The sequence below is a fragment of the Oryza sativa genome, chromosome 5 (assembly GCF_034140825.1).
Source record: "Oryza sativa Japonica Group chromosome 5, ASM3414082v1".
NCBI lineage: Eukaryota > Viridiplantae > Streptophyta > Magnoliopsida > Poales > Poaceae > Oryza > Oryza sativa.
In genome coordinates this window covers 8250925-8395103 of record NC_089039.1, presented here as the reverse complement: position 1 = coordinate 8395103, position 144179 = coordinate 8250925, and the positions used below count along the sequence as shown (strand labels likewise).

General features: G+C 42.2%; 5 protein-coding genes, 1 long non-coding RNA gene and 1 pseudogene across 6 annotated transcripts; 3 read left to right on the top strand and 4 right to left on the bottom strand.

Moving 5' to 3' along the window:
• Positions 1-3661: 3661 nt before the first annotated feature.
• LOC112939024 (uncharacterized) lies at positions 3662-18952 on the top strand. Its single transcript, XM_066310472.1, has 3 exons — positions 3662-3800; positions 13814-15789; positions 18511-18952. Exons 2-3 carry the CDS (start codon positions 13913-13915, stop codon positions 18560-18562), a joined length of 1929 nt encoding a protein of 642 aa, XP_066166569.1. The 5' UTR covers positions 3662-3800; positions 13814-13912; the 3' UTR covers positions 18563-18952.
• A 134-nt stretch (positions 18953-19086) lies between these two features.
• Positions 19087-20121, top strand: LOC136356608 (uncharacterized). The gene is made up of 2 exons (XM_066310856.1): positions 19087-19593; positions 19846-20121. Exons 1-2 carry the CDS (start codon positions 19087-19089, stop codon positions 20119-20121), a joined length of 783 nt encoding a protein of 260 aa, XP_066166953.1.
• Positions 20122-34220: 14099 nt separating this feature from the next.
• Positions 34221-35691, bottom strand: LOC107280923 (uncharacterized). The gene is made up of 3 exons (XM_066310855.1): positions 34990-35691; positions 34592-34714; positions 34221-34490 (listed from the first exon to the last, which is right to left on the bottom strand). The coding sequence occupies exons 1-3, from the start codon at positions 35689-35691 to the stop codon at positions 34221-34223; spliced, it is 1095 nt and encodes a 364-aa protein (XP_066166952.1).
• Positions 35692-41839: 6148 nt separating this feature from the next.
• LOC4338176 (DNA replication licensing factor MCM6-like) lies at positions 41840-48344 on the bottom strand. Its single transcript, NM_001420285.1, is given in 18 exon segments — positions 41840-42347; positions 42567-42697; positions 43436-43558; positions 43651-43775; positions 43856-43911; positions 44127-44288; positions 44362-44565; positions 44702-44842; positions 44922-44996; positions 45186-45300; positions 45712-45941; positions 46335-46412; positions 46505-46700; positions 46780-46973; positions 47054-47216; positions 47523-47663; positions 47881-48030; positions 48150-48344. Coding segments are annotated over 18 exon segments (2493 nt in total). The 5' UTR covers positions 48227-48344; the 3' UTR covers positions 41840-42215.
• A 5996-nt stretch (positions 48345-54340) lies between these two features.
• LOC136356591 (uncharacterized) lies at positions 54341-56658 on the top strand. The gene is made up of 2 exons (XR_010741586.1): positions 54341-54902; positions 55341-56658. It is a non-coding gene; the product is annotated as an uncharacterized lncRNA (long non-coding RNA).
• A 1364-nt stretch (positions 56659-58022) lies between these two features.
• LOC107277312 (nucleosome assembly protein 1-like 4) lies at positions 58023-62116 on the bottom strand (annotated as a pseudogene).
• An 8209-nt stretch (positions 62117-70325) lies between these two features.
• Positions 70326-96581, bottom strand: LOC4338174 (serine/threonine-protein kinase TOR-like). Its single transcript, NM_001420284.1, has 58 exons — positions 96415-96581; positions 96228-96283; positions 95059-95397; positions 94914-94988; positions 94080-94252; positions 92131-92229; positions 91765-91924; positions 91462-91605; positions 91203-91375; positions 90935-91130; positions 90668-90865; positions 89910-90062; positions 88967-89088; positions 88790-88889; positions 88610-88705; positions 88396-88526; positions 87107-87209; positions 86371-86553; positions 86202-86294; positions 86073-86108; positions 85153-85254; positions 84919-85029; positions 84454-84616; positions 84248-84369; positions 84087-84139; positions 83768-83891; positions 83077-83259; positions 82095-82247; positions 81638-81790; positions 81482-81553; positions 81262-81396; positions 81126-81187; positions 80830-80927; positions 80189-80298; positions 79921-80094; positions 79769-79834; positions 79011-79079; positions 78827-78937; positions 78368-78508; positions 78160-78288; positions 77897-78062; positions 77538-77752; positions 75837-76043; positions 74916-75029; positions 74645-74836; positions 74357-74437; positions 74198-74272; positions 74048-74114; positions 73474-73634; positions 72810-72983; positions 72589-72717; positions 72422-72505; positions 72276-72337; positions 72126-72198; positions 71784-71918; positions 70966-71136; positions 70607-70872; positions 70326-70486 (listed from the first exon to the last, which is right to left on the bottom strand). Exons 1-58 carry the CDS (start codon positions 96458-96460, stop codon positions 70468-70470), a joined length of 7398 nt encoding a protein of 2465 aa, NP_001407213.1. The 5' UTR covers positions 96461-96581; the 3' UTR covers positions 70326-70467.
• Between the last annotated feature and the right edge of the window lie 47598 nt (positions 96582-144179).

Genomic DNA, 144179 nt, shown 5'->3' with positions numbered 1-144179 from the left:
AGCAAGATGATGAAAATCTCTAAAAGATGGTAGATATGCTATATAATCTAGATTAATAACGAAATCTAACTCTATCGAATGCTCTTCGGTAACAGATATCAATCGATCAGAGGTTAAATCGTGAAACTAATGAAGATTATGAAGCATATATGATAACTCGACGATTTATATAAACAATATTAGAGTATCATAAAGATGGAAGCACTAATCCCGAGAACGCAAGCCGCCATGACAAGTTTACCTCTTTTTGAAGATCGAAATCGATGCAGCTCAACCCAAAAGCAAGAACTCGTCGAAAACAATGAAAGTAGAAAAGGGTGACAATGCGCCGAAAGTGTTACTGAATTGTTGTTGTTAATTACATGGTTTTGGATCATATTTATACCCGAGATACATGATAAGTCCTTGCCGGACATGACTCTTATCTCTAACAAACTCTAAGATACAAACGAATCTTTACGGCAGACTCTTGCCGAAACATATCTCTAAAGAAACTATTCAAAATATCCTAATTAGTAGATACAATTGTCTATCTGCGAGCTTATCTCTATCGTGGCAATCCTGATGTAGCACGTCGGTCGATTCCGGAAACAGTGTCATCACTATCTCAACGAAATCGGCTATATTGGCTGTATCGGCTATCTCCTGTCCGATCCATCTCAGCTGATGCCATCTTCAGCCGATGCCCTTGCAGCCGATACGCACTCTGTTTCCTAAATACGATCCTTCACTGAATCCACTTTGTTTCCGATGTTGAACCTGGTTCATGGTTTACCAAATTTGGTCGTTAACACACCCATTCCCTGAGTTCGATATCCGTTTGGGGTCACCCGAAGGTGAAGTGCTGCAGCGGTATTCCGTGCGCTTGTGGATTTATCTATGGTCGTAAGAAATACCAACACTGGGCTGGGTCGGCTTGGCTAGATTGGGCCGGGAAGGGAAGGAAAAAGGAGTTGGGCACCAAGGAGGTAAAGTAGACTTTTTGTAAAAAGTAGGGCACCCTTTTACAGACTGTTTGAAAATTGGTTAAGGACCTTAAAAAGACTTTGGGTTATACCTTTTACCAAAACAAATTTTCTTTTTCTAAAAAATAAAAAATAATCATAAGTAGATAATTTTTATTTATCAAACCCTTAGGGTTTAATTTTACCTTATTTTTGGCACCGGCAAATAACAGAACAAAATTTGGAAGAGCCAGCATGATGCAAATTTTTGTAAGAATTTTTTGAGCAATAAATTTGGATTATGAAATTTTTATTTACTAGAAAAATATCTGTGTGTTGCAACGGATGAAGGCTATTTTAATTTTATTATTGTTATATGGTTTAGTTAAGGTGAAATTCACTGTGCGAATTCACTTGGATATATATTTTTTAGAAAATCATGAGCTGCAGTTAGGAGACTAGTCGTCTCAAGTTAGCATGCGAGTTTTTTAAAAAAGAAATTTCTTATACGACTCCTGTACTTTTAAAATTGAACGAACCTAAAAACATATTTAATTTTTTATAATATTTTTATTTATGAAATTTTCAAGGTGTTACTTTAGGATTGACATCGTATCCTATGTTACTGTAAATTTAATGTCCACTAACTTCTAAAGCTTAACATACAAGTATGCCACATCATTACATACTAGCAATTATTATATAGAACATTTTAAATATCATGCAAATATGACATATTATTCATAATTTTTATTGCATTTTTAAAACTTAATATGCAAGTAATGCCAAATCATTATCTCCACATCATTTTTACATTATTTAGGCATATATGTTTATCATTTCTATAAGGAAAAAGTACAAATTACCCCCCAAACTATTGCGGTCAACCAAATTACCCCTCTAAACCCAAAAACTATACATCGTTCACCCTGAACTTTCAATACCGGACAAATTACCCCCCTCGACCCAATCCAGAACGGTTTTATCCTATATGGCTACACGTGGAAGTCAAGTCAGCATTCCATTTATAAAAAAAAATGTGGGAGCCACCTATCATGCTTTCTCTTCTCTCTCACTCTTCCTCTCTCTTCTCTCGGCGCGGGGTTTGGCAGGCCGGCCTCTAGGTCGATGGAGAAGGGGCGCCATTGTCCAGCGGGATCGAGCCCCGTTCCCCCCGAGAAGGCGGAGTCCAGACGGCGGCGGTCTCATACGGAGGAGAGGTCCCTGTAGCCGGCGGCGGGCGCCCATCGTCGGTGCGGGATTTGGGTGGGCGAGAGGCAGCAGCTGCGGAGGAGCTGGCCAGCGGTGGAGTTAGGGGCACCGTCGGAGCGGCACGGTGGAGGGGGCCCGACAACGCCAGCCGTGCACCTTGTCGCAGTGAAGAGGTGGCTGTTTCCCTTGGCGGTGGCAAAGGATTCCCCCGAGTGGCAGAGGAGCGGCGTGGCAGAGAGGGCCTGACGACGGAGATCCATGCGTCGACGGTCGCCATCGGAGGTGCGGGCGGCGGATGGCCACAGGGCCGGATGTCGGAGGACTGTGGGGCTGGGCGCCAGGCGGTCGGTGGCCTCCATCCGGAAGAACAAGGCCGCGACCGACCCTCGCTTGCCGTTGTCCCACTGCCATCTGCCGTTGTCCTCGACGCCCCGAGCGACCTCCGCCGCCATGCCACCGCCCCAAGCTGTGTCCGCCCCTGCCGCCGTCCCGCCGCCCTTGTCCTCCAACGCCCTCCTCGGTGCCGCCCACTGCCGCCGCGTCCTCCTTGCACTCCGCCACCGCCCGCACACCGCCGAGAGGGAGGGGGGAAGCGCGCCGAGCGGCCGCCTCCTCATCCCCTGCCGCCGCTGCTCTGTGTCCCCCCCTCCCCCCGCCGGCCGCTGACCTGTGAGAGAGAGAGAGGAAGAGTGAGACAGAGAGTGAGAGAGAGAGAAGAGAGAGAGGAAGAGTGAGAGATTGAGGAAGAGTGGAAGGAGTATAATAGGTGGGTCCCATATTTTTTTTATAAATAGAATGCTGACTGGACTACCACGCATACGCCATGTAGACCAAAACCACCGCGGATTGAGTCGAGGGGGGGTAATTCGTCCGGTTTATATAGTTCGGGGTGAAGAATGTTCGGTTCTGTTGTTCGGGGGGTAATTTGATCGACCGCGATAGTTCGGGGGTGGGGGTAATTCGTACTTTTTCCTTTCTATGATGTACTCCCTCCGTATTTTAATGTATGACGCCGTTGACTTTTCGACCAACGTTTGACCATTCGTTTTATTTAATATTTGTGTGCAAATATGAAAATATTTATGTCATACTTAAAGAACATTTGATGACGAATCAAGTCATAATAAAATAAATGATAATTACATAAATATTTTTGAATAAGACGAATGGTCAAACGTTAGACAAAAAATCAACAGCGTCATACATTAAAATATGGAGATAGTATATAATATGCATTCAGTCACATGTCCCGTAGCAAAGCAAGGCGCGGAGTATCGACTGGTTCTAAATATATTCATTACCTCGTCTAGGGAGCTTCCAAAAGCTTGAGCATCCCTTTCCTTTATCTCCCGCTTCAGTAAGCACCGATATGCCTTAGTAATTAATGTCCCCACCTCAAGAATCAAATTCTTTTCGTGTTCATTTTTTGATATGGCCCCACCCATCCTGCCTTATGGGGCGCACTATTTCTCTCAACTCCTTTTAAAAGATCATTAAGAAATTAGAGGGGCTCTTCTTCTTCTATCACTAACAAGACAAGGTTTCTACCACCAGCTATAGGCACATTTCCATAACCAATCGAAGTTGTATGCATCTGTGTAACTAGCTCTGCCATTTGGTTGGAACTGCCCAAAGAAATCTACGGTATGCGTTACTATATATAAACCGATTTATAGTCTTGTTTGTGGCTTGCTGCTTAATTTCCTGTAACCGTACATATTTTATTATATGAATCAATATGGTCTGTCAAATTTGTGTATACTATATCATTAGCTAGCTAGGTGGCATTGTCTGAGATCTTACTTAAGCAATTAACTAGCTAGTGTACGAGGTCTCAAATTAAACAATTGCATGCATAGCCAATGAATGCAAAATGCTGAACTTCAATCAAGCCATGATCTGCAGTTGCTGTCTCTTTCTGTTTTTTCTAACTATTTTAAGCTAATGATGCTGATGCCAACTAAAAATAACATTGCTACATAAATCGTAATCAACGGACGCATATTTTGATTGGGACTGGAAATACAGGGGATCATGTAGTTGGTAAGCATATTGATATTGATAGACCGGTAGCGCTACATGACTTGTAGCGTGCTAGGAAACCGCTAGCACGCCTCACAGGAGGCTCTTTGGTATTTTCTCTTTTTTCTCCTCCTGCTTCCTGAGTTATCTGTTGCTCCTCACATCCCTCATGCATGCACCTGTCAGAGCATTAAAAAAGTTACTTTTCTCTGAATCCGTATGCATCCATCGCCTAGTAAGAAAAAAAAATACTTGTTTGCTTCAGTAAAAAAATTACTTTCTTGCTTCATTTAAAAAAGATATTTTCCCATTAAAGCAAATAGTTTTTATTGGTTACAACATTTGTGATGTTTTTAGTGGTTCCTTTGTAATTATCATTTTGTAAATACTTTTCTTTTAATGAAATTAAATGGCAGAATAGCTACTTTAGTCCCTAAAGTTTCTCCGTAGGATCAGTTTAGTCCCTAACCTTTTAAATGGTTCAAAGAAATCCTTAAACTTTATCATAAGGCCTAGAATAGTCATTGGGTCCACCAAAATCATCATATAGATATGCCATGTCATCATTCATGCAAAATCTATGATGAATTGTCCAATTTACTCTTACTTATATCATAGAAAAATAAATATAAGGGTGAATTAGACATAACCATAGGAAAAAAATACTCATCCTTTTTTTTCACCGTTTTGAGGTATACTTTTGCTCTTACATTTTACCTTTTGTCTTTTTATTTTGCTATGATATATATAAGGGTAAATTGGACAAATTATATAGATTTTGCATAGGAATATGACATGGCATGTCCATGTGGCGATTTTGGTGGGACCAAGGACTATATCAGCCCACGTGACAAAATTAAAGGACTTGTTTGAACAATATGAAAGATTAAGGACTAAAATGATCCAGAAGCGAAACTTTAGGGACCATATTGGCTATTCTCCCAAATTAAATCACACTACAAGATAAAGCCCTGGCAGTGATTAAATTAAAAAAAATATTTTCTTGCTTCCTGCATTGCATGCATCAATCGCCCAAAAGTTAAAAAAAAAAGGGTCAATGCCAGATTAGGTCCCGTTAACATTTCCATGTCTTGTCGCTCTTAATTAGTTTCATCCATAGCAAATTTATTTACTGAGGTTTATTGTAAGTAGTAATATAATTACTTGGATGTTTCTCAACACCATACATACGAGTATAATAATTTATTTACTGTAGAGAGTACACAAAAACAAGAAAAATAGATATGTGTCTCCTGCACGCGAGCATAGATAGCAGCAGTCGAAACGCATCCGATGTAAGGATGGCGACAGGTACCGCTGCGCATGGTCTGCTTGCTTCTCTCGCCAGCACCGTGCGTCGTCCACCGTCGCTCACGATAGACCGCCTCCTATCCGATAAAGAGTCCCACCGGCGGTGGCGAGGATCCTGCATCAATGTGGATCTGCCGTCCATGGCCGACTTCTCCGACTCGGATACCACCTCCCAGGCGACGGGGACGGTCCCCAGCTCTGCCCTCACCACCCCTCTCCCTCAGCCCTTCCTGTTCATGGTGGTTATCGACGGCCACCGCAATTGAGCGCGAGGGGAGCGACACCAATGTCTTTTTTATTTTTTTTTTTAAAAAAGAAGGGCAGAAGCTTTGTCGCTTATGTACTGATAGAGAAGGATGCGGCTTATAAGGAGTACAAGTGTACAACAAAACTACATAATATTTACCGAGTCCAGGCACAAGAAACCAAGCGGGCCCGCAAAAGAAACCGATGGGACCTACTCTGCTGGGGTAATCTCTGTGAGTTTTATCGCACCCGCAACGATCCAGGTTCACGCCTCTTTGTTCTCGACGATGATGGTGGCCGGCATAGAAGCCACTTGCCTGAAAATTCTACCATTTCTTTCGCACCAAAGCTCCCACGCTATTAGGATGATCAACGATTTAAGTGCCTTTCTTGAACTGTTCACTGTGCGCGAGATTTTGTACCACCAATCTTCTACCGTTGCGCAGTCTTTCCCACTCTTGTAGTCAAAGGTCCACCCTTGTCCATCTTTGTATTTCCGCCCAGATCATTTTGGACAGTGTAGGGCTGATACAGGCACGGTGCGACAGAGGGTGCAAAAATGTTGATTAGCTTCCACCCTCTCTTCTGTATAATCTGTCAGCCGTCATACTCTAATTTCGATTTTCAGCCAAGAGAAGAACTTGCATTTGGACGGAGCCAAGCAATTCCAAATAGTCTGGTTGTAAATTGTTCTGACCGCTCCAATGAATTGGAGTCTAAGCGAGCGAAGATGTAGTGCAACGTTAAAGTCGGGAGGCAGTGATGGCAGTCGCGGTGAGGGGGTTGGGCGCGGATTTGCGGCGCCAAAGAAGAACAGAGGCAGAGGGTATGACGACGAACATGGGTGTGAAATTGCGGCACCGGGGCAGGACCATTACGTTGTCCATGGAGTTCTGCACCGAAGGGGGGGGGGGAGGGGGTAGGAGGAATGCCAATTTGCTGAATTGCGACGATAGAAGTCTTCGTCGCAGCGTCTCAAACACGATAGCAAGCAGCGTGGCATCGTCTTGATGTCAACAAAAGCAAGTGATCGTAAGCAAGCAGGCCGCTGTGGTGCCAGTGCACAGTTCACGTGGGCAGGACTACACATTAGCCTTGGCGAACACCTCCAGGAGCCCGTCGGCGTCCGATGGGCCTACATATGCAGTGGAGGCATCGGCCTTGGATGACCTCAGGCGGCAAAGGAGTGTTGAACATTGCCTTGTACTCCGCAAGGGCTTGATCAGTGAGTTTCCCTTTCAGTTGGAATGAAGCCAAGCTGCTGGCACAAATTAAGTTGCGCCTTGATCGCCACCGGCACTTTCATTTAGCCAGTGGCTTCTTGGCTAGTCGCCTGCTCCTACGCACCCCGTTGCCTTCTATGGCATCGTCCCCAATGGCATGTTTTGGATAGGGCACCCGTGGCATAGGCAGGATTGCTAGGGCCACTGGCTTGAACAAGGCGCATAGGGTCTCTCCATTGTCGTCATCATCCTCAGCATTCCTCAGGGCCGGTTGCTCTGGTGCCATCTGTTCTGGTCCCGGCGTCCATCGGTTGCATTGGAGTTCACGCCGGCGATGGCGAGGTGAGCTGCTGTAGCAGCAACTGCTGGGTGTCGTCCCCAGCGGTCGGTGGCGCTTCTCCTGCTCCAGGCAATGTGAAAGCTATCAGCTCCGGTCCCTCCGGGTCGTCCACAAGGAGGCCCCGCTCCTGCCTTTCCTAAAGGGCATCATCAACCTCCCACAACGATGGAGGCCCTTCTAGATCGGTCTTGATGCGCTTAAAGACCTTGCGAACCGGGATGGTTGCTCCGGACCAGGCTTCACTGCCTAGCATGTGTAGTGAGAGCTTTCCCATGATCGTAGCAAGGCGGTCAACGACCATGGAGGGGCTGAGGGTTCACACCGTGATAGCTGTAGAATGTTGCAAGGCTGAGAGCTTAAGGTGGAAAAAACTTGTTAAATTCGCGTGCATGTAGATCTTCATCGGTTGGCAGGCTCTTGTGCACGGGAGGGAGGACCAGCAGCTCATTGGCCACCGTCACCGCTGTCATCATGACGTATGCCGTGGCGGCTGCTTTCTCCAGCATTCAACACCGCAGCGAGTACGTGTGCTGGAGCGCACCGTTGAGCCCCTCGCATCTATTTGATTCACTGCCACGCCCCACGTCCTTGCCTCTATCGTCTTTGTCGTCGTCGCGGTATGACCGGCGTCAGGGATGGTCCCATAGCTTGTCGGGGTGGTCATCGTTGTAGCAGCTTCGGCAGCTACTGCTCTCCTTGCGGCCCTTATCCTTGTTTCCACTTCGCAGCCCATTGTGCTCCTTGGGGAGACGCGGCGGCTATGGGTGATGGGGGAACTCCTCAAACACGCAGGCCAGCGACTGCTCGCCATCGATCACCCCAAGGTGCCAGGCCAGGAGGCTTCTCTTCATTGGCTCGCACTTGACCGGGTTGAGGAGGTCGACGGTCACCGTGGTGTTGTCATGGATTTCGTCGTAGTGGAGGAGCACCGGATACTTGTCGCCGTGTTGCCATTGTTCTAGCGATGTCTCTATCACCAAGACGGACTTCGTCGAGCCATCCCACACTTTTTTGGTGAAGATGAGCCAAACGTGTTTAGGGATCATGCTCGGGTTCGCCATCCATGTCCAGAGCTTGATGAAGCGCGTGTCGACCGGCTGCACGAGGTTCATATCAACTGATTCCAAGGCGCATCGGCGGGCAATGACTTGTTTGATGATGTCTAGGATCCAAGCATGGCGGGGAACTCTATCGAGCACTAGGCACACACAAAACATGAGGGCTGTGTCGAGCGCATCCTTGAGGCTCCTCCACTTGATGAAGTGTATCTCGATACCCCAACGATTGTCGTACCCCTTCCAGAGTGCGTCGGCGGAGTGTCGACTATGGAGGAACTTTATGAGGAAAGCCTTTGGGTGGTGTTTCGTCACCGCCACCACATCACCGCGTAGGTCGAACTCATCCTTTAGCACTTACTCCACCTACTTGGCCGTCGTGGTCGACAGGGCCTTCTTTGCCCAGGAGACCATAGCAATTTCCTCCTACTCACGACGCTCCTGCTCAAGGGCGAAGGAGGAAGGGTTGATGCATTCATCATGCATGGGCCTTGTAGTGGCATTTCCTAGAAGCGCCATATTCCCGGTCAGGGCACACGGCGACGGAGGTGGCAGGCGCTCTGGGTGGGCTGGCTAGGCCAGCTAAGAGCTTTTCCAGTGTGGCGGCCAAAGCTGATGAGGGACGGGGTGGAGGTGTGGGCGGCGGGGCATGGAGGATTTGTGTGGCAAGGAGCAACGGCGAGGGCACGCAGTAGTGCGGCAATCGCAATCGCGAACCCAGTGGACTGAGTGCCTGCAGGAGAAGCATCGGACCGGGTCTCTGCAGGTGGACGCACGATGGTTTTTATCTAGGCAGATGAAGCACCTACCCTAGGTCTTCTCTTGAAAAGGCACGAAGCGAGGACGTGGGGTGGGCGTTGAGCTTGAATGGGGATGTGAAGGCCGTGCCGTCCTCCACTGACCATGGGCCTTTACCTGAGTCCATCTGTCGTTTGTAGCATTAAGACCACCGCGATTGGTCTACGTGCGGAGGTGACGCCTTGTGCTAGGCTGCGCGTTCGTAGCCTCATAGGAGGGTGGGTGGATGGCACCCGTATTCTCCCTGAGGATGGCAAAGTAATTGCTCCGGACGGGCACAGTAATGACTGATTTCAAACTTGGCCATGCTAGAGTTTTGGTAGGGAGCGGGATTGGAGACTTAGCACATTGCGGGTTGACGGCCGCTGGATCCAGAGTCTCTGGCACCTCCACGACCTATATGTGTGTACTGGAAAAACCATTTTAATCGTATTATTATTAGATTTTTTTTAAAAAAAAGTATATGGGATTTTTATTTGAAGATAGTACTGATATCTAATTTGGAATCCTTCTAGCTTAGCATTTATATTTTCTAAGATCTTATCATTGGCAGCTAGCTTCTTGCTTAAAGCATCATTAGTTTTAGCTTGTGCAAAGATGAGATCCTTCGAGAAAGGCTGGTTATTGAAGTTACCACTGTTGTTGTTGTTGCCTCCTTGGTAAAACGGCGGGCCTGGTTCCACCCCTGACCTCCTTGTGGATGATATCCATTGTTCATGAACACCGCCTCTTCACGGGTCTCAAGACAGTCTGTCTCGGAATGACCCGAGTTGCCGTAGACCTCGCACGTGATGTGTGCATCCAAGGCCTTAACGGTGCCTTGGGGCATGTTCTTCTCTTGGTCTTCAAGGCGATTCATGAGGAGGTCAAGCTTAGCAGCCAGCATTTCTATCTCCTTGACAGTATGCATGCCACACTGGCGGGTCTGGAGTCGTTCTTCGCTCTAGCCCATGTTTGAAACCATCTTCTCTATCAGATCGACGACACCTCTGACCGTTTTGGAGAAGAACGCCCCTCCAGCTGCAGCGTCCAGGTGATCCCGGGACAAGGGAGTGAGTCCGTTATAAAAATTCTGCAGGATCAGCCAGTCGTCCATCCCATGATGAGGATAGGCGGCCACGTACTCCTGTAGCATTTCCCATGCTTCAGGAATCGACTCGTCCCTTCTTTGCTAGAAGCTTAAGATTCTTATGTGAAGGGCATTAGTTTTGCCCTTCGGGAAGAATTTGGAGAGAAATGCCGTAGAGCATTTGTTCCAGGTATCCACCGTTGCATGGTTGTCGTAGAACCACTGCTTCGCCTTCCCTAGAAGGGAAATGCCATAGAGCATTTGTTCCAGGTATCCAACGATGCACGGTTAGCGTAGAACCACTGCTTCGCCTTCCCTAGAAGGGAAAACGGAAACAGTCTGATCCTGACGGCGTCTGGGCTGACGCCTTTCATTGCGTACGTGCTGCAGATCTCCAGGAACTGTTGAAGATAAGCACTTGGCATTCTCGTTAGGCTTGCCACAGAATGGGCTTGCCTGTGCCATCGTAATGAGGCTGGTGTTTAGATCGAAATCGCCATCCCCCAAGTTGATTTGCGGCCCAACCGGCACGTTGTCAGTAGAGGGTGCAGTGAAATAGCGGAGGGTCTTCTCAGCCATATTCTTGAAGCTCGGTGACACTGGGATGGTTGCTTTCTTTGTCGAAAGAGCTTTCTGCAGAGGGACAACTCGCGGCTTCACACTCCTGAAGAAAGCATCTGAATTGTCTTGGAAGTTTTTCGTCAAATCAAAACCAGCCATACACAGCAAAAGTGAAAAAAAAACAAGGTTAGCCTGCAAAGGACAGTGACTATACAGAGGTAAATATAAAGTTAGTAGCATATAGTAATCTCTTTATTAATCTTCCCAGCAAGGGCGCCAAAAATGTTTGTTAGTGTTTCTTAACGACATTATAGAAATATAAATCCCAGCAATGGCGCATAAATATTCCTGGTATATTACGGTTAGTGCGCAGAAAGATCCGCAAGCGCACGGATATACCATTGTAGCATTTCACCCCGAAGTATTCCAAGGTATCGTATTTATTTAATCTCAATGGAAGATTGATAAGAGAAGACTATACTAATAATTAATAATTTATATGTTACCTATATAAGTCACAGTCTAAGCTTGTGTTAATTAATTCAAGGGTAGAGTGACACGAAGAAGAAGAAGTAAGTTACTCTCATTAAATAAATCCTAGGCTAAGTGGAGAAAGAATAAGAAAAGAATTCATCCTAATACTTCCAGTATACAGGTATCTTTAATTTACACTATCTAGTATACAATCATGTAGCCAATACCCCCTAACTAAGCCCTCCTGGTATTTCAAGTGACCACCCCTGATTGTCGAGTCCCTTACGACAACCCGTCATGGCCGTCCAACCGAAAATAAATATGGAGGAGTACCCATACCATGAAATTAACTTAGGATTATATACTAACATGGAGGAATACTCGTACTGAGCTGTCACCATCAGCGGCCAACCTTTGTTGTCCCGCAGCATATAACCCAAAATAATGATATTTAATAATCTAAGCACCATGCTTAAATTATCAAATACTACTCTATATCCGCTACCATGACATAGAGCAATCATTTGCATGGTCATTATACCCACACCATTGCATATCTCTGGTAAGCTAGCTACACAATTATATCGAGATAAATGTAAAGTGAAGTCGGTACCCAAATAATAAGAGTGAAGTAAAATACCAAAACTGAATAAAGAAGCATATTCCATTAATTGTGTAAGTCTTACAAAAGAGAGAGAAGATACTAGAGCCATACCCGAATTCTCCTGAAGACTCGAGGACTAAGAAAACTATTCTATTTCCTACTCCACTAGCACTAGAATACTAACTAAACTTGAGAGAGAGCTTTGATCTTCTTGTTGAGTCTGTGGAGAAGTGAGTGAGGTGAGCTCCTTTTATAGACTGAGTATGATGGTTATTGCAGATGGAAAGGTCGGAAATGCCCTACAGCCGTTGTTGGAAGTGAATCCTGAATGTCCATGCCAAACACTAGCCTTAACGGCTGTGATGGGGGTTTGGCCGAACCGTGACCTGGCCCAATCTGCCCAATTTTTGGCAGGCCTCCTCCCCGTTGATTCCTCAGTCCAGTGACGTGGTGTTTTGGGCCTTTTGAGATTATTTCTCTGGATTTGTAGGCCCATCTATCCACAAATCTACCTCTCGACGGCTTTCGATTGGTTGTTCGTTTGTTTTCCGTCGATTCTCCTTCTCTTTATATAGCAATCTCTGAAATCAAATAGAATCCAAGTACAAGTAAATTATTCTAAAACAAATATACATTGTAAGCATATCTAGTTCTCCTTTATTTTGAGTATATTGACGGTTGAAATTGGTCTATAACGACCATCAACAGGCGTCAAGCGGCTGTTGATTTGTTTAGCGCTTAAACATTCTTCGTAGGCGACAACATAACTTAGTTGGTCACCCGCCTTTGAAAATAGCCTTTGATCGTAGACGGAGCAGCTGGCCGCATGCAAAGAAGATCTACTTTGGCCACATGCGAAAATAGTTTTCGTAGCAGTGATTACTGCATATAAAGTAAGAGTGGTTAAAGCATTTTCCTATGAAGGATATTTAGTTGATAATATCACAATAAAAGATATACATTGCCAATATGGCCCATCACGATTTGCACAAGTACGTTGGGATTTTGTATTATTAATATTGATTTTATTGAAGAGATAGATTAGGTTTCCAACATATGACGCTAAATTTGCAAAGAGAAGCATTGAATCAAATATTTTGATTTTACGCCATTATTTTTTAATAAACAACTAGGTGATTCCTCGCACTTTGCTGTGGGAATTACTAAGTAATTTTAAATATATATGTTTTTTTCAATAATCGAGCAAGGAGTAAGCTTGATGTTAATTATTAGTAACAAATAAAACTGATTTGTCTGGCCATGTTTGGAGAGAAATAAATTTAATAGGCTTTGTAAAAGATTATACATGAAATTTAGGTTGTTGGCCAAGATTTATATCACAAGAAACAAAAGATAGGGAAAAAAGAAATAAAAAGCAAGGATTTATTAGTAGTAAACATGTAACAAACTAAATAATATCTCTGCTTTGATACGGGATATATGGATGAATGTATGTTAACTATTATAAAAATGATGGATATATTTGTTGAAATATTGCGGAAATGATGAGAGAGGTGATGATTGGATCTATTTGCATTTTGATTTGTAGAATTAAATAAATTATGGATGATATTGCATGTTTGCATGAGCTTTTTTGATAAGTAGTTATTGCTCGTGGATGACGAGGTGGCATATTTGCATATTGAGCTTTAGACTTAGTGAGCTTTAACTTTATAGAAAATATAGATATGAAAACACAAAACAAACCACATATGCGCTTTTCCACACTTTCCATGGATTTGATGTATGCTACATTTGTTTTAATCATTTTAATACTTTCTTCAATGATTTTGGTACGTGAAATACATAGTTTATTGTTGAGAAAATTATTTAGTTCATACTAATTAAAAAAGTTATAAATGACCTATGTGATTGCATTACTTGTAATATATGGCTTTTTAATATTTTCAGTACATGATTTTGTCACTAACATTTGAACATATGCAACAAACAGTAGCCCAAGGGACAGATACCATCATCGATCATTGATTACAGTATGAAGCGAACATGAGCCAATCTGGTGCAACTATGGAGTGGATGGGAAATCCAATTGATGATTCTTTTGAGTCTATTCCTTCAGCTCTTTCTCTTCTTCACTGGAGGCCTCCGACGCCGTAGAACCAACAAATTGATACTGATATTCATTTGGCTGGCCTATGTGGGAGCAGACCTAGTTGCTGTTTATGCCCTTGGTCTCCTCTCTCGATATGAATACAAATCCAAAATTGGAAGTGACTCCTTGACAGTCATCTGGGTTCCATTTCTCCTTGTTCATCTTGGTGGGCAAGATACCATCACTGCCTTCTCTATCGAAGACAACAATCTATGGCTAAGACACCTATTGAATCTCGTTGTTCAGGTCAGTCTAGCCTTGTATGCCTTCTGCAATTCATTTGGTCAGATCAGTTTGCAGCTAGTAGTTCCTGCAATTTTCATATTTGTTGCTGGTATAATCAAGTATGGGGAGAGGACATGGGCACTCAAGTGCGGGAGCATAGATGGCCTTCAAAGCTCAGCTGGTGGTTACAAAGACAAAGAACAGGAAGAGCAAAAGGATAATAAATATGGAAGCTATCTTAGCAAGGTATTCTATGCTCATCAAATGGTGCTATATGCTCGAGGATTATTTGCGGGGGTCACGGTCTCACAACTTGGCCAAAAAGTAAGAAAGGAACTAACACATGGTATAAGAAGGTGTGAAAAATATGTGAAAGCAAAGATAATAGAGCTGGAGCTTAGCATGATGTATGACATCCTCTACACCAAGGCAATGATACTCCAGACATGGATCGGTTGCATACTACGGTGTATTTCCCACATCGCTATGGTTGTTGCATTTGTGCTATTCCTAGTAACCCCAAAGCATGGCCATAGAATGGCTGATGTTGCAATCACCTACACACTATTTGCTGGTGCCCTTCTTATGGAAGCATGTGCCATTGGTGTGGTAGTGGCATCTCCACTAACATGGGCACGTTGGAGAAGGCACAATTATGTTAATTTGCTTGCTATTGGGAAGATCATTGGAGCAAAGGAGGAGAGGTCAGTTGTGCCAATTTCTTTGGGGCAATTTAGCCTAGCAACATGTGCTTTACATGATGGGTCCACACCCAGGATAATGTCCAATGCGTTGTATGCATTTGGCTTGGAGAAGATCTATAGAGATGTACGTCATGTGAAACACGTTGAGGCCACTGAGATTGTTGGTTGTTTTGTGGATTGTTTCAATAATAGACCATCCAATAATGATCAGGATGAGGTAATTATGGGGGTCTCTAAAGAAGGGAATGTGGATGTCAGGTTGAACTTGTTGAGCATATCTCAGCGTTTTGAGGTCGGCATCATTCAACTGCATTTGTTCACAGATATTTATACAACTTCAGTACTATTACTTGAACCAGGCATCTGGGAAGAAAAGACAGGCATTGTATGGGAATGTGTGATGCTATCAAACTATATGATGTACCTCCTGTTAGCACACCCCTCCATGTTGCCTGTTAGCAGTGATTACGCTGTGATGGAACATTTGAACTATATGGCTAAATTAGTGGACATGTACAAATATGCTGGTGGCAAGCTGGATCCTCACGCAAGGATGGACTTACTGCTCAAAGCTCTTGAGCAAATGACAAGCAACACAAACTCTGACCTCATTGTTGTTGCTAGGGAACTCATTTATATTACTAGGGTCAGTGGCACATTATTGAAGTTGGTGAAGGAGACGTGGATACTCCTCCTCATCTATGCTGCCAGCAAGAGCCGCGGTGAGCTCCACGCGCGTCGGTTGGACAACGGATCGGAGCTCCTCACCTTCATCTGGCTGCTCTTGGTTCATCATGGCCTCGGCAATGTGGCAGAGTTTGGGTTAACACTAGGCCGCTATGTCACAAGTGAAGCCCCGCCAAGCTTATCTGAAATTATCGACATCCCGTGAGTATTGAACGTTATGACTTTTGAGGTGTTTTCAGCCGTCTGATCATAGCAAACGGACAAGATCGATTGCTACAGTAAAGTGTATCCCTGTCACGCCCTAAAAATCGACTAAATTAATAATCCATATTTTAAATCATTTCTAGAAATTATTTTAAAAAGCCTTCAAGTTAAACTCTAATAATCTAGGAGAAATTGTAACATAAAACTGAGTTAGATAAAATCTCGATAATACTTTGCTTGTTTATTTATTTTCTAGATTTTTCTGGGAATTATTTGAGCAAGGAAAGTATTTTTAAAAGTTTTTAAAATCCTCTCCTAAGCTGTTGGCAACATCTCTCCCCCTCGTGTGCGTGCTGTGCAGCCCAAGCCGGCCCAAGCCGAGCTGCTCTTCCCCTTCTCAGCCCAGCCGAAAATCTAATTTGCCTCCCTCAGCACTGTTCATCTTCTACCTCTAGCAGCCGAACTGAGACCGAATTGGCTCGGTTTTTCTCCTCCAAATCCAACCTTTTCTCTTGTGTTTTCCTAAAATTTGTTGAGGGGAAATATTTCCCTTATCTACCTCTTTCGTTTCCCCCAAGAATCGGTTTATCTCTCCAAACTAACCCGAAGATTTTCCGGTTTCGATTCCTCTCGTTTGGAGTCGATCTCTCTCACCCATGCCTATATAAAGCATCCCCTAGTCGTCCTCTTTCGTTTGCCCCAAGTCCCGAGCCCCGCCGTCGCTTGTAGCGCAGCCGCCGCGACGCCCTAGCCGCCGCCGTTGCCATCGTCGTTCCAGCCGCCCCGCGCCGTCGCTGTGGTGGTCGTCGCCGGTCGCCGTCGCTATCTCCGGGTTCGCGAGGAGAAGCCGCGCACCGTCCGCCCCTTCGCTGCCGTTGCAAGCAGCCGGAGCGCCGCCGTCGGCGAGGTCGCCATCCGAGCCGGCCGCCATTGATGACGTCATGCTGACGTCATCATCTCCTATTTTTCAGTTTTTTTTAATAGATTAAAACTTCGGAAAATCATAACTAATTAACCGTAGCTCCGATTCAAGTGGTTCAAGTTGCTAAATTCATCTAAAATCTAGATCTACATGTTAAAAATATCCACATGTATTGTTCATGCTTGTTTTTGTACTGTTTTGTTGATTTTGTTTATTTGCTTTAGTTTCCGACGTTTCGTTGGAGGGCGTTTCAGTTGAGGAAGGTTTAGAGGTTTTTGTGGAAGCTCAAGACAAGTCACACAGATCCCAAACAAACCTTTGAGCATGTTGAACCCGTTTAAAACTAATGTTTTATTTCAACTTATGCATTATTTTCGAATGCCATCGGGTGGTGAGCCTTTTCCCATTTAATTATGGCCGAAGATGACTGTATTTTCCTATGGGTTATAATTTGATTAGCTAGAACCTTATATATTGGTTTGGTTCAGCTAAATGCTATATATGTATAATTGCTTAGCCATGCTTAGAAACATAAGCTCATTAATGGGATGAATCATACTACATTATTACTTATGGTTATACTTAATGGTAGCTCACGATGGTTAATCGTGTTATGTTAATTAATTAATAATTAAAACCTGATTAAAGGTGGGTTGTGAGCGCATGGTTTTGATGGTCGTGCTCATGACAATTAAGGACCGGTTCACGAGCTACTGTTGTGAAACATTTACCGTGCCAACCACAAGCCAGCGTGGGCAACGGCTTTACCTTTTGTATAGCATGGTTCATTATGGGGTGCCAGACTGAGAAGCGGCGAGAAGTCCGTGGGGGGTCGCTGGGGAGTCCATGCCTCTGGTTGTAGAGGGGGTGATTATGATCCAGGTATGGTGCACTGTGGTGAGTTGTGTTGTGCGAGGGGTATTGTCACAGTTCCTTTCCGAGGTACCGTGGTGGTATTGAGGCGCATGGTAACATGTTGTGGAACTGTGTCTTGTGGGTACAGTGGTACATCTCTGGCCAGAGTAAAACTATTCGAATAGCCGTGCCCGCGGTTATGGGCGGGTCTAACAATGTTTTTCGTAATTAGTCTCACATTATTCATTGATGGTAATTGTGATAATTAATTTGACTCCTGGTTTGGAATGGTATATTCCTGGTATGGAGGTTTGATTTGTACAACCGGGGTTGGTTGTTCAGATGAGGTTGGGCATATGCAACACGGGTGTGTTGTATGGTGTTTACTTAATACTGATTAATTATTCAACTGTTTTACTATTCTCTTAAATATTTATTAAATGCTGTTTATGCAAATGAGCTATATTATGCCATCCTTTGTTATCCTATGCACTTGCATATTTGCTGTGTGGCTTGTTGAGTATGTCATATGCTCATTCTTGCAATATTCATTCATTAGAGGAGGTGTACTTGAGTGAAGGTGATGATCTGGAGGACTAGGCTTGGTCCGGGTTAAGTTGCCTGTGGAGTGGAGTCGCCATAGCTGTTCCGTAGTTTGTTTTATTTTCTGCTGCGTAGAATTTTATTTTTTGAGAGGAACTATCCACCTCTGTAATAATTTGCTATTTTGCGAATATTAATTAGTTGTTTAAGAGTACTCTATTATCAATTTGTTATTGTGTGCCTCGGCTGATTCCTGGACGAGGATTTAACACACATGTAAGCGTTTGGAATTTTGGATAGAAGTTCCGGGCGTGACAATCCCTGACCTTATTGATTAGATTGGATGTTACTTGTATATATGTATTAGCAATTCTTATCGATTCTTACTTATTTTGTAGTTCTATTCTACATACTTATGTGTTGGCGGATGGCATGAGGCCCTTCGACTAAATCTGCCGAAACCCGTGGCGAAGGCTATGAAGCAAGAACGGCACGAGGCGAAGAGTCGTACGAGTGCCTTGCCAGGTCAGAGGCGTCTTAGGCGAAGGGTGTAAGCCGAAGACTACCTGCCGAAGGAAGACGACTTCGCCATGGCAAGTTCGCCCCCGCGAGGGCCGAGGAAGCCTTTCCGGCCCATCAAGCCTAAGGGCTATAGGGCCGGCGATCGCCAGACGGCCCATCAGGGGCCCATGAGCCCCTATAACATTATGTACCCCTATAAATGTCCCTTTTGTAAGGGTAATCATGTAAATTTCCCTGTACAACCTAAACCCTAGTAGTAAGAACCTGTAATGGAGCTATAAATAGTCCCCTAGGGCCATGTAATGGGGGGATCCCAAGTGAAATTCAAAATTTAATACATTTCATTTTTCCAACCACTGTTGAGTAATCACGTCTTTCGACGTATGCAGTTGTCCTTTCGACAACAGCTGGCGCCGACCGTGGGGAACTCCGAGCGAAACCACTGAGAGCGAATGCCACCGAAGAGGGTCATGAAGGAGAAGGTTGCCAGGCGGAAGGAGAACGACGCTGGACCGGACATGGCTGCCGAGGAAGGAGCAGAGCCTGCGGCGCCCGTGGCCGAAGATGGAGGAGCACAAGCGCCATCACAACCGCCTTCGGCCCCTGCAACCTCTGTGCAAGTGCCGAACGCGGCCGACGTGGCGAAGGCGGCTGCGGCGGCAAGGGCACTCCAGACCAAGGCGGAGATCCTTTCGACAAGCCAACCGGTGGTGCCCCAAGCCACCCCATCGCAGCCGGCAGCGGCCCCAACTGCGCTCGCCGTTGTACAGGCCCAAGTCAGCCTTGACCCCGAAGCACAAGCCGAAGGCGACATGGAAGCCATGCGGCAGAACATGAGACGGCTCCAAGACATGCTTCGCCAAATGCAAGAACAACAACAAGCATACGAGGCGGCAAGGCGGACCAAGGCCACGTCGGCTCCAATCCTTCAGTATTCGGCAGGCTATGTCCCACCTCAAGTCCGTCCGCAAGTGACGACCCAGCCCTCTCCGCCACAAGCCGCACAGGCGCCGGTGTACTTCGCCGGGCAGCATCAACCACCTGGCCAAGCGCCACAATCAGTGGCGGAAGGGGCTTCGGCTCTGTAGGCGCAACTCCTAGCTTTCCTTCAGCAACTCAACCAACCCCACTGCATTTCAAGTACAACCCCATCGGCCCGCCCGGAGGGGAATACAAGTCAAGGTACGCTTAATTGGTTGCCACCGATTCAGCTGGGCCTGGGAGTTTCGCCGTGGAATCAAGGACCGCAGTTCGACTTCGTCAACGCTGCTCAGGCGCCAACCGTTCGGCAGCAAGCTCCGACTCCAGGCTTCGGAACAAACCAAGCACCAATTCAAGCTGCCATGATGTGGTCACAGCCAATTTTTGACCCGTCCATGGCGGCTCAGCAAGTACCACTAGTTGGAGCCGGGCAGCCGAACGCCATGGCCCAACCTCACGCACAAGCTGCGATTTCGCCACACCGTACCCGCAGCAAGGTGCGGTAAACAGGGTGGGAGGCGAAAAGGGGCTACCGCTGAGTGGGGGAATCAAGACTCGTCCAATCCCACCCTAGTTCAAGTTCCCACCCGTCCCGCGCTATTCGGGCGAAACTGACTCGAAGGAGTTCCTCTCCATCTACGAGTCAGCGATCGAAGCGGCTCATGGTGACGAAAATACCAAGGCGAAGGTAATACATCTCGCTCTAGACGGCATCGCCCGTTCTTGGTATTTCAATTTACCAGCCAATAGCATTTACTCATGGGAGCAATTGCGCGATGTTTTTGTCCTTAACTTTCGAGGCACCTACGAGGAGCCGAAGACGCAGCAACACTTACTCGGCATTCGCCAAAGGCCGGGGGAGTCGATAAGGGAGTACATGCGTCGCTTCTCGCAAGCCCGGTGCCAAGTTCAAGACATAACCGAGGCGTCGGTTATAAATGCCGCATCGGCCGGTTTGCTCGAGGGCGAACTCACGAGAAAAATCGCCAACAAGGAACCACAGACGCTTGAGCACCTACTTCGGATCATTGACGGGTTCGCAAGGGGCGAGGAGGATTCCAAGCGACTGTCACGTCCTGATAAATTCATCCCGAAATTAAAAATCATTCGCTAAAAGGAATAATAGAATTAATTAAAATTCGGAAAAAAATTGGCAAACACTAAAATACGTACAAGAAAAATTCAAATGTGGCCTGGAGAATTTTTGTTAAATTCTCTTTGGTCTAAAAGGAGCCCTCAAATTTTACTTGAATTTTCAGAGCACCAAAAATATTTATTAAACAACAACAACAATTATCAAAGTTTACTAAAAAGAAAAACTAAAAATAAATCCCCCTCCTCCCTTTGGGCCAAGTTTGGCCCAAAGACCCCTCTCTCTTTCTCTCTCTCGGCCCGCGGCCAAAGTCCTCTCTTCCTCCCTCTATTCCTCTCCCTCTCCTCCTCTCCCTCCTTCTCTTGGGCCTCCTCTCCTTCCCCTCGGCCCACTCCCTCCTCCTCCCTCTCTCCCCCAGGCCGCCTCCCCCTCCTCTCCTCCTGGGCCGGCCGCCCGGCCCAAGACGAGCGGCACCCTCCCGCCCGTGCCGCGCACGTGCGCGCGCTGATGACGCGTGCCTGACCGGTGGGTCCCACCTGCTCGGTCGTCTCCTTCCTCCCGCCCGGCATCCTCTCTCTCTCTTCTCTCCCGTGAAACCTAGCGTCGATTCCTCCCCTAAATCCACGCGATTCAAACCGGGAATTCCAAAATTGATTAGGGGGAATTAATCCCCTCTCCCTCCTCTCTCTTTCCCCCTTAATTTCCCCTTGAATGGCTCCCCCAATCGCTGGGAACGGACGCGCCAACTCCGGCCACCTTCCATGGCCGCCGGCCATGTTTCCCGTCGCCGTTCCGCCCTCTCCCGTGCCCGGCTCCCTCCCCCATCCTATAAAACGGAAACCCCTCGCTCCGTTCTATCGTTTTAGCCCCCTCCCGCGATCTCCCGTGGTCCCTAGCCACCTCCCCGCCGTCGTCCCCTCTCTCCCGTGCCGCCGGCCATCTTCAGCCGCCCCTGCCGCCGCGTTAGCACGCCGGCCGGCCGTGCCGTCGCCTCCTCCAGCATCGCAGCCGCCTCCTCTTCGCCGGCCTGCCCTCTGTTTTCCGCGGAGACCTCCGGAAGTGCCTCCCCGCCGGCGACAGTGGCGTTGCCGCCACTGTTCCGCCTCCGGCCGCCTCTGCCGCGTCCCCTGTGCGCCGGCCGACGTCGCCATCACCTCTCCCGGCACCGGAGCGCCGTCCTCTTTCCCGGCCAGGCCACGACGTCGCCCGAATTTCGCCGGAACGCCGTCGCTCGCGCTGGCCTCTCCTTCCTCCTCGTCGGCATCTCCTCTGGCAGACCCTTTCGCCATGCCCGTGCGTCAGCCGGCGCTGCCGTCCCCTCCCTCGGCACGGTGACGTAGCCCTCCACCTCGTCCACCCCTCGGTTTCGCCCGGAAGCCGTTCTTGTCCGTCGCCGCGAACCTCTCCATCCGCCTCACCGGAGTTGTTCGGCCGCCCGTCCCTCCTCGCCCGTGCACCGGTCGGCCGCACCTCCACCACCTTCGGCATCGCAGCCGCGACGTCGTCCTCGGCATCGCTTCCCCTTCGGCCGAACACCGCCGGTGTCCGTCGTCGTCTTCACCGTTCATCCTTGCCGGCTCGTCGTCTCGCGGCGCCGCCTCCGTCGTCGGCATCGCAGCGGCGTGTTCCACGCCATCCTCGCCTCCGTGCAGCCGCTGCCGGCTGCCCTCGTCGCCTCCTCGCCGGCCCCGGTCGTCGTCGTCGTCGTCCTCTCGTCGCTCCCGGTCGTCGTGGCGTTCGTCCCTCCGTCGAGCCGTTCTCGTCCGTCCTCGGTGTTTCGTCAAGGTCGCTGTAGCCGTCGTCGTCTTCGTCCTCGGCTCCGCGTCGTCAAGCCTCGTGCCGGCCGCGTCTCGCCTTCGTCCAAGGATCGCCGCCGAAGTCGTCCCCTCGCCGTTCGTCTTCGTAGTTCCCGGCCGTCTCCGCCGCGCCCGTTCGTCGTTGTCGTTCCCACGCCTCGTCGCGTGGTGGTAAGGATCTCTCCTCTCGCTGCCCCGTCCTCGTCCTTTCGGTGTCGCCCCGTACCCGTTGTGCGGTTGTCGACCCCGGTATCCGTGTACCGGTGTCGGTAGTCGTTCACGTGTGCGGGTGGTGACCGTGTAGTGTCCGTGTTAGTGTGCCCGCTCGGTAGCCGCGTGGTTTCCACGTGTGCAGCCCGTGTGGTGTCTAGTAGAGTCCGTTTGTCGGCCACTCGCCTCGGTTGACACACGGGATCTGCTTCCGTCGACCCGTGGACCGTCTCTGTGTACTCGGTCTACCGCGGTCCTTTAGGTTGACATGTGGGGTCCGCATGTCAACGGCGCAGCCTTCCTGTCTTTTCCAGGCTAGCGTTTACACATGTTTTATAGTTGCAAAGCTTAATTATAATAATCCGCAAATCTCCATATAACAGCATTAAACTTCGGATGATCATATCTTGGTCATACGAGCTCCGAATCGACCCGTTCAAGTCTCTTAATGTTTGTTATAACCTAAAGAACTGTGTGCTTTCTTTTTATGTGTTGTTATTGCTTCTTTATAGGCTTGTAGCTTTGCTTGTGTGCTTCGCGTAGCTTCTGTCGTTCCGGAGGTTCCAGAAGCGTGGTTCGCGGTCGTCGCCGAAGGTTCGGAAGGCCGTTCTCTCGGAGCAAGGCAAGTCACATCATCCTTGAGCATATTGAATCCCAGTTTATAAAATTATTTTGATTTAAATTAATGCATTATCGCTTTATTTAAATTCCCGCGTTATCACTGTTTTATCTAGCCATGCCTATTTACCTTTGTTATGACCTTATCATTGTTGTTATTGTTACTATTACCTTGTTCACCCTAGGATAAACAAAACCCCAACTAGTGGGTACTCTATTCATGGTCCCACTAGTATGAATTTAGGTAGATGCTTCGCTGATTAATTAGGCAACATTAGGTGGTTTTTATAACTTTAGACTTTGGGAATTCTCATATCATTTGGACACTATGGAATGGTTGGCTTATGGTGGAATTGGACATACCCCTCTCTTCCTCTTTCAAAGCCCCTAAAACCTGTTTTTCGGTGGGGTTTGGGTGCATGCCAGTTGTGGAAAGTAGCACCCCGGCCACTATAAGGATGAAGCTCGGGCCTCTGTTGCAAAGCACTACCGTACTTCCACATGTCTAGTGGGTAAGGCTTAGTTTGTGGCTCAGTCTGGTTATAAACAAAAGTACACGGATGGAGATGGACGAAGTCGGGGGTCGATGGACATATCTAGGACAAATGAAGGCTACACGAGCTGCGGCCCGGTAGTCGAGATGTCATGGCACAGGGCCGGTGTCCTGCTGCTGGGGGCTCAGTCCTGCCTACCTGTCCCGGGGGTTCCGGCCGTAGGTGGGGTTGGGTCGGTACTCTTGTTTATGGCTAGGATGGGTTGGGAACTATGTCACGTCTTCCGTCCGTATACCGTGGTGGTATGTGGCACGTGGTTACACGTGAGGAAGATGTGTCTTGTGGGTAAAGATGTACACCTCTGATCAGAGTATAATCTATTCGAATAGCCGCGCCCTCGGTTATGGGCAAGCCGAGCAATGTACCCAAGTTAGTGTTTTAATTCTTAAAATTTGCTCAACAACTAAAATGTGGAATGGTTGGCCTGGGTTGGCTTGGGACGAGCTGGGACCCAGGGTCGGGTTGCCAGTTCGGTCTGAATCATCGTAGGCCTTGGGTTAAGGCAGGTTCGTGTGGGTGCACGGCCTTGATTAATAATACTGTGTAGCTCTAGGATCGTCTTTTTAAAATTGGCTTTGGGCAACTAAGTGACTTTTAAGTGCAAAACCTAACCCTTATATTATTACCCCTTGTACCCCCTTGCATTAGTCATGCATCTGCCGGTGTGGCTTGCTGAGTACTGTGGTTGTACTCATTTTTGCTCAATCTTTCCCCCCCCCCCTTCAGTAAGAGAAGCTTTGGAGATGAAGTCCTAGGTGGAGTCCTGGCTTATACCCCAGTTGAGCGCCTGTGAAGATGGAGCCGTAGGCCCGCTAGTCCGCTGCTGTTTATTTTTTGATTGTCAGGCCTTAAGTGCCTTTGTAATAATGTAAATATTATCGATATAATAAAGATGTGTCTTTTATATCATGTTTGTGTGGTGTACCCCGGCTTTTCCTGGGACGGGGATTAATACACTAGCGTTCGGGAAAATGTATTTTTCTCAGTCGTGACAGCGACGGCATGCTATACAAGCTGAGTACGACAAAGCCTCCGTCGCCGCTGCTCAAGCTCAAGCACAAGTGCAAGTTGCCGAACCACCTCCCCTCTCTGTCCGCCAGTCTCAGCCGGCGATCCAAGGACAGCCACCAAGGCAAAGCCAAACCCCCATAACTTGGAGAAAGTTCAGAATAGACCGTGCAGGCAAGGCGGTGATGGCTGTCGAAGAAGTGCAAGCCCTCCGCAAGGAGGTCGACACCCAGCAAGCGAGCAACTATCAGCAGCCAGCCCGCAAGAAGGTCCGAAAGGACCTCTACTGCGCCTTTCACGGACGCTCTTCGCACAGCACGGAGCAATGCCGAAACATTAGGCAACGTGGCAACGCGCAAGACGCAAGGCCGCAGCAAGGAACAACTGTCGAAGCACCCCGCGAAGCAATTCAGGAACAAACACCCCTAGCCGATCAACGCCATTATGCACAGCGAAGGGTAATCCAAGTGATTACAAGAGCTGACCCGCCAAGCCAGTTGTCGAAACGGCAGAAGAAGATGCAGACCCGTATGGTCCACAGCATCACTTCGGAGGGTGAAGGAGCGCCGCAATATCTGAACCAGCTAATTTCTTTTGGGCCAGAAGACGCAGAAGGAGTTATGTTCCCACATCAAGATCCCCTGGTAATCTGAGCTGAAATAGCTGGTTTCGAAGTCCGACGAATCCTGGTAGACGGAGGGAGTTCGGCCGATGTTATCTTCGCCGAAGCATATGCCAAGATGGGGTTGCCTACCCAAGCCCTTACCCCAGCACCAGCATCGCTCCGCGGTTTCGGCGGGGAACCAGTTCAAGTTCTCGGCCAAGCACTCTTGCTGATAGCCTTTGGCTCGGGGGAGAACAGACGTGAAGAGCAAATACTGTTCGACGTCATTGACATCCCGTACAACTACAACGCCATCTTCGGCCGCGCAACCCTGAACAAGTTCGAAGCCATTTCCCACCATAATTATCTCAAGCTCAAGATGCCCGGCCCGACAGGGGTGATTATAGTCAAGGAGGTTCAGTTTTCGGCTGCTTCAAAAGGCGATCTAGCCATAATTAACAGAGCAGTGCACAGTGTTGAGACCGAACTGCATGAACGGCCGAAGCACACGCCAAAGCCTACCCCTCACGGCAAGATAACAAAAATGCAGATTGATGATGCCGACCCCACAAAGCTCGTATCACTGGGGGCGACATGGAAGAAGAAGTTGAGAATATCCTAGAGGTGCTCAAAAAGAACATCGATATCTTCGCCTGGAGCCCTGACGAGGTGGGGGGCGTCCCGGCGGATCTCATCATGCATCACCTAGCAGTCAAGCCGGACATTAAGCCAAGAAAACAAAAGTTGCGCAAGATGTCTGCCGATCGCCAAGAAGCGGCGAAGGCCGAAGTACAAAAATTACTCCGGGCAGGGGTTATCCAAGAGATTGACCATCCAGAGTGGTTGGCGAATCCAGTGCTGGTGCAGAAGTCAAATGGCAAATGGCGCATGTGTGTCGATTTCACAGACCTGAACAAAGCGTGTCCGAAAGACGATTTCCCCTTGCCGCGAATCGACCAGCTCGTGGATTCAACAGCTGGATGCGAGCTCATGAGTTTCCTGGATGCATATTCCGGTTACCACCAGATCCACATGAACCCGCTCGACATCCCCAAAACATCCTTCATCACTCCATTCGGCACATTTTGTCACCTCAGGATGCCTTTCGGCTTAAGGAATGCAGGAGCAACTTTCGCCAGACTGGTGTACAAGGTCCTTAGCAAGCAGTTGGGGCGGAATGTGGAAGCTTACGTCGATGACATCGTCGTAAAAAGCCGCAAGGCTTTCGACCATGCGATCAACCTGCAGGAGACGTTCGACAGCTTGCACGCGGCAGGCATAAAGCTGAATCCGGAGAAGTGCGTTTTCGGCATCCGGCGCAGGCAAGTTGTTGGGTTTCCTTGTTTCCGTAAGAGGCATCGAGGCAAATCCAGAGAAAATCGATGCCATCCAGCAAATGAAGCCTCCGTCAAGTGTACATGAAGTACAAAAGCTCGCAGGCCGAATTGCGGCACTCAGTCGATTCCTCTCAAAGGCGGCCGAAAGAGGTTTGCCCTTCTTCAAGACCCTCCGGGGCGCGGGAAAGTTTAATTGGACACCAGAGTGCCAAGCAGCATTCTACGAGCTAAAGCAATACTTGCAAAGCCCGCCAGCTCTGATAAGCCCACCCCCAGGAAGCGAACTGCTATTATACTTAGCAGCTTCGCCGGTGGCAGTCATTGCTGCACTCGTCCAAGAAACAGAGTCCGGACAGAAACCGGTCTACTTCGTCTCCGAAGCACTGCAAGGAGCGAAGACAAGGTACATTGAAATGGAAAAGCTCGCTTACGCTCTAGTGATGGCTTCGCGCAAGCTTAAGCACTACTTCCAGGCCCACAAAGTCATAGTGCCATCACAGTACCCCTTGGGCGAAATACTCCGAGGCAAGGAAGTCACTGGCCGGCTCAGCAAGTGGGCGGCAGAGCTATCCCCGTTCGACTTGCATTTTGTTGCACGCTCTGCTATCAAGTCTCAAGTGCTAGCTGACTCGTAGCTGAATGGACACTAGTACTTGCCCCCGACCCCGAGCCCGCCGAACAATTCTGGGTGATGTGCTCTGACGGTTCGTGGTCGCACAGGGGGGCAGGCGTTGCGGCAGTCCTCTTCTCGCCGAATGGTGTGCCGATTCGGTACGCAGCAAGACTGCAGTTCGACACAACCAACAATGCAGCAGAATACGAAGCTGTTCTCCTGGGCCTAAGAAAGGCGAAAGCACTGGGAGTCCAGCGCCTGCTAATTCGAACTGACTCCAAGTTGGTAGCAGGCCATGTTGACAAATCCTTTGAGGCAAAAGAAGAGGGAATGAAGAGGTATCTGGAGGCTGTTCGGTCCATGGAAAAATGCTTCACCGGCATAACGGTCGAACACTTACCTAGAGACTAGAACGGGGAAGCAGACGCCTTGGCGAAATCCGCTGCTTGTGGTGGCCCACATTCGCCGGGCATCTTTTTCGAAGTTCTGCATGCTCCGAGTGTGCCCATGGACTGCTCCGAAGTCATGGCAATCGACCAGGAGAAACTGGGCGAAGACCCATATGACTGGCGAACCCCATTTGTGAAACACCTTGAAACTGGCTGGCTTCCGGTAGACGAAGCAGAAGCGAAGCGTTTGCAACTCAGAGCCACGAAATATAAGATGGTCTCGGGTCAGCTTTACCGCTCCGGGGTGCTTCAACCCTTATTTCATTGCATCTCTTTTGCCGAAGGCAAAGAAATGGCAAAGGACATACACTAGGGGCTATGTGGCGCGCACTAGGCTGCAAGAACAGTGGCCTCCAAAGTATTTAGGCAAGGAGTTTATTGGCCCACTGTGTTGAAAGTCTGTGTTGAGCAAATAATGAAGTGCGAAAGTTGCCAGCGTCATGGCCGAAGCCAATCTGCGCCCCAGTATGATCGGCAGCCCATTGCGCCAATATGGCCCTTCGCCAGATGGGGGCTGGACATCATGGGGCCGTTCCCGGTGGCGCGAAACGGGTATAAATTCGCAATTGTAGCTGTGGAATATTTCTCTCGATGGATTGAAGCCGAACCCCTTGGGGCAATCACTTCGGCAGCAGTACAGAAGTTTGTATGGAAAAACATTGTTTGTCGTTTCAGAGTGCCAAAAGAGTTCATTACTGACTATGGCAAGCAGTTTGACTCTGATAAGTTCAGAAAAATGTGCGAAGGGCTTAACCTGGAAATTAGGTTCGCGTCGGTCGCACTTGTCACGCCCGGAAATTCACTAGTAATTTCCGAACTTATTTGTGCATAAAATCCTCGTCCAGGAATCAGCCGAGGTACACAAACTGACAATTTAATATACAAATCCATCATAATAATAACGTTACACACTTACAAAAGAAAAGAAAACAGCAGCGGAATAACGGTCTAGCGATGGCTTCAGCTCCACTCCCACAGGCAGCTCAACTGGGGTATAAGCCAAACGTCTTCTCCTTCTGGATCCTTTTTCTTCAACTGAGGTTGATTGATTATTGCAAGAATGAGCATATGACATACTCAACAAGCCACACAGCAAATATGCAAGTGCACAAGGATGCCAAAGGATGGCATAATATAGGCTCATTTGCAAAAGCAGCATTTAGCAAAGAGTTAAGAGTAATAAAACGGTAGAGTTATTGATTAGAAATTTTAATCAACACTGAACAGCACACCCATGCTGCACAGGCCCAACCATCCAAAACAACCATACCTGGCTGTACAGATCTAACTCCAAACCAGGAGCTAAACAAATTATTACCAGTTATAGCATCAATAATTATTGTGAGAGGTGTGAGACTAATCATGAAAAACATTGCTCAACCCGCCCATAACCGCGGGCACAGCTATTCGAATAGTTTTACTCTGGCCAGAGGTGTACCACTGTACCCACAAGACACAGCCTCAACATCATGTCTACCATGCGTCGCGATATTGGAAAGTACCCGAATAGAGGCTGTGACAATACCCTCTGCACAACATAACTCACCACAGTGCACCATTCCTGGATCATAATCACCCCCTTATAAAACAAGGCATGGACTCCCCAGTGACCCCCGTGGGCTTATCTCCGCCACTTCTCAGTCTGGTGCTCCGCAATGAATCATGCTATACAAAAGATAAAGCCGTTGCCCACGCTGGCTTGTGGTTGGCACGGTTAATGTTTCACAACAGTAGCTCGCGAACCGGTCCTTAATTGCCATGAGCACGACTCTCAAAACCATGTGCTCACAACCCACCATTATCAAGTTTTAGTTGGCAAGTAATTAATTAACCAATCACGATTGACCATCGTGAACTATCATTAAGCCATCATTAAATAATAGTGAGTCATAAGTTATCCCAATAGTGTGCTAATGTTTCTAAGCATGGCTAAGCAATCATATCTAATATCAAGCTGAACCAATATATAAAGCTCAACTAGTCAAGTTATAATAACCCAAGGTATCAAGGAATAAAGTAATCAATGCAAACAGGCCATAACAAAGGAATAGATTCACACCACCCAATGGCATTCGAAAATAAATGCACAGTTGAAATAAATAGAGAATTTAAATATAGGAACAACATGTTCAAAGGATTGTGTTTAGGATCTGTGTGACTTGCCTTGCAATAATCGGTCTTCAATTAATCTTCTTGAATACTTCCGGCGCACTCGCGAACCTTCGCAACGACGGAAACGACAAGCTAACACGCAAAACGAAGAAAAAGACTAATAAAAACCAAATAAACAATACATAAAAAGTAAACAAACATGTAGATCATGATTTTAGATGAATTATGAGACTTGAACGGCCTCATTCTGACTTCATATGAATTTATTATGAATTTTACAAGATTAAATCTAATTAAAGCCCATTTAAAAGGAATTAAATAAATTTAATTCAATTTATGGATAATTTTAATATGTAGATCTTTATTTTATATAACTTTTGCAACTTGAACCACATTAAACTGAGTTACAATGAATTAGTTATGAATTTTTAAAGATTAAATCGGATTAAAACACTTATATGGATTTTAATTGAATTATGACGCAATAATGAATTATTTTTGAAAAGGAAAAGGGAATTATTGCGTCAGCGGCTAGGGTTTGCGGTGGACCGGGTGCACGGCGGCGGCTCACGGGAACGAACGGCCGAGATCGATCCTATCCAAAACGGACGGCCGAGATCGATCAGTCCACGACCGGGCCACGGCAGACGGTCCCGATGACGTCAGCGATGACATCAACACCGGCGGCGGCTCGGCAACGCATGCTCGCCGGCGAACGACGGCTCGACGACGCAAACGGAGGACACCAACGGGTAGAGGGCGACACGGCGAACTCACCGGTGACCAAAACAACGGCGGAAAAGCAACGGACGGCGCCGACGACGAGGAAGAAGCGGCGGCGGTCTTCGGGTCGACGGTGACGGCGGTGCTCCGGCGATCGACAGCGACGGCGGAGGGGCGGACGAGGACGGCGACGCGACGGCGACCACGACGGTGACCTCCCCGAGCGACGGCGGCGACTGGAGCGATGGCGAAGCACGGCTGGAGCGGCGGCGACGACAACGGCACAAGGTTACACGGGGCTAGGGTGCTACCGACGGCGAGAGACGAAGGCGAGGGTGGCGGCGGGTAGAGGGAAGCTCGGGGGTCCTTTTATAGGGGCAAGGAGGTGGAGGCGAAAGCCCACGGCGACCGGCGGCGAGATGGAAAGCTAGGGTTCGGAGGAGAGAGATCGATCCGAATCGAACTCGAATCCACGGATTTCCAAACGAAATTAGCCGACGATTCCATAAGAGAAAAGATAGAGTGGATCGCGGGGATCTTTTCCCCTCTATCGATTCGGCCGGAGATGGAAAGGAGCGATGGAATTTGGAAGGGCGGCGGCGGCTTGCGCGCGGCTAGGGCACGGCTGCGGCGGCGCGAGGAGGACGACGACCCCGACAGGTGGGTCCCGCCTGTCAGCGGCTGAGAGAGAGGAGGAAGGGGCGCGGCGGACTGGGCCGACTGGACCGGGGAGGGAGAGAGAAAGAGAGAGGTTTTGGGCCGGCTTTCGGCCCAAAGCCAAAAGAGACTTTTAAAAACCTTTTTCAATTTAAATTATTCATGAAATACAATTCCATTTATTAAAAATACTTCCTTAGCTCAAATAAATCCCAGAAAAATCTAGGAATTATAGAATTAAGCAAAGTATTTAACAAAATTTTATCTAGCCCAATTTTATATTGAGATTTAGCAAATTAAAATTAGATCTTATCTTTTAGGCTTTTAAGATCATTTCTAATTATTCCTTTTAAACAACAGTTTATAATTTAAGGATTTTTAAACAAGAAAAGCTCTTAACAATTATAATTAGATCATTATTGATCAAATAATTACTGAACTGTTCTTTGTATCATTTAGGAATTGAGCTCTGAAAAATCCGAGAAAATTTCAGAGAGTTGACTTAATCATGGAGAATTTAATAAAAATTAAATCCACCCATGCTTTATATTTAGGAAATTTTATTTCCCACATTTAACTTCACTTGTAAATTAATGAAGATTTAATATAAATTCTAATAATAATTTATTAAATAATTTATAAATCCTGAAACGAAAATCAGGATGTGACAACACCCGCAGTCAAATGGGGCGGCCGAACGTACAAATGGCAAGATCCTAAAAGCACTAAAGAAAAGACTCGAGGGGGCAGCGAAAGGCAAATGGCCAGAGGAATTGCTATCGGTTCTCTGGGCCCTTCGGACGACCCCCACAAGACCAACCAAGTTTAGTCCGTTTATGCTTCTTTATTGCGATGAGGCAATGACCCCAGCAGAGCTAGGGGCTAACTCACCAAGGGTGATGTTCTCTGGGGGCGAAGAAGGACGCGAAGTATCGCTCGAACTCTTGAAAGGAGTAAGAGTCGAGGCGCTTGAGCACATGCACAAGTATGCCACAAGCACTTCGGCAACTTACAACAAAAAAGTTCGACCCACGGAGCTGATGCCTGGTCATTTCGTCCTAAAGAACAAGGCGAACCCAGTAGCGGTTGGCAAACTTGAATCAAAGTGGGAAGGGCCATACCTTATCAAACACAAGTCCAGGATGGGATCTTTTTGCCTAGCGACACTCGAAGGCGTGGAGTTCGACCATTCCTAGAACGCTGCCTCTCTCAAGCGCTTCTATGTCTAGAATGGGTGGCACCCAAATCGCCAAATTGTAAAAATGTACATACTGTCATGTAAGCCCTTCAGCACTATATAAGCCCTTCGGCACTATGTAAGCCTTTCGGCAAGAAAAAAAAGAAGAAAGAGAGAAAAAGAAAAAAAAAACTAGATGTAGGGCTATTATCCACCATGGAGGCCCTAACCAGTATAAAATCTCTGTGTCCTCCGCCTTCTTCTTATTTTTCGTGTGATTGATAATTTGTGGAAAAACCCCAAGGAAAACGCCTGATCAGCGAAAAAGGCCAGGGGGGCGAAACGAATCGGCCGAAGCATCGCTCGCCGAACGTTGAAACCGCAACAGCTTGTCTCGGAAAATAAATAGCCGAACGACATTACGTCCGATCAGCATAAAAGCAAAAGCGCTTCTCTCGACACAGAACGCTACAGATCAAAGATGAACGACGAAAAGCTGAAAAGTCAGTACACCTATTTCGCTAATATATGCAAAGGGGCCGGCATGTTCCGACCTAACGGAAGCACAAAATGTGACGATGCAAACAATAGCGAAAAGGAAATAAAACACGTCTTTATTAACTTCGAAAAAAATAATCGAAGAATAGAAGTTTCACAACACGACATAATTCACCTTACAAGTAAATTACATCTTCGTCCCCATAATCACTATCCCTCTCTAAGGAATGATAAGGCGAACTAGGTTCGTCATCACTACTAATATCGTACACAACCTTAAGAGGAGTGGGGGGTGCAACACAAACTAAACTGTAACGACGCTGAAAGTTCGTTCCCTGACGATTAGTCTTCTGATGGTTTCGCCAAAAGCGAGCCATATCCTCCAAACGTTTTGAATGAACAAGATCGTAATCTTCTAAGGTTCGCCCGGGGTGCGCCCGCAGCCAGTTGGCAACCTTGAAAACCTTATAACTGCGACCGTTTATCTCCATTTCGCGATAAACAGGCCGAAATGGACATCGCACCTTCGGCAGACCCTTCACTGCCACAAATTTCTCATTTTGACTTCGCCAGCTCCCGAAAGGGGGCCGGATGAACGACTTTCGGCGAACCCCCTGATGGACAGTGCAGAAAAAGCAAAACGCAGCTTACATAGTAAGAATAGGCGGAAGAAGGGGGAGGTATGGCATAATGCGAGACGAGCGAAATAATAATACGCCAAAGACTTCGATCATCAAAAAGTAATTAAGATTGTCACACATTCCAAATATACAAAAAAAAAAGCCTTTTTTTTTTAAGGTTTGGCGACAGCCTGCCGAATGTACACCATTCGCCTCTCCAGGCAAACTCAAAAAAGGAAGCAAAACTACAAAAACCTAAGGAAAGGGCGGAGGGCCTCACACCTCTAGGTGATCCTAGGCATCGCCTCCAACCTCTTCGCCCACCGCGTCCTCTCCTTCGCCCTGATCTGCCGCCTCCGCCTTCGCCAGTTGCTCCAGAAGGCGCGCCTTGGCAGCGGACCGGCCGTCTTTCTGCCAGAATTGTTTTCGCCACGCGCGAAGAGCGGGCGAAATATTCTGCGCACTAATCTCCCAGTCCCACTTCGCGTAGGTAGGGAACTCGGCGACGTGCTCGCAGCCGAACTGCTGCAAGAGGCCTAAGGTGAAAGCCGCCGATACACGTGCACAGCAATCGCGCCGTACGCGGTGGCGCAGTCCGAAACCAATCCGCCAGCCTGCTGGGTCCACTCGGAGAAGTCGAAGGCTGAGGCATCCTCGATAGGGACCCCCCGCACCTTCGCGCCCATGTCGGTAAGGGCGAGGCGGAGTGTTTGGCAAGCTGTTCTCGCAGATTCGGTGGTCTTCGCCATCTCCTGCGAAAACCGCTGCGACTCCTCCGCGGCACTCGCTTCGGCCCTGCTAGCCTTCTGGCGAAGAGACTCCATCTTCGGCTTAGTAAGGTTGTAATAGCGATGAGCACCGCCGAATGGGCCTTCTCCTTCTCCAGTTCGGCCGTGAGGCGATCAACCTCGGCCCAGGCCTCTTTCCCCTTGTCCAATTCGGACTGAAGGCGTTTGACCTCAGTTTTCGCCTTCTTGAGGGTGCGGACCAGGGACTCCACCTCCAGGTTCTTGCGGCTTATTTCATCATCCTTGGCCCGAAGACGGCTCTTAAAACCGTCAAAACGGGCCCGCACGGTTCGCTCTTTCGAACAGTGAGCCGCAAGAATCTAGATGAAAGATAGGAGCGGGCGAAAAGAAAAAAAGGTTAACTGCGAGACGTAAAAAAAAGAGGGAAGAGGAAAACGAAGAAGGAAGAAAAGGCATACCCGAACCGCCAGACTTTTGATGGTGGAACACCCCTCGTCGAACTCGTTAAGTTCGGTGAACAGGCTCGGGGTGCCGGCGGGCAAGAAAGATTGCTTACTCCCTCCACAAAGGGAATAAGGTCCGGCCGGGTCTCGAAGTCACCAGGGGCGAAGTGGGGCGCCGCAAGGGAATACTCCGAGGCAAATGCTTCGGCGGCCGCACACTTCCCCTTCGCCTTGGCCAGCGGCGAAATGGCTGGCTCGCGCACAGGGCTCCCGAAAACCCTCGCCGCAGCCGACAAGATCCGTTCGGCGGAGGCGGAAGCCCCGGCGGCGGCGCTACCGCCTGCCCCAGCAACGCCGAGCGGAGCAAGGGGAGCAGCCGAAAGGTCCAAACTGCGGCCAGCAGGTGAGGTCGGAGTCTCGTCAGAAGACTCGTCGTCGCTGAAAACGCGAGCGATGTCGAGGAATCCCTTCTTTTTTAAGATCTTCTTGACCAGACCTCCTTTCGCCGCCTTGCCCGACGAGAACGCAACTAAGGCCTTCGCCCCTTCCAAATCCTTTCGGCGAAGAGGGGAGCTGTTCGACTCCACCCCAGTCTCGTTGTGATCTGGACTTGGGGTAGGAGTGTAGCCGGGGGTGTCGACGCGGTCTTCGGTCGCCTCGTTCGCGGCCTTATCAGCCACAGCCTCCACCTCCTCCTCTTCCTCTCCTTCCTCCTTGCCGTCACGTTCTTCGGCATCATCCTCGTCATCGGCGTCGGAGTCAGACGAAGCAGGAACCCTTCGCTTCCTGGGGGCAAGCTTCACTTGTCCACGCATCCGCTTTCGCGAAGGGCCCGCATCGTCATCGGCTTTTTGGGGATTCGCCCAGGGAGGCAGTTCGCCGTTGTAAACCCGGTTCGCCCGCCCAGCCGCTTGTCACGTTAGCAGCTGGCTATACTCGACTACCGAAACATCGCCGATCATCCTGCGGGCTTCGGCTTCGGCCTAGTTGAGGGTCGACACTGTAAAAGTAAAGGGTGTAGCTGCGTTAAAGGTCAGACAAGACAAAATAACAAAACACAGGAGTGTATAGCAAAAGAACGGTCTTACTGTTCGTCCCCTCAGGAAGAACCAAGTTCGGCAAACCGTCAGCTTCTTCCCATTGCTCGATCGTGACTTGCCACGACTAGGAGAGGGGAAAGATGCGAAGCATACAGAACTCCTCCACCAAGTCACGGCAGCTAAGGCAGGAGCAAACCTTGCACAACAGGACGAACCGCGCCTCCATAGCGCCGTCCACGGCGATCTTGGGTTTTCGGTTCGGCGCAATCGCCCTACGCCGGCACCGGAGGGCTTTTGCCGAGTCAGAACCAGCCGCGAAAGGGATGGTGTGATAGAACCACCTCGACATGGCAGCGTTCACCGGCCAGAGATCGGACCGCTCGGGGCGAACACCGTCTTCTTCGTTCCAGCCGGGGTAATCACCGTCTTCGAGTTCACGGTGGCGATGAATATGGCGCCGAAGAGCTCGGCGCTAGGCTCAAACCCGGAAGTCCGGCATGCCCAGTCAAAGATGGAGATTCAAACTAGCGCCGCCGGGCTCAACTGCGGAAGCTCCACCTGGAAAAGGCGAAGGATCTCCGGCAACAACACGTTGCACGGAAACCGTAGCCCCACCTCAAAAAAGGCGGCGAACACCACCGTCCGGTTGTCGATAGGCTTTGGCACCACGGCCTTCCCTGGGGCGAAAGCTTGCCCCGCGACCAACGCCCCAGAGCTGACCAGCTTCGCCAGCTCAACGTCGTCCACAAGAGAGACCCCCAAAAAGGCGGTGCTGTCATCATCGACTCGGCCGGGATCCAGCCCTTTCGCTGAAGCAGGGTTTGGCTTGCGAGGGGCCATGGAGAACGGTGCGTTTACGGTGACGAAAAAAGAGATTGGGCGAAACGCCTGAGGGGTCGAAAGATGCTGTGGAAGGAAGAGACGGAGGAAGAGAGCGCGCACGGTAAAATGGCAAGTGTGGTGGTGAAAAGGAAAGAGCAGTGGGAATATATAGCCCACCCAGGCGACCGTTCGCCTACCCACCAGTAATAAAGCGCCACGTGTCGCAAAGGTAGGCGAAACGGTAAATTCCCACCGATCGAGCAGCACAGTAAAAAGCCCACGATGGGAAGGCCCAATACTGTTCTGTTCGGCCCAGGAAAAGAGAATATATATAACCACCAATCGCAGGAGGCGAAGCGCGGCAAAATAATACCAGCCGCACAAGTAACAAACTTCATTCGCAGGAATAATGTAGGTTTCGGCAGGAGCATCGGTCGAAAGGGGGCGCTGCATACCATACCACATGGTTTGCACGGTCTCGGCCGAAGCTCCAATCTCACCCTTACCCGTGAGGGGCTTGTTGGCGGATGGCATGAGGCCCTTCGACTAAATCTGCCGAAACCCGTGGCGAAGGCTATGAAGCAAGAACGGCGCGAGGCGAAGAGTCGTACGAGTGCCTTGCCAGGCCAGAGGCGTCTCAGGCGAATGGTGTAAGGCGAAGACTACCTGCCGAAGGAAGACGACTTCGCCATGACAAGTTCGCCCCCGCGAGGGCCGAGGAAGCCTTTCCGGCCCATCAAGCCTAAGGGCTATAGGGCCGGCGATCGCCAGACGGCCCATCAGGGGCCCATGAGCCCCTATAACATTATGTACCCCTATAAATGTCCCTTTTATAAGGGTAATCATGTAAATTCCCCTGTACAACCTAAACCCTGGTAGTAAGAACCTGTAATGGGGCTATAAATAGTCCCCTAGGGCCATGTAATGGGGGGATCCCAAGTGAAATTCAAAATTTAATACATTTCATTTTTCCAACCACTGTTGAGTAACCACGTCTTTCGACGTATGCAGTTGTCGTTTCGACAACATTATGTATCTGCTAGCATACTGTTTGGTAGCATTAAAACAAACAAACAAATTAAACAATAGTAATAATGCTTGTTCTTTTTTGTAATTATTATTACTGTTTGCTCTAGGGCCATTCACAGTGCAAAATACTACTACGAGAAGCCTCGTAGTGCCACATAGGACAGAGACACATGTCTCAAATGACTTTCTCCCCACAGTGCAAAGTAGCTTTTTAGAGATGTTTCAGTCTTGCATGCCAGACCCCTTTTTTTTAATTATAGTCCCCATATTTTGTAATTTACAGGAAACCACAATATTTTGCCCCAAACACCACATAAATTAGAAAAAGAAATATAAATTTTGCACCTCCCCTTCGCTCGCAAGGAGGCCACCCTCTATCTCCTCCGTGCACCGCGCACCCTCTCCCGAACTGCACCGTCGGCTCTCCTTCTTCCCCGCCCCATGCCGTAGTCCTGGATCTGGTCAGTGAGCTTCAACCTCGGACATCCAAGGGAAAAAGTGGGGGTGATCTAGTACTACTATGGTGTTTAGTCCACATCTCTATGGTAGTTGCTTTTGCACCATTTGTAGCAGCCTCAAAGTATATATGGCCAATCTTGCAATCACCTACTCATTGTTTGTTGGTGCCTTTCTTATGGAAGTATGTGCTATCGGCATTGTGATATTGTCATCAATGACATAGGCACATTCGAGAACCCATATGTCTTAGTTTATCTATCAGGAAGACCATTGAGGAGCAGAGAAGTTAGTGGTGTCAATTTCTATGGGGCAACTTAGCCTAACAACATATGTAAATTTTACATCATAGGTCCACACCCAGGATGATGTTGAAGGCACGTTTCCTCTAATTTCAGAGGATAAACTTTTGGATTAAAATGACACGCTTTTCAAACTGCTAAACGGTGCATTTCGTGCGAAAACTTTCTATATGAAAGTTGATATAAAATATCAGATTAATCCATTTTTTAAGTTTGTAATAATTAAAACTTAATTAATCACACGCTATTACCACCTCGTTTTACGTGAAACACTTAATCTTTATCTTCATCTTCATCTTCAGGAGATTCAAACACCACTGGCTTGGATACGATCCATATAGATGAATCATGAATGGCACGTACAAACACGTCCAGTGGTGGTGGCAATTAATGAATTTTCATACAACTTTATAGTAATCCTTATTATATGCTGATGTTGGAGTTCAGATGCTTTCCTGCTGCTTATTATTGAATGTAAGTCATTGATATTGTTTGATTTGTCTTCAGTTTTGATGTGTTCTTTGTTCTTGGTTTTCTTCGGCTATATGATATCTCTCGGCTATATGCTAGCTTCAAAATTTTCACTAAGGTGGCCACTAATAGAATAAACAGGTGGCTGACCGTATAGTGAGTCCAACTCAAACAGCTTTCATGAGAGGTCGCAACATCCTAGATAGGGTTGTTGTCATACATGAAACTGTTCGTGAGTTGCATCGCAGGAAATTGAGTGGGGTCATCCTTAAGATTGACTTTGAGAAGGCTTATGACAAAGTAAAATGGCCTTTCCTACTACAAACTCTTCGCATGAAAGGTTTCTCGCCAAGATGGATTTCTTGGATTGAGTCCTTCATTTCGGGAGGAAGTGTAGCAATCAAAGTTAATGATGACATTGGACGGTTCTTTCAAACAAAGAAAGGCCTTCGACAAGGTGATCCGCTATCTCCCATTTTATTCAATATTATAGCGGACATGCTAGCGGTTATGATCCAGAGAGCAAATAATGCAGGACAGCTTGTTGGACTGGTGCATCATCTCATTGATGGTGGATTGTCCATCCTCCAATATGCTGATGATATTATACTCTTTATGGAACATGATCTAGAGAAAGCTTGTAATCTAAAAATGTTGTTGAACGTTTTCGAAGAATTATCTGGCTTGAAGATTAATTTCCATAAGAGCGAGCTTTACTGCTTTGGTGAAGCCCAAACAGCTCAGGATCAATATACTAATCTTTTTCAATGTGAGGTTGGTTCTTTTCCATTCCATTACCTTGGCATTCCTATACATCATAGGAGACTTCGTAATTCGGAGTGGAAGGAAGTGATTGAATGGCTTGAAAAACGGTTGGCAAGTTGGAAAGGCAAACTTTTATCACTTGGAGGGTGACTAACACTAATCAATTCAGTGCTTACCAGCCTACCAATGTATATGATGTCCTTTTTGGAAATACCTAAAGGAGTGATCAAGAAGATTGATTATTTCCGATCAAGGTTCTTTTGGCAAGGGGATGGACACAAAAGGAAATATAGACTAGCAAGGTGGGACATCATATGTTGTCCTAAAGACCAAGGGGGGTTGGGAATTCAAGATCTTGAAATTAAGAACAAGGCTCTCCTTAGCAAGTGGTTGTATAAACTACTCACTACAGATGGTGTGTGGCAACAAATGCTAAGGAATAAATATTTGGGGTCACAGCCTTTGTCTCAAGCTCAGTGGAAAGCAGGAGACTGACACTTTTGGGCTAGTCTAATGAAGGCCAAGCCTGATTTTCTCAGGTTTGGCTCCTTCAACATCAAAGATGGCTCTCAAGTTCGGTTTTGGGAAGATAAATGGTTGGAGAATGCCTGTTTAAGAGAACAATATCATTGTCTCTATAACGTTGTTAGGCATAAACATGCAACTATTTCAGAAATTTTCCAAACCAGTCCTATAAGCTTTTCTTGGCGCAGGGACCTTACTGGCTCTAAGTTAGTGGCGTGGAATCACCTTCTCTCACGCATCGCTAATATTATATTATCTCACGACCAAGATGAGTTTAAATGGAATCTAACCACTGATGGGAGATTCTCGGTTAAATCTCTTTATCTTGCGTTGGTGCAGACCGATGTTCCCAATATAAACAAAAGAATCAGGAAGATCAAAGCCCCTCTAAAGATTAAGATCTTCTTATGGTACTTACGTCATGGAGTAGTCTTAACAAAAAATAATCTTATTAAAAGGAATTGGAGAGGAAACAAGTCTTGTTCTTTCTGCCACAAAGATGAAACTATTAATCATTTGTTGTTTGATTGTCGTTTTGCCCGCGCAGTTTGGTCTTTAATCCAGTTTGCTTCGAATATTAGTTTACCTAATAGTACAACTCATATGTTTGGGCATTGGATAAGAAGACAACCACGCAATTTGAGATCTTTGGTCTTATTAGGGGCAACAACCACTATTTGGTCTATTTGGCTTTGTAGAAATAATGTGGTTTTTGAAAGAAAAAACATATCTTCTCCTTTGCAGGTTATCTTGGCTCCGCTCATAGGCTATCCTTCAGAAGGTCAATTTGCGGGGTACTATCATTGCGGCTTGTCAACAATTGGAGCTAGTGGCCATGGAGTTTTCTACCCCGGCGCATGGGTGGCGTTCTAGGCTACGGTTAGAGGGCTCCTGAAGTTCTTTTTGTCCCTGCTATTTGGATGATGAGTTTATCTTTTGTTTCTTTCTTGTTGGCTGTGTGCACTCTTTGGGTGCAGAAGCCGGAGGTGCTCTCAGAATAATTGTTTCACTTGATAGAATTTTACTGAGATTAATAAAGCTTCCATTATCTTAAAAAAAAATATGATATCTCTTAACTGAGCTTTCTAGCTCTTCCGATTTCGGTTCTTAGTCTTTATTTTTGCGGATTGTCAGGCCAACGAATCAACCTCAATGTAACTTACTGAGTTCAAGAAAGCTTTTACTATTAAAAAAACAAATCAACCTATTTGGTTGTTTGATTTCTGGGTTAGAAATAAGATTTTTGCCGTAGAAATGCAGCCTGCAGGGCTGAATAAACAACGGACGGCTGCTGCTGTTTTTGCGTCCCAGTCACTCTCATTTGATAGAGAGAGCCAGTGTCTTTAACATCTGAAGCTGCTGTTCAACACCTGCAAACCCAGTGCCACGTTCTGAACCTGCAAGCTTCTGCTTGTGACGTTGTCAAGCTCCAACAATTCATATCAGCTAACTAGTAGCATTATAGCAAAGGTTAATATCTGCAGTGTCATAATTGCAAATCCCCCAAAATAAACAATGCTCTTTTCCTACTCTCTGTTAGCTAAAAACAGTGTAGCCAAAGGTACGTTTCTCGAATCATCTGAATCTGAATGATACACGTTAGAAGCACAGCAAGCACTTGAAAATTCAAGCTTCTCCAAACTCCAAAGCCCTCACATAGTTCAACCAACTCTAAGAAAATGTACACAGGCACACTACCGATTATAGTTATCATCAACTATAACTCTGACTACACCTTTGCTTCCAAGAATTAATTGTACAATTTGTCAAGAGATCATATACTCAATTGCAAAGACTACCACAGTTGGAAATGGTACATGTCTAGTGCATAGCATAACCCACCAGGGGTTCTCACTAGAATCTACTCTTGGTTCTATCGGTTAACCACATCGATTGGATTGTGTTAGCTGCGTATCATAATTCAGATGGTTAATCGATGACATAGTTCGGATTAACTGCCAGGATTCTGCTCTCTGATGTTCTTCGTGCAGCACCGTCGTCAGCCGCTGGGGCTGCTCCTTCGTCTATCACTATGAGATGGCCATCCCTCTGTATTAACCTCTGCATTTGCAAATCGATTGATAACTTTTAGCAACATGGAAAGCTGAGGTAATGCTCAATATAAATGGTCAATGTTGAGCTTGCAGTGCAGGCAAATTGATGCAGCTAAATGCCTTAAATGTAGTCTTGTTAGGTTAATTTCCATACCATACTGTTGAACTGATAGGATCAATGCAGGCAAATTGATACATAGATGATAAGATCAATGAAGGCTTTTACCTCTATGATGGCCTTGATGCACTTCACTTCTTCCTTCACCTCTGCTGTAGAACTATAGGCTCCTTGGGCATTCTGCTGCTCAACATACCAAATTATCAGATCCCCTTGCTTCATGCCAGCCAGACCATCTCCTGCAATTCAATGTTGGAACATGTCAGTTTGACATCTATATCAGCTGGAGGTCTGACAAGGATCATCCTTGTTCATAAAAGGAAACACTTAGGGCGGCACAAGATGAACTAAAAGCAATGACTTATACAGGAGCGGAATTAGATAGCATTAAGTCCTAACAATATAACGAGACATCAACATGGTGAAACCTGAATAGACATAACTACAATTTATGCTTACTACACTGTATAAATGGTTGGCGTACAAGTTAATCACATTGATGCATCTACAAGCCTGCATGAGGCTCCACATCAATTTTAAGAAGATGCATATATCTTTCTAGTAAGATGTAAGAGAAGAACAAAAGCTAAAGCAATACAATAGTACTAGACAATTATTGCAAATTATGTTTTTCTAGAATATAAACAAAGGATTTATTAATTTACGCAATTAAAAAGAATTGCTCGCCAACCTAGACCTCTGGAAGCTGTAATCTAGACGAGATCGTAATTTCATTTGTTCTCGAGAGAAAGCATGTCTCAGAAATGCTGCTCATAATTATGTAAGTAAATCACAACTAAGGATCTTGTTACTCCTTATATGGGACATAAGCAGTAAAAATTAATTCACTTATTTGAACCTAAGCAGATATTACTATGCTTCTTCTACAGTTGGAAATTGCTAGGGTAAGGATACAAAATAGCGAATAAGTCAAAACAAAACAAATGGAAAGGTAGTGTAAAATCCAGTATCAATACCATCTTTCGTGACAGACTCTTCATGCTGCCGTAGTCTCATAACTAAAGCTTGCGTGACTCTCTGGAAATGTTCTTCGGTTATAACCAACTTCTTCTTACCAGTATCTGCCGCTTGCTCATTTTCTACATTTTACATTAAAAACAAGGTACCGGAATGATCAGAATAATAGCAAGAACACACAAAAAAGCCATTTTAATAATAAGGGGAAACCTACCTGGACCGTCTTGTTGAGGAGCAGCATCCATTTCTGTTGGCTGACCAGCATCATTATCGGCTGGTACATTTGTGCCATCATCAGCATCTTGGAAATCAGAGAGATCAACTTCACTTGATTCCACGCTGCACAATTAATAAGATTTTGTTAGCAAATCATCATGCAAATGATGGATGGATGTCTTGAGCAATTTCAAGAAACTTGCCTGATGATGGATGTCTTGAGCAATTTAACTGCCATGCGAACATGGGCTGGGAGAACCTGTGAAATTAATCCCAAATGAAGTCAGCAGAAATATTATGCCGTAAGGTGAAAAACCCCAATGCAAAGGGAGGGAACAAATGTCAGCCTTTTAAATTTAACACCACAACCAACTAATAATACTATTCCTGATTGTTGAACTTAAGTTAATTTATTTAGACACCATACTGCATAATCTAAAAAACATGCAATATATGAATGAGGATTTTACTTACAACTCTTTCCAAATGACTTCGGGCAATAGCTTCTGAAAGCCTGATTAATGCCTCTAGTTGCCTAACTGTCATCCTATAAGCAACCCTAGTACCAGGGGTACTATCTCCTCTACGAAGGGTAACATATGATTCAACCAGAACTTTCTTTGCTTCAGAACTCAGCTGCATTGACATAAAGCATCTATAAGTTGATGACAAGTTGAAAGTTATATATGAAGTGCATAAAGATATAAACCTGAGGTTTCAAGGACTTCGCAAAAGCAATGTAACGTTTCAATTCTGCCGTGCTAAATGCAGGGGCAAGTGCTTCTTCACGTTTCTGATGGACCCTCACAATGTGATGAGCAATGTGGTAGTCAGTGTTTTCATCAGGCTCATCAATCATTATGTATACCAGATCAAATCTTGAAAGAATAGCTGGAGGCAATGCCACGTTATACTGATAAGGATTGCAACGATTGAAATATTAGATCTCAGCACTGAAATTTTACCACAACATGTCAACAAAATACAGGGATGCAAAAGTTTTTCAGAAGTACTTGGAAGTACAATTTTTTATAATTTGTTAGGCTTACCTTGAGTGGTTTTGACTTGTCATAACGCCCTCCTGTGGGATTTGCTGCTGCCAAAATTGAAGTCCTTGCATTCAAAGTTGCTTGTATTCCTGCTTTTGTTATGCTAATGGTTTGCTGTTCCATTGCTTCATGTATAGCAACCTACAATGGAGAAATGAAATTGGGACACTCACGTTCAATAAGAAAAGAGGCAACAATAGGTAAAAGTCGGCAAGCCTACCTGATCTTTGATGTCCATTTTATCAAATTCATCAATGCAGCAGATGCCATTATCAGCTAACATGAGTGCTCCTGCCTGCAAAAATAACCAGTAGCAGCAGAGGAGGTAAGGCAATAGAACAGAAGAACTAGGAAGATTGCACACAAAGTGCATCCAAGCTCATTGGAGTTCAATTTAGTTGAAGCATGCAATTCAAAGCAAAGGTGCACTTCTAAATATGTATTAGCAATACAAATGGATGGAATCGCAAAATTTTGATAATACCTCAATGCAAAATTCGCCAGTCTCTGGTTCTTTAGCAACAGTTGCTGTCAAACCAGCAGCAGATGAGGACTTCCCTGATGTGTAAACAGATCGTGGAACAATACCAGCGGTATATCTGAGGATTGGATTAATAGCACATTTGTGATGATTCATGAATAAATTTCATTAAGATGAATGGAACTTATAACAAGATAGGAAGTCCAATCCAAGAACAAAATTACATGAGCAACTTCTGGATTTTATGTCAAGTTGTCAACCCATAAATATCATTCAGAAAAACATTGTTAAAAAGCTTATAGTAACTTAAATTCAACTAGTAGACTAATCAAGATGTATTGCATCATGCTGAGGGACCCTTATCAGAAAGCAATGGTCGTTTATGCACACTAACATATGATCTGGTGAAGCAGCAGAATAGATTTTATATATCCCAGAATGACAACATTGAATGATGGAACTTAAATTTTATTCATCACAGAAAAAGAAAATAAGAATCATGACAATGAGAATACAATGAGAAGCTTACTTTAAGAACTGAGACTTCGCACAACTTGGATCACCAACAATACAGACATTGATGTCACCTCTAAGGTTTATCCCTTCATGTGTTATCTTGTGAACACCACCCAAAAGCATGAGAAGGATTGCTCTCTTAATTTCTTGATGCCCAAAGACAGTGGGACATATGCTATCAACTATCTTATTGAAAAAATCAGGAACGTTCCTCATCCTAACAACTTCATCTTCCTCTTCTTCCTGTAAGAGAGAGGGGGGAGGGAGATAATTAATAATATAAACACTTTGATGACAAAAAACTATATGATCAAAAATAAAGAATATAATACACAAAAACAAAAAAGTGGAATGATAACCATTTCATGATCTAACATCCTTACATGAATATGTAACACACTAAATCAACAGTGCACCAGGATCATGCAAAAGTTTAGGGAGCTTGAATGATACTCATTGTCAAAAAAATAGAAAAAGGATGCTGGTATGGTTACACCTATCCATGCCAGCCTGCTAGCATGCAACAGAATGTTCGAATACCATGTAAACAGAATTTCTCATAGTTCTTTTTACAAGGCTAGTCCCTTTTCCTTCTTCGAAACAGAGTAACTAGTCTCGAGTCTGAATTGAACTTACAGTGAACTTCTGTCTTTCGCTGTCATCTCCATCTATGTCCCTGTCCCGGATGTCGACTTCTCTCCTTCCATCCGCCACCTAATAACATTAAAGAGAAAGGTTAACCTTGTAATAAAAATATTATAACCAAGCTAACCAGATCGATATTTATTGCTGGAAAGAGGTCATACCTGCACTGAGTTTGCTACAAAAGCAAGGCGATATGACAGATCTCGTACTCCTAGTGATTTCAAGCCCTTGACACCTTCTTGGACACCAGACCCATTCTTTCGCTGAGGAGCCTCCCGGCGACACTCTGCTCTCTCACCAGGTGAAGTTAGAGCCATAACATCAGGAACAGCAACAACAGTTCCAGTAAATATGACCCTGAAAATGACCGAAACAGAATACTTTAATGTGAAGCCAATCCAGTGGGTACAAAGCAGTTCCAGCAAGAGTTCCTCACGTGTCTCCAGCTCTAGCCTTCTCAACAATCTCATGCCTCAGAATGACATCCAGGGAGCGTGGTAGTGAACCAGCAGGTATTTCTTTTGATGTCTCCTGCATCCTGACCCGCTGCCAATCTGTGAACTTGCTCTCTTGTCGGAGAAGGGCCCATTTTGATCGATTTTGGCATGTTGCATTGACACATATTATTGGCTGAAGTTAAGGAGCAGAAACCTTTCATTAGACACATTGCATGAGAGAAAAAAGTAGAACATAAGGTTCACAGTTACAACCTCAGTATACTTGAACTGCTGCTCAACATTCTTTACAACATTTCCACAGTCAAGGCACTTGAAGGTGCCTTGCAGTAACTCAGGCCGGACCTCACTTGTCCGTGTAACCACCCCCATTACAGCCGTGAGCTTACCAATCTCTGCTGTTCCAAGCTCCCTCAACCTATTACAACAACAATTTAAGTCAATTGTTATGGCAACCATCATACAATTTAGCATAAAACCTATGACAAATTAGAAATGCAAGATAAAAAGTGAGACATAATTTTCTACCAAATGTGGGAAACGTACTAACATGAAATTCCAGGGGCAATGAGCCCCACCCTTGAATATATGTATATATCACACTTTTGTAGTGAATTTCAGGACATTTGCAGAATTCGTTCATTTGCCGTCAGATAACTGTTATTTCCAGAGTTAATTTTACAGGGAAAAAAAAACTGTTACACCTGGAGGAGCAAGTGCGGACCTCTTCAGCATTGGTATGTTGTAGAAGGCAATGTTAATGTCCTTGTTAGGGCTATCATCAGAGATGATTGGTGCACGGTTCTCGCCAGTCCTCTGCTCCATCACAAACCTCTTGCACGCATTCCGGAGGTACGGCTCGAACCTGATGCAATGAAATCCACATAAGCAGTCAGTTCCAAATTGTCGTCACAGATGAGCAAATTAATTTGTATTTTTTCTAGGAAAAAAATTCTATTTGTGCTAAGTACACATCAACCGAGTTCTCTGAACAAATCCGAGCAAATCCAGGGACAGATCCCAAAATTTCCCAATCTGAACTCCCCACCAAAAAAAAAATTTCAAATCAAATCAAATCTCACCTGAGATACTCCTCGGAGATGGCCTTCTGGAGGACGTCGTTGAATCGCATGACGTGGGCGAAGTCGACGTACATGGTGGTGGACTCCCGCGACCGCATCGCCTCCAGCTCCGTCTCGTAGAACGCCTCCGCCGCATCCGCCTCCTTGAACCTACAGATCCAAGTTTCAACAAAAATAAAATAAAATAATCCCCCACCTCACGCGTCAGACGAACCGGAACCCCGCTTAAACCCTAGAAATGGAATGGAAGGAGACGGCTCCGGCCTTACCGCCTGAGGAACTCGAGGAAGATGTTCTCCACCCGCGCCGCCTTCTCGTCCACGAAGAACCCGCCGAACGCCTCCATCTCCGACGAGACCTCTCGAAACCTTGCGCGGGGTGGGGGGGATTTGCGCTGTGCGGCTGCGCGGGTGGTGCGGCGGGGGCGCGAGGGTTTTGGTTGGGGGAACAAGTAGAAGAAGAACAAGGTGGGTGGGGGTGGTGTTCTTGGCGGGAAGGAGGAGGCGGCTTGGCGCCAATTCTTCCCGCCAAAAATGAGGTGGTGGTGTTCCGTGGACCGCGTCCGGTGAACCGGAGGCAGTTGGCTGTCGCTGGCATGTGGGGGCCCAAGAGTTGACGAGATGAGACCACCAGTCCACCAGCGTGTGTGCACGTGATGCTATTGGATTGGGCCGTGATGCTTTTGTTGTTCTCCAGATGGGCTGTGGTCCAACAGGCCGCATTCTGCAATAATAAATGGGCTGCCGTTGTTCTAGCCTTCTATGTGGTTTTTCAAATAGCATTACCGTTTCCTCTAAACAAAGTTTTTTTTTTAACGAACCGGCACATGATTGTGTCAATTTCATTGAATATAGTAGAGAAAAAACATAAACTCTGGGATGCTATAATCAAGAAAACAAAAAGGAAAATAAAAACACACCATCACCACATGCTAACAGCTCCAAACACACCCTTGGGGAAAATAAATAGTATATAACAAAAGTATTGCAAATAAAATTACACTACAGTTCTTGTGCTCTTTCTAAGAAAGAAAAGACGTAAATATTAGAAAATGACATAATATTAATTAATTAGAAGGGGTGAGCCTTCGAACTCAAGTCATCTAGCTCACCATCTTGTGGAGCTAACCAGAAAACCCCTGGACGTTTCTCTACTCTTTCTAAGGGAATGTACATGCATTTTACCCTCGAAATATTGAAATTTTACATATACCTTGGTCGAAATCTACAACCTCACTAAGATCGGCCATTCGAAATTACAATGTCCCGGAACAAAAAGGATTCCGAGATTTTAACCAATTTAATCTTCTCTCGAATTCTTTAGTTCTCTTGATCTCGGAGAGAAAGGCTCATTGATCGAAATATGGCTGTACATAAGGAAAAGCAATATGAAACCTAAAAGAGTGAGAATTCTCAAAGTTGTCAAGGACAACTTATTCCTACAATTTTTATAAGAAAAATGAGCTTGGGGTCTTACATCTTGTACTTCTTCTTTGCATCTCAAATATTTTGCATTGGGATGGAACTGTTCAGTAAGTTTGCATCATGGGCATTAGAGCCTGCATGCTATTGACAAAGAAGCTGTTGCGCACGAACAGCAATCCCTGCCTTAGCTTGATTGAGTATCCCAGTGCGTAAGGGTTTGCAGTGATAATGGAATTGAACTAGATGCATATTCTTTCCATGGATTCTATAACGTCCCAATGCCTACCATTCTCATGCATGCTAACTCATAGCTAACACACAGTTATTCTATGGTGGATGGAAGTAATATATACATCCCTAGGAAGCAAAAGATATGATAAGTTGAGAACAAACCTAAAATGCAATTTGGAGCACCATTTTATTCCCTATCTCAGTGAGACACCATATGTGTTGGTTACAACTTATGAGGAGCTAGCTGCCTGTCTGTGCTAATATATTCACCAATGGGAGAACCAAAGTGTTACTAGGGATAAGGATTTGTTTCTACCATCTACGGTCTGCAATCAATTTACGCCTATCACATAGAATTAATTGTTTTCACAGAGAAATGGTATCAGCTCAGTCCTGAGACTTGTGGTTCTTCGGTTGGGCTTGGGTCCAATAAGAGCATCTCCAACAGATTGGCTATTTTGATCTCTCCAAATACTCATTTGGCCAGCCATAAAATAATTGGAGAGCTAAATTTGCCTTTTACTCCAATAGCCTCTCTATTCACATTCTCCAATTTAACATCGGGTCCCACATGTCAGTCTCTCATTCCTCCTCCTCCTTCACATTCTCTCCGATGCGGGCATGGAGGTCGACGACGGCTAGGGGCAGCGGTCGGCGGCCGGTGGCTGGCGTCGCAGGCGAAGTAGAGAGAGATGCGGTGACGGCGAATGCGCATAGGTTGGCGGTCACGGCCAGCGGCGGCGGCGGAGGCTCGCGACGATGACTACCTCGGCAACACGACCTCAACGACGACCTGGGTCGCGGACGGCGGCAGCGGTCACGGCCGGGAACGGCAAGGAGGGCGGCGGTCGGCGACGGCGCGGAGGGCGGCGGTCGTGGCCGGCCAATGCAAGAGAGGACTGGACGAGGCGAGAGAGGAGTGGACAAGCAGACGAGGAGACGAGACAGGGGCGGCACCGCGGAAGAGAGGCGCAGAGGGGCGGTGCTGGCGGAGTGGCGTCGCCGGCGCGCTGGATCTGGCGAGCGGTGGGAGTAGTACTAGTACACGGGAGGGAGAGAGAGTGAGAGGGGGAAAAGCGTGGGGCCTACAAATGGCTAGGCCTTTTTTGCTGGCCAAATTTGGCCAGTGCGAGGAGCACTTTGGCCAGCCGGATGGCTTGGCCATACGGTTGGCCAGTCCGTTGGAGCACGAATTTTTGTCAAAATTGCTAAAATTTAACTTGGAGAGTAGACTAAGGAGGCTGTTGGAGATGCTCTAAGCGGTCTTATGCAAATGGGCTACCGTGCCTTGTTCGTTCTAGCCTTCTACCCATTGTCGGTTTTGAAATTACATTAACATTTCCTCAAAACAAATAAATTTCAAATAAAAATTACATCACAAGCCTTGTTTCTTTCTTAGGGAAAAACATGATATTCCCCCTCTGGAGATATTGAAGTTTCTACCTTTAATCAAAATTTACAACCTCATTATCCACCTAAAGAAAATACTACTTGACTGGGTCGAAAATACTACCTGACTAGGTCGACAATCAATATTGCAATGTTTCATAAGAAAAGAAAATTCAAAAATGTAATTATTCTTTGGTTTTTCTTGACCTTGGTGTGAATATTCATCTATCGAAGGTAGGGCTGCATTATGGACAGTTATAAGGAAAAACAAAGGAGTTGTTATTTTTCTACAAAGTTGTCAAGGACTAATTACCCATGAGTTTTATAGGAAAAATAGCATGAATTCTTAGGCCCTTACATATCATTTTCCTCTCTTTGTGCCTAGAATGGATTGCTATTTACGACAATTCTATGACGTATTACATTCGGTCAAGGCTGGCTCTATATTTTAGAGAACAACCAGCCTAGGCCTCTAAGATGGCCCTGCTTTTAGTTGACCTGCAATTTTCCAATTTTTCTTTAAAATTGGAACTAAACCAGGCTTTATAGCAATTTTAGAGGTTTAGTTCCCAACTTTTTCTTTAAACTTCCAATTTTTCCATCACATCAAAACTTTCCTACACACACAAAACTTCCAACTTTTCCATCACATCGTTCCAATTTTAATTAAACTTTCAATTTTAGCGTGAAGTAAATACACCCTTAGTTGGATGCTATAGGGTTGCATGTTGTTGACGAACATACTTTGGTGTCGCAATAGCAATCCATGTCTTTGATTGCGTATCTCACACCGCATAAGGCTGTGCAGAAAGAATTGGGTTGAACTAGCTTCATGTTATATTTCTGGATAGTATGGCATCCCAATGCCTTCCATTCTCATGCTAATTAACTCACTACTTAACACGCAGTCAATAATTATCACTTTTGATTCTATGGTGGATGGAAGTATCCCTAAAAAGCAAAGCCATGAAAACCAGCCTAAATGAAAATTTGTGAGCGACATTTCTGAATACATAGCTCAGGGAGGCACCATATGTGTTGTCTGAGGAACTCTCTACTATGCCTAAAATATTTACATGGAGGAGAACCAAAGTGTTAACTAGGGACAGGGATATTGAAGGCTTTGTTTCCACCCTCTACAGTTTGCACTCAATTTATATCTACCATGTGAATTGAATGTTGTCCTAGAAAAATGATACTCCCTCATTCCCTAAATGTTTGACGCCATTGACTTTTTTAAACATGTTTGACCGTTCGTCTTATTCAAAAAATTTAAGTAATTATTAATTTGTTTCTATTATTTGATTTATTGCTAAATATACTTTTATGTATACATATAGTTTTACATATTTCATAAAAGTTTTTGAAATAATACGAATGGTCAAACATGTTTAAAAAAGTCAACGGCGTCAAACATTTAGGAAAGAAGGGAGTAATACCTAGACCAGGAAGTTATATGTTGCTCCACAATACTGAACCGAAGCAGGCATCCCTAGTATCAACTGATTAACCACAACGCTCTCGAGCGGAGGAGCAAAACAACCTGTGAGGCCGCCGTCATGTTAATGACTCAAGAGGCAGTTGCTGCAAGACGGAGCAATTGTAGAATTTCGTCTCAGAGGCAGCTTGGTCCTGGCGGATCCACACACATTAGTGTTGGCTGCTCGCGTAGTCGAACTAACTAGTTATAGCTACAGAACCTTCCATATCTGAGGCCTGTAACATTTCTAGAATTAGCGGGCCATCACAAGAAAGTCATCTCAATCGGGTCGAAAAAATGCCCGATTGAGATATGGTCGTATAGACATGTTAGATGGGCATAAAACTCAGGCCCATCACAGATGACACATATCAGTGTCGGGCCGTAGTTTAGACCTGATTGAGATAACATTTCATATCTCAATCGGGTCTTAAGTTGGCGCCCGCCACGGATGACTGTCCCGGGTGCACAGAGTGAGGATAAAGTGTGTAGAAAAGACTAGCCCGGCCTATGAGAGGCACATGAGGCTAGAAAAAAACAAAATTTATTTTTTTTGGATTATACTCATCCTTGACAAGCTATAGTTTAGACCCGTTAGAGATGTGAGTCATCTGTGACGGGCTATCGTTTAGGCCCGTTAGAGATGAGAGTCATCCGTGACGGGTTTTTGTGTTGGCACGATTAAGATGTGTGTCATCCGTGATGGCCGGATGCCCGATTGAGATATTTTACCACATCAGCGACCTTTGCTCTGCGACGGGGCCCTACCCAATAGAGATGAGGCTTGCAGCCCGTTACAGATCACCGAACCCGTGCTAGTGTAGACGACACCTCCGCGCTTTGCCGCGGAAAATATATACGCTTAAAATGCACAAATTTATATTGAAAAAATATATTTAAAAATTATAATAGCCTTTCTACTTATAAACATGACTTTTGTTATGTTATTATCCACATGGCGTGTCACTTCGCCCATAAGATTTCAAATTCTCCAAATCATCATGTTGTCACATTTTTTGGTATTATATTTCAAACATGAGGTATGTTGCGTGAGAATGGTAATGAATTAATCAACCATCCGTTTTAAAATACACTACATGAATTTTTCATGTATAAATCATTCCTCAATTCCCCGCCGTTTTGTTGAAAAGGACCTTTCTACAAACTTTCAGGAGATAGAGCCCATCATTTTGTTTATACGTATGTTTATCCGTCTGATTTATTAGCAACAAAAAATAATTTGTAACTAAGACTTTTATATATGTGTTCTTAGTAATTTAAAAACAAATGTTATAAAATAAACTCTAAAATAACTTTTTAAATTTTAAATTTTGGCTTATAAGTATAAGTATAAGTATGAGAAAAAAATGAGGTTGTGACACTCATGCCACCCGTGCACCAAGATGACAAAAAAATATTCTTGTCAAGAATTAAAGATGTGCCAACAAAATTCCTTGTCAAGAATTAAGATGTGCTTCGGAGGGGTAGGTGGATGGATCATCAATCAATCAATAACTCCCCTAACCGTACTGTTTTTCTCCTTTTTTTGAATTTTTTTCTGGCTACCTCATTTTTTTACACGTCGTCGTCTTGTGATTACGGCTCCTCACGAGCGTGTCTGCGACCGGGAAAATGCGGTTTGCTGGTAATCTCACTGTTAATCTTGCCTTTGACTATACCGCGTGACTGTTTCTTCCACCGCTGGTGCCCGTTTTCACTGTGCATGTATGCCACGTGGGATCTGGTTATTTTGCAAAAAAAAAACTGCTTGTCCATATATAACCCTCGAATTGCCTGACAGCCTGTTATGGTTTTCCCCAAAAACCCCTTATCCTTTAGAGAAATACTATGCGAAGAAGAAGAGAAAATTCCGTTTTGTAAACATAATAAACACAAGGGGTTTTATTGAAAAACAACCACACCTACCCCCAATCGCTTCCCATTCCCCACCTCCTCCCGCCCGGCCACCGTATCGTCACACCACCGGTGGCTGCCCTCCTCGTCGCGGATCCTGCCTCCGCTTCGTTCGCCCTCCCCCCACCGGATCAAGCCTTCTGCGGTGGAGGGTGAGTTCCGGTGTCTCCGGCAGTGCGTGGAGTGTCCAACCAGGAGGAGGAGCCGCTGATCCGGCGGGTGGTCGGCAGCGGCGACAACGAGCTTGAGCTGAACATGGAGCACCACCTCGCCAGCTTCGTGCAAGTCCTACAGGGACGCCGACGAGCACGCGTACTGACTGTCTGCTTGGCCCTTCCGCAGTCCACGTTGTGCCGCGCCTTCCTGTAGGAGCTCGGCGGGTCGTCCTCCCCACCGACGACTTCGCTTGGAGGGACCACGATGCCGTCAGCTCCATCAACAACCAGGTCTATTCCAAAATTTCCCCCAAACCAAAGAACTCCCCCTTTGACTCATCGACCGCTCTATTCCAAGTTTTTTTTTTGCAGGGATCGTGCAGCTCGCGTCCTGGCAACAGGCAGTAGATGGTCGATTGCGACCATGAGGTGAGGCTTTTGCCTCTCCCTCTTGTGGTATAATACTTGAAAATAAGTAACAAGATTTAACTCGAGATATCATTTAGACTCAAAGCTCACAGCTGCTTAAGCACAATTTTACTGAAGAAATGACAGTGTGTTGGTTGGATTAGAAACATTTTAATTAGAAAAAAGAATAGGCATCAAATTCTTGAGGCATCAATGGTTATTGGGGCAATCTTGGGAGGTCGCTCTTATGAGCAGATTGAACGTTTGCGCATGTATGCGATGTCGATAGGATTGTTGATGATATACTTGATGTGACCATGTCTTCTGACGAGCTTGGCAAGACAGCGGGGAAGGACTTGGCGAGTGACAAGACGATATACCCAAAATTACTTGGGCTAGAGAAATCACGGGGGTTTGCAGAAAAGTTGCTTTCTGATGCAAGGGAACAACTTTTTTCAGGATTTGATCAAGAGAAGGCAGCACCACTTCTACACCTGGCCAATTATATTACCTATATCGACAGAACTGAGGTGATGGTTACTCCATTGATTATTGTTGATTTGTAAGTTGTAACTTTGTAGGTTCATTAAGATTCAGATTTGAAGAAAATCTAAATTATCTTGTGATACGATTGCTTGATTCTTGACAATTGCACACATTATGTTATGAAGGAAGAACATATTTTATCTTCAATGTTTTGATTGATTCTCGTAGTTCATGTTCATACCTGTTTCAGTGTTTATCCCGTGCAATTAATTTGTTTTATGTGACTATATCAGGCTCGTTTTACCATGAGTGTCAGTGTAAGTTTTGATTCAGGGATGAGCTTGTCTTGGAAATTGTTCTGTTGAACATGTGTTTCAGTGATGTACTTCTACTTACAGCAATTGGGATCAATGTTTCTCTAACAGCTATATATATATATATATATATATATTCTTGGTTCCAAGCATGCAGGAAACTTTCAGAGAAAGTGTTTAGTTACATTGCCATAGTAAATAAATTGGTAATATAATTGATTCCTGTCTACGGGTGCGCATTCAGTCAAAATTTGGCTAGTCAAAACTCAAGGAATGAATTGTTATTAGGAAAAGGCAAGACCGAATTCGGTTAATCCTGTCTATTGCTCAAAGCCTTTCATAGTGAATGTAGCCACGCCGCTCCTCTCTCCATGAGGTGAGGCTTTTGCTTCTCCCTCTTGTGGTATAATACTTGAAAATAAGTAACAAGATTTAACTCGAGATATCATTTAGGCTCAAATCTCACAGCTGCTTAAGCACAATTTTACTGAAGAGATTACATTGTCTTGGTTGGATTAGTAACATTTTAATTAGAAAAAAGAATAGGCATCAAATTCTTGAGGCATCAATGGATATTGGGGCAATCTTGGGAGGTTGCTCTTATGAGCAGATTGAACGGTTGCGCATGTATGCGAGGTTGATAGGATTGTTGATGATATAATTGATGTGACCAAGTCTTCTGAGGAGGTTGGCAAGACAGCAGGGGAGGACTTGGCGAGTGACAAGACGACATACCCGAAATTACTTGGGCTGGAGAAATCACGGGGGTTTGCAGAAAAGTTGCTTTCTGATGCAAGGGAACAACTTTTTTCAGGATTTGATCAAGAGAAGGCAGCATGACTTCTACACCTGGCCAATTATATTGCCTATCGACAAAACCGAGGTGATGGTTACTCCATTCATTATTGTTGATTTGTAAGTTGTAACTTTGTAAGCTCATTAAGAATCATATTTGAGGAATATCTGAATTATCTTGTGATACGATTGCTTGATTCTTGACAATTGCACAAATTATGTTATGAAGGAAGAAAATATTTTATCTTCAATGTTTTGATTGATTCTCGTAGTTCATGTTCATACCTGTTTCAATGTTTATCCTGCGCAATTGATTTTGTTTTATGTGATTGTATCAGGCTCGTTTTACCATGAGTGTCATTGTAAGTTTTGATTCAGGGATGAGCTTGTCTTGGAAATTGTTCTGTTGAACATGTGTTTCAGTGATGTACTTCTACTTACAACAATTGGGATCAATGTTTCTCTAACAGCTATATATATATATATATATATATATATATATATATATATATATATATATATATATATATATATATATATATATATATATATATATATATATATATATATATATATATATATATATATTCTTGGTTCCAAGCATGCAGGAAACTTTCAGAGAAAGTGTTTAGTTACAGTGCCATAGTAAATAAATTGGCTATATAATTGATTCCTGTCTACGGGTGCGCATTCAATCAAAATTTGGTTAGTCAAAACTCAAGGAATGAATTGTTATTAGGAAAAGGCAAGACCGAATTCGGTTAATCCTGTTTATTGCTCAAAGCCTTTCATAGTGAATGTAGCCACGCTGCTCCTTTCTCCCCACCGGCCGCCTTTGGGAATGGAGCGGGGAGAGGGTACAAGGTAGAGTGCCAGCCAGATGAGGAAACCACCGGAGTTGGCAGTGACATTGGCTGCCGTTGCCACGCTGAAGCTTGCAGCGGCGCTGCTCCGTTGCTGGCGGCCGGAACTGAGGCTGGATGCTGCACAAGGTTGTGGCCATATAGCAACTAAGGTAGCGGGACAGGGCACGACATAGGAGGAGTGGAGCTGCTCGAGGAAGGAGGCGTCGCCGGCATGGTGGACTTCCGGTGGGTAAGGTGCCTCCCTGTGTTTGTGTTGTTGTGTGTGATTGGTGAAGCATGAAAATTTGGGACTTCTTTTTCAGGATTCCTTCATCTTGGCGTTGATTTGATGTTGTTGCTTTTGATATGCCTCTTACTAACCCAATGTAGATGTTAGCATGCACGGCGTCGCGTTGCGCTTGTACTTCTAGTATATGGCAACAATGGGAGAAAATAAAAAAAAGCACATAGAAAAGTTGAAAAATCAACTTTTAGTAGTTACATATCCTTCACTCCATCTGACTTCGGAGAACTAAGATAAAAAAAGGAAAAGAAAAACTGCTGCTGCTTGCACTCCGCAGGTCGCTCATGCTGCTGTCCATCAACTCTGCTAGCCTTCCGTTCAAAATAGAGGAATAACAATGGAGATAAAAGCATCTAAATTTCTAATACCCCAGTAGAACAAACGACACTTGAATGCCTTATGCTTCTTCATCACTATATTCATCATCGTCGTCATCCTCTTCTTCATCATCCACCCAAGAAGCCCCATAATCCTCGTCTTGAACAGCCTCTCTAGTGAACCAAGAAACAGCGTGTGGTATAATCTTGTCCCTAAGAGTAGATCTGGCAACATGGGCAAGCTAATTTATAAGTAGATAATATATGCAGGAAGTATGCTGTTCATAAATAATTTAAAGAATTGTGTATTTCAGTATACATCATGCATAATAACACAATATTAATCGCTTCTCCTTTCCAAAAATAAAAAACCAATTCTAATTGGTTAAGAATGAAATGGAGCATAATAGCTTACGCGATGTCATAATCTCGTTCCATTTGGTTATGCAATTCTTCAGCCAGTTAAGAAGCAGCAACCAAAAAGGACATAAGTTTAGGCATAATGTTTCAGGAATCAATGTATATAGAATAAATACTTGTTCAACTTACGGTATATTCGTCATTTTTTGCGTCATCATCTGGAACTTGAGGGGGGCTGAAGAAGTTAAAGAAGCTCTCACATTCTTCAGTCTTTGTTATAGGTTTAGTGCTCTCTGAACTCTCCTTTGTTAGCACCTGTTGTGTCAAACAATATCCTAGATGCCATTCAATTTCAGTCCTAAAAAATAAAGCAGTCAAGGAATATTTCAAATAGGAAATGCAAGAGAGATTTTTTTTCATCCTAACAAAAACACAAATTTGCAGGAACAAAATGATATATACCCAATTGCTTTCTCTAGGATGGGTTATCATCTTCATCGATCATGTGGTATGTTTTAGTCAGCACTTGATTTTTTAAGAAGGGATTTGTATCGAAGAAGAATTCAAACTTAAAACCCTTTGGATCATCAATTCCGCACCATTTGATGTCCTTAAGGTACTTCAGAGCTTACTCATCGCTCTCATGGATCTATGGCAGTGGAAAAGGAAAAAAATATTCATTACAAAAATCATCGGCACTAAGCAAATCGGCACACTTAACAAATAAATAAGCTCAAGTTCTAATGACAGCATAAACATTGATAACTTTGGAAAGTGGAAATTTACAAACTAGAAAAGCCTCTCACCTCCTCAGCAAGAATCTCATTCTTCTTCATTGCATTGAGCCAGAAATCTGGAACACCCTTTTCCTCTGCATGAAAGCATCGTGACAAGATTATAGAAAAAACTAAAAGGGTACCCAATCTATCAATAACCCCAGACATGCCCAGAACACCTATTGTATGAACAAGAATGATATATCACCTCTTTCTTCGGTCTCGCCCTCTACTTCAAGAACACCACTCACAATTTTAGAACGCTGGAAATTTGCAAGCACAAAAAAGGTCACCAGAACAACACATCATATTGAAAACTCAGAAATATAATTCAAGATATGTTTCTTAGAGAAGAGTTGCATGTACACAAAACATGCAACTCTTTTTGAAAGGAAAGATAAGTGAGGTAAGGCCAGATTGTGTTACATTGCAACAAAAAGTATGTGTTACCTTTGAGAACAATGGTCCATAAAGCTACTGATATTTAGCTTCTAGAGCAGCTTTTTACTCGAAGAACTTCGCTTCTAGTTCATCATGTTGGCTCTGAAACATTTAACATGTTTTAGAAACTTTTAAATATGTGGAATAAAGTTTGTAGTAAATATACACAATCAACTAAATAACATTAAAAGGCTAAGGTAAAAAAATCTATTTACGAAATCAATGGATATCGCTGGCATACGAGAGCATAATTTGTAATTTCTTAAGAGTATAGAAGCAACTACAGATAATAAAGGATAAAATATCTAATCCAACCGTTTTATCCTCACGAACATAACAATACTAAAATATGTATAAGAAAGCCTCTGGAATAGAGGGAATTAAACCATGCAAAAACTCGTTTCATTGACGATATTGTCACTATGTATGCCACAATGGGTTTGCATAATAAACAGTAGGATGAACGAAAATATGCCACAAATCGAAGCTCTCTCTAGTCTTAGCAGTTTTGTCTTTACCTGAATCTCCATGAGCACATCGACGCGCTTCCTGACCGCGGGCGCCAGGCTCTCGAGCATGTCAACATGTTGCTCCGCCAATGCCTGCAGCTTGTTCTGCACAAGCACATCACCGAATCAACAAAACATCATTGCACGATCGCTCCAATTGAAGTGATCATCACAGCAAGAGAGGAAGAGGTTATACCTTGAGCGTCTCCACGAGTTTAGCCTTGTCCCCTGATGAGAGCTCTGCATAAGAAACCCGCCGCCGCAAACAGTAAGCCATAAACCCCAATCACGGAAACACCCAAAAAAAACAGCCAGAGCGCGACAAAAAGTGAAATAGGGGAGAGGCGAGTGCTCACCGATCCCGTTCATGGCTGCTGCGGTGGGAGATGCGGTGATGATGCTCTCCGGCGTGATGAGGCGGCAAGTTTTCGAGCGAGGAGAGTTTGGGCTTCGGACGAGGAGAGTTTGGGCTTCGGACGAGGAGAGTTTGGGCTTCGGATTAGGCGAGCAAGGCGGGGAGGGCGGAAGCCACGGAAGGTGATGATAATGTAGGATCGAACAAGACCAAACAAACCTACTAGGATCAAACTCTTGAACTAGAATTAAAGCTCAAAGCAAACCCTAACTTTTCTCTCCCAAAAAGCTGATATGCTTCTAGCCTCAACCTCTCATCTATTTATACTTAAAAAACTCCTACTCAGAGTAGAAGTAGAGCTCGTATTTCCAATAGGACTCATCCCTCGATTTCCAAAGCAAAATACAATTTCCAAAACCTGCAGCCGCCCCGGCTACAGATAATCACACCAAGTGGGACTCGATCTCCTCGCGCGTAGGCCTTCACCGCCCGCTGCTGCTTCCTGGGCCAGCCCACTCGGCATGCAGCCAACCAACGAGCCCCATCTACCCGTGTAGACCAGCTTGGGTGCCAAACCAACCAATCAGATCAACGGGGAGTGCTAGCGCGCGCGTGCGCGCCGGGAAAAGGACCTGGCGAGCACTTCCTCCCTTTTAGTCTTAATTACGTATATTAGTTAATATACTTAACACTAATGGTAGTAATTAAGAAAATATTCTGGAGATTTTTTTGGGAGATCTTTTTACCAACATATTGAAAATTTTTGAAGTTAGATTTGAAAATTTTCGATTTAAGTTTTAAATTTTAAAGTCAAATTTTAAAAACTTTCAACTAAGATTTGAAAACTTTCAACTTGAGATTTGAAAACTTTCAACTCAGATTTAAAAACTTTCAAACTCGAGAATCGAGATTCAAAAACTTTCAAGTCCAGATTTGAAAAAAATTGAAAACTTTCAATTTAAGATTTGAAAACTTTCAACTCGAGATTCGAAAACTTTCAAATCCAAATTTGAAAACTTTCTACTTGAGATTTGAAAACTTTCAACTCGAGAATCGAGATTCAAAAACTTTCAAGTCCAGATTTGAAAAAATTTAAAAACTTTCAATTTGAGATTTGAAAACTTTCAACTCGAGATTTGAAAACTTTTAACTCGAGATTCGATTTCAAATCGAGATTCGAAAACTTTCAAATCCAGATTTGAAAAGTTTGAAAATTTTCAAATCGAGATTCGAAAACTTTTAAATCCAGATTTGAAAATTTTCAACTCAAAATTTAAAAACTTTCAAACTCAAAACATGCTAAAAAGATAAAAAAAAATTAGAAAAAAAGTGAGGAAAAAAAGTAAAAAAAAAAAAGAAAAAAAAAAGAGCGTGAAGGAGGGCGCGTGCCGCCGGCGCGCGCTAACTAGCCTTTCCGCAGATCAACACACATGTGGATGCCATGCACCACACATACATGCATATGCTTCCTGGACCATGTCGACAACCACATGCAGTACACATGTGCAACACATACGTGCATACTGCATACTACTGTAGCAACCATAGTCTCTAATTCTTCTTCCAATTTTCTTTGTAAACACCGACGCTGCACACACATCGTGAAGCCCGTTGTGAAGATCTCTTCCACACGGGGTCCATCCACCATGTGCCATCTAGTATTCAACTTCGTCATCTGGTATCCTTAACTATCTGGACCTCAACTCCTCCCTGAGTGTAGTCCCGATCCCCATTGTTGACCGAAGTTGACATACAAGAATCTTGACTCTAGTCACCTTCTCACATGGTATCCTGACTGCACTAAACCTCTGGTCCTCCCTAAGCATAGTTATGGTCCTCACCATTGACCAAGGTTGACCTCAAGTCACCTGCACACAATCAGACAAGACAACCGTTCCTGAGCACAGATATCACAACATGACCCCAATTAGTCACACACACTCACACCAACATCCACACATCTTTAAACCAATTCATTAATTAAATTATTTGCAAAGTCAATTTATTCATCACAAATATTAATTATGACGATAAAGGGTGGGAGAAGTGACAAAGCAGACGGCCCAGATTTCGCGGGAGGGAGACGTGGCCGAACGGGATGCGGGTTCGCGCTCGTGTGGATTTTGGACTTTGCCCCGCCGGTCGTCGCGAGTTCGATTCAGACTTCAGGGCCGTGATCGGCTCCTCTTGCTTTCATTGCTCTGTTTTTTTTTTCTTTTTTCGCGGGAGTGGGCCGGCTTCTTCCAAATTCAGCGAGATTATTGTTGCTCGCAAAGGCAAAGGAGTTGGCATGGCAGCCGGTCCGGTATCGTATCCGCATGTCTCCCTCCCGTTGCGTGCTTTTTTCTTGTGTCGCGTTAGGTTAGGTGGGAGCAGGAGGAGTTATTGGCTTTATGATTGGTCTAGCTCATTATTTGCTGGGCGATCCACACACTCGTGACAAAGTCGTAAAGCAACCGTGTCACCTTACGAACTCTCACGATGGCTGGCCGGTGATTTTCACCGCGCCATGTGGTCGTGAATTTGTGAACATGGTGCAGCCACTACAACAAAAACCTCGTATAGAGGCACTTTTGTAGAGGCATTTTATAAATTGCTTCTAAAATCAGAAGTTTTATAGTGTAGAGACACTTTATAGAGGCACTTTAAAAATTGCCTAGAAAACTTTTACTCTAGAGACATTTTTATATCATTTTGTTAGATTTTATCTCGTAGAGGCATTCTTTCGGCACTATAAAATGCGTCTAATATATAAAGGCATTTTGTTGAGACATTTTAAACTATGTAGAGACACTTTTTAGAATGATAATGTGTACTAAAGGATTAAATATAAGTAACTAAAGGAACAAGTATACAAGTAATGACATGGAGTTGAGTTGGTTAGTGTATCAAAGATTAGAATGATTTAACCAAAAGATCATGAGTTCAAGACTTATCAAAAGCAAGGAAACTATTTTATTCTCTTTTTTGGACTGGTTTTATATGTTTGCGGTACAATTTAGTGTCTCTAAAAAATGCCTCTACCATCTTATAGACATTTTATAAAATGTCTCTTCGTCTGTAGAGACAATTCACCATAAGACACTTATTAGACATTTTTTAAAATGCCTCTACATTGTTGTAAAGGTATTTGATAAGTGCCTCTACAGTACTAGAAAAATGTCTATACAGAGTATTTTTCTTGTAGTGAGCAACCGCCATCGTTTTGCGTACGATCGACAGATTAACAGAACGGCGATGGCAATGGATAAATAAAAACTCTAATAAGAACAAGGAATCCACCGTTTGCAGGATGCCACCAACTTAGATCTAGGATCACAAAAAAAAACAGAGGACATCATAACATGTAGCGCATTTGTGGCGTAGGTAACATGTGTTTTCTTCCAAGTTCAATACAAGGTGTGATTTATTCCATGATAATCATGAGAATGAATCATTTCAGTGAGTTCTTGGTTCGTTCCATAATTCATCACAGGATTTAGTGCAAATGTTCTTTAAAACAGTCAGCACACTATATCCTTCATGCAGTATACAGCAAATACAAACCATCCAATCAAGAGAGAAGAGAAGGCTGCCATCCCTATTAGGAAAGCCAGCCAGCCATTAAGATGCCAACGCGTGTCACAGTTAGAAAAGGAAAGAATGAACGAACAACAGGCATTTTATCCACCCATTGGCCATGCAACCAAACAAGAGCAGCCACATTCAACACATTCCACTTCACGGAGCCATTGTAGGCAAGCCGATTCAAGCAGTTTGCCACAAAATGAGTAGCAATTGCAGGTGAACAGATTATAGAACTTTGATCGAAACTTCTCATGCCTAGTTGCAGAGCGTCGTCCCAGGAAATCGCCGTTCCTCCTTCTGCATGCTTGCACGACCGCTCACATACATGTGTCGCGAGATTAACAGGAAAGCAACACTAGTACGATAAACAGGGAAGAGACCTGATGGCTGACTGGAACCTAATACGCGACCAGAAGCGATGTCTCCATCCGTACGTTGGACGGCTAGAAACACTCATAGCTATGTTCATCGAACGGCGAGCAAGCACATGAACAGGGCAACAGTACCGTGATTGCGTGGCGAGAGGAGCGATGCAGTGGTTGTACCTCACCAAAAACTAATATCTTTATAGATTTAAGGTTTTTTTCGTGCGGACAACAAGCAGGGCATCGTTCTGTTCACGGTGGCTGGCTGGCTCACTTCTCGTGGCAAACACGAAGGGGCGCCAGAAGGGAGGCGGCGCCGGTGCGGCCCCGCGGCTAGGAGACGAGCTGCCGCAAGAGGTAGAAGGTGTTAGCTACTACCGGCTGGTGGCTCATACACTGGTGGAGAAACTCATCTTTCGTCGGTCGGCCGAATTCCACAATAGTCCCGGATGCAATAAAAATCGGGGCTAAAGATGATCTTTAGTCCCGGTTAAAAAAGGTAACGGGCATATTTGATCTTTAGTCCCCCGGGATCTAACACCAACCGGGACTAAAGTCCCACCCCTATATATATATGTCTTCTTCCTCCTCCAGCTGCCCGAGCAAGCTTCAAAATTTCTTCAAAAAAGAGGGGAGGTCATGCCAAAATTTCTAGTGAATTTATTTTGGTGATTACATACAAATCGGAGGTTCCTAAAAGGTTTGCAACTTCATCCTCCAATGTTTTTTTTTGTCATATTACATTTGCAGCTATGTTTTGCACACTTTTTTGTCTCCAAAATTTAGTTGTAAGTTGATGAGGGAGAAAATTTGTGTGGGGAAGAAAGAATATATAGAAATTTAGTTGATTTGCTAAAGAAGGTTTTATAAAATAGTTGAGAAGGAAAACTATAGTGAAAGTTAATCTTGAATACTAGAAAACAAACTAAAATGAAAATTAAAAGAAGTAAAACATATTAAAATTAGTTTAAAACTTTAGAAATAGTAAATAAGAATTATTTGGTGTAATATTTTATGATTTTTATATGAATAAAGATATGTCATTATTGTATGACTGTTGAAACAGTTTGTAATTATCTTATAATTATTGTATGACTGTCATTATTGTAAGAATAATTATTTTTGTACGATTTTTTTTTGACTCATGTAGATGGATCGGCAATGGATGTACGCTAACCGGCGGTCCCAAGAGTTTATTGACAGCGTGCACTATTTTTTGAGAGTGGCCGAAGCTAACAGGCAAAGGGGTTTTATTTGTTGTCCATGCAATAAGTGTAAGAATCAGAAGGAGTATTCTACAACCAGGACTATTCATTTCCACTTGTTTGAGTCGGGGTTCATGCCAAGCTATAATTGTTGGACATCCCATGGAGAGCAAGGTGTTGAAATGGAAGAAGATGAAGTGGAAGACGACAATATTTCGGACTTTGCTCAGTACGTTGGATTTAAAGGAAATCAAACAGGCGAGGAGGAAATGGATGCTGATGGTAACGACGTTACGGATGATCTTGGTCAGATGTTGCAGGACGCCAAGGAGAACTGCGAAAGTGAAAAGGGAGCCTATAAATTGGACAAGATGTTAGAGGACCACAGAACTTCGTTGTACCCAAGTTGCGAGCAGGGGCACAAAAAGTTGGATACCACTCTGGAGTTCTTGCAATGGAAGGCAAAAAATGGGGTTAGTGACAAGGCATTTGGCGATTTATTGAAACTCGTCAAGAACATTCTTCCGGAGGGAAACAAATTGCCCGAGACAATGTACGAGGCTAAGAAGATTGTCTGCCCGCTAGGACTGGAAGTTCAGAAGATTCACGCATGTCCGAATGATTGTATCCTATATCGCGGTGAGGAGTATGAGAACCTAGAAGCATGCCCTGTTTGCAAAGTACTACGATACAAGATTTGACGAGACGATCCAGGAGAAGTTGACGGGCAGCTAACGAAGAAGAGCATGGACGCCATGCAAACCCAGGACGAATCCACCTGCCCCATTGATGACATCACTCAGCGGACACCATGTGAGCTGCATATTCCTTTCAAGAACTTATCAATAAAGGTAAGCTCGTAGTTTATATATTTTAGATTTGACCATTCCGCTAGTTGCTGCTTATATATGTTGATTACTAATAAATAACCTCTCACCACATGAAGGTGGCGTCGGGCATGGCCATCCCAACGGACCCTTCAGGTACTTACCACTGCAGGCCGATTCCAGCAGGATATTCCAAGGTCGAAGTTGAGTTGGTCGAAGGCGCGTACGAGGATCTCGAGCTGGATTACCCTGGAGGAGAAGGTGAGACGCATCTACGAGACACAAGCCATGCCATTATTCTATGGCGGCGGTACATCATCCTCCCTGGGCGACAAGCGGCGTCTCGTGCACCATCTCCTCCGGCTCTGCCATCTCCTCCTCAGGATCCTGCACCGTCTCCTCCTCATGCTCCAGCACCGTCTCCACCTCAGGCTCCTGCACCGACTCCTTCTCATGCTCCAGCACCGTCTCCACCTCAGGCTCTTGCACCGACTCCTCCTCAGGCTCCTGCATCGACTCCTCCTTGGTCTCCTACACCGACTCCTCCGCAAGCTCCTCTTCTGGCACCTTCAAAGTCAAGGACCCCCCAAGCTCCACTGCCTGCCCACACAAGGGCAACGAAGAAGGCGAAAGTTGACACCGCCAAGAACAAGGACCCGGGGTACGATTGCACGCAAGAGGAGCTTGACGCTTACGTGGCATCAGAAGTCAAGAGACAATTCAAGCCTCGAAGTCCAGAAAAGAAGATTCATATAGACCCGAGTGTCATGAACTTCTTCAGGGGTATGTCTGCACCTGCCAAGGAGGCCATTAAGCTATCGGACTATGAGCGAACGCTGAAGAAAGCATCTTCTGGAAAGTCCAAATCAGTCCCTCAGCTTGGAGAGCAACCAAACCAGGAGATCGAGCCGTTGGTGACCGGTAAAGAAATGACGATAGAAGAATTTATTACTGATACCGGTCTAACTACGGATCAATTGCTAGGAGTCGCACCAATCGAAAAGGCGGAAGTGAAATACATGTACGAACTCGGTAAACCGCTTGTCAAGCCTGAGCTGCTGCAGTCCCTACCCACACAAATGTACAAGTTCCATCAGCTGTACATGGAGATGAGCGCCACCGGTAGAGAGATGATCGGAGCGAGGATCAGGGACACGGACTTCTTGCAAGGAGATGACATTCTCTGGATCAATTTCAAGGGAATCTACGAACTATACCAGCTGGACGCCCTCGACGTCTCTATTATGAGTTGCTGGATTTTGTAAGTATATCGTTCAGTTAGATTTCTTACTACGTCTCCTTTAATTAATTAGGTCCTTGTATATAAGTAGACTATAGAAAATAATATACTCCCTTTTATCGTTGTAGAATGGAGATTCAAAGGGCCCGATGGCGGGGGGTTTTCGATATTGGATTCATCGACCCTCATAAAGTAAACGTCACAATGCTCGACCAATATCCGCAAGCCACAGAGGACAATCTCGTCCATCTCCTGAAGGCACAGCATTACAAGACGTTCATACTGTTGCCGTACAACACAGAGTTAGTTTAATTTTATTGTCTTCCTATACCAAATTTCATTCCCGTACGAACTTGCTAAGTGTTTCATATGTAATGCATCCCACGCACATTGCAGATTCCACTGGGTGCTTTTACTCTTCGACCTGTCGGCCTGGACCGTCAACGTATATGACTTAATGGATAAAAAATAGTCTACGTTTGACAAGGTTTTCGAACTTATAGACAGGTACCGTCATAAGTTTCTCTGTTAATTAAGAAAATCTTGTTATGTTAATTGCTACTACGAATCATATCTTTAAACTCCATGTAAGGCTTGGTATCGGTTCCATCATTTGGTCCGCGGCAAATGGAGAGAAAGACTTAGGCGGAATTTCAAATTTCCTGTGAGTACACATGCTCTACATTTATATTTCTCCGATTCAAATACATACAAGTGTATATTAATTAGATCTCTCGTTGTTTGTCATTTATTTGTAGTGCGCAAAGCAAAAGAAGGGAACTAACTTGTGCGGCTATTACGTGTGCGAGTATTGCCACTGCCTTGCAGACCAAATCATCACCATAAGAGAGCTCAATGTACGTACAAATAAATTCAAAATTTCATTACGTGTTGATTTCTTGTTTAATTACTAATCAATTTCATACATTCATATAGTTTATTCGCATGAGGGATAACCTGACCACGCACAAGGAATTTATCGCGGCGGTTCAAGAACAACTCATGGGATTCATCAACGAACAAATCCTTGATCCCAAGGGTGAATTCTACTACGACGGAAATACAATTCATAGGTCCTTAGCTTCTGAGCTAGCGACTACTACTACGTCGAAATCGTAGCTAGCTAGGACATATAATGGATTGTAATTAATACATGACTACATATGTTTCTATATGCATGTGTACACATTTTCTATAATGTAAATATATTTTGGTCATATATATATATATATATATATACATATGCATTTGCATAACATATATATGTATAAATACATATATATTATGCATGTACATATGTATTGAAACATATATAAATATAATATAATATATATATATATATATATGCATATATGTACTGAAACATATATATGCATGGTTTATATATATATATATATAAACCATGCGGCAACAGGGCCATGCAAAAAAAAAAAAGGTCAGCTCGATCTTTAGTCCTGGTTGTTAATACCAACCGGGACGGCTGAGCCATCTTTAGTCCCGGTTAGTAACCCCAACCGGGACTAAAGATCGATCTTTCGTCCCGGTTGGTGTACCAAAGATAGCGATCTTTAGTCCCGGATTGGTAGTCCCGGTTTAGAAACCGGGACTAAAGGGAGGTTACGAACCGGGACTATAAAGGGTTTCTCCACCAGTGATAGCGGCAATAGCAAAGGCCAAAGGTGCAAGACAATGAGGCAGGCAGCAATCAAGTTTCGAAGAAATCATCGGTCTTGTGTCCAAAAAAAAAATAAAAAATCTACGGTCCAGCCTAGCTGCTCTAAGAGCAAGTTTAATAATACAACCAACTACTAACTCCAACTATATATATACCCAATTTAACAGCTCATTCATACAATAGTTACCTATGCATATATATTACACCATTAATACATGGTCCCACCTCTCATATAAACATATTATTTTGGAGTCCTGCAAGTGGCTACGAATCTATAACCCGCTTTCTTTCTCTCTCTTTTCTTATCTCATCCATATGTGTTTATAGCTGACTTGTATCCTGCTATTATACTAATACTCGATCCTCTCATCCATATGTGTTTATAACTGGCTTGTATCATGCTATTATACTAATACTCTGACCGTCCAGGCTTCAACGAATCAATAGTCTGCTACTCCCTCCGTGTCAAAATATAACAATTTCTAGCCGTTAGGATTTGTCCCAAAATATAACTACTTCTCCACCTATATTCTCCTCCCAACTAATCACAACCCTCCACTACTCACTTCTACCTACTTTCTTAATAACCATATCCAACTCTAAAAATTCTTATATTCTTGGACGGAGCGAGTATTATACTAATACTCTGAGGCTTCAACGAATCAACAGTTCCTTTCACTTCGACTGAGAAGTTAAGAAGGTAACACTACACCCTAAAACCTATATATACCGAGACCTGTACAAAATTAAACTGAAAGATTTGATGGTTGTGTATGCACTGCCTTGTTGAGTAGCCATCGAATATGTGGTCTTTTGAGCCAGAAAGAATACACAAATGAAAGAAATCAGTTAGGGTTTTTAAAAAAACAAGGCATATTATTTTTTATAAATCAAGGCTTAATTGTATTTTTCGCTTAAGATTTTTGGTTTAGGTTTTAGAATTGTGTGGGCAGTGGGCACACCCACGATAAAAATCATAGGTGTGCCGAGCGGCCATTAGTGTGGAACTCTTGCTTAGCTTTGACCTCATGCAACCCACCAAAAAAAATTGGCAATTCCAATAACACGAAGATGCCAATGACGGCTTTCATTAACAAATGAAATTCTGGTACATGTACACTGCCCAAATACAACACTCTTTACAAGATATCTATCTATATGTACACGTTATTTACAATATGTACATGGCACTGCTTACGGAAGGCTCACCAAAACGGGCACCACCTGTGGAACATAGCAGAAACAAGCAAACTGTGAGTAACTTGACAAAATCAGTGGTCAACTATTTTTTTTTCTGGCAGTACGACAAACATGGGGCGTGGTAAATAAATTGCGGAACCATACCCGACGTAGTTTTGGCACAAGTTTTCATGCGAAGTCGCTTGAAGTATAAGCCTCTGAACCTGAACCTTCACGGATAAACCAGGTTCCACCTCTCGAGTGTCTCCTGAAGCCAGATGCTCGTTACCATGTTGGGTGGAGCTTCCCGCCCCCGACAACGATGATCCGGAAGAGAAATCGCGCCCTGTGAGCTTATGACTCATTCGTGCCATCACAGCTACGGCACGCTCATTCAAAACCTCGTTAGCATCACCGAGTTGATTGACCGCCTGCATGAGCATAAAAAACGCTTAATATTTCGGTACGTCGTTAATACTATAATGACTAGCTGAACAGTCAAGGTTGAGAAAGAGAAGGCAGACCTGTAGCAGTTCTCTCTCCCGAGCTCCCCGGGGTGGTTGCATGAGCTCCCGATTAGCAGCTTCTTCGCTATTGACAACTGTGTGACTGTGAGCATTTCCATAGTTTGTAACTTGAGGGACTTCATTGAAATTGAACAGACGCCAATTGATTAATGGGTCATGCACAAATGCCTGAAAAAATAATACAAGTTAATGAATGTTTGATAATAACATGTCACCAAATATGTAAGGAGGTAGGTACAGCAGATGAAGCATAAAACTGCATTTAGTAATGCAGTTGTTGAGGAAGAGTTCATGTGATAAGGGTTTGGAAAGCCTGACAGAACCAGATGCAAACAAAGGTTTCTCGGCAACGGTTCTAGAAACGTTTATCCAAAATGGGTCAGTTCAGACTTGTTCTTACAACCAGCATACTCAAGTTTCAGATCAAAGAGTCCCCTTATGGCCCTAGCCTTACACTACCCCATGAATCACATTTTTCGTAAAATAATTTATTAACATCCGTATTTGGATATTACTAAACAAAATAGAACAAAGCAAACAGTTTTCATAAACTGAATAAAAAACGAACATCCCTATAAGTACATTAGGATGTAACACTGGTTCGGTTTTTCGAAACACTAGGTGTCTCAGTCCAGAGTATACATGGATAAGAAACTATACTTGTTAGCAAACTAAGTTTAAGAGCTACATCCTATGCTAAAATTACAACTTCACAAGCGTACAGATTATTGCAGAAGTGCATGGAACATAAAAATATTCACGAGTTCAACTGAGTATTAAGATGCAATGTGCAATATAAAACACAACGTTCTTACCTCCATCATAGCCATAACGCTATCCTTGTTTGTTCGAAGTACTTGCATCACATTTTCGCAAGTGGTTCTGAAGGTACCCTCAATACCACTAACTTCCATGGCTTTCACAAGCATTCTAGTCAAGCGAAATGGAACCTGTACCAGACATTGCAAATAATATATAAACAACAATAGCATACAATAATGAAAATGCCATACTCTTATGGATCAATGCGTACGAGATAATGACAACCTCACATGAAAAATAATTTGATGTCAAAGGAAGACCATAAAATGATACATCATCGAGCTACAGAATAAATTATTAATTGGAGAGAGATAATGTCCAGAACACATCCTTACCTTTTCGGGAAACTTTTCACGATTCATTGAAGCCTCAAAGCAATCGCCAAAGTCAATATGTAATATTTTTCCACTGAAGCAACAAAAAAAGAAGACGCAATGAAAACAATTGCCCAATGATGAACAGGAAGAGAAGTTTTGTAGATGTACCTATAACGATCTAACATAAGATTACTTGGATGCCGATCTCCTAAACCAAGCAAATAGCCAACCTAGAAAATCAACATTGAAGCATCTTAACATGGAAAAGAACATTTAATTCAAAAACAAAAACAGAACATGACAGTAAATCATACCATGCTCATAACAGCCAGACTTCTCGTATAATTTGTGCGCCGCTCAAGCCATACTTCAGAGGTTCGGCTTTTAAGCCAGAGAACCTGACACAAGTTTGTTCAGGTAGATTAATGTTAAACATTGTCTCAGAAAGCACCAATTTGGCATGACAAAAACAGCACAGTACCTTTGCAAGGTCATTTCCTTCACTGTTTTCTAGGGCATGCTGAAATACTTCTACTTTGGCGATGAGGGGTAAGTGGTCATAATCAGGTGCAAAACTCAACATACATCGGTGCTCCTGATTTAAGAAAATCTGAAAAGAAAAGGAAACGCTAAATGATCAATGAAAAATAAAAGTGTCTCCCTCTTCTTACAGAAGAAAAGAAGTGGTTGCATCAGACAAACCTTCCTGGCATCTCTATATTCACGGATCAGGGCATGAAGTGTGTCACAATTTGGAACCCATCCAATTAAACCACTGTTAGGAGACAAAGGTATGACAGCATATCTTTGGATTGACAGATCTTTCTCTGAAGTTTTCCTAGAGTTCTCCAGCAGAGTATTCACCAGGCCAAAAAGCTAAAATGAATAGGAAAATATTTAGGTATAAAATTAAAATATTCACAGAAGTAAGACAGGTTCCAGCTAATCTAGGGTAGGTAAGTACTATTGGCACTTACAATTATAATCATAGGATGTTTCTAGAGTTGAATGTCAAGTGTTATTTTATGTTCAAATGATAAGTTTCATCCACTAAGTGGGTTCATAGCAGTGTAGTTCTACATAGGCTTGCAAGATCCTAGATTGATCAAGTCCTGATTACTAGTCTTCCTTAATTGTGTATAATCAAAGATAAAGAAAATGACGATTCGTAAACATTACTATTCATATGGTAAAGCAGCACAAGGGTACTGAAAAACGAAAGAGCTGCCCCCTCCACATAGGAGAATGGAGTTCAAAGCAATTGATGGGTACAGAATACAAAAATATGCTCATCATTCCAGGTTCTATGGTGATCAAAAGAACTCACAGAATCAGATCAAGAAAAGATTGTCATATATATACAAACCTGCATTACACGCTCATCCTGCCGTAAATCTTCATGGCCTTTCAGCAAGAATGCATAATCGTTGCCATCACTTCCATGAATTGTCAGTTTTCTTGGTCTTTGTTTAGATGTTATAACAATCAATTGAGGAACAAAATACTCAATTGTCACAAGTGGTGCATCTGGAAGCAAAGATCCATTTTTTTTATTTCAAAATATGTCCTTATAACAAAAGGAAAATATGACTACAAAGGCTAATAGCACTGAAAAATCAAACTATCTTTTTTACTATCGATGGCCCAATCATAACTTAAATAATTTTGAAATCAGATTAAATTGTCTTGTTGACTTCATAGGCCTCAAGTTTCACAGATTTATTTCACATGGTTCCAGTAATAACATATCAAAAAACAATATGAAGGCTAGTACAAATAGTTAAAATGTCGACGCAGATAGCAAATGTAAACCATTTATTCCCAAAATGTTGATAAACCAAATTTTCGATTATGGAAACTAAATAATGCAGAAAAGAAAGCAGTATGAATTCGATAAGAACTAAAGAACAACATATAGAAACAATTCCTAGTCAAATAACCTGCAGAATAAGTTCCTGGTACAGCAAGCTCCAACTTTCGACACTCAAGAAGCTCGGGTGACACAGACTGAAAGAAACATTGAAAAGTCAACAAGGGATAGAAAATGAAAAGAAACTGCCAGCCAAACAATAATAATATAAGAAGCTTACGTGCAAATCCAAAGTTGTAAGACTTGGAAGCTGTTTGTCTATTCTTCTGAAAACATGGTAATACAAATCCCATGCCTAAAAAACAATAAAAATGTTAACTTCAACCAATATCCATGAAGGAACCAACATAACTTATCTTGCACTAACAGTCTGATGTACCTTAGTTAACTCAGCATCCTCTCCTGTAGCCCGATATTTTAAACAGCATTCGTGGGCTTCCAGTAATTCATGACCATAAGCCTGGAAAGTTTATGATGATATAAGTTATTATCCAACACTTCACAGGATAAACTTATTTACCAAAGACATTAAGGTACAAAAGGTGACCTATTTCTTAAGACAAACTGAAAGTAATATGAAAAACAACCCAAATTCCAGGAAGAACTGGATTGGTGTCACAGTAAAGTATTTAAGGCATAGGGCACTAAGTTTTGAAGATGTCGCCACCTGAATGAAAGTATTTTCTTTTATTGTCTCAGGACCCCTCTCGAGCATTGCATGCAATGGTTCAAGCACTGCAAGCATTCCCTCAATATTGTGCTCACCAAAATACATCCTGCTAGCTTCCTCAAGAGCCTCATGCCACATCTCATGCCACAGAATGGCAACTCGTATCAGTTCCTTTGAAACAAGCTGTGCCTGGAACAACGAACATTCACAGAAATATCAGGAGTGAAATGAATATTTTTTTACAGACCCCATAGGTGCTGATGCTAACCTGATCAACAAGACCTCCACTATGTTGGCGGATCTTATCGACGACCTCTTGCGCCGCTCGTTGTCTTAATATGCTTATTGATTTGCAAGCAACCAACAGAGGATACATCAATGCCTGATTAAGATAGCAAAGTAACCAAAACAATAGTTAGGTCATGTAAAATAACTGTCAAGACTAATGTAGGTAAACTTTCTAATGGGTTCCTATCAGGTGGTCACCAGTCATACTTGTTTTAACTGGTATTGCAGGTTTCAGCAGCATTAGGATATACACAACTATTTGAAATGCATATAACTACTAGAAGGCTAAGCAAATTCAATTCTGGAGAAAGGAGGAAAACAGGACATAAGTAAAACATTGAAAGAAAACAAACAAGTGAGAAAATAGACAAATATTTCCTCATTGTTTTTAAAATATTTCATCAAGCCTCCTGCAGACCTGTGCTATAAATTCAGTTCCTTCAATTTTTAATATTTTCTCTAGGTTATTCCTTTTAATAGATGACATGTCCTATCGTTAAACCAAGAACAGCAAGTTTGGTACTGTTGCTGTAGGACAGCATAATATATAATACCTCTGTTCATTTTTATTTGTCTTTTAGGACATTGGAAGTCTCGATGCACATGTCTGATTATTGTTTTTCTAATTATATATTCATAAAATTATTATGAAATATAAACTGCACAGAAGTATTTTTCATAGCGAATCTACTAATGTCGTTTGCATATATTAAATCTTAATATTCTTTTCATACATTAGCGACTCAAGATTTCAAGGTTTGACTGCAAGTTTTCTAAAATGTCGTCTACTCGAGAAGAGAGGGTGTAGTAAATTGCACTCAGAAGTCAGAACAGATATTCAAGTGGAGCCTCTCAGACTCCCAGTCATTAGCCAGAACCTATGTCAAGAAAAAATGCAAACCTGTGGATGATCCTTTCCAATTCGAACCAGCAATGACTGTATCAGTTCTCTCACTATTTTATTATTTGAATGGATCCTTGCAATTATCTGGGGAAGGACAACCAACCACATTTCTATATTGACAAGTGAAAAGCCTTTCTGCAGTGCCATTTGAACCTCTGAGGTAGCCCCATGATTAAACCAAAGAGTCAAGAGACGAAGGATATCCTACAAAAGCAGTTGCACAGAAATAATCTCCATCAGTCAAAATTCCAGTGTTTTATAAGGCACGAGCTACTCGGCATCCTGCAATCCATCTAGTCATCTCTGACTTTTCAGGTTAGACAGCTATCTGAATAGGCAAAATGGCAAAAGCTATTTAGGTCGCTGCCTTTTAGAACACTGTAAAATCCATCTATCAAAATTATTCTGCAACAAGACATCATATAGAATTATTTTTTTCTGCATTCACACCACTGTAGTTCTGCCATCAGTAAAAAAAATTAAGGCAAAATTGGTTATATAGCATCGAAAGTTCACGCTTTTGGTTTTATAGCACCGAAAGATACCGGTTCACTTTAATAGCACCCAAAGTTCACCCCATTCCCATTTTTAACACTTCCGTCATTTTTCCGTCCGTCTTGATCCAGCCACACACACGATATGACGTTTCTACCCCTCACAAGTACAAGTAGAATGCATGTCAATGAGGGGTAGAAACGTCATATCGTGTGCGTGGCTGGGTCAATTACGATCAAGACGGACGGAAAATTGACGGAAGTGTTAAAAATGGGAACGGGGTGAACTTTGGGTGCTATTAAAGTGAACCGGTATCTTTCGGTGCTATAAAACCAAAAACGTGAACTTTCGATGCTATATAACCAATTTTGCCAAAAATTAAATAAGCAGCATTCGTTCTCGGTTCAAGATAGTATGCAACAATTAGCTCCAGCATCCAATGCATAGCTTCCAGATCAAACGGCAACACGCTGAACCATTGAGAGAGTTTTATCCCTTTCTCTCTTTATGTTGGTCTTTTTAGTTGTCATTTGCTTCTATCGAGGCATGTAACATGATCGATTCTATCTTGTATTTTTTTGTTTCTCTTCTCTTCTAAGTGAAATGGGCAGAGCTCCTGCTATGCTCTTTTGAAAAAAAAGAGAGGAAGAATTATCTCCTAGACTATCAACAAACCACAGTAGAAATTATTTTAGTTAAAAGAGTTGTTGACCAGTGATAGTTTAGGCTAAGTCTCAGTAGATGCAAGCTTTTTCTAGAAGTTCATGGCTATAAACAACATTAATCTCCATCCACAAACTTTATAAAATATACTCCCTCCATCCCAAAATATAGCTACCCCTGGAGTTTTTCACGGAGACTAAGGAGAGGTGAAATTAAATGAGGGGTGGTTGTGATTGGTTCGATATGAGGAAGTAGGTGGAGAAATTAAATGAGAGATGTTTGTGATTGGTTGAGATGAGGGAGGTGGAGTAGCTATATTTCGGGAACAGATTTTGAACGCTAGAAGTAGCTATATTTTGGGACCGAGGGAGTAGTACTATGGTCACAAACAAACAAGTGTCATCATTTAAGTTTCCATCAATTTTAACAATGTTCATAAAGAATAGTAACTATAAAGATGCTCAAGGATGAGAATTTTTCATTCGAAAAAGCTCTTGCTCAGAATCAGCCTTATGGGGGGAAAAGGGGAAAAAGATTTACCTGTAAGCTATCATCAACACCTTTTGTCGTGGATGCGCAAGCAATAGAGTAGAAATACCCAGTTACTGCTGCAACAACATATTTTCCTGCAATATCTGGTCGACCACGCAAAGTATAGCGGGACATGACTTCAGTGTTGAACAAGGCCCATAAGTGCCATGCCTTGCCCCAGTCCTTGGCATTAAGTGTGGCATTTTTGTAAGAGACCAATATTTCTGGATAAAGAAAAAAAGTATATTTACATCAAAACGGGCAGGCAGACAAAAAGTAAAATAACTATTTTTTCAAGTCTCAATACTTTGGTAGGCAATCTTGCCCACCCACCCCTCAAGAGGGAAATAAACTGAAGTTATTCAGACCTTGAATAGAATCATCGTCTAACCCAGGTGATAATGCTCTCTTCCAGCTAGCAAGTGTCAAATAGACGCGAGCAATAAGTGGTACTCCAGCATTTGATGTGGCAACCTGGCTTGCTAATGTTCCAGAATAACTATTTGTTGCGGTAGCAAGCTGCACAGACAAATCCTATACCACAAAACCAAAAAGGAAGTATAAAAAACCACTTAAATGCAGAATAATTCTGCAACTTGGGGTCAAAGACGAAGGACAATAACAAGCTCACCTGTAGCCTGCAAAACGCGTCCCTTCGTTTAAGCTCATCTCCAACAGCATACTGGTACTTCAGGTATGCCAGGACTACTTGAGGATGTCCATGATACAGCGTCAATTCAGGGGAAGATTCTGGATCAAACTGCATTTTGACACAGGAATTAACTATTTTATAGGAGGGAGTAGCACAGACACACTGATGAAGAATGACTAAAGCCTACCTGTAAGAGTTTGACTAAGGTAGATTTAGCCTGACTAATGCGGCCACTCTTCCAGCAAAGTTTGGCAAATTTTATCCAGGTGTCTCTGTCTTCATTAGGAGGGAGAACCAACTCTCTAACAGCAAGTAAGGCTTGCCACACCTGCAATTTTTTTAGTCAGCATAGCCAATATGAAAAAGATTATACTACCTTCGTCCCAAAATATAAGGAGTTTGAGGGTTAGACATGAGTATTAAGAAAGTTGGTGGAATTAAATAGAAGAAGGTTGTGATTGGTTGAGAAGAGGAGGTAGGTAGGGAATTTGAATGGTGGAAGGTTGTGATTGGTTGAGAAGAGAACAGAATGTAGGTGGAGAAGTTGTATTTTGGGACAAATATTGAAGCCTAGAAGTTGTTATATTTTGGGACGGAGGGAGTATATGTATAAGGCACAAGGCAGTTAAAAGAAGCATAATATGACCTCAACATTCCGTTTTGTTCCTTTAATACGCTCATTCCACATATTACGGATAAGTTCCCTCCGGCTGTCAGCTATTGGACTTTCCATTGGAAGAGTGCAGTAATCAATCACCTGAAGTCCAGGTCATATATTTGGTTAGCAAGACAATAAGTTTCTTTAGAAAGTAACCGAAATGAGGATATACCTCTTCCAGCTCAGAAAGCTGTTGAACCCGCACCATATTATTATAAGCACGCTCATAACTCTCAAGTACCTGGTCACAAGAATAGGATCACGAAAGGGAAAACAAGGATGTTCTGTTACAATTACTGAACTCTAAGAGGGGATATTAGTCATCAGTACTATAAACATTCACCTTTGCTTTCTAAGTAAAAAAAGAACTAAAGAAAATTACTTAACCAATTTATTCAAACCAGTCACATGAGAGATATTTCAACTGTTATATTATCTTATAAATATTGAGTTCCAAGGTTTACACCTAATTGCTTCACATTCAAATTTACTTTGTCACCATTTATCCCCTTGATCAGTGGTTGTATGATTCATCCAACCATCGAAACGATCTATACAGTCTGTTAAAAATCAGAAGTTCATCTTTTTAGCCTTTACATCCTATCAGCTAACAATTCAATGTCCATTCTACAGCATTCTCAACCAGCACCTGACCCGTGAATACTATTATGTCTGTTTTCCAAATATTTGTTCTAGGTCTCAGAAAAGATCACCGAAATTTCCTTCTAGAACAGATCCCTACCCCTAGGGCCTGGACAACTCAGCCCACTGCCTATGACAGTAAGAGCTACTAGTATTTAGGGCCCCACCCCACAATACCCAAAAACCAATGGCAAATCCCTAAACATGAACAAAAACAAATGTCTCCATAATATGAAAATTCGAATAATGGAGATTATGTAAAGAATATATTTGACTATAATGTTATACCAATGCTGCAAGTTCTGTAGCCAAACACCGCCGAGCTCTCTCAACATATACACGAGCTTCTTCATACTGCAAAACAAATGCCAAGTAACCAAAAGCATGACCAAATTTTCAAGAAGAAATGGAAAAAGAAATCAACAAATATGCAAGCATACCTTTTTGCAACGAACTGAAAGAACAGCCCTAAAGAAAGCACCATTGCTGCTTCCGTCACCACTAGCTGTTGTGTTACCCAATATCCGGAGCTTGTTTTCATCCCCATCATCCAGACGAGAAACATATTCAGCCATGTGGTCCCACTCACCCATATGCCAAGCAGCATTGGCAGCCTAGAAAAAAAAAAGAAAAGGAAATTAGAACTTAAATTAGCAGAACTACAAGTTAAAGATACACAGTAAATTGATAACAAGATATATCCACAACCATCGGAGCCATTTCTAGTCGGGCAGATGGTTCTGAGCCAGTCCATTGCTCCCTGCATAATGCACTTAAATCTTCCCAACGGGCCAAGGCTGCTAGACACCTCATTCGACCTGACAGAAGAATGCATCTCATTTAGCTACTTTCACTGCATATGCAAAAAGAAAGCCGAAAATGACAACTCCCTCCGTCCCATAATATAAGGGATTTTGAGTTTTTGTTTGCACTATTTGACCACTCGTCTTATTCAAAAAAATTGTACAAATATAAAAAACGACAAGTTGTGCTTAAAGTACTTTGGATAATAAAGTAAGTCACAAAAAAAAAATAATAATTCCAAAAATTTTTGAATAAGACGAGTGGTCAAACAGTGCAAACAAAAACTCAAAATCCCTTATATTATGGGACGGAGGGAGTAGTAAGAGAGAACAAAAATCTGCCATTTCTGTTTACTTGACACTTTGAACAGTCTGTGTACAGGCAATCATATTTTTATAGAATATGATAAACGCCCTCCATAATAAAAGCACAAAATGACAGTAGTGAAAGTGAGGAAGGTTGATAAGAGGGATTGGGAAAGTGCCGACTATTTTAGAATGGAAGGGAATGCAACACAAGAAACAAAACAGAAAAAAAATTCCTACCTAATGTAGCATCCAAGTTTTGTAATGGCCCAGATGCTTGAGATGACTTTGCTTTGTATGCCTTCAAGGCCTCATCCCAACGGTGCAATTTTTCGTACCTGATTGCACAAAATTAAAGCAAGCATTGAAGCAAGATCTTAGATGAAGTCTAGAGTGATCCATGTTTCCACAAAATTTACATATATCATTACAGTTAAATTTTTCAAAAGTGTTTGATAGTTTTACAAAATGTAAAAAGAATGTATTTAATCCAACAAAATATAGAGCAGGGGATCATAGGTTCGTGGCAACTGTACCAGGACTCCTTCAATTGAACTTCTAAATGTTGTTGTGAGTAAGTCAATATCCCAATAGCTGCCTGCATAAATAACAAGAGGATTAACAAGCCACGACACATAACTCTTCTTAGCTTTGTATGACATAGAAACCAACCTCATGCTGGTGTAATTGGTTGTTAATATGAATAAGAGATTCAACAACAGTAACAGGATTTGCACCCATCTTCTTGGAACATACAGCTTCAAACTCCATTTCTTTATAATGCAGTGCTTTTGCAAATGCTCGACACTGAAAAAAGTTCAAAGGTTTCAACAGAAACAGAGATTACATGGGAACACGAAAATTTGCCGAAGATGCATAAAGTAAAACTAACCTTTTCAGCAAGTGCACCGAGCAGTCTTGTATCAATTGGAAGCGGCTTCTCATCATGTTCCATAAACTCTGCCTACTTACGCAAAGGACCGATTAGAAGCAAGATGACAAAGTGTAAAAATGATTAAAAAATCTAATGGTAAATTTAGTAATTTACCAAGTTCAGCAGTGTGGCAAGAATTTCTGGAGGTATGTTCTGAGATGAGAATGCAGTCTTGAGACTTCTCACAAGTTGCTCCTGGGATGTTTCATTCATTTGGGCCCAGCAACTTGCAAAGCCCGCAGCAAACAACTCACGACCAACAGAAGGCTGAAAAATTTGCATCAGGAAAGCAAGCGGTGAGTTGTGACCCCACCAGCAGCTGGTCTTTTTAAAGTGAACACAGATGAATCCATTCTCAGTGGCACTGCTGTGCTTGATCAGGGACAGCATTTTAGGCCTATATGCCGTGGCAACAAAACAATATGAAATGCTACAGGACACCCTGACGTCCGAGGTGGTTTATTTGCCTTTGGCAAAGGCAGTATAGTGGATGAGAGCTTATACAGGAGAATCAATGGATGCGAAAGTATTACCCTAAGCTTCCTCGAGCGTTTGGTAAGAACTATCTCACCTGAAGTTGTGCTAGTCTTGCGCAAGTGCGTAAAGCAGGAGATGGTGATTCTTTGAGAAGCGCAATACTGAAGTGCCTCATCCATTCAGCCCAATCTTCTCTAGTGCTCCTTTGAGAAGCCTCACCGGCACTTCTCAGTCGAACATCATTGACCTGTAGAAGTCAAAATCCTTAATGTTAAAAAAGAACAAACCAACTTTTAATATTACAAGTAAATGAAAATGCAGGGTATTAATACATGAAAGAAAATATTAGAGGATATCCCCTCCTATTAAATATGTAGTTTATTTTAGGTGTGGACAAGGGGCGCACAGGAACTTAAGAGTAACAGTTATCGAATATGATGCAAACTAGGCAAAACGACCAACAGTACACTTCACAATAACTCACCCGCTACTTCTTGGATGTTCATTTTTCAAAACATAATTAACTGATACAGGGAGCAGCTCAGCTAAACAAATACACTTACTGCAGGTTCAGAACTAATAAGCTATGCAGAGCAGCTGGGTAAGATTGAAATTCCCAAAAAGATCAAAGATCTTCACAGGTAAAGCATAGTTGAAGACTTCAACAAAGTCAGAAGGTTTTATGAACTAAGACGAGCCTGGAGCCCTAAAACCAAGCTGAACAGTGAATAACAATTAGGCTCGGTTTGTGGTGGTTGTGCTATGCTGCACTATGCTTATCTTTTTAAGTTGCTATGCAAACAAGGATTCTTATAGGTTTTTTTTGCAAATAAAATTAAGGTTAAATAAAATGTCATCCGATTGTCATGTCTCACAGTTTTTTCATATTTTCAGAATGCAAAAACATCATGCTTTTTGCCAAATGCCAAATGTCCGAAAGCAATTTTACCAAAAAAAAAAAATCGTAACACACTACTACACTTAACAAAAAAAGAACTTTAGTAAATTGCACAATGGCACAGAGAATCCATAGTGTCCCAATGTCCCAATGTTTTCCAAACAACAAAGCATCTTACTTGATGACTTCTTGGTTGCCGCTGTGTTTCATCAGCCTCCTCAGAAGGAACACCACCAAAATCATCAAGAGGGTCACTAATGACTTCAGGCGGGCATTGTGTGTACTTTTGTACTGATAAGTTCTCAGAGATGAGTGGCTCTCGCCTTAGTAATCGATTTTCAATCTCATCCCATTTTCTATACTGTAAAAGATAGCAGTAATTAGAAATTAGACCAAGCCATTCAAAATGCTATGTGCAAAATACTAAAAGTAAAAAAGTCTATTTAACCGCCTAAAGTTTGGGGTTAGTCTACTTAAACCCTGAAGTACAAAAATCAGTTCAAATAATTCCCTAGAGTGGTTTTGGACTTTTGGTCGCATGAATAATGATGAGGACAGTGAGATGGCAATGGATTTGGTTAAATGTATTTCAACAAGACAGCCTGGCATTGAAGCACATCACAACTAATGAGTAGTTCCCGGGTTCACCTATCAGGGAAAGGGAGTGGTTGGGTTGGTTTACGTAAAATGGGCTAACATGTCGGCCATGCAAGCAATAACCAGCTGCCACGTTATCATCTACATAGCAAAACCAATTAAAAACTACTCTAGTGATTTATTTGAACTGTTTTTCAAGGTTCATGGGGTTAAGTAGACAAACCCTGATACTTCAGGGGGCTAAGCAGATTTTGTCCAAACTAAACAAGTACCCGCATATGGTGCTTCACAAGAAGCTTGTGTATTGATGACACGAATATTGTAAAATCTTCTCCAAGAGCATGTGCAAGACAACAAAGCGCCTCTGCTGCATCTTTCCGTAGATCATCATTGTTTCTAGCCACAGAAAGACAAATTAACAATCTGGTGATGCACAACTAAAAAGTACAAAAGTTGACAAACAGATGATAAGCATTATACTCATAAACATGGTCTGAAAACAAGAAATAGTGGTTCATAATCCCTCAATGTTTTCTTGATACAACCATAATACACAAGAAATAGAATGTTACTTGTCACCAGAAGTCTTACCCATCCAAAACTAGCTTTAGATGATGCACCAAAACCGAAACATGAGTACCAACCTGGACAAGATATGTTGAGAACACATGATGTACAGAAGAAAGGCACAGAAGTTTCTGTGTATTAGGTAAAAACTATAATAGTCAAACTAAAATTGAACAATAACCGACCTGCACCGTAGGTATGAGTTTAGTCAAAGTGACAATGGCACGGCGTCTGATATCAACTAGCTCCACTTTAAATAACCGAACAAGTACTGGAGCAACCAAGTGCATGTGCTCATCCAAATTTCCTAAAAGGAGAAATTCATCATAACAAGTTAAAACTGACCAATGATTTGTTGTGGACATAAGAAGAAACAGAACTGGAGACGGACCTCCAAACACCTCTAGGGTGTGCAATATGTCAGGAACATAGTAATAGTCATTGCAGCGTTCAGCATCACCCAGGACTTGAATACAACTTGGCAATATGTGAAGTATATACATTCTGAATTCGTCATTCAGTGCCAAGCATAGTTGTTCAACAAGGTGAAGAACCTGGAGACACAAGATGGTAATTAAGAAAACAACAGTATATATAGATGGGGAAAAAATATCAATTCTAATTCCCATGCACAAGCATCTCATAAGAATTGGAGCATAAGTTTCCTATTGTACTCTATTAGTTTGCAGAGATTGCTCTTTGTTTTGCTAACTTCCTAACTGATGACATGACAAAAATATATTGGCCTACCATATGCCTCATCGAAGTTAGGAGAACTTTAGCTGTGGTAGCATTATACAGACAACAGAGAATATTAACAAGAGCACATGACAAGTAAAGCCCAATGTATTATTACCGGAGAAGCTTGTGGACCTTGGACAGTCCGATTTGGTGCAGGTAAGCTGAATGAGGAAGTCCACAATTCAGACACAAGAGAGAGTATTTCTTGTAAATATTTCCGAATGTGCTGTAAAATAAATAAGCTTGATGAAATATGCAATATATGAGATATCAACAGCAATAGAAAGAAATTAAGAATCTTCCAATAACTACAATAAGCAAAAGCGCAACACTGAAAGGACCATCTTACCTGTCGAACAATAGATACCAATGTCCCAAGCTTCCAGGTAATGAACTCTTTCAAACCACCATCCTCACACATGCGAACAGCGCGGAATAGCTCAGGGAGAACCTTCAGAAGAAAGGGTAAAGCATTTCAGAACAACTGGGCCTTTTCCCACAATGACAAATTGTCTTGCATCCAAAAGCATAATAATTATATTGCCTCAGTTCACAACTTGGCAACTACCATCAGAGGAAGCAGAAAATATGGCTAACATTTTGAAGACATTTTCTCATAAAAAACAGTATCCAGTGGTTAAATTTACACTCCTCCATTCTTTATACCCTCTAACCCGCATAACATCATGAATTAGTTTGACAGGACGCAACTCAGAAACTTTAATACTGCAGTGTACTGGTAATTGGCAAAATCAGTCATGTTTTCAGAAGCAGCAGGCTCTCAATGCTATGCCTGCTTGTCTAACAAATGATATACTCCGTCCATTTCATATTATAAGTCACTTCGACTTTTTTTCTTAGTCAAATTTATTTAAGTTTGACCAAGTTTATAGAAATATTTAGCAAACATTTACAACACTAAATTAGTTTAATTAAAACCAACTTCTAATATATGTTGATAATATAAAATTTTGTGTTAAAAATGTTACTATATTTTTCTATAACTTAGTCAAACTTAAAAAAAAATTGACTAGGAAAAAAGTCAAAGCGATATAATATGAAACAGAGGGAGTACTATAAAATCAAATGCTGTGAGCTTTGGAACGGCATCAGCTAAAGACCAAGTGGGCCATGGTCAAACAAGAGCAGAATTGAACACCTTTGGTAAATATGGAACATGATGCATCTATGCACCATGTGAAACAAAATGGGTCTGCTAGAAAATTTGTAGAATTTACAGTACAATAAAGCAAGTTGAGAGGCACTCACCTTTGGTAAATATGGAACACAGCCAAGTCCCATCGACTATAAGTGTATCATAGAGAAGAAGAAAATAATTATTACAGTGGAAAAAAACAAAATCTTGTTGAAAAACGCTAATAAAAATAGAAATATTACCTTAAAAATAAATATAAGAGAGCCAACCACCATCTGATGATAACTTGAAAGGGAAGGATCATGAAGAATCCGCATGAGAGAACTAATTGCAACCTGCAATAGAAGATTAATATCACAGAGACTAATGTACAAACTTTTATTACGCCTCACAAAGCAAGACAGAACATACTGTTGAATAATAGTCCTCAGATGCTGAAAAGGATGGCCAGAAATCAGTTGGCAGTTCTTCCATGGAAACAATATGTTGTGCTGTTTCCATCGTTGGCCGCAAGACCTCCCTATGTTGACCAGGTAGCTTATGTTGATTACGCTTATGTGCGTGCGGGTCCAATGCACCCATAATACCTAAAACCTAGGAAAAACATATTTCCTCACTGCTCAGATCAAGGGTGTAGTATTAATTTTGAGAAAGCCAGTAAGCATGAACCAGATAGAAAGAGTAAATTTCACAAAACTGTGCTAACATGACACATTTTTTAATGAACTGCAGAAATCCATACTTAATGTTTTCAAGCGTTTTCACAAAACTGCATTCTCATCTAATTAAATGAGCCTGACAGACCAGACCAACACATGACATTAGTCATACAAATAGGTCATTTCCGCTGAAACAGACTACATGTGACACTGACAAGAGGGACCGTCCTGTCAAGCTCCTTAGCTAGCATCAGATGTTCCATAATAATTAAGTGTGGTTTCAATGAGTGGGCCTAGCATCAGGCTCTTTCTATCCAAAGGGAGTAGTTTCGTCAAATGTTTCAAAGAAAGAAAGTGTGATTTCGTGAGTTTCATGCTTTGTACTACAAGGAGGTAGTGTTCTCAAAAATTGATTATAAACAGCAGGGTTTTGTGGTAGTTTAAGCTGGTAGAGAGGTATTGATGGAATTTATCGAATGAATAAATACCTTCAGCACTTCCAGTCTAGTAGACCATTCCAATTCGCCATTCAGCAATTTCAAGAGTAAACCAAGCAATGGAGGATACTCATTATAAGGAGAGATAACATAGCTGGTGGAACATCCATGAAAAATAATTCAGAAAACATTAGTGACGCCCAAGCTGCCATAATACATTTAATATTGAATGGAAACGATTACTAATATATATATGAACAAAAGTATATAGGTTTAAAAATAAAATGCAGCTATCTTAGATGTTATCAGGAGTCCACATCCATATTTGCCCAGAAGAGAGGAAGGGAAGTACTCCCTCCGTATGGTATGTGTATTCTACAAATTTAGGTTGCTAATTGATTTTATGTGATCTTGACATCTCGTACATAGTTTTTGGATTTGAGAATACTTTTACCTTTTAAGTTTGCATTACTATATTTATTTGATATTTATAGCAACACACAAGCAATAAGCTAGTATGACAAAAAATAACACAGCCCATCCATCCCAACTCACCCCACTATGACATCGAGTGCTCACAGTTTGAGGATTCAGACTGACACATTTAGACAGAAGAGAGGGAATGGGGACACAATGACCTCCTAAGGGAGGAACAAAGGAACGAATGGAGGGGCCTAAGTATCATTCATTTGGACCAGAGGCACATCAATTAAAAAATGGTGAAAATGGCAAACAGATGATTAGCTCGTTTTTAGAATGGCATTACCTCCTCTATCGAGAATTTAAATCTACTGTAGTATGTGTATATTATTTGCAGGATGTTTTGTTAAACTAATACATTATTTGCAATGTATATGTAATTGTTTATTGATATGATATTACTTGTATGTATGCAATGGGTTTGACTACATGATAGCATTATCTTTTCATTAGAAAACACTCAAAACTTGTGGTGTATATATATTGCAGGCCATTTGAAATGTGCATTCACTGTGCACTAATTAGATTTGTCCGGTGGCATTTTTTGGAATGTCAATCTTTAGATTGGCAAATATCCAAAGTTTCGCACAAAGAAAAATAGTGATGTTTTGGATAATAACTATTATTCAGAGTCATGCAAGACTTACTAAAGCCATAATAATTTAACAACCAAACCTTAAGTGTTTTACAGACACTAGATATGCTGCCACTTATGAGAAAGTCAAAGCGGTAACAAATTTCAAAAGATGACCAGACAGAATTTGAGAGCAGAACTCATGCAATTAAGAATTGCAAACATGACAGGAATTTAGCACAAAACATATAAATTAGCATGGATGCATGAAGGATCAGAAGTATACCCTGTGCTTTGGATAACTTGTCCAAGGGTTGCTACTGCCACTTCCCTTTTACTAACAGCACCTCCATCCAAAAGAGCATCCACAACTAGAGGCATTAGCTCAGGAAGATATTGCCTCATTGCAAAACCACCCTACCATGAAGAGCTAACTTCAGTGTTCAAGCAAGATAACTGAACAAAATATAAAAGATTGCACGCTCGAGAACAGAACGTACCACTTTGGCCAACTCTCCAACAGTAGCAAGCACTCCTGCTGCAAGCGCATTATTAGCATTCGGTCCTGTTCCTTCACGTAACCTAGCCACTAGTGCCTGGAAGAAAATGAAATTAGACTAGAACTCTAGAAGGTAAGAATATCTCAAGAATGAATAACACTGGTTTTGTTTATTACTAACCTTGTGAATTGGAGCAATATAAGGAAGAATGAGTCGTGCACAACTCCTAATTAAGCAACCCAACAATCTAGCACTTTCCTCTCTACACTTGCTATCCATACTGTATGAATAGTAAAGATTTTCAGAAGATGCCAAAGCAACATAATTATATGAGGCAAAAATTTTGTGGCAGCAAACCTTTGGTCAAGATATGTGAGCAACTGTATAAGATAACGGCGAAGGGCAGGCAGTACATAAGCAGGATTTTTTTCAGACAATCTACCTGCAACTGATATTGCCAATTCTCTGACATGGTACTCCTAAGCCAAAGGGTAGAAATAAAATTATCAGCAAATACATGGACAATTACATTTCGAGATTTAAACTATGTAAAAGATGTTAAGGTTGCCAAATAAAAAGAATATGATGTTCTTGCTAAAACGTAGAAGATACCAAACTTGGATACACTACTAAAAAGGCACATAATAGTCACAAGATACATGATGTCATTCAATATTCACCAAAGAGGCACAAGATGATCCCACCTCTGTTGCATACTTGCACAAAAGGAACCCATTCATAAATACTGGAGTACAAAGGATGTACTGTAATAAATCGACATGAATATGCACAAATGCACACATAAATGTCATGCAGATATATATGTAATATAGGCACCTAGGTGGCACCTATCGCCGACTTTTTAGAGCACTGGGTCCAGTTCAATGTTCAAATGTTACTGAATGGTGAAATACAAAAAGGGACCCTCACAATCTATAATAAAAAAAACAATAACAGTACTTTCACCCTGTTTGAAAGATCCATAAAGAAAAGATAAGAGGTAAACCAAATGGCTGATAGAACCATGTACAATGTAAGTGGCCCACACTATATGATAATCGTGTACTCCCTCCATCCCAAAATATACAAATATAAGTGTGTTAGCCTTTCGTAATATCAACAACTACGAAATTAACATCACGTGGAAGTACTTCAAAAACGAATCTAATGATAACACACCCGTGCTTACTAAACATACTGTTAGTTTAATTATTAGTCAAAACTCAAAAATTACAAATGTTGATTTTCCTAAACATGTGGGTGCCTTATATTTTGGGACGGAGGGAGTAATATGGTATACCTCATCATTTAAGGCAACAAAAATTGAAGTCATGATGTCAGCTTGGGCCAAAAAATCATCAAAAGATGGATTCCGATATAGAGCCTTGAATACAGAACTTCTAACACCAACATCAGCATCAGCAACTGCAGCCATAAGAAGTTTCTCCACAATCTGCAGAGGAATTTAAGAATGCATATAGACATAAGCAACAAAACGTGATTAAATTATGAAAACAGACCATCATTGACCGTGCTTACAACATAGAAACATAGAAGTGCATAATTACACGGATTCAAGTCCCAGCCCGTAAAATATTTCTCCACTATAAAGATTGACGGATTGAAGATGAGTGGCATTGCAATGGACTCATGTCTCTTAGCAAATAACTAGCTCCTCTTTTGCATGTCCTGTTTGTATGTAGCAATGTTGCACCCTAGATGGATTAGATCCAATCATGAACTATGTGAAGAGTCAAGTATAATAGAAGTATCAATTATAACAAACAGTTAGGATTAGGATTTGAACTGCTGACCTGTCCCACTAGTTTGCAACACATGTTTGCATTGGTTACTGAAATCATATTTCCAGACACAGCATTTGAAATATTCCCATAAAATTGCAGTTCATAATTTCTCATTTTAAACAGTTCGCTTCAGTAGTTCAGCTATGCAATCTCCCAAAAAAATTATATACTTTATAACAAGCATGTCCAGTAGTAAGCATGTTTTGAATACATGGCAAAGAAACAATAACACACTAAGAAATCTGAGACAGACCTCTTCTACAAGGCGGCGACGCTTAGCTCCTCCCATACGATTTGGCCGGTTTGAGCTAAACTGTGAGCTAGACGAAGCTGAAAGGGAATGCGCAACTAGTTTGCAGCAGCATGTTGCAGCAGCTTTACGGGTACTGCAATCCTCATCTTCCAGATAAAGGATGACACTCTCTCTAGCAAATTCCAGAAGCTCATGACCCTGAAACCAATTCATATTGTGACATCTCAAAGACAGTAGCAATGCACAACTTCGCTGAGTATTTCAAACCTTAAAGTTGAAATTTGCTAGAGTCCCCAATGCAAGCTGCACAAGAACTGGACCACCAGAATCCACAAACTGCTGCAAACTGCTTGATCTGCTTCCTCGGCCAACAGCAGCACCAGGCCTCACGGATGACTTTGGCAGTGCTTGAGATATACAATCCAACAATCGTTCCTGTATTGTTGGCAGTAGAGATGGGATGCTGTAGGAAATGGAAATGTGAAATTATGGCCAAGACAGAATAATATGGATGGCTCAATCAAGGAAATAATACCTGGTACTTATAGACTCAAGTGCCTCTACAAGTTTATCAGAAAGACCAGCAGAAAACATCGCATCTAGTAGTCCACCACGTATATGAGGTTCCATTGCAGGACCCATAGCTTTTGCGAAACTTCCCACACAAGAAATTGCCTCAAGAGATGGGCGTCCCCTACGAGGAGCAATCTGCATAAAAACAAGCAGTCATGCACAAAGAAAGCAGGGCAAAATTCAAGTAAACACTAGAGTAAACTAGGGGTTCTGAGGCATACCGCATCATGCAAGTGTGAGGTAATTAAAGGCAAATAGGGCACAAGTTCAGCACCAAGAGCGCCAGCCATCTCTCCAAGAGCAACAAAGCCACTAGCACGCTCATCCGGTGTACGTAAAACAAACAAGATATGATCCATGCAAATCTGAGAATAAGAATAGCATTATGGTACCATTTTAATATGTCTGTCTTTTGGTAATGACTTCAGGGCAAAGGGTAAAGAGTAAGATATAAACAAGAAAAGGAAATGTGAAGAAGAGTAGATGAAATATTTCAGTTCAAGGACTAATGGTGGTTAGAAAACCTTTAAGTAGTTGGTCACAAATCTGTCACGCAGGAAGTGAGCAATTCGAGGAAGAAGCGAAGTTATACTACGACGAACAAGCTGATCCCGGTGTCTTAGGTAATTGAGGACTATATCAGCCACTTCTCTGTACCTAGACATCATAAACTCCCCAGTATTCCTGCAATAGTTTTCATGCAACAACAGAATTACATAAGTTGGCATCGTTTTAAGTTGTTTTGCTATATCAATGTTCTTAAATAAAAAATTAGACAAATAAAGTATAATGCGATACAACAACCAAATCCAAGAAAAATCTTGCAATAAAAACTATGATTATGTTGGGAAAATTAAATAAATAAATCCCTACCAACTAAACAGTATTACCTCAATAATTCTCCAACAGCCAATAGCGAGCCATGAATGCTATGAACAGAGGCATTTTTTCCAAGACCAACCTGTGCTGCTTCACACATGCGGTAATACCTAACATAATCATAAAATGAGAAGACATGCAAAATGGTAAGGCTAAGTGATATCCAACCACAGAGGCACTTTATACATTATTACTCATGATCTAGCATAAGTAGCCACATAGGTTGCTGATGGCAGAAAAATGTTAATAACCTTTAGGGACAGAACAGGATTCTATAATTCCCCTTTAAGTAGAGCAGGCCCCATATAATTTGAGTCAAAAAAGTTTGAATTGTCAACAACGCTCTTGGAAAGTGAATGCAGGGAGTCAGACTAGCAGACTTAAGTGATTAGTTTTTAACGTTACTCACTCCATTCATTTTTGTAAGGTGTATTTCGATAGAAAAGGTCAAACTTTCTAAAAAATTGACCAGCAATTAGTCAAATACAAATACATTTAGTGTATGAACATACATTAATAGACTTATATTTCAATCTACTTTGAAAAAAATGTTGGTTTTGTAGATAGTTAAAATATATTTTATGAGAAATCAATGGTTAAATTTTGATCTGGAAAACTTTTTTTCAAATAAAATACACCCTATAAAAATCTACAGAGATAGTAGTAGTTAACATGAACAAAGATGGAAATGGATGTAAGAAGCTAATAAGGGTGCCATTAGTTTTGTAAGCAATTGGAATAGAATTCTTAGCATGTGAGGCATTTTCCAAACAGAAAAAGAAAATATTCCAATCAAAGGAACCGTGGCTTAATGTGGACTGTACTTCACCCACCACAGCAACAACTATAGTAGCACACTGCTAACGTATTTCTGTTAATGAATCATGTCAGTCCTTCCAGCAAAAACGGAAAGCTACATGGACAAACATGTATATCAATGGCAGTTCACAATCGTCATAACACATTACAAAAGATGAATTACTCTGTAGAAAGAGTGACATACTCCCTCTGGTCAAATATATATCATGTTTGACTTTTTTTAGTCTTCAAGGTGAGAATTTCACCACAACATATTCCCTCCAATCATATGATGTTTAAATTTTTTTTTACAGTCTTTGAGATGTAAATTTGAACCTAACTTTTTATTGCTATACTAAGCATGAACTCTAATAAGTTTATAATATCATGAAAGTACTTTCCAAGGCAAATCTACACACACCATCTTTTATGTTTTCAAACCAAGTATTGAAGTATCTTAAATTAAGTGGAAGTAAAGTTTCAAAAGTTTAACTTGAAAGAAGTCAAACACCATATGCTTTTTGCTGGAAGAGTAGCATCTATGCATTCACCAACCATATTGAGAATCATCCAATGAGCAAGTCTAACTATTGGTACCCAAACTTTAGTTCAAGCTTCAACTAGGTCCCCAAATTTGCACAGTTTGCTAATTGAGAGCATGCTCATTTACTAGTGTCGCACATAGCACTAATAATCACCCCAAATTACATGTGAATTTTATGTCTTGAAACTGAAACATACATAATGACCATCCGTAAAGATATAAATAATTATTTTGACCATCTGTAAACATATCAAAACAAGCTAGCGTAATGAACCATCCATTGCACAAGCTTTCATATAAATACATTATACATGTCATATATTATAATTTGAAGATAACAAATAATTGCTTTGAAATCTGAAACTAAATAAAATCGTATGAACTAGATATATCCACTTATAGTATATATATATATATAGGTGAAATTATTTTCTTAAAAAATAATAAAAATTACAAACTATTTTCTACAAGATCCATCCACAGAAAATCAGTGGAGCCTGCACACCAGCTCCCCCTTTCAGGGAGTATAGAGAAATTATTCAAACAATCATCTTAACTATCAGACAGATCATAGAGTTACTCAAATTTCAAATGTGGTGAAGACAAAATTGTGCTTACCATTGCACACGCCAACGTGTCTCACGTTTTTCAATAACATGGAGACAGGCACGCAATGCTTCCACTGCTCGCTCACGAACAGCCTGTTTGGGATCTCTCAGTGCTACCCATATAGCATCAACAAATTCAGGAACATGAACATTGAAAACTGTTGATGCATTTTCAGCCATCTCCTACAATAAGATTAAGTATATATTTATATAAACATGGTACAATGCCTTACCAGAGTAACATTTGCATGACATTCAACTAATACCATCACAATAAACCAACTAACTCATATCAGATATTTGATTCAAAATATTCACGATACAACAAAGTCTAAACATAAGACCAGAAGGAGTGTTTCAGCGGCAGATTTGCCAGGTTTAACAGACACAAAAAAAGATCCCGTAAGTCTAGACAGCTTTCCTGCTTAGTTGAGAACAATATAAGCCTTAAGCCCTTAACCCTAACTTAAGCTGACTTCATTGCCACTGATTTCCCTGATATTAACACATTATAAACTACCACAAATTAACCACAGTGCACCATGGACAAGGACACAAGGCTGATGAACCCGATGGCCCTGTTGCTATTTTCTCCCCTATAAGGTTGGACAAAGGATTCATATACGCATAATTCATGTTTAGTAGACAAAAAAAATGCCAATCAATATGCGTAAACAAATGTTTTAGAAATAGGGGTCCAAATATCAACCAACAGCACACCAGGTGAGCAAAATAGAAATGTGCAAAAAAAAAGGACAATTGAAATGAGGTATTTATCTGCTTTCATGATGGGAGGCTTGATTAAAGTGTGTAGCAAATACAAAAGTTGGGTGATTAAACTTACTTTGAGAATAAGGACAGAAGCAAAGCGGCGATACTCCACTCGATCCCCACCAAGCCATCCTAAAGCCGTTTTAATCTAAAAGATGTGCTTGTTAGCATAGTGATAAAAATATGCTCAAGAAAAATGAAAAATAGTTACAGTTTACCTGACGCTCCACCTCATCTGCAGTCATTGCACCGCCAGCTTTTGCTAAATGGCCAAGCACTGCGCTTGCTGGAACTAGAACTTCAGGATCACGCTTGACTTCAAAAACAGTTCGCAAGAAATTTGCGAACTTAGAAACCTTTGAAGCACCTTCTCCGAAAGGCATATCGATCAAAGCATCAATAGCACGAAGAGCAAGTAAATTTTCAGCAACATCGTTGCTTTGCAAGAGACTACATATCTGTTCATAGAGCTGTTCCATAAATCTCAGAAAAGCCTCGCCACTCAGATCTCGAGCTTCTTCCTCAACATGTTTTCTTAGGGCGGCAGCAATAACATCCTAGTAGTGAACAGCAAACACACTTAATCAATTATAGATGACTAGAAGATTTGTACACTTAGAAACAATACTCCATGTTCAAGATAGAAGAGGTACAAGTCAACTCAACAAAAGAACAGCCACGGGATTCGGGAAGTAAACACCCTAGAAAGCATAAACATCAAAACGAACGCCAAAAACAAAATTAGTGGAATACTGGAATATATGCTGCATTATCACCATGAGGTGAAGCATATCTTGGGCCTATTCACTTCACATAATTTCCTCATAATAGCAGCACTCGTTCATTGTCTTCTTGCAGGATGTGCCATGTAACAGTCCCGACCTTGTCGATTCCCCAAAACGGCAATGCCACCTCAATCAACTACACATATATCAGGAAGCTACATGACCACGATACTACAGGCGAAACGAATTATTTCATAGTGTTGTTGCCGCAAGCAAAGGAACCAGATCAAGCTGACTCCAAAAGGCTAATCGCCATGCGCCTATACCACCCCCACTACTCAGGAGCAATACAAGCAGCACATCTGGACAAGAAATAAAACCAACTGGTTTCGGATAAGAAAATGAGAAGACCTCAACTATACAAATGCCCAGATATCCATCCATCCAGCACTAGCGACGTGCCCTAGTGAGCAACAAAAATGCTCGGGAAAAATCCACACATCGGGCTCGGGAGCCTAAACTCAGCACGGCGAATTCGACCAATTTAGAGCCCCACCAAAACCTTTGCTCCCGCCCAAAACCCTAGCCGGGGGAGCCATAACAAGCGTTCTACAGCAACAAAAATGGAATCTCGGGAATCGGTGGGGGGGCGAAGCACATACCGCTCCCGACGAGATGTACGCCGCGATGTTGAACCCGTGTTCCTTGGCTATCAAATCTGCACAACAAGAGCGAGCCCGACATTATTCAGCCGCATCCAGGAGCGGAATCCGTGGGCGAGGGGGGGTGAAATCGACGAGAAGAGGGGGGGGGGGGGCGGTAACCCGCGAGGGAAAAGGGGGGGCGCACCTTTGGGCTTCTTCCCGATCTCCGGGAAGTGCGGCGAGGGCTTCATGGCGACGGCGGCGGCGGCGGCGGCGGCTCCAGAGCCGACGCGGCGGCGAGCGGCCGAGGCGGAGATAGAGGGAGGGGGGAGGGGAGGGTTTAGCTTTCCCGACCTGGCTTGGCTTGCGCGACAGGAGCGGTAGGGAGATGAGAGCGCAGACCGCACAGAGGGTGGGGGTGTCAGGGAGCGGGGCCCAGGGGATCGATTGGCGGCGGGGCGACTGAGAGGAAGAAGTGGCTTCGTTCGGCAATCGGCACACAGGAGATTTTACCCCAAAATTTGACAAAATGACCATTTTAGAAAACTTATTTGAAGATTGAACCATGGCAAAAACTAATTAAAGAAATCAGCCTTTTACTCCGCACCAACTCCGATGGTGCTGAGCTATAACTTCTCAACGTCATTAATATTGGCGCTGAGATTCCATCCGATGTAGCGAGAATGTGCCAAATCATCATAGCTCAGCGCCACACTACTTGGCGCTGAGGTCTTCATTAACAAAAGCATAAACATTAGTGGTGTTGAGTAAAAAGCTTTATTTCTACGATAAGTTTTTATCACGGTTCAATCTTCAAATAAGTTTTCTAAAAGGACCCAGGTAAATAATACCATCAAAGCTAGTAATTGGGTTTATCCCCTCTTCAATCCCCTTTACCATGGGGGTAGCATTTGATTTAGGGTCCCAATAAAGGCTTAAGGCTTATTCAGTTTGGCTTTTATGCTAGCTTTTGACTTACTCGTACATGATTTGTTATAAGTCGGTGAAATTAAAATCATAAGTTTTAAATGTTATGATGGAGTTATACATCTACCTCACATAACTAAAATAACTTCTTTAACGCCCGATTGTTTTTCTCAACTCCAAATTTCAACTCTCTTGTTTCCCGTTAGCATGTTTTCTAAACTTTAAAATGATGTGTTTTTAACAAAATGTTTCTATGTAAAAGTTGTTTAAAAAATTCAAATAAATCCTTTTTTAATTTTTATAATAATTAATACTTAATAAATCATGTGCTAGGTACGTTGAAATTTTTGCTCTCAACTGAGAGATCGAACAGGGCCTAACTAAGCCTTTGGCTTACAATGTAAAAGCGGCTTGTGGCTTTAAAAAACTAAACAAAAAAGTTGCTTATTTGGACTTAAACTTTTTACCTCATCAACTGAATTATGGGTATGTTCATATTGATGATATTTTCAACCATACCATTATTTGTTAAAATTGATAATTATGTGGCTACATTTAGTTTATTACCAAATATTGGAAATGTGTACATAATTTTTGCATCATTATTAAGCCAATCCTACCAATTTTTTGACAATATTGTCAATTTGCAAAATTTTGACATTGCCAAATTTTGGTAAGGTTCATTTTGGCACCGATCTAAATGACCCTATAAGTCTACGTAAAGAGGGCCTAGAGATTGTACTTTGTGCCATCTTTTATTACTGAAGTTTTAGGGTGTGTTTGGTAGCCCTTGTTCCCACCACTAACTTTGCGCATGGAAAACGAAGTGGTCCATTAACACATGATTAATTAAGTATTAGCTATTTTTAAAAAAATAGATTAATTTGATTTTTTAAGCAACTTTCGTATAGAAACTTTGTGCCAAAAAAACGCACCATTTAGTAGTTTGAAAAGCGTGTACGCGGAAAACGAGGGAGGAGTGTTGAGAAAAGGGATACTGAACACACCCTTAGTTAGGACCACCTTCTATCCAATCTTTTCACTTTGGACTAAGTATTTCTTTGAGTGAAATACATAGCCAGTCCTTAAACTTGTCGGGTGATGTCACTTAGGTCCGTGAACTTGAAAATTACACGTTTAGCTCCGTGAACTTGGTTTAATATATCATCCTCGGTCCAATTGTCCTTTGACCACGTTTGACCGCCAACGTGGCATACCACGTGTGCAACACTTTTGTGCTCTGCCCCCTCCACATATACCTTCACACATAACTAGCCCTGACCAGTGCATTTCAACCCAAATCCTCCCAAATATCCTTAAATCGGTTAGGGTTTCGACGGTGAGGTTAGCGGAAGGAGGCCGAGAGGTAACGGCTGTAGCAGCCTCAGCGGTGAGATTAGTGGCAGGAGACAACATAGTGCAGCGGGGTTAGCAGTAGCACGGTGCGGTCGGATTAGCGGCGGGAGGCAGCGCAATGCGGCTTGCACGCTAGGCATCCCCATGGATTCTCCAAGCTCATCCTCATCTTGAAGTCGCCAAAGAATGTGTCGTTGAACAAGTGCCCATTGTGCAAGGATAAGTTCATTTTGGAGCGCAGAGTAATGGCAATTGCTAACCGGGACCGCATTTTTTATACATGCAAGGAGAAGAATGAGAGAAAAGAACGAGGATTTTTTTGGGGGGATTTGGTGTCACACTGTCACTATATAGCTACAAGGAGATATATGTGACGTGTTGCGATGTGGAGGGGGCTGAGAGCAAAAATATTGCCTACGTGGCATTGCCACATTGACGGTCAAAGGACGTTTGGATCGAGATGATATATTAAACCAAGTTCACGGAACGAAATGTGCAAATTTTAAGTTCACAGACCTAAGTGACACCACCCCATAAGTTTAGGGATCTGCTATGTATTTCACTCTTTTTTTTATCTTTGTTGTACTTTGGACCACCTTAATATTTTTGTCTAGCCATATTTGACTGCTCCTTCTACAAAAATGTGGCATGCACGTAAATAGGGAATATTATCAGCATGAGGGTGCCAATGTCCTTGATGATGTTGTTGTGCTCGTGAAGAGACTTTATGTGACAAAATAAAAAATGGTAAAAATATCTAGTCCAAAATGAAAATTTTGGATAGAGGATGATCCAAACTGAACTTAAGTAATACAAAGTGATTAAAGTGCAATTCGCTTTCTTTTTTTTTTTACCAAGAGAATCGGCGAAGGTTTAAAGATTTCATTACAAACAATTTATGTCGTAATTATTACAACAGTTAGAAAACATGTCAATTCGTATTAGAAGCTTTGTGCACACTGAGATTATAAACTCGTCACATGTAAATCTCTATTACAGTAACAACAAGAATTAAATTGTACAAAACTGAATTATAAAAACTAAAGCTAAACCAATAATATCTGAGCTTGATTGCTAAAAGTTCCCTCAATTAACAAAGCCTTTCTCAGGAACATCACAGTAATTTTCTTGGTGCAGCAAACATAAGTCCCAAAAAACACATGAGATGGATTATTGCTTCAGGAGAACTGCACAATTCGACGGCTGAAAGATGGCATAAACTGCTGATGATCATTATGCATTATTCAGGTGTGACCAAAACTAATGTAGAGCCTCATCGGTTGGCCTAATAAGCCAAAGCAAAAGCCAATTTTTGAAATTGATTTTAAGATACTTTCAACATGATTTCTTTTTAGCATTGGTTTTTAAGTCGATGTGAATAAATATATAAAAGTTTTACCTCTAAATTATTTTTTATTTCCTAATAAGCCGTTTTGGTTTATTAGGAAATATAGGTAAATCTCTACTATTATAAAAGTTTAAGATGTTTTTGCCAAAAAGATCTGTACGTCGTCGGTTTTCCATCTCCCAATCTGATTCTATTACTGTTCGCTTGTTCCAAGAGATCCTCAAGGCCTGTCTAAAATCTGTTACTGTTCGCTTATCAAAAAATTCTATTATTCGCTTGTTCCAAGAGAAGAAAAAAGAAAAGGTATTACTGGTACCGATAGAGGATAGCTAGCGGGCTGACATCCGGCCTCAAGGCCTGCATGGGCCACGATCCAGATAAGGTTTTTTTTTACGAGAAAGGTAATGTGTAATGACCAGCTATAATATCAAATTATCAAATTGAAGATGCTTTTGTCGGTATTTTAGTACGTCATCCGAGTCAGTTAGTCAGTTTTTAAGTTCGTTTGCTTTTAGAAATACATATCCGTATTTGAGTCGATTTTTAAGTTCGATCGTTTTTTGGTAATACGGAAGGAATTATATAAGAAATCTGTTTAAAAAACTTGCATGCTAACTTCTAACTGCAGGTCATGATTTTCTAAAAATATATTTCCAAGCGAATTTCTACATCTTAACTAAACCATATAACAATAATAGACTTCACCCGTTACAACGTACGGATACTAGCCATATTATAAAGAGATAATCCATTATATGCCACTGACTTTGTCGCACATCTACGATTTACCACTGACTTTGTCACGTTCTACAATATGCCATCGACTTTTGCTAAACTTCTACGATTTACCATCGCCGTCCGGTTAGCCACCGTTAGTACTGTACAAATTTGTCGAAATGACCAAAATACCCCTATGACAAAAACTTCCAAAATTTGGATAAAATTATCAAAATATTATATTATAAACATAAGATTGTAAACATCCAAAATTTGATCAAAAACTTGAAATATGATATTTCATATTTTTTATCCAAATTTTGAAACCTTTTCTCCCAGGGGTATTTTGGTCATTTCGACAAATTTGTACAGTACTAACGGAGACTAACCGGACGGCGATGGTAAATTGTAGAAGTTAAGCAAAAGTCAATGGCATATTATAGAACATGATAAAGTCAGTGGCAAATCGTAGACGTGTGACAAAGTCAGTGGTATATAATGGATTCTCTCTATTATAAATTAGAGGCATCTTAGCCGTGCCTGCATTAATTGTTCCTTTCTTTTGATGATATCGTGTGAAGCCTCCTCACATGCTTGCAAGCATGCAACTCCCTTCACATTAGTCAGGTCTGCCATTCCCCCCCCCCCCCCCCCCCGGTAAAGAAAGTTTGAAGTCTTCAACCAAGATCAAAACAACAACTTAGGCAGTTAGAAAAAAGGGCAACAACTTTTGTTGTTTGGTTGCTCGCATGGACTTGGCATGCCCTATCCCTCTCATATACATCCAAGCTAGGTTTGACCTAGTCTTTCATTTCCACCTCTCCACTAAGCGAATACACAAGTGTAACACCCTGAAAATTCGACCAACGAAATCAAAACACCAAAAATACGGATTTTCAAAAACTTTTTAAGTAATAAATTGCATCATGCCGATTTTATTCGCCTGTTTCATTGGATTTTGATCTCGGAATTTATTAATCGCGAATAATGAATAACTAACTAGGAATAAACCCTAAAAATCAAGTTGGCTAAATAAATAATTAAAATATAAATTAAAATAAAGATTAGGTGGGATTGGAAATAAATAAAATATTATCGCAACCATATTAGCAATAATTAAATTTTAGTACGATGGAATGAGAATTAACCCTAATTAAAAATTCAAATAAATTATATAAACAAAATATGAGTGATATTAAATTAGGGTGAATTTTTAGTTAGGATAACACAAATATGGAGTAAACTTCATTTATGCAAAAATTAGGAATTGTGGAATCAAATTTATAAAAGAAATAGACTAAAATGAGAAAAATAGGAAAGTGCATTGTTCATTGCACTCTAGGTGCTCGACGTGGTTCCCCTAGCCCTAGCCCCTCCTCTGCCACGCTGCCTCGCGCCCCGCGCGCCGCGCGCTACTCCGCCTCCCCTCTGCCACCTCCGCTGCGCCGCGCGCCGTCGCCGCCCGTCGCGTCGCCGCTGTCGCCGTCGCCGTCGACGTCCTGTCGCCGCTCGCGCGTCCCATCGCCGCCTTGCGCCCCGAGCCGCCGCACGCCGTCGCCATCGTCGCTTGCCGCCGTCCCATTGCCGCTGCCGCACCGAGTCGCCGTCGCGTCCTGTCGCCCTCGAGCCCCGCGCCGCGCGCCGTCGCCCGCGCCTCGAGCCCGCGCCGTCGCCGTCGTGTCGCCGTCGCCCTCGAGCCCCGCGCCGCCCCGTCGCCATCACGTCGCCGGTCGCCGTCGTGTCGCCGTCGCCGCGCGCCAAGCCCCGCGCCGCGCCGCGCCGTCCCGTCATCGCCCCGCCTGTCACGCCGCTCCCACGCCACCCGCACCGCCGCCCGTCTCGAGCTCCGCACCGCCGCCCGTCGCATCGCCGCTCCGAGCCCCGCGCCGCCATAGCGTCGCCGCCCGCGTGTCGCCGTCGTCCCGCCCCGAGCGCCGCCGTCGCGTCGCCATTACGCCGCCGCCCCTCCCCCTCTCCTTCCCCCCTCTCTACAAATACCCTCCCTCTCTCCATTTTCCCCCACCCCATCTCACCCTTCCTCCCCTCTTCCCTCTCCACTACACCGCCGCTCTCGTGCCACCGAGCCGCCGTTCCCGTGCCGCCGCGCCGACGCTCTCGTGCGGCCGCGCCGCCGTTCCCGTGCTGCCGCGCTGTTGTTCCCGTGCCGCCGCGCCGCCGTTCCCGCGCCGCCGTTCCCGTGCCGCCGTGTCACCGCTCCCGCGCCGCCGTGCGCCACCGTCGCCGCCGCCGTCGTCGCCGCTGCCGCCACCGGTGAGCCGCCCTCCTTCCCCCTTGCGTCCACCGCCGCCGCTCGGGTGGGAGAGAGCCGAGAGAGAGAGGGAGAGGAAAAGAGAGGCCGGCAAAGAAAAAAAAAGAAAGAGAGGAGAGAAAAAGAGGGAAAATAGAAAAGAAGAAAAGGAGAAAATAGAAGAGAAATTGGGGGAGAAATTAGGAGGATTTAGGAAATAAAAATGGTCGGGGTTAATCATAGATTATTTTTGAAAATTCCTCGAGCATAATAGTATTTCGATCGAAATTCCGAGTTAATTATAAAAATATGTTTCTTGATCAGATTAGATTAAAATTGGTAGTAATTTAGATATAATTAATAACTAAACAATTAGATGAATTCTTATAGATTATTATAGATTATTTTTGGTAATCTCTATAAGTCATCGGTTCACGGTAGAAATTCGGATTTAATTACTAGGAATCTTAGCCGTGTATTATATTTAATCGTTTAGTCATAGACTAAATTAAATTGTATAATATTTCTATGATTTCGTCCGATATTTAGCTCGTAATAGAAATTTCTATCCTATTATATGGATATAATGTTCGGGAAGAGTAAATTAAAAACTTATGACAACAAAATATTTATACCCGCAAAATAGTTTTAATCGAAATTGGGTTTGCCGTAGTTCGCAGATAGTAAAGTTAATAAAAAGGAATCGACTTTCGCATTCGACTTTCATTTGGATTTATTTGGATTTTTATTTGAATTCTAACCGAATTCAAATCAATTTTCGCACATAACTATAGAGCCCGAGGGAGTTGCGGATCCAAGCGAAGGCCAAGACCCGCAAGACTTTGAGCAAGGCAAGTCATCACTATTCCTTGAACATGTTGATCCTAATTGCGAAATTGTTTTGTTTACAAATAAAATTGCATGCAATGATGAACATCCTACTTGTGATTATGCCATGCCTTGATTATTGTTTACCCTTAAAATCCTTGTAACCATGATTACGTATGAGTCCCTAGTCAATTATGACAATTGCTTAGAAATGCCATTCTAGAATCATGCATACTCATATTTATCAAATGCTATATGCTTGGGCAATTACCTTTGGGAAGGTAATTGAGATGCGGCATGTGGAGACATGAGCGCCACATTGCCATGATGTTGATGACATGATTTGTGAGAGGAGAAATAAAATTTAAACAACTGTTTTCGACTGGGGCGGACGGAGGATTTGGGTGGTATCTGGGAAAGGCTAGTACCGTCCCCGGTCAATTAAGGACCGAGCCATGAAGTTAAGCATGAAACGACCCCCGTATAACCGTACTTCTCGAATGGGTATAGACCTAGCGGATTAGATAGCCGAGCGGAGGCAGTATCCCTGCATAGATGGTTCACCCCTGAGTGAGGCAGGTGCGCTACGGTGGGACAGCCGTTGAGGTAGGGCCGAGAGGCGTGCCCTACATCGGTGTCGCCATTGGTAGGACTGCCATGAGTGTGTGAGAGAGAGAACTTAACTTGAACCATAATTTAATATGTGTGTGAGACTTCTCTGTCCCGGGAGCGCCAGAACTCCTCTCACTGCTAGAAACATGGACGCCTAGAGTGCATGAGGATTTAAGTTCGTGGAGCGGGTACTGCCAATGCAAGGTTATCAAAAAACTTTGCCGTGACACGTCTCATGTGTTGGGACGAGGCTCATGTGTTGGGCAGTCGCGGACTGCGGGTAAAGTGTACATCCACTGCAGTGTGAGTAAACCAAATCTATTCGAATAGCCGTGCTCGCGGTTATTGAGCACCGGGACATGTATTTCACTTGGCTAGACTCTAAATTCTTTAACTTGTGTGGGATGGGATATTGCATGATGATTTTTATGCTGATGGAGCCACTTCCTGAGAGGCGGGAATGTGGACGTCCTCAGAAAACCATAACGACTCAATGGCGGGAAGCTATCCTTGGGATCACAATGGATGGTGGACAGAACCGTCATTGTTTAATATGAACACTGGTATTAAAACTTGATCAGTCTATGCTAGGTCTTAGGCTTGTGAAAAGAATTACAAAACTTGCTTTGCGCAAAAGAACCATAGCCATCCTTTGAATTCCTCTGTCATGTGCATCATTGCTGTGGTGGCTTGCTGAGTACGGTTGGTACTCACCCTTGCAAATATAAAATTAATCAGAAGCGGGAGATGAAGCCTTGGAGGATCCCTATGCCTACTACCAGGAGGGAGATGAAGACGATGGCGCTCAGTAGGTCTTAGTACGGTCGTTGCCTGTGGCAATGGCATGCCGCTGCCTGAATTCCGCTGCCTTATCTATTTCTGCTTTTGGATGTATTCCGGACCGCTCGGTCCGATGATTTAAGACTGTGCCTGCGGGCTTATGATGTAATAATTCGTACTAGACTCTCGTGTATGTGCACTTGATATTTCAGCTATGAGTTTGTGTGTACCAGACTACTTGATCCAGGGAAATGGTACTGTTTACACGATTGATTCCTGTTATAAAAACGGGGGTCCACAACAAGCAATTGTTTGGTTATTGCATCGGTTTAGTCTAGTTAGTATAGGATTTTGTTTGGTTAGTTGCACGAGAGATACAGTTAAAAGAGATTTTGTTTGATTGGTTGCATGGGTTGTATGGATGTTTTTTTTAGGGTGAGATGATTACCACCTAAGACTTGTGGATGAAATTTCATACCATTTAGACTAGACGGACTTTGTTCTATATCACTATTTTCACTGTGAAAATTCATATAAATTCATGGTATGAGCATTATTTAAGCAATTCAATCATATGAGCATTTTTAAAGCGATTCATCAATTGAGATTATACTATACAGTAAATCAACCGCGCATATTAGTATATATATTAGGCTTGGATAAATATAACAAATGAAGAAGATAAAAAAGAGAAAGCTCACATCCCCTCGCACTCCTCACCGACGTAAGGTCGCTTCGCCATTGATGCTCGCCGCTGCTCCGCTGAGCTCGCGCTCATCGCTCATCTGGCCCCGCCACTCACCGTGCCCTCGTTGCTCTGTCCCACCGCTTGCACCCCGTCGTCGTTGCGGCCGATCGCTACTTGCGCCCCACCATCGGAGCTGCTAGATCTGATGGCCACCAGCTCAAGGCTGCCGAATCTGTTGGCTTCAGGCTCATGGCCGCTGGATCCGATGGTCTAGTGGATATGAAGCAGTCTGGAGCTCGTCGCCCCTGGGTCTAGTGAGCTGGAGGTAGGTGAAGATGGCATGGACAATGATGACAACGATAGTGAGCTGTTTCGCGACTAACCTGGCGGTAGTGAGCTCATCAGCAACAAACCCTAGTTTCTTTGGAAGGGGGAGAAATGAGGAGGGGGAGAGAGCGGGGCACTGACCCTCTGCGTGGGTGCAGCGCATGCGCCAGTCTGTGTGCACCCGCGCGTGCAGCGCATTGCATCCGTTGGGCTAGGCCGAGTTGTGAAGCTCGAATTGGCTATTTCTGCAAAGGACAGCCAGACAACCAAACAAGGAGCAAAACATCCAGATCTGCCTATGCATGGAACAAATGTTGGATATACACACAAAGCTAGCCTCTTGCAAGGAAAAAAACAACATGAGAATCGTTTGAGGGCAACTCAAGAAAATAGCTCTCCGCTAAATACACTCAAGACAATATCATAAATTAAATCATCCAAATCTCTACTATTATAAAAGTTGAAGATGTTTTTGCCAGTATTTTGGTACGTCATCCGTATTTGAGTCATTTTCTAAGTCGTTTGATTTTAGAAATACAAATCCGTATTTTAGTCGGATTTTAAGTTCGTTTGCTTTTAATTTGGAAAATCCAAATGAGTTGTATAAGAAATATCTTTAAAAAAACTCGCATGCTAATTTGAGATAAAAGTCGGACTCCTAACTGCATCTCATGATTTTCTAAAATAAAATATCCAAGCGAATTTCCACGGTGAATTTTGCCCTAGCTAAACCATATAACAATTATAAGATTAAAATAATTTTCACCCGTTGCAACGCACGAACATTTTTCTTATAGTCTATTAAAAAGGGAGTGAATATATAAAAGGAAAAAAATGAACCATGAATAACAACAACAACGACAACAACAACAAAAGCAGCAGTAGATATGAACGACCGAAAAGAAAGGGAAAAAGAGTGAGATCTTGACAACTCAACATGAGGATTAATTTACATGCATATGCATATAAAAATATCCATGGATATACAAATAGATGGATGAAGGCCCTGTTTAGTTCCTAAAACAAAAATTTTCACGCTGTCACATCGAATGTTTAGATACATACATGGAGTATTAAATGTAGGGAAAAAACCAATTACGCAGATTGCGTGTAAATTACGAGACGAATCTTTTAAGTCTAATTGTGCCATGATTTGACAATGTGGTGCTACAGTAAATATTTGCTAATGATCGATTAATTAGGCTTAATAAATTCGTCTCGCAGTTTCCTGGCGGAATTTGTAATTTGTTTTATTATTAGACTATATTTAATACTTCAAATGTGTGTCCGTATATCTGATGTGACACCAAATCTAAAAATTGTTCCCAACTAAACATGCCCGAAGTTCGTTGAATGGATGGACGGACCACCTGCCATGTCATAGATGGATGAATGGATGGATCAATTTATGAGCATGTAATGGTACAATACTTACTCCCTCTGTCCCTAAATATTTGTTGCCGATAGCTTTTTTTTGAACATGTTTGACCGTCCGTCTTATTTAAAAAAATTTAAGCAATTATTAATTCTTTCCTATCATTTGATTCATTGTTATATATACTACTACTCAAGTTTTTTAATAATATTCACAAAAGTTTAGGGGTTGAATCCCATGGAGAGGAGAGAGGGGAGGAGGGAAAGAGTAGGGGTTGGAGGAGGAAAAAGATTAGCTCATCCTCTAAACTAATCATCTGGATCAGCTCCGGGTACCTCCGTACCTAGCCAGCCGGACTGAAATTAGCTACCACTCAGACAAGAAACGGCGGCAGCCCTGTGTGTACAGGAAAGAAACAAAATAGAACTGAACGTATCCGGCTGGCGTATATGTAGGGCTGTTAAAAAAAAGCTCGAGGCTCGCAAGCTACTCGAACTCGGCTAGTCTTAGGCTCAACTTGAGCTCGATTCGACCATCATACGAGCCAAGCCCGAGCTTGCACTAAGGCTCGCGAGCCTCATTGAACCGAGTTTGAACAGCTCGACGAGCTCAGCTACTCACCTACAGTCAAAAAGTGCCATGCTATTTTCTTACTACTCCATATGTTTGACTTGTTTTATATCTATGCACCATGGGTTAGCAGCAAGCCCACACCTGTCTTATATGGAGTATTAAATCATTCGTACCAGCCTAGTACTCCTACTAGCACTAGCACACTCCCCAATAAAAAGCTGCATGATAGATTCGCGTGCATCTCTATCAGTGCTAGTAGTACAAGCTCTCACATATTGTCTGCCCGATGCTAGTAGTACAAGCTTGCATGTTGTCCTGTGCATGTTAGGTGGTGTTTGAATCTCCTGAAGATGAAGATGAAGATTAAGTGTTTTACGCTAAACGAGATGGTAATAATGTGTGATTAATTAAGTTTTAATTATTACAAACTTGAAAAATGGATTAATATAATATTTTAGAATAACTTTCATATAGAATCACACGAAACACACCATTTAGCAGTTTGAAAAGTGTACCACTTCAATCCAAAATTTAATCCACCCTTTTGAGGACATTCAAACGGGGCCTTAGTAGTACAAGCTCGTATGATGCGGCTATGTACATACTCGAAGCTCGAGAAAAAGCTCGAAGCTTGAATGAGCTGAGCATGAGCCTGACTAAAAACTCGAGACTTGACGAGGCTCGGCTCGAGCTCGACTCGAGTCTATACCGAGCTCGAGCTCAGACAAGCAATCTCGCTCAAGCTCAGCTAGTTGACAGCCCTACATATATGGCTATGTCAGTTACTAGTAATTAAAACTTGCTGGTATATTGAGATATATATATATATATATATATATATTATGTTATTCATTAAGCTTCTTTGTATTCTTTTTCATTGAATCCAAATCGATAGATCGTTTGATCATCATGGGGTGCTCCTAATGTGCCCCCCTCTCCTGCTTACCGTTAATGGTGCTAGGTAGCACCAATGATAATTTTTACTATTAGTTTTTTTTAGAAAAACACATAAATAATTTAGAAAACTTTTATCTCAGATTTAAAAAACATTCAACTCAGATTTGAAAGCATTTAAAACAAAGATTTAAAAACTTTAAACTTATATTTGAAAACTTTTAAGTCAATATTTGGAGCTTTCAAATTAATATTTTTGAAAACTTTCAACTCAGATTTGAAAATTTTTAAGTTGGATTTAACAACGTTAAACTCAATTGAAAACTTTAATATAAAAATTCAAAAAATTCAAATTAAATTTTAAAAAAATTTCAAAATCAAAATTTAAAACTTCTAACAAAAATTTTAGAAACTTTTGACTCAAAATTTGAGTTGAATCATGCGCGCGTGTGTGCACGTGATTACAAAAATATTCAAAAAAAATTGCAAAAATAAAACCATGCACACGTGATTAAAAGAAATCATGAAAAATACCACAAAATCGTGATTTTTTCATCCAAATCCATTTTTTGACCGGCCCACAAAGCAGACCCGACACAAAAATTCACGCTGCATGAAGCTAACACATGTGTGAGCCTGGTGCGTTGCAACATACATGAGTTAACGAATTTGCGTGTCTACACAGATTAGTTTTTCCGCTTCATTGGTCACAGATAACAATGTATGCCAACGAAATTTCTAACCATCTGTCGATAAAAAATCCATCCTCAAATCTTAAAGATTTTTGTCCACTGGTTGTGCATTGCGATTTGTTCTCTTGGCCTTACTCCTCCAACTCTGCAGTGTCGACAGTTAGCAGTGGGGGAAAACGAAGCAATAGGTTAGGAGGTGGCAGCCGGCGGGGGCAAATCCAGCAGCGAGGATCCAGGAGATGAGGAAGTCGGTGGAGATCTAGTTTAGACCTCGATATTTCATTTCTCCTTTTGAGTTCATTTAAGTGTTACATCTCCTCTATTTAAGATGGTAGATTATCATCATGGTTTTTTGAATTGCTAAATGCAATGCTCTCTTGTTGTTCTAGATTATGTTGCAGTTGTTTTTTTTAGTTCATGTAAGTGCTAGCATGATCTCCTGTACCTCATACAGTAGTTTGTAACTATGGGAGGTTGGGATACTATTTGATAAACTTAGGTCACCTGTTAATGTTAGAGTTATCTAGAGACTGCACTTCTTTTAGTAAGCAATAACTGTTTTGATGAATCTAGGTCATGCATTAAATTGAAATTGACTTAACTAGAAATTGTAATAAATAATTATTTTTATGGTAAGTGATATGTGTATGTCGATATTGTTATGGCATATATTTAGTTTAAATAGTTTCATAGGTAGAGAGAATATGATGTGCTACACAGCTTCATAGAGTATATCTCAAAAGAGTAACTACCTTCATGACCATAGTGACGAGTTCCAAATCAGTGGATTTGCGAGAATACATGCTTTGTTCATCTGTTGATCATAGGAATGAGAGAGAATTTCATGCACGACAAGTTCATTCACATCTTATTAGAAGGGTTTTATGCCTAATTATAAATGCCCGATCAACCTTGGTGAAGATAAGGTTGTAGCCTTGTAGGGAGAGATGGAGACCACAAGTCCACAACGGCCTCCTAAATGATGAAGTTGGAAACGAGACTTATGAACATGATGTGGGCCCTGTTTAGATCCCTTGGCAAAATTTTTCATCCTATCATATCGAATGTTTGGACACATGTATGAAGTACTAAATATAAACGAAAAAAATAACTAATTACACAGATTGCGTGTAAATTGCGAGACGAATCTTTTAAGCCTAATTGCTCCATGGTCTGACAATGTGGTGTTATAGTAAACATTTGCTAATGACGGATTAATTAGGCTTAATAAATTCGTCTCACAGTTTACAGGCGGATTCTATAATTTGTTTTGTTATTAGTCTACGTTTAATACTTCAAATGTGTGTTCGTATATCTGATGTGACATACCAAAACTTTACACCCCTGGATCTAAACACAGCCGTAGATAAGATTTGCACAATGGGGAAAGAGGTTACACCAACGATAGGGACTTCGAGAAGTGTGCATGGTAGATGACTCAAAAACTCCACTTTATCCTAGTTGCAAGTAGTAGCACAACAAATTTGCTTATCGTCTTATCGCTACTATAGCTGAAAGCTAGCAACAGTGACAAAATCTGCCCCAACATCTTTTGCGGAAAGGTCATAGCAAGAGCAGGTGAAGAAATGTTCCCTTGCACCAGTGGAATAGAGCACACTTGACAAGTCTACGTTGTTTTGCACACAATGCGTTGTACCTAACATGCCTCATATTTAGATCAGAAAATTGCAGCCATATGAACACCTTGATCTTCATCACACATTTCGGGGATGTTCACTTTGCTATTATTTTTAACCATACCAAACTTTGGCACTGCCAAATTTTGTTAAGGTAACAATTCAAACATATCTTAAATAATCTACCATAACTTACCATACCAATATTTGGTGATTTTCTAGAAACTTATTAACATAATACCATACAAGAATATTTGACAAGACCTCAATCTTTCCAAATTTTGGCTTCACTAAACATTGCCAAAATTTGGTCTTGCCAAAAGATGATAAGGTTATTGCAGGATAGGCTTAATGATTTTTTGGACGTCCAACATATATTCAGCCCCAAAAACGGATTTTGCCACAAAGTATTCCCTCTAGAGAGCATATGGAGCACAGACAAAATGCTCATGCCCACCTCCTCTCCTAATGTAATCCCTGCATGATTTTTCTTTACATGCTTTCGTGATTGCTTTGCATGATGAGAAGAAAAGCATAATGTATGGCTTAAAAATATGTTCTACCATAGAACAAATATTGGACCAAAATAGGCTCACCAACTTTTCGTGTACAATGAAAAATGGAAAAAGAAAAAAAAGGCAGCGTTGCTCATAGTTGGGTACAACTAACACATGGTAAAATTTGAATTTTGCTTAACACAATATCAGTCGCTCCACAATGAGAACTAGTTTGTGTCCAACCAAGCTGACTCGAATCATCTAGCATCATGCAACAGAACCGTTTTCGCAGTTTTGCTACTAGATTAAGCTCAGCTTTTGTTGCCTCTGCTTTCTACCATGTTTGTAGCATCGACTTGAGGAAATCCTATATTCAAGAATGCATGGAAAACGAAAACTGGCATAGGATATCGCTACCGCTTTTCATGGGCAGAGATTTGAATTCCCAATACCTCCGGTACCCATGATCATCAAATTTTGCTCTACCATGTGAGAAACCTAGCTAGTATGGGTTTTGTATCCAGTAGACTGGTAGATGATTGGGTACTACTAGCTTACTAACATTGTTAAGTAATCTATTGTGTTCCCTCATGGAGTTTGTTTTGTTTCAAGCTCTCTATTATTGCAAGCATAGTATGATCAAGGCTGTTCTGGCCCATGTGGAGATCGATTCCGAACATATATAAAGAGCGAAATCTGAAGTGATGTTGGCCTCTTTGATGTCTAATAAAGACTGGAGTTAAGTTTTACGAATTAAAAAAAGGTTATCTATATTTTTCTAAAAAAAGGATTATATATGCATAATTGTTAATCTGGTAACTTGGTAATTTGTAGAGTATAATGTTATTTATTTATATATTTTAATAATTACTTGTCAATCTTAACGCGGAATACTCTTATTCAGTTAGCTTCAGCAAACTGTTGAACATTAAAGGAATACTCTTAATTATGTGCAAAATTTGCATTATTTCTGTTTCGACGCAGGGGCTCATATGACTAGTATCGATAAAAACATGGTCATCAAGGATTGCAGGGCTCTCCGGCTCTCAGATCTTCATTTAACAACCATCGCCTAAATCTGAAAAGAGAGTAAAAATCAACCAGACAGGCACACAAAAGTCGGAAGCGAATCATGCTTGAAGCAATTGATAACTCACAATCCATCCCCGAATAAAGTCTCAGCTGATACCTCCCATGTCTATTTCTTTCACATACCAGAGATTATATCACCCTTATCATTCCAAACGAACAAGGAAGGTGGAGGAGTTTGATCAGTGACGGTGCACCCTTCCTCACTTTCTCCTTCGGCCTCACCAAACATGGAATTCAGACAATGTTGGTCATATGGCCATATGGTTTATATGTATACACGGCGATCAACGTTCACTGCACAAGGACTAGGTCCTTATGTTTAGCACTTAACATTGACTTCAATTAATTTGTTCAACTTTTGGCTACCATCTTAAATGGTTGGGAGAATATATATTTTCGGGTGAGAAATATTGAATCTTTTGTAAGGGGGAAATATTATAGCTTTGCGGAGCACTAGTCACAGTTATATAACATGTTGTTCAAATTATACCGTGGAATCTCAAATCACGAGAAAGAATTGGTCATATGTTGCAGTTTGGAAGAATGTTTTTTATAGTTAAAAGATTCTTAATAATTGTTATAAAACTGGCAACCATAGCACATCGATAACTAAGAAAGAACACCATAGGAGATGCAAAATTGATGATAAAACAAACGATATTTATTAACGAGGTTCAACTAAAGCGTACGGGCTTGTTTGTTTTATACCTTGCGAATCATGCATGAATTAATTCTTAGGCATCCGATTTTGGTGGTCAACGGTTGGATGCACTTGTCTAGGCAAGAGCCCCCAGGCTAGGGCACCATCCAAACATGCCTTACGTCTTTGTGACATTGATTATGGGCGTTCCTCTCTTATCATACATAATTATAGCTTATCATAGTAACAACGACCCTCAACCGGATGCCGCTAGCCAGCTGCATAGGACAGAGTTAGACTCTGATACTATCCTAATACCTACAACTCGAAGTTCTAAATTGTAACTAACTTTGTATACATATTTGACACAAGCTCTAATAATAATATTGCTGGTGACTATTTCACCAACTAAGTGATATCCGGTTTTTCTGTTTATTTTGATTTTGCTAGATTAAAGTAATATTTTTAGTTGTTGTAATAGAATTCATTTTGTTTCATGCAATGAAAATATGCTATGCTTTTAACAGATATAAAGAAAACAGCTAGTGTCTTAATATAGTCCAAATGTTTGCACTACATATTTAGGGACAACAAATAATTGCTAAATTCATCTATGCTTGCATTTTGTTTTAGACCCACAGTTTCTGTGAAACACGACATTTTTATTGTATCTCTTTGATTCACAGTTTCTGTGGCTAGAAGTGTCTACACTATGTCAGGGATTCACATATGATGATTCAAAAAAAAAAGGTGAACTCGTGCACTAAAAGGTGAACACGACATTAGGAGAGTTGCAAATTAATCCAAGTGAAAGATCCACAACCATACATCATCACCCCGGTCCTGATTACTTACAGTTGCAAATCCAAGTGAATTTCATCGTGGCAAACTTGTGGAATGTTTTCCCTATCGCTCTGATTCTACCTTAACATCAGTTAATCCTATTCACCGGGAACAAGGAAAAGAGATGTTGAATGCGGCACAATACAAATACCTAAACTCCTGGTACATCTCATGCCCATGGCCATCTCTTTTGACCGTAGAATATACATCAGTGACTATAGGTTTTGGTTGCAGCTAGAATAGTGCAAAATCTTGCATTTACTAGTCTTATATAGTTCCCATCTCTTGGTCCATGAGTTCTTCTCAGCTCTCGTTTGCTACCAACCTTTTGTGGCCATGGTTGTTCGAGTTTATTATCAAGAACACAAGGATTATTCATATACAGCTCCATCTTTGTCTTTATGTAGATCAGCACATGCATGTATTACAGACATAACTCCGGAAGGGAAAAGATGTCTCAATTCGTTCGCTGCATTAATTAAAGCCATGTCACTCTACAAACTGACATGTATAATTACTCTGGAATTATAATGTCCTCGTGTAAAATAAACAGTCATAACTGTCACAAGAAAATAAATAATACCCCACTCTGGATATTCATGCATGAGTTTGTCATTTTCCTTGAATACAGTAATTTAGCCCATTCTATAGACATTGAAAGGACCAATATCCCGAATGTGGTTATTTATACCTTATGAGTTTTCCCTTTGCAAGAGGTTTTCTCTCATCCTTAAACAGATATACACATCCCTACTATTTTAGTGGTTAACAAATTAATTGATTGAACTAATTAGAAATCATGGTAGTTAGGAGCTATAAATATCTCCAACTTATTGATATATACCTTCCGACTAATACATATACTTAGGGTGTAGATAGCAATAGTTAATAGCAGACTCTTAAGGTTGTTAACGAGTAAGTTTGATGGCATGGAAGAAAGATGGGAAAAGAGACAAACATCGATGTTGAGCTTAACAATGACGTTTAGCATTTATAGAAGGTAACTTGGCTCTACGAGGATAGGGAAATGAAAAGGAACGTAATAAAAAAATATTTTGGTGCATTAGTTGTTAGTCTTTGTCGTCTTAACTGTTATAAGAAAAAAAAAATCTAAATGGACTAAGAGCCTATACCCATCTCTACCTTTGAAAATGCCCTTAAACATCTCAAAAACAAAAAAAAAATTGTCAAGAATATATACAACGTTATGTTTCGAATGCTATTTAACTTTTAAGATTATTTCGGTACCTCTCTCCATGGAGAGATATATCTATTTAAGATGGGAGAAAACCACTTGGCAGTAAGAACCTTAGCCATGCTACGCTAACAATAAAAATATGGTCAGAGGAACATCTGGTCCACGAGAGGGGGAACAAGAAAGTTGACGATGTGAACAAGCTAATTCTGATCAATCCTCTAATGCAAGCAGAAAAAAACTACCAGTAGGGTTTATCACATATGACAGCAAAATTTGATGAGGATGGGCATGGAAGGTATAGGGAATTTAGTCCTCGAGTGTGCGCAATGCAGAAGGGAGAGCCAAGATGATACTATGTTCGGAACTCCAAGTTCCCAACACTCTCATTTAGTTTTCCACGCGCGTTTTTTACAAAAAGTTTCTATACGTAAGTTGCTTAAAAAAACATATTGATCCATTTTTAAAAAATAAATTAGCTAATACTTAATTAATCATACGCTAATAGACCGTGCCAATTTTCTTGCGTACTATTAGAGTTGGGAACTCATGCATCCGAACACAGCTAAAAGTTGTAGTGTTTATGAGCAGAGGTGACAGAAAGTCTAAAACAAGCAAGCATTTATGTTCTAGTGTTTACAAGCCATTCTTGTCAGCTTGGTTGAGATGAACACCAGTTTGTTATCAATGTTCAGTAAGATTGCGCAGAGCAACATCCAAATTTACCGTGTGTTAGTCCTACCCAATTATGCATAAGCATCACTATATATATATTTTTTCCTTTTCTTAACGGAATTGCTATTCTACTGTCGATAGGAAATCCATCCCCAAAGCTTGAAGACTTTGGGTCATTAGATGCACTTTGTGATTCGTGCTCCCAGTGCTTCTCGTTCAATTCTGGTGACCTCTTATTCTCCGGCGCCAGCTGAACAACTCAAACTCTAGCAGAAGATCTATGAATTACGGTTCTATAATATTCTTTGCTTTTATATTATATGTTCAGCCTTTCAATGTCTTAGCACATATATGAGGGACATACATATCATACTTTACCTCAGAAATTAGGACTTTGAGCATATAAATTTGTCATTGTTATCTTGAACTCCTCCCTTCTCAAGAGCTGTCACTTTTGAAACCTTTATAAGATTGAACTCTGCTACATGCAATAAATAAACGACTACCCATAAATCACGTCTTCCTGTGGTAAGAATAGATAAGGATGCTAAACAAAAAGAAGGTAGCATATTTACACGGCCCCTTTTATCACCTATTCATGAAATTAATAATCACTTTATGTGTATGAATTGTGAAAAAATCTCATGTTATAAAAGGGAGGTCATATTAACAACTCCTCGTTAATTACCATCCTCTGCATTTTGCTTAGTTTGTGCCAAACTTGATGTTTTATCTGTTTCATGGATGAATAATAATCTCAAAGGGATGAAGAAAGAAATAGCTAGCTAGTAGTCCAATGAAGCATGCATATATGCTATCCACCAAAATTACAATTCGTAGAGAGATATACGGCTGCTCAAGCTTTGCCACAGCCATGCGTTCCATCACTGTTGTTCTGGCCTTTTAATCCTGCACTGTGAGTGCATTTAGTTTGCAGAAGAGTATGCTTATCTTTTTTGCAAATTGCATAATGTTATTTATCAGTTATAGGCATGTCGCTTTGCACAATTAATTACATCTCACAAAACAGATGAATTGGTAAATTGTGATCTATCTATCCATGCATGAAAAATACATATTTCCTTGTCGGTTAGGGTAACTTACAGGGAGAGCTTTCTAACGTTGGCATTTGTAAATAGCCGCCAATAAAATATGTGTATACTTGGTGGCTAGTTTGAACTGCCAAATTAAAGACTAATCTTGGCGGCTCATTTTCGTCCGCTAAAGAAATTGTATGGCCACCAAGGACATTTTGTTTTTTTTTTGTAGTGTTAGCCATGTTCTATGTGAGAAGTGCAAACGAACCTAACATCGAATGTGTTCATATGGTTATGCCAACACTATATGCAGACATTAACTAGTACATTACATATAATTTAATTTCAGCACCACCATTAAATATAAATTTACATATAATTATGAAATGATCCAAATCATAGTTTTTTTAGGATTATATTGACATCATGTGTACATCTTATGTATCATCTAATTTTTAGCTTAATAATCTATATTTACATGTTATGATACATCTAGACAAAATGCTTAAGAGCCGATATATCATAGGGAACACTACAAGGAAATCGGCCTAGCACCACGACGCGAAAACGTTGCAATATGGGTGTTTTCGTTGCAATACGGAGAAATCGCAACGAAAAAATTTCGTTGGTAGGCGTTGCAAGTACCTCCGATGCGATAGGGTATCGCAACGAGTGTGTCACACGTTGCCATAAAATCGGCCTGTTGCAACGAGACGAAGCGTGGCAATTTGTTGAAGATGCAACGATAATTGGCGTTGTGTTAGGATAATTGTCATTGCTATAGTTGTTATTGCAACCACGTTTGATAGTTGCAAACAAGCATTATCGCAATGTTATAGTTTCGTTGCAATTTGCTATATTGCAATGATATCTGCAGGTGGCAATAACACGTACGATGTTGCAATATGCTTAAAGGATATCGCAACGACGTAGGGCTCGTAGCTATACGCTTTAAGGATATCGCAACGAAGTTTGAGTCATTGCTATACGCTTAAAAGTTATCACAACAAACTAAGTCGTCGCTATACGCTTAAAGGATATCGCAACGAAGTATGAGTCATCACTATACGCTCAAAGGATATCACAACGAAGTAAGAGTCATCGCTATACGCTTTAAGGATATCACAACGAATTAAGTCGTTGCTATACGCTTAAAGGGTATCGCAACAAAGTATGAGGCGTCGCTATACGTTGAACGTGTATCGCAACATGTAACCCGTCAACGCTATATGCTTGTAGGTTATAGCATCGACATGTAACCCATCGCTATAGGCTTAAACCATACGGCAACGAAATAGAAGTCGTCTCTACACGCTTAAAGGATTTATTTGGTTACTGCAACAGAAATATTCCACAACAAAAATTGGTGCAACACATGTATATTGAAATATTTTAGGAATAAAACAATCATTCACTCTTACAGCCCATTCAAATAATGATTACATAATTATAACGAAACATTGCAACTTTTCATGTGCAAAGCTTGTAGACTGCGCCCTGTCCATGTACAAAGCTGAATAAAATCTTTTCATGATTAATTTAGGATACAACACTACATATTTGACATATACTTCATATACGGATAACAGATTTGCATTTTCATTGACTTTTCGTTTACCTCAACCCCTGAAAGAGTCTTGAAGAAAGCATTTTTCAGGTCACAGATAAAGAACATTGAGCTTTGACTGCTTTTGGTACCCATACCTATCTGCAGTTAGAAAAAAAATACGTTCACGAGTCATGAAAATAATTGGAACTGAAGCAGTTACCGATACTACAGTACTAGTGCCCAGTTCAGAAACCATAATGTCCATCTGTAACCTTTTGAGACAGCAATAGAATGCAATTCCATCATTGATCTGCTCAATCTCTGTAGCTGAAAGTAAGCTACCTATGCCCATGTACACAGTCAAAAACTCACAATGTAACTGCTTATATAACCAGGAACGGGAAATTAGTAAAGAAAGACGTGATTCAGATGGTTGATCATGCATGTGCACTTAAAAAAATATAGAACTTTCAGATTTTGGTCATACAAACAAAGTAAAATCTGAGCTGTGCATATTCTTGGAAGGTTAGGGTATGTGTATATGAATCTGATTTCATTTAGAAATATTGAAAATCAATCCAGATTTAATAGAGGAACCATCATAAATTATTAATCATTTGAATTGTAGAATAGCATGTGAAACCAGTAGGTTATAAATCTGGGTTAAGTTTGCATATGTATCTAGTTCTTTACTACAAAACTCAGAAAAGAAACCATAGGATGAATTTTAAGTACATCTAAGTATGCATAGTGATAAATAGTCATAGTTCTACTAAATTTCAATAACTTAATAGAACATATAAGTTTTTTTTTCTACCAAATCATTTACTGTAAAATAGTTAGTTAATCAATAGTTTAATTTTTTCCTACATCAACAACTCTAATCTAGTAAATTATAGTCACAATATACAGTCAGTAGCAGTAAATCATCTGTATTCAAGGTCAGGTTTTATGGGGTTATAATTCCATTCTATTAGTACATATCTTCGCATGATTTTCAAAGTATAGAACCATGCAAATTACTGCATCATTCAATAAGATTTATTCTAGAATATGATCCTGCTGATGTGCCAAATTCAGTTATTTCATCATGCAAGCATATACAAAAACTTAATTATATTAGTGTGATTTTTATTAGCTTTTCTAGTTCCAGTACTGCACTTGCATCAGCATTCATTCATTCACTCATGGCATACAGAAATTTATTCATCCAACCCTAGCAAGCCAATTTACCACCCTATCTAGAAACAGTAATTACAATCCTGACTATAACATCATCAAGTTGGTCGCTCGGATTAGTTCACAATCATCACAATTCAGAGCATGTTATCACACAAGAGAGTACCAATCAAATCACATCACAGAAGTAGGGAGAAAAGGACCTACTCACAGTTACAAGATCCAAGAGAACATATGCGAAAAAATTGCGTTTCCACCTCACAGTTACAAGTTTCTTCTCTGACATATGTTATCCCAAGCCAAAAAATTTAGCTAATCCCAATTTTCAATGAGAACTTATTTTTGACAAATAAAATGATCTAAATCATAACTTAAATCCTAAAGGACCTAAGCCTAACGACATCCAAATTTTCAATCAAGATTTTCTTATCCTAATAAATTTTACTGATTGAACACCAGATGTCTAGATCGTAACTGCTTTTGATGCATCACTGAAGGCAATTCTGTAGAAAATTATGAGACGCCACACAACCCAACGTGGGGGGGGGGGGGGGCGATTATATTTATATAGCCAAATACAATAGAGATTACAACAAACTCTTAAATAAGAGATATATACATATTCGAGAGATACTTAGACTATACAAATCTAATCTAATTCTAATACCCACCCGCAGTCGAAGCGGGATTATCACGGACGCAAAGACTGGACCGAAACTCAGTGAATAACTGAACTGGTAAGCCTTTGGTCATAATATCAGCAAACTGATGAGAGGAAGGAAGGTGTAAAACACGAACCTGTCCCAAAGCAACCTTTTCTCGAACGAAATGAATATCAATTTCAATATGCTTTGTTCGGCGATGATGAACCGGATTTGCAGCCATGTAGACAGCACTAACATTGTCGCAATAAACAACGGTAGCCGAAGTAAGTGAAATATGAAGTTCGGAAAGAAGTTGTCGTAACCAACAACACTCAGCAATGGCATGTGCTACAGCTCGGTATTCAGCCTCAGCACTGGAACGAGAAACTGTAGTTTGACGCTTAGAAGACCATGAGACCAAGTTGTCGCCGAGGAAAACACAATATCCTGATGTGGAGCGATGAGAATCAGGACATCCAGCCCAATCAGCATCAGAGTAGGCTGTCAGAGAGTCAACTGGTGTAGTTCCAAGGTGAAGACCAATGTGAAGTGTGCCCTTAATATAACGCAAAATCCTTTTGATAAGAGCAAGATGAGGCTCACGAGGATCGTGCATGAATAGACACACCTGTTGAACAGCGTAAGCAAGCTCAGGGCGAGTCAGAGTAAGATACTGAAGAGCACCCACAAGACTCCTATATTCTGTAGGATCAGAAACAGGAGCACCATCTGTTGCAGACAATTTAGACCGAGCATCAACTGGTGTCGCAGTAGAATGACATTCAGACATACCAGCTCGCTTCAATAAATCAACTACATATTGTCGCTGAGAAAGGAATAAACCATCAGAAGATCGTGTGACAGAAATACCCAGGAAAAAATGTAAGTCACCAAGATCTGTCATGGCAAATTCCGAGTGAAGACGAGCAGTAATATGATGAAGTAGAGTAGCGGACGAAGCTGTGAGAATGATGTCATCAACATACAACAGCAAATATGCGATATTGTCTCCATCTTTGTAAACAAAGAGAGAAGTGTTAGAAGCCGAGGATGTGAAACCCAACTGACGAATATATGTCGCAAACCGCTGGTACCATGCACGAGGAGCCTGCTTCAATCCATATAGCGACTTCTGGAGCAAACAAACAGCATTGGGTGCAGAGGGATCTACAAATCCAGATGGTTGTTGATAATACACAGTCTCCTCGAGGTTGCCATGGAGAAAAGCATTCTTGACATCCAGCTGATGTATAGGCCAAGAACGAGAGGCTGCAATACTGAGAACAACATGAATAGTAGCAGGCTTAACAACCGGACTGAAAGTCTCATCATAGTCAATCCCATGCTGTTGAGAATAGCCGCGAACAACCCACCGTGCCTTGTGACGAGCAAGAGTTCCATCGGAATGAAACTTATGTTTGAAAATCCATTTTCCTGTAACCACATTGGCACCAGGAGGACGAGGTACCAAACGCCAGGTGTTATTATCAACAAGAGCCTTGTACTCGTTAGCCGTAGCTGCACGCCAATTTGGATCTGCCAGGGCACTGCGATAGTTGGAAGGAACCGGCGAAACAACATCATGAGTGGCTGTATAAGTGAAACGTTGGATAGGTCGGAGATGGCCGGTCTGAGAACGAGTCACCATGGTGTGACCTGTCTGCTGCTGTTGATCTGTAGCACTGTGGAACGCTCGAGAGGCGCGAATTGGGCGATGAATAGCTGTAGGTGCCGGCTGTGATCGGCGCAGGTAGGTGTGCCGATAAGGAGAAATCAACGATGTAGTTGGTCCCTCAGATGGAGCTGGTCGCACAACAGAAGCAGCAGGAGGATCCATAACCGGAGAAAGATTGCTTGAAGAAGAGCCATTAGCGGCATCATTAGCACACCCACCCGGAAGTCGAGCGTCAACAGGCGAGCCGGCAAGAGGACGGCCGGCAGCAGAAGACCGAAGTCCAGGCAGAAGCTGGAAAAGTTCGGTGCCTGAGGTGTCATCATCGGGAATCGGTTGCTCAACCTCTGGGGAGGGAGTCATCGAGGAAAATCGCGGACGCTCAACCTCAGAGGAGGGAGCTACCGCGATGGAGAAACCCTGTAAAAGAAAATCAAAAGACGAGGCATCCTGGGGAATAGCCGCAAAGGGAAACGTCTTCTCATCAAAAACCACATGGCGGGAAATATAGAGACGACGAGTAGAGATGTCCAAGCATCGAAAACCCTTATGAGAAGCCGAGTAGCCAAGAAAGACATAAGGTGCTGAACGAGGGGAGAGCTTGTGAGATGTCATGGCACTAAGATTGGGATAACAAAGGCAACCAAAAACTTGAAGGTTGGAATAGTCAGGAAGCTTGTTATGCAAGAGCTGGTATGGGATAGAATTGCGAACAGAGGTGGAAGGTCTCCGGTTGAGTAGGTATGTGGCAGTAGCTAGAGCCTCGGCCCAATAGGAAGGAGGCATGGAAGCTTGTATAAGTAGGGTGCGGATGGATTTGTTGATTGTGCGAAGAACACGCTCGGCTTTGCCATTTTGGGGAGAAGTGTATGGACAGGACAAGCGAAGAACGATACCGCGGCTAGCAAAAAAGGAAGTGGTGGCATGATTAACAAACTTGGTACCGTTATCGGCCTGAAAGCACCTAATGGGTAGGCTGAACTGGGTCTTGACATAGGCAACAAACTCGAGGAGATGCTGGTGAACATCGGACTTATGACGAAGAGGAAAAGTCCAACAAAAGTGGGTGAAATCATCAAGCACCACTAGATAGTATTTAAAACCAGACAAACTCAAAACTGGAGAGGTCCATACATCGCAATGAACAAGCTCAAAAGGGGAAGAAGTACTAGACGAAGACTTAGAAAAAGAGAGACGCGTGTGTTTTCCTAAATGACACGCATGACAAAGCTTATTATTAGACCTAGTACAAGAAAGAATAGCTAATTTATGAAGAGTTTGGACTGCGGCTGGACTGGGGTGACCAAGGCGATGATGCCATAAGGTGGATGACTTGGCGAGGAAGCTGTGGGCGGTGATGGCAGGGACAGTAGTAGGTAGAGTGTAGAGGTCCCCACGACTATTGCAGCGAAGAATCACGCGCCGGGTTGGAAGGTCCTTCACAGAAAAACCAAACTCGTCAAATTCAAATGAGCATTTGTTGTCGCGGGTAAATTGACGAACAAAAAGTAAGTTTCGAACCAAGGAGGGAGCGACAAGGATGTTTTTAAGAGCAAACCTAGTAGTTCCTATAGGTAGAAAGGAAGTACCACGACATATAACCGGAATAGTATGACCATTACCAACGGTAATAAAGGTATGAGAGTTAGGGAGGCGTGTAACGAGAATACCGTCGGTGGAGGACATATGCGAAGTAGCTCCTGTGTCAAGCACCCATGGACTTGGACTGTTCACAGATAGTTGATTAAGAGCAGCAACAAGACCAGCTTGATCCCAGTTGGGCTGGACTTGCGGCATTGGAGGCCATCCTGGAGTTGGTGGAGACACATAGGAACTGGCAAAAGCTGTGTGAGCTTGAGGATACGGGCCAAGGAGGCCAGCACTGTTGCTGGGATTGCTGGGAGGGCGCCATGTAGAGGCCTGCGCAGCCAATGGATTGAAGCAGAACCACGGGCCGGCAGGGCGAAGACCGGCCTGCTGCTGTTGGTAGAACCGAATTTTCGTAACTGCCGCCGCCGGAGTTGTTTTGGCGACCATTGCCGCCACCACCACCATTGTTCCGGCCACCATTGCGACGCTGGTTATGCTTGCCATTGTTGGAACCACCACCACCACCACGAGGTTGGGACGAAGTCGTAGTGGCGCAGGTACCGGAGGAGCAAGAGGAAGCAGAGGAGACAGCCGCCACCATGGCTGTTTCAGCCTGAACCTTGTGCTCATTGGCAAGGCGAAGCTCTTTCAGCAACAGAGTATTGCGCGCAGAGGCGAAGGAAGGCAGAACGGGAGCGCCGGCGATGTTGTCGGCAGTGCTGGAGAAGCGGGAGTTAAGGCCGCTCAGCAGATTTAGGACGAGCTGGGACTCAGAGACGGGGTGGCCAACGTCGCGTAGGGCATCAACAGCAGTCTTGACCTTCTGGCAGTAATCAGCAATGGGGAGATTGCCTTGCGTCATGGAGTGGAACTCGTGGCTGAGGTAGATGGCGCGTGGTTCCTTATTTGCCTGAAAGATGTCATCAATGGAGACCCAAAGATCACGGGCTGTCTGGTCCGGCTCCATGGCGACGTCAAGAATTGCGTCAGAAACAGAACCGAAAAGCCATCCCCGAACGCAGCAGTCAGCTTGTTCCCAAGCCGGATCTTCAGGGCGAGCAGGAGCAGTGCCATCAATATGAGCGAGGAGCCCGAACTTGCCACACATGGAGGTGAAGAAGGATTTCCACCTATTGAAATTAGGATGCTTAAGCTCGAGGGTAATCGGGATGTGTGTCTTGACGTTGACAGTGGCATAAGGGTTGATGACGATGGCGCCGGCAGAATCTCCAGTGGTGCCGGCGGAGGAACCAGACGTCGAGGACGACATGGTCGCGGAAGCAGTGGTCGAATCGGTAGACATGGCGCAGAGGAGGAAGCAGCATGGCTAGGGCGTGGCTAGGGTGCGGCACGAGCTAGGGCAGAGCGCGCGATGCGGAAGACGCGGCGAGATTGGGCAAAGCGCGAGGGCAGCGGAAGAAGTCGCAGAATTAGGGGAAGAGGGAAAGAGAACCGGTATCTGAAACCATGTAGAAAATTATGAGACGCCACACAACCCAACGTGGGGGGGGGGGGGGACGATTATATTTATATAGCCAAATACAATAGAGATTACAACAAACTCTTAAATACGAGAAATATACATATACGAGAGATACTTAGACTATACAAATCTAATCTAATTCTAATAAATTCTACTCATCAATGGATCATAACTGCTTTCGATGGGAACTATCCTGTCTAACAAACATGAACATAGAGTAAGAGTTCAGTTTAACTCATCGTAGCAAAAAAAAGTTTTTTAGAGTTCAGTGCAGACAGTCCATCAAGAAAAGTCATTTTTCAGAGTACAGTTCATCGAGCAAAATCAATTTCAGAGTATGTGATATCCTACTTAGATGGAAAACAAATTACACTCGCTTGATCACTGCAACTAAGGGGTAATAGTTATTGTAAAAAAATAAGGAGCATTTGCAGGAAGTAACTCAATTAATTTCTTCACTTTCTTTTAAATAGAAACTGAGTAACTCAATTAATTTCCTTCACTTTCCTTTAAATAGTAGTCTCTGATATTTCACATATTAGAATTGCATGCATATAAAGCCCTTTCTAATTATATTTGTTCAAAACAATTTCAGCCAGCTTGACAACAATAATTTCTCAGGAACCTCAATTCCTTCATCTTATGGCAATATCACCATAGTTTTGAAATTGTAAGTATTTCTTATTGCTGTCTGCAATTCCACCTCTTAGTGTAGTGCTGAAATGAATTTTAGAAGGGTTGCCTTTTGAATGTCTTGCAAATCAAGTGGTGAAGTTCTATATCAAGAATATAGGTTTAACTCAGACTTCTACACTCGGTAATTATGAAACTTAGAGGCTAAATCTATTTCATATGGTCTTCATCAGGAGTTTGAGGAACTGCAGCTTGGAAGGACCTGTCCCTGATGTCAGTGGAATAGCCCAACTTGGCTATTTGTATGTGTCGAATTTCAAGACTGCAACCTCACTTTCTCAGGAACAGAAAATTCTATTTCTGTAGTTAGCAGAAACAAATTTGTATGTGGCAGTTCTGATCCTTGCCTTATTTATGTTCAGAGATCTTAGTTGGAATCAGTTGAGGGGTCGAATATCATCTGGCTGACCAGCAAGCAACATAAGCACGATGTATAATAATAGATCCTTTACTAACAACTTGTGTTATTTTTTGTTTATTCAAATTTACTAAGCACTTGGCGACCAAGCTATCTTTTTTGATCATTCTGATTGCACAGACTTGCATTTTTAGTTTATATGCATGCTTATACTCCCTCCGTTTTACAATGTAAGGCATTCTAGTATTTCCCACATTCATATTGATGTTAATGAATTTAGACATATATATCTATCTAGATTCATTAAAATCAATATGAATGTGGGAAATGCTAGAATGACTTACATTGTGAAATTCACAGAGGAAGTACAATTTTTGCAGAGTTCTTTCTCACAATCTTCTAAACGGATCCATTCCTGGAAGTTTCTCTGGCATTCCCAATCTACAAAGACTGTAAGTATGATATATATTTTGAGTTCAGTGAGTTCAATAGGTATGATCCTTAGATCATTGGTAGAAGCAGGATAGGGATAAAGTAAAAGGGAAGAACTTTATAGGGAAGAAAATACATGCACTTTTACTTCATAACTGATATTTCTAAGCATTATTATTTCCTATTGGGTACCTAGACAAACAGAATTGAATTGTGGTTCAGTTTCAGGAATAGTTTCAAGAAGATATATTGAATGTATGCAGATCTGTAAATTGTACATTCACAAATTAGATGTTATGTGTTGCTTGCTCTAGCGAAAGGGATTTCATATTGTCGCATGTAGTACTCCCTCCGTTTCAAAATGTTTGACACCGTTGACTTTTTAGCACATATTTGACCGTTCGTCTTATTCAAAAAAATTTGTGAAATATGTAAAACTATATGTGTATATGAAAGTATATTTAATAATGAATCAAATGATATGAAAAGAATAAATAATTACTTAAATTTTTTGAATAAGACGAATGGTCAAACACGTACTAAAAAGTCAACGGTGTCAAACATTTTGAAACGGAGGGAGTAGTTGACAGGACATTCTGGATCATCCATCTGCCTCATAGCACAACTTTCATCATTCTGCTACCAGCCCTTGGTCTCCTTCAAGATAGGCATCACATAGTGGAAGCACTAAGAGCATATCATTCATCTTTTATATTCCCTTATTTCTCCCACTATTAACCTAATAATGATTGGAAATAAAAAAAACGTTTCTAAGCCTAAGTCATTTTAAGATGCAAGAAAGAACATACTCATTGGATACAATTTTATATAAAAATTGCATAGTTTTTCTTCAGTTTAATTCAGCAAGGTATTGAGCTTCTCAACGCAAGTCATGTAAATTAGGCGTTCTACTGAATTTATTTTGTTTCTTTTCAATGGAACTGAAAACATCAACAAAAACAAAAATACTTCGTTGATTATTTTTTACCAGTGCGATGGAAGATTTAGAACAGATTATACATTGTAGAACAAATTAGAACTTGATTCCTGTGAACAAAAACTGAATGTTCAGTAATTTTAAATACTCCAAATTAATGCCCAATGTTTCTACCTGATCTATTTGACACAACTGGATGGTGGCTGAAATCCAAAAAGGAAATCATGTTCGTGTTTCAGATTTTCTTTTGCAGAGTATCAATTAGTCAAAAATCAGTATTGATCATCTTATTGATTCCTTACACTTGCAGTTCCATATTATGGAATGTAACTAACTAATACTTCCATGATGTTTCTGTTGACAGAATACCCTACCAGCTGTAGTGTTCATGTATCTTACTAAACCTTTTCAAACTACAATATTTGTCAGCCATTAAGTATACTCACATAATTAAATTGAAATGCGTAACTCAGAACTACACCATGAAGTAACTATGCCGACAAACAACCTTGCCTAGCTTTCACTTGAATGATGATGATTCCAGCCAGAGCTTTGAGCTTGATGTTGGATTTTGTCCCTTTTTCCACACACACACACACAAAAAAACTTTGGTGTGGACATATCTCAAGGTGGAACTCTGAGTGTTCTACTCGAGTGAAGTATCCTTACTATAACTTGAGAAATTCTGATGTATGAGCAATTGCTTTATTACACTTTTCATGGTAAGAACATTCTTCAGTTGATCATCATGAGTTTGCTGCATTTTTGTTCTTCTGATTGACATTGCATCATATTGTCTCTTTACTTCTCCAAGGTTTCAGGATAATTAATCTATACATGAATGCAATATGACTCAGAGGAGGTACTAAATCCTTGCAGAAACATGCATGATCTTTAGTCATTATCTGACAAATATATGAGTGCAACTGAACAATTGACTAAAGATTAGCTAATGTGTGAGCTTATGTGTTATGTGGGGAATCACCTACAAGAAGCACGGGAAGCAGCGAGTCGACTGCGCATCATTGAATTTTGCCACCAATTCAGGATTAATTCAGATATTGGTTTTCCCTTTCTGTTTTCCCATTCTGTTTTTTTTTCCAATTTCAAGTCTGGTTGGACATTGACATTGAAAAAAAAACATGTTAGAAATAGCAAATCATGCGTTTTTTTGTAGGCTCCATTTCAAACACATTGCCTCCTTTTTGTCATCAAGATATTACCTCAATCATGACTATTGAAACGCCTAACAATTACATGTCTATTTATTGTGGTGAAAATGTAAAACACTTACTTCTTCTACTTACTATTATCATGTTTGAATTTTTTGGATTCATTATATGTTTATGACAATTCCATACATGTATCTATTCAAATAGATGAACACTCAACTCATATTTATATATAAATCGCAAATCCACATCTGTGCTAGAGAGCGTAGTCATAGACTCACTATAATTTACCATGATTTTAATCATGTATATTTATAGTAATATTTGTCATTTCAATATTTAAGAAAAACATCAAAGCTAATTAGTACAAATGACATGTAAAAACATTCAGTAGAGAGGAAGGTTATTGTCACACGAATGTGCGACTATATAAGCTAGTGAATGGTGAAGGTTAAAAATGCTATGAGGGGAATGTACAGTTCTTTGAAGATGAAAAACTAATTGAGTTACTTTTTGTCGATCAGGGTAGGGTTTCCTCGTACCAGTTTTTTTACACGAATTCAGTTCATGTACAGCTCAGTTAGTTGGGCCAAATTAATTGTGTATGTGCTGACTCTGACCTAGGCCATAATGGTGGAAAGTGAAAGTTTAACAATACAAAGGCCCATGAACAACTTGCAGGTGGCACCGCCAATCTCATCTATTGCAACGAATCGTTAAACTATAGCAATGATGAAATATTGTTGCGATAGAACCTTGTTAGTTGCAACGATTTCCGGTGTTTGTTGCAATATCTAAGAATCATTGCAACTATTCTGGTTTGCATTGCAATACCTAAAGACTCATTTGCAACGATTTAGGTTTGCGTTGCAATACCTATAGACTCATTTGCAACAAAGTAGTTTCACGTTGCTATATACATGACTCTAATAACAATGCTCTAAATTCGTTGCGACATGGATAACTATTGCAATGATAACAAAAAGCGCGGCAATATCGTCACCCTAATTTCAATGCAAATTAATTCGTTGCGATAGTTCTTACTTATTGCAACAAAAAAAACTACAATCGCAACACTATGCAATTAGTGGTAATATGCCCCCCTATCGCAACCAAATTAGACTTCGGTAGCAATAACCTCTATGTATTTCAACGAAAATCACGTCGTTGCCCAAAATTTCGTGGCATTAGCCCGAAAACCTTGTAGTGGAAAGAAAACAATTTTCTTTGGTATAACATGCGCTTTCTCAATTCTTCGATCTCGCAGGTCCATGGCAAAGCACGGGATGTTTGGGTAGTATTAGTAACATAGTGCCATTAAGGCAACAATATTGCTCCACGCGGTCCGACTATGTAGTAGGAAATACTATTTTTTCTACTAGAAGCCAATGTGAGATATCAGTAACAGGCTTACATCAGTAGTGCCACTTAGGTTAAGCATGATGTGGCTCAAGTGTGATTCTTCTCAAAATCTTACCTTGACCATGCTGCATTCACGAACCTTGTGAGAGTGTGAGAAAGAAAGCCCATGGCTCCCACATGGAACACAATTTAATATTCCCACTGCCTCCCATGCCCGTGACTGGGTTTCTGATTTCGTCATACAGCTAGTTTCATAAGGATTCTTGCAGTAGATGAGATGATTATAATATTGTGTACTTGCTATGTCTATAAATGTTAGAATGCTGAACTATGGTGATGGCTCCCGGGTGATCGATCTCCTTCAAGATAAGTTTTATGGCCTTTAATGGCCAAGGATCTTTTTCTTTAAAGGAAGATGGCAGGAGCTCTACCAGATATATTAAGCAATGGATAAAAAACAACCGAAACAATTACAAGGTAAGCTTCACGACGGAGACCCAAAGCTTGAGAGGGGGATTACAACAGCCCTACGGCATATTACACTTTGGATTGGGTCACCAGCAACAAGGGACGTCTAGGCTAACCTAGAAGCGAGAGCTCGCGCTGCCCAATGTCCTGCATTGCCGTGTGTAGTTCAGGTTGCTCCATTTGCTTGAAAACTCTTCTATTTCTTTCTAGCCACATATTCCACCAGCAAGTTAGCAGGGAACCAAGATCCACCTTTCTGACCTGTTTTTTTAATGAAAAGACCTTTTTGACCTGTTTCGGGCACTACTCTTTGATACCTTTGGTCAGATGATATGATGGCAAATTTTGAATTTTTTTTCCAATTGCACAGTGTTGACGGTCCTTAAATGTTGAATCTGATAGTTAACTCCCATATAAAACTAAATGAAATGAAACACCAAATGTATTGGTATGGTTTATTACTAACCATTTTGACGAGTATGGTGAATTATTTGTATGCAAGAGTTTTTGGATGAAAATACACCTGACATACGATGAAAATGTACCTCCGGCCAATGATATGTGAGTACATGGATTAGATGGCCCACAAATCAATGCAAAAAACAATAGTTAGAGGCTTATCCACCGTGCACCATCATAAGGGCCCACATGTCATATACTAGGAGAAAGGTTAGTGGGAATCACGGTTTGCCTACCAGGGGTGACAACTATCCTGACCGACTTTCACGTACAAGGGCGAATAAATCTCTACAACCTATAAAAGGAGGAGCTTATTTCATTTGGAACGCACAATAAAGTGGAGTACAACTCACTTTCATACTTTAGGCTACACTATAGTAGTGTTGAAAAATAGGTAGAAAGTGAGGGGAAGTTCCGGAGGAGTGCCGGAGTTGTCAGCGCTTTCTCCTCTCTTGTACCTTGGCGAATGCTACTTAAAGTGAGTATTTGAGATTTTCTTTTGGTATTTAAATTTACTTACTTAAGTAGGATATATTCTCATAGTTGCTAGTATGTCGTTTAGTATTTATATTAAGTGCTCTATTATTGGGATTCTGAATGAAGAAGTTTGTTTCTACGCAAAACTATAGTAGTAATCAATAACATGGACTCTCCAGAAGTAGTCACCATCTAAGCGATATTAGGTTTTTCTCTTTATTTCAATTTTTTTTTTGATAACAGGCAAATTGAATTACCCAGCTTTTGGGAGAAAGCCAAACAAAACAGAGTCTGATTATAGGGAAACTAGAACAGAAAAAGGACTAAAGAACACTGGGGTTGCCAGCGCCCATAAAGTGCTAGGATTGAAACTCGACCTCAAAACACCTGACAGCTCCACCCACAAATTAGAAGAAACTACAAGAGAAACAGAAACTAAACACCCCTGCCATAAGCCCCATACAAAACACAGAATCAACCCAAAACATCTGCAGGCAAAACGTCGATAGGCCGCAACTCCTCCATCTTGTGTTTCAGCTTTTCAAGTATTGTAGTCAGCCCCTCGTGTTCGTTTCTTCTTAACAGCACCTTCCATCGCCGCGCCAACGAAATTGACCTGTAAACCACCTGCAATGGGGACTTAACTAGTTTATTTTCAAAAACAAAGTCATTTCTTATGAGCCACACCCCCAGCACAAACAAGCACAGATGAACAGCCCCAATTTAACCCCTAGAAGATTTTTAACAACCCTCAAACCATCCCAGAAATTCAAAGGTACACAGTCTCCCCCAATTACCTCAATCACAGAAGACCAAGCAAAATGAGCTAACGGGCAATTGAACAACACATGACTAGTAGATTCCACATTCAAGCATAATTTACATAATTTGTCGCCACCCTTCCACTTTACTCTAGAAGAGTAAAGTCCATCACCGGTCCCTAAACTTGTACCGCTGTGTCATCCCGGTCCTTAAACTCGCAAATCGACCGTTTAGGTCCTCAAACTTGTTCGACTATGTCATCCCGATTCCTAAACTTGCAGATCACTCGTTTAGGTACTCCAACTTGTTCAGTTGTGTCACCCCGGTCCCTAAACAGGATGGTCTAAAAACTTTATATCAAAAAATAATTCATAACTTTTTCATGTGAACTCTAATGAAGACAAACTTTATATCAAAATTGTAGCTCTCGACGCGACCTACAACTTTGTAGTTGAAAAGTTTTTGAATTAAAACTATTTAGGGTCCCAAAATATTGTTGCATGTTTATAGATTTAGAAATTTTAATTTTAAAATTACATTTTGGGACAAAAAAATGACTTAGAATAAAAAAAGTTACGAATATTTTTAAATATAAAGTCTTTAGACCGTCCTATTTGATCCGGATGATATTCAAATCCAAGTTTAGGGACCGGGGTGACACAACTGAACAAGTTGGAGGACCTAAACGAGTGATCTGCAAGTTTAAGAACCGGGATGATAAAATCGAACAAGTTTGAGGACTTAAACGGTCGATTTGCGAGTTTAGGGACTAGAATGACACAACGGTACAAGTTTAGGGACCGGTGATAGACTTTACTCTTCTTTTAACTAACAGATCAACACATGGGAGTCTATCTCTCCCTGCTAGAAACATAAAATGTTTGACTTTCAAAGGGACCTTACTCCCCCAGATTTCTTGCATGTCCCTGTCCACAACCCCTCCATACTTCATCCTCCTATACATAGATCTGGCAGAAAACTGCTTGTTTTTCTCATAAGGCCAAAAAAGACTATCTGAAGAACTACTTAACTCCACCCCACTTAAGTTTTCTTCCAGCTCAAACAACTGTTCAGAGTCCTGTTGAGTTAGATTCCTCCTAAAAGAAAGACCCCCACTGCCTGAGCCCAGAACATCACTAACAGAGTAATTTTGCTGATTACTAACTCTATAAAGAGAAGGGAACATGGTTTTAAGAGGTACCTCTCCCAACCAAACATCTTCCCAAAATTGGACTCTCTCTCCATTACCCACCTTTTTAACTACTAAATTATTCACCCAATCTTTGCAATCATGAAGTCCTTTCCAAAATTGAGAACCCCCCACAGCTGAACTCTTGAAAAAACTGCCCTGACCTAGATATTTGTTTCAGAGAACCACACAGCTCATCTCTTGAGAATTGTTTTCTAGTTTCATTATCCATTTACTCAGCAAACAAATATTCATAGTCTTGGTATCCATAAACCCTAGGCCCCCAAAATCCTTAGGTCTACATAACCCCTGCCACTTGATCAAATGGTATTTCCTGTTCCTCCCATTCCCTTGCCAATAGAATCTCCCCCTTATAGTATCCATTTTGTTATGAAAATCTTCTGGCAGCCTAAAAAAACCCATAGCATACATGGGGATGCTGGATAAACATGAGTTGATTCTAATCTCTCTCCCCCCATAGGACAAATGTCCACTGTACCAAGACTCCAATCTCTTTTCAACTTTTTGTAGAACAGGTAACAACTCTTTCTTTCCTATTTTCTCAAAACCCATTGGCAAACTTAGATAGTTAAAAGGTAGCTTCCACACTTTACAGTTCAACATATCAGCGAACTTTTCCTCTACATCTTTGGACACCCCAAGACATATACTTCACTCTTTCGATAATTTATTTTCATCCTTGACATCTCCTCAAAGCAATAGAGGAGGAATTTTAAAGCCAACACATTATCCTCAGAAGCTTTTGTAAAAAGAATCGTGTCATCAGCGTATTGTAAATGGGTGAGCCCCCCTGGAACCAAATTTGGGACCAAACCTTCCAAAACCCCATTCCTACAAGCATTCTCTAGGACAACAGAAAGGGCATCCCCCACAAGATTGAACAAGATGGGAGATAAAGGATCCCCCTGCCTTAAACCCCTGAAGGTTTTGAAAATCGGCCCAGTCCCCCCATTGATATTTATGCTCACTCTACCACTCTCAGTAATCTTCCTCACCCAATCAATGAAAGTACTATGGAAGTTTTTAAGTCTCATTACTTCATAAAGGAACCCCCACTGAACCCTATCGTATGCTTTTTCAAAATCTATTTAAAAAAGGAAAAAGTACAAATTACCCCCCCCCCCGAACTATCGCGGTTGTCAAAATTACCCCCCCGAACCACAAAACTGGGTATTTTTCACCCCCAACTATGCAAACCAGACAAATTACCCCCCTCGACCCAATCCACGGTGGTTTTGGTCCACGTGGCATACGCGTGGCAGTCCAGTCAGCACTCTATTTATAAAAAAAAATGTGGGACCCACCTGTCATCTCCTCATCCTCTCTTCCTCTCTCTTCTCTCTCTCACTCTTCCTCTCTCTCTCACGCGCCGTGCGGGGGAGGACGGGGCGGCGGCGTGCGTTTGGTGATGGAGCGCCGGGGAGGATGCGGCGGCAGCGAGCAGGCGATGGCGGAGCACCGGGGAGGAAGCGGCGGCGGCGGGCGGCGCCAACGAGGGGGGATGAGGAGGACGACGACGAGGATGGAGCGCACGGTGGCGGCGCCTCTCGACGGCGTGCGCGGGGAGGACGAGGGCGGCGGGATGGCCGGCGTCGAAGCCCCCTCCGCCGCGCCGCTCCGTCGGTGCCCCCACCTCCACCGCTGGCCAGCTCGTTTGGGGGATGAGGAGGACGACGACAAGGATGTAGTGCACGGCGGCGGCGCCTCTCAGCGACGTACGCGCGGGGAGGACGAGGGCGGCGGGACGGCCGGCGTCGAGGCCTCGGCCTCCGCACCCGCCTGCCTCCGGCCTCCGCCCCCGCAATGCCCGTAGCCATCCCCGCCGCCGGCCGCCCGTTGGCGTCCGCTCCTCACCCGCCCGCAACCCGCTGCCGCCTCCGCGCCCGCCTGCCGGCATCGGCGTCGGCTCCTCGGTCCTCGCCCGCCCGCCTCTGGCTTCCGCCCCCACAACGCCCGCAGCCATCCCCGCCGCCGGCCGATCGTCGTCGTCCGCTCCTCGCCCGCCCGCAGCCCGCCGCCATCTCCGCGCCCGCCCGCCGGCGTTCTCCCCGGCGCTCCGCCATCGCCCGCCAGCCGCCACCGCGTCCTCCCCGGCGCTCCGCCACCGCCCGCATGCCGCCGCCGCGTCCTCCCCCGCACGACGCATTTGTGAGAGAGAGAGAGTGAGAGAGAGAAGAGAGAGGAAGAGAGGATGAGGAGATGACAGGTGGGTCCCATATTTTTTAATAAATAGAGTGCTGACTGGACTGCCACGCGTATGCCACATGGACCAAAACCACCGCGGATTGGGTCGAGGGGGGTAATTTGTCGGGTTTGCATAGTTGGGGGTGAAGAATACCCGGTTTTGTGGTTTGGGGGGGGTAATTCAGACGACCGCGATAGTTCGGGGGGGTAATTCGTACTTTTTCCTTTAAAAAATGATACCAGCCTCTCATTTCTTATGTAAATCATGCAAAACCTCATGTAGAATTATTACACACCCATCCAGAATATATCTTCCTGGAATGAAGGCAATTTGTGTCCAGTTTATGACCCCCCAATTATTTCAGTAATCCTCAGTGTTATGGCCTTGGTAATAATCTTTAAGATCACATTCTGGAGACAAATAGGTCTATATTGCTTTATTGTATTGGCATCCTTAATTTTTGGCAAAAGAGAGATCACCCCATAATTACTTCTAGAGTAAAGTGCACGGACGGTCCCTAAACTTGTATGGGTGTGTCAACTAGGTCCTTGAACTCTCAAAATGAATTTTTGGGTCCCTCAACTTGTCTTGGGTGTCATATAGGTCCAAACGGGTTCCAACCCGCTTTGTGTGCTGACGTGGCATGCCATGTTGGCGCCTACGTGTCAGTAAAACCCATATGTTAGCAACATATAAAAAAATAAGGACATATTTTTTCTCCTCTCTTTTTTCATTTATTTTTCAAAATTAAAAACATCATTTTCTCCTCTCTTTTTAAATTTTATTTTTTTCTACATGACTGACATGTGGATCCCACTGACACGTAAGCGTCACCGTGGCATGCCACGTCATCTCACGGAGCGGGTTAGAGCTCGTTTGGACCTATATGACACACATGACGAATTTGGGGACCCAAAACTGCATTTTGAGACTTTAGGGACCTAGATGACACATCTATACAAGTTCAAGGACCGTCCGTGCACTTCACTCTTAATTCTATCACTGTCTAAAGTCGCTTTTTGTAGATCATCCAGCATCTCCTTAATCAACCCCCTAAACTCAGGTCACAATTTCTTATAAAACCCCACAGGGAACCCATCAGGGCCTGGAGCAGTATTGGACTTCATCTTTTTCATAACCTCATGAATTTCTGACCATTTCAAAGGGTTTCAACAGGGCTTGATTCTCTATGTCACTCAACCTCAGTCTATCTCCCCACACCCCTTGTTCTAGGTGAATGTTTATGAGCTCCTCTTTCCCGAAAAGTTGTTTGTAGTACTCATAGATATGCTGCTGGATTCGATAAAACTCTGAAATTGTGTCCTCCCCTTTTTGTATAGAAAAGATATGACTCTGTTTCTACCATTCGCAATTTTGTGGAAAAAGGAAGTGTTACTATCCCCCTCAATAGCCATTGTTCACCTCCCCTTCTTTGCCACCAAATTTCTTCCTGCAGGTAGATCTCTTCCACCTCCTTTTCCAATTCATATCTGACTTCCCACTCCTGGGGAAACAGATCCCTTTCATCTGCAATGTTATCTATTTCTGTCAACCTTTGTTCAATTTCTTTCCTTCTTTTCTTCTAAGCAGGAAATAACCTCTTTATTTCCTGAAATTGAAATAACATCTTTATTTCAATTTGCTAGGTTCATAGACTATTTTTATTTGTTGTAGTTGAATTCATTTTATTTCCTACTATGGAAATATGCTCTGCTTTTAAAGGATAATAATGAAAACAACTATCTTAATGAATATGGTGAAAATTTGAGATACGTACGCTAAAATGCTGCAGACATGCAAAGCCTAAAACGAATTATCCCAATATTGATATATACTTGCATTTTTGTTTTAGATATGTAGTTCTCCAAAACTTAGATGTTTTGATTGCATATCTTTGATAGGCAAAAGGCAGAGGAAGTGGTGGACACAATGGTTGAGAGTCAAACTAATCAAAGGTATAACTACGTGATAATCCGAAAAAAAAGTAAACTCATGCAGTTTTGTTGGCATGGTTGTTCCATCGTGTATTATTAAGAACCAGCTTAAATAACCACTGGAGACAGTTTTGGAGATGTCACCATGGCAGCTGACGTGCCAATGAAATATGACTTAGCTAGGCTGTAAAATCAAAGGTGGTTTTGATTATTATTCTTTGATGAACAATTGGGCATTGGAGATTATTGGTTTTGTTATTTGGAATATATTCACGAAGTGGTTTTGGAGATGATTGGATTTACAGGTGAATGGCAGGGTTATCATTTTATGTGACCGGTCAGACCGGGCTCTGGTAGCCGGTTAGACCGGCGTGTAATGCGTGGTCAGACCGGCGCAGCCCGTGGTCTGACCGGCCGACACTGTGTCGGTTTCGGTTTCGGGTTGTTTATTTGGATATTCGAGTTTATTTCATGATTATGACTTCTAGATGGATACTATACGTATGTAATACTATTGTTTGCTGCTAATGAGTCAAGTTGGAGATAGCTTGGTCTCGGAATATGGTTTCTTTATTTGTTCCATGCGTAGGTGACTCGATGTCTCGGGAGAGTATTTGCGGTGATAGACCGGGAGTCGGCTTGGAGATAAGACAACGTCCGTGGTGGTCAGAGATCATGCGGGATACTAAGGCTAGAGTTGATGCACGTGGTTGATGGAGATTTCATATGGCATACGATGGAGGTATTGTGTGCGTATGGGATGCGGAGTTGAATTTGGAAGGAGTTCAAATTTGGTACGATTGGTTATGTAAAGTTTCTTTCTTGTACTAGAGGGTTTCCTAAGGTGTTTAGGACTCTTAGTATGAGTTTGGTTCGTGGCTTTAGGCTGCCTACCTCATGTATAAATAGAGGCTGAGCGTGAGGCTTCCCGGTATCGCTTGAGAGAGCAATTGAGTTGAGTTTTGAGTTAGGGTTTCAAGTTTAGTCGAAATTTTTGTAAGGAGTGCTGTTGGTGCACTTTGTAAACACAGAGAGAATCAATAAAGTCGTCATCTACTTTAAGAGTTCTTCGATTTGTGTTTCACCGGGTTTCGGCGGTCTAACCGGTAACTCACCGGCGGTCAGACCGGCGGCGGCGACAGGCGCGGCAGGCGACTTCGGCGGTCAGACCGGAGATTCAACACCGGTCAGACCGGCAGATTAATCTCGGTCAGACCGATCTCCGTCGATTTCGAGCGTAACTTTTATTTCCGCTAAAAGTTTTTGGTTTTTGGGTATACCAACCATTCACCCTCCCCTCTAGTTGGCTTAGTTCTTGTGATTCGATCCTACAAGTGGTATCAGAGCCTTGTTTTCTTCTTTGGATTTTTATCGATCTAGTGTTTTTGCCATGGCTACTCCTGCTAGGTTTTCAACTAAGCCTCATGTTTTCGATGGAACGGAATTTTCTTATTGGTGTAGTAGGATGCAATCTTATATTATGGCTGAAGATTATGATATTTGGAGAAAAGTTTCTCATCCTTATGTGATTCCTGAAGCTATTAATACTGCTGCTGAAAAAACTGCTTTTGAACAAAATTGCAAAGCTCGCAATATTCTTTTGAGTGGTATTTCTCGTTCGGATTATGATCGTGTTGCTCATCTTCAAACTGCTCATGAGATTTGGTCTGCTTTGAGTAATTTTCATCAAGGAACAAATAATATTAAAGAACTTCGTCGTGATCTTTTAAAAAAGGAGTATATTAAATTTGAGATGAAACCTGGAGAAGCTTTGGATGACTATCTTTTTTGGTTGATTCTTCTTATGATGCTAATTATCCACAATCTGAGATTTCTCGCCACTTTTTGAATGGTCTTGACATGTCTATTTGGGAGATGAAAGTTACATCTATTCAGGAATCTGTTAACATGTCTTCTTTGACTTTGGATTCACTTTATATTAAATTGAAAACACATGGTATGAATGTTCTTTCTCGCAAAGTTGATTCTAAATCGAGCGCTTTGGTTTCTTCTTCTTCCTCTTTGGATGTTGATGCTTCCTCATCTAAGTCTTCTTTTCTTGCTGTTTTTAATGCCACATCCGATGATCAACTCGAACAAATCGAGTAGGAGGATTTGGCTTTGGTTGCTAACAGAATTGTTCGAGCTATGAATAATGCCAGGAACAGGAAAAGAGGTGGTCCAAATCGTTGCTTTGAATGTGGTTCAATTGATCATCTTCGTTCGCATTGTCCTAAGCTTGGGAGAGGCAAAAGAGAAAACAAAGATGGTGAGAAGACCAACAACAACAAGCCCAACAACAACAAGTCGAAGGGTTTATCCCAAGGGAGGAAGCTGGACAATCTCAGGAAGGCCTTTCAACAAGTTTGCGCCGTCTTCGAGCCACTAAGTGATGTAGATGGTGAAAGTGGAGATGATGACAAGGGAAAGAACATCTCCGATGTTTGCTTCATGGCGCGTGGTGAATCTGACACAGAGTATGAAGATAATGAGGTGAGTGCTTTTGAGGAAGCTATTAATATTTTGAGTGCAAAAAAAAAGAAGTATGAGAAGATGTATAGAAAACAGGAATTTATCATTGAATCTCTTAAATCTGAAATTGATAGATTAAAATCTCTTATTCCTAATGATGATGGTTGTTCAAATTGTGAGGTTTTAATGAATGAGATTACAAAAATTAGAGATGTTAATGCTGCACATGATTTGAACAATAGATCTTCTCTTGCTTGTAATTTTGCTTTGCACACACGCACTTTGGATGAGTTGTTTTTAGCTAAAAAGTTGTTGCAAAAATATCAAATTGCTTTTCATGCTAGTTTGATGTTTAACATGATTTCTGCTAAAAAGTTAAAACAACCTCATGATGTTTTGGATTGCTCAACATGTAATTTGAATAAGATGAAACTAAAAGATGCTTTAGGTCGTGTTGAGTACATGGAAGATGTTGTGAAAAACAACGAAGTGCTTTCTTGCCCCAAATGTCGTAAAAGCAAAGGTGTCATGGTAGATTGTGAAAATTGTGCTAATTTGGAAAAAGAGGTTTCTTATTTGAACAATTCTTTGCTAAGATTTTCTGAGGGTAAAAAGAACCTCAACATGATTTTGGATCAATCAAAGGTTAGCACACATAACCGTGGTTTAGGTTTTAATCCTTATGCTCATAATTCTAGACATCCTCCTGTTGTGTTAGGTGTTGGTGCTAGAAGTGGTGAGATTTTGGTTAAACCTGATACTAACAAAACTGTGTTTAAATCCGGTGGTATCATGTCTACTATGAAAGCATCTTCTTCAAAATCCAATGTTGTGCATGCAAAATCTCCTGTTGTTGCTAGTGTTGCTAAATCTTCTAGTGCTACCAATGTGTCTAATAATCGTGAAAAATATACTTGTTCTTTTTGTGGCAAAGATGGACATATTGTTGGTTTTTGTTTTAGATTAGCTCATAAACAGAAAAAGGAGAGAGAGATTGCTTTTGCAAAATCAAAGTGGCAAAAATCGGGTTATTCCTCGAGGAAACCGGTCAGACCGCAGTGGGTCCTATGGTCAGACCGGCGACCGGTCAGACCGGCTACTGAGCGTCGGTCAGACCAGGCACCGGTCAGACCGGCGGTACAGAAGCGGTCAAACCGGCCCCCGGTCAGACCGGCCACCGTACCCCGGTCAGACCGGCCACCGTACCTCGGTCAGACCGACCTCGGAGGAATTTTTCGGAAAATTTGATTTTGCACGTGGATATATGCCTATTGGATCTTCTGGTCGTGTGTCTCAGTACTGGATTCCTAAATTTTTATTATCATCTAACCCCAGTACTGAGACTTTGACTTCTGCTTGTGTGTAGGCTTTGGTGGCAAGGAAGGAGAATATGTGGATCGTGGATTCCGGTTGTTCGCGGCACATAACCGGTGATAAAAATTGGTTCTCCTCCCTCAAGAAGGCATCTAAGACTGAAAATTTTGAGGTTCACTTTAAGAAAACTAGAAGTAAAGTTTTTGATTCTTGTGGTGATTCTGTGTTGAATATTTCTCGCTATGGGAGAGTGTTTAAAGCTGATTTTGAAAATCCTGTTTCACCTGTGATAACATGTTTGGTTGCTAAGTTTGATAAAGATGTGATGTTTTGGCATCGTAGACTTGGACATGTTGGTTTTGATCATCTCACTAGGTTAAGTGATTTGGATCTTATTCGTGATTTGCCTAAACTTAAGAAAGATTTTGATTTGGTTTGTACACCGTGTCGTCATGCTAAGATAGTTGCTTCTTCACATGCTCCTATTGTTTCTGTGATGACGGATGCACCGGGATAGCTATTATATATGGACACTCTTGGTCTAGCTAGAGTGAAATCTGTTGGAGGAAAGTGGTATTTGTTGGTTATTGTTGACGATTTTTCTCGATATTCTTGGGTTTTCTTTATGGCAACTAAGGACGAAGCTTTTGAACACTTTCGTGGTTTGTTTCTTTGATAGGATCTTGAATTTCCTGTTTCTTTGAAAAGAATTCGAAGTGATAATGGTGGTGAGTTTAAAAATGCTTCATTTGAACAATTTTGCAATGAAAGAGGTCTTGAACATGAATTTTCTTCTCCTCGTGTTCCTCAACAAAACGGTGTTGTTGAAAGGAAAAATCGTGTTTTGGTTGAGATGGCTAGAACGATGTTGGTTGAATATAAAACTCCAAGAAAATTCGATTTTAAGAAAATTCACCACCATTTTGAACATAAAACTTCTTATGAACTTCGATTTGGACATCAACCCAAAGTTTCACATTTGCGTGTTTTTGGTTGCAAGTGCTTTGTCTTGAAATCTAGAAATTTGGATAAGTTTGAGGCACGTTCTACCAATGGATTGTTTCTTGGTTACCCCGCACATACACATGGCTATCGTGTACCTATTTTGGGGACTAACAAAATCGTTGAGACTTGCGAAGTTTCTTTTGATGAGGCTAGTCCAGGTACTAGACCCGATATTGCATGTACACTGTCACAGGTTCAGGGGGAGGATGGTCATATTTTTGAAGACGAGGGCGATAACGACAACGACGACGACGAGGTCGGCTCCGCCGGTCAGACCGGGCGCCAGGCCGGTCAGACTGCCGGCACACCTTCGGTCAGACCGGCACAGGAAGTGCGGTCAGACCGGCCAGGATCGTCGGCTGAGGGTACTGTTGATGCTGATCGAGATGGTCCTCCGGAAATTACTACTTCAGAAGTTGCTGCTCCTTTGCACATTCAACGACGACATCCGCCTGAACAAATTATTGGTAATATAGGTAAGCGGACTACAAGGTCTAAGGTAACGACTCATGATGTTTGTGCAAATTATGCATTTGTTGCTTTTTTTTGAACTCAAAGATGTGTCACATGCATTAACTGATGAATCATGGATTAATGCCATGCATGAAAAACTTGAAAATTTTGAGAGAAACACAGTTTGGACTTTAGTTGAGCCACCTTCTGGACATAATATTATTGGAACCAAGTGGGTTTTCAAAAGTAAATAAAATGAGGATGGTTTGATTGTGAGAAATAAAGCTAGACTTGTTGCTCAAGGTTTTACTCAAGTTGAAGGTTTGGATTTTGATGAAACTTTTGCTCCTGTTGCTAGAATTGAGGCAATTAGACTTTTGTTGGCTTTTGCTGCTTCAAAAGGTTTTAAATTGTATCAAATGGATGTGAAAAGTGCTTTTCTAAATGGTTTTATACAGGAGGAAGTTTATGTCAAACAACCACCTGGTTTTGAAAATCCTGATTTTCCCAACCTTGTTTTTAAATTGTCTAAAGCTTTGTATGGTTTGAAACAAGCTCCTAGGGCATGGTATGATAGGCTTAAGAATTTTTTGCTTGCGAAAGGTTTTACAATGGGAAAGGTTGACAAAACGCTTTTTGTTCTTAAGCATGGTGATAATCAACTTTTCGTTCAGATTTATGTGGATGATATCATCTTTGGTTGTTCGACTCACGCTTTGGTTGTAGATTTTGCTGAGACTATGCGCAGGGAATTTGAGATGAGCATGATGGGTGAGTTATCGTACTTTTTGGGATTGCAAATTAAGCAAACACCTCAAGGTACTTTTGTGCATCAAACGAAGTATACGAATGATCTTTTGAGACGGTTCAAGGTGAAGAATTGCAAGCCAATTTCAACACCAATCGGTTCTACAGCTGTGTTGGATCCTGATGAAGATGATGAAGCTGTTGATCAAAAGGAATATAGAAGTATGATTGGATCTTTGTTGTATCTAGCTGCTTCTAGGCCAGACATACAATTTGCTGTATGTTTGTGTGCACGCTTTCAAACTTCTCCTCGTGCTTCACATCATCAAGCGGTCAAACGAATAATGAGGTATTTGAATCATATACTTGAGTTTGAAATTTGGTATTCTACTTCGTCTTCTATATGCTTAAGTGGATATTCCGATGCTGATT

Coding starts and splice junctions, on each gene's coding strand:
- LOC112939024 (XM_066310472.1), top strand. CDS start 13,913: ATGATTCTTTTGAGTCTATTCCTTCAGCTCTTTCTCTTCTTCACTGGA. Junction 15,790..18,510: donor TCTGAAATTATCGACATCCC/GTGAGTATTGAA, acceptor CTTATTTTGTAG/TTCTATTCTACATACTTATG.
- LOC136356608 (XM_066310856.1), top strand. CDS start 19,087: ATGCCACCGAAGAGGGTCATGAAGGAGAAGGTTGCCAGGCGGAAGGAG. Junction 19,594..19,845: donor CAGGCTATGTCCCACCTCAA/GTCCGTCCGCAA, acceptor CCACCGATTCAG/CTGGGCCTGGGAGTTTCGCC.
- LOC107280923 (XM_066310855.1), bottom strand. CDS start 35,691: ATGCGTGGACAAGTGAAGCTTGCCCCCAGGAAGCGAAGGGTTCCTGCT. Junction 34,715..34,989: donor TTATTCCCTTTGTGGAGGGA/GTAAGCAATCTT, acceptor CTTCGGGCCAAG/GATGATGAAATAAGCCGCAA. Junction 34,491..34,591: donor GGAAAGAGGCCTGGGCCGAG/GTTGATCGCCTC, acceptor TCTCTTCGCCAG/AAGGCTAGCAGGGCCGAAGC.
- LOC4338174 (NM_001420284.1), bottom strand. CDS start 96,460: ATGAAGCCCTCGCCGCACTTCCCGGAGATCGGGAAGAAGCCCAAAG. Junction 72,506..72,588: donor AAGGAAATGACCTTGCAAAG/GTACTGTGCTGT, acceptor AACTTGTGTCAG/GTTCTCTGGCTTAAAAGCCG. Junction 71,137..71,783: donor GCGTTATGGCTATGATGGAG/GTAAGAACGTTG, acceptor TTATTTTTTCAG/GCATTTGTGCATGACCCATT.